The sequence below is a fragment of the Pholcus phalangioides genome, unplaced genomic scaffold (assembly GCF_987345545.1).
Source record: "Pholcus phalangioides strain wild (caught in Gottingen) unplaced genomic scaffold, Ppha-v1.0 ptg000001l_1, whole genome shotgun sequence".
Lineage (NCBI taxonomy): Eukaryota > Metazoa > Arthropoda > Arachnida > Araneae > Pholcidae > Pholcus > Pholcus phalangioides.
Window position 1 is genome coordinate 3102967 of NW_028301594.1, and position 117176 is coordinate 3220142.

A 117176-nucleotide genomic window follows, 5' to 3' on the forward strand; every position below is an offset into this window, starting at 1 on the left:
TAGTGTCAGTACTTTTCGGGTTAAATCCACGTGGTAATTTTTTGTGGTAGTACAAGTGTGTGTCGTGATTACCCACAGAAAAATCATTGATATAGTGTTGTATCAGTAAGTATCAACGATAAAAAATGGAGAAAGCTAAAAGATATGATGCGTCTTTCAAACTGAAAGTGATCAAATTCGCCGAAGAAAACAATAACTGTGCTGCAGCTCGGACATATAACGTCAATGAGAAACAAGTGAGAGAATGGCGGAAAATGAAAGAGAAAATTTCAGCCATGCGGAAGACAAAAAAGGCTCTTCGAGGGAAAGTATCGGTGTTCCCTGAACTTGAGAAGGAATTGAATGAATGGGTGCTACACCTCAGACTGAAAGGTACAATCGTGACAAGGACGGCCATACGTCTGAAAGCATCGAAACTAGCTGAGAGTGTTAAATTCAAAGGCACAAATCCAGAAAAGTTCTATGCATCATCAGGTTGGTGTACTCGTTTCATGAACCGTTTCGACCTGTGCTTACGCCAGAGAACAAAGATCGCACAAAAACTCCCAGAAGAATTGGAAAGCAGAATTGAATCTTTCCAGAAGTTCATAATTGAACTGCGAAAAAGACATGGATTTGAACTCTCAAAAATCGGTAACATGGACGAAACCCCGGTTACTTTCGATTTTCCAAGCAATAGAACTGTTGATGAACTCGGAAAAAAAACTATCTTTGTTAGAACAACTGGGCACGAAAAAACACGATTTACGGTCGTGCTATCGTGCATGGCCGATGGAAAGAAATTGCCTCCAGTTGTGATTTTCAAAAGGAAGAAAATTCCTCCGAACATGAAGTTCCCACCACAGAGTAATAATACTATATCATTTATATCTTAAGTCTATGGTTCCCACCAAGAATGATCGTGAAAGCCCAGGAAAACGGCTGGATGGATGAAAAAGGCATTCTACAATGGATCCAGGAAATATGGAACAAAAGGCCCGGAGCAGTGTTTGAGAAACCGGCATTATTGGTATGGGATATGTTCAAATCTCACAGAACCGATAATGTCAAAGCCGAGGCAAAGAAATCGAAAACATCATTGGCTTTAATACCAGGTGGGCTAACGTCGATTTTACAGCCTTTAGATGTGAGCATTAACAAGCCTTTCAAAGACTATTTGAGGCATTTGTGGATCGAATGGATGAGTTCCGATGATAAAGAAACTACAAAAAGTGGTGCCTTGAAGAAACCTGACATTGGCTTAGTGTGCCAATGGGTGCATGAGGCGTGGAATTCTGTTTCCACCGAAATTATCATCCGATCCTTTAAAAAGTGTTGCATCAGCAATGCGATGGACGGAACTGAAGATGATATCCTGTTTGAAAGTGACAATGGCGATGACAGCCCAGATGAAGATGCCGCACCCTATGATGATCTGATGGATTACGATGAGCTTGGAGACGCAGAAGAAACAGCTTAAAAAGTTTGAATCATTTTCTATTGTAAATTTGCGTAAGCTATTCATTTTGCTTGAAAATATAAGAATTTTTTTTCTCTGAAATGCATGGATTTTTTGGGGTCGGCTTATACACGGGTTTTCAATTTATTGCGGTTTTGGTGGTCCTGAAGTGGGGGGGTCGGCTTATACACGAGTATATACGGTATATATATTACTTTCCTCAGCGTTATGCCAATGCCGGAAAGCGGACAATCGGCAGAGAGTTTTGAGAGATAACCGCGATAAATTCGAAATTAACGAAATAAATGCAATAAATGCGAAATTTTCCAATTTTGGCGAATAAATGCTGAAATTTGATTTTTTTTACTACTTTTTCGCGAAATCTAGGTAATTTACACTTTTTGAAGAGGAAAAGTCGTAATTTTTCTCAGCTTGTGAGCGTGCTTGAAAGGGAAACCACAAGCATCACTTTTCCCTTTTGACATTTCCCTTTTTAGTAGACAATTTCTACGGTAGAGCCGTATAGGGCCCTATTTTTCATTGATTTATTAAAGTTACTGGTTTATTTTTATTATTAAAATATATTTAAAATTATTTTTTTCAAATTTACTATTTATTTTGATTTTCCTCGAGAGGCCGTGGAGTCCCTGGGGAGTTCACATGGAGCATCGGTTGAGAACCGCTAGTCTAAGATATCACACGCATACAATGAATGTTGTCCATAAAAGGCTATGTATTTGACTATATTTTTCTGGGTTTTTTTGCAGTATGTTATATCTGGATTTTTTTTTTTGGTTAAGCCAATTTTTTTAGGTTTGTCATATCCCCAGTGTATGTTTTAAGCAGGGTATACAGATAGTATACAATAACAGAGGTAAAAATGTATAGACGTGAATGGGCCAAATTTTAAGGATTTCACAACCGTATGTTTTATCCACCGGTTATGTTGTCAGTGTATTCGACTGTATATGCAACTTTTTGGAATTTCGGAAAATGATGCTATAAAAAGCATTTGAAAAATAAGGTTAAATTGATAGAAAAATAGAGATACATTATATACGGCAATGTTAGATTTCTACCAAGTATTTTAAAACTTTCCAGTAACGCGGCTGATGTTTTTTTTTTTCTTAAATACGAAATTTCTGATTTGAATTCTTTTTTGTGAAATAAATGCGAAATTTCTGATTAAAATTTTTTTTTTTTTTTGCGAAATTTACGTATCCCTAACCATAAGTTTTTCTTCCTTTTGAAGACAATGTCCATTCCTCCTGCCATCTCTCTGCAGAATCTTTCTCTTACACAGCTTCTTTATGTACCCTCTATCGAATGGATGGTTGTTGTTTATATCGTTCCTTTTCGTAGCCTCCTTTGCGTAGAAGTCCGCTCTTTCATTTCCTTTTATTCCCGCATGTGCACGAACCCATATAAATTCGACGTCCGCGTCTCTAAGTAAATTCTGTATATTCTGAACTTCTGTATTTTTGTTTTTATTCTTTTTATTGCATCCAGCGAGGACCTTGAATCTATATATTTCTGCTTCCCTCTCCATTCCATTCTGGAAGTAGACAAAAAAGCGGCACCACACAGTTCTGCCGTCCATTCTGGATCCATCGGTATAGATAATATTTTCATATTCTTTACTGCCATGGAAATTCCAGTTGTGGAAACTCAATTTCCAAGGCTCGATCAGTTCGTATCTGGTCCACTTCATCTGGTCCAATTGTCACACCGTCGAAATCAATCGTTTTCCCTTTCTTCATTAGTCGAAAATATTTCTGGTTGTATTTAAGTTTAATATGCAATGGCTCCGTACCAGCTAGTGTCCACAGTGCCATGTTTGATGCAGTGTCATATGCGTGTGTTATGCTGATGAATGGCTTTTATTTCAGTAATCTTGTCATTCTATGTCTTCAAGTTCCTATACCAAACTTCGGAACCATAGCTGATTGGTAGAAATGATTGAATTTTCATGTTATATCAGTATCGTGTTGTAGGCCTGCCTGCTCTCTGCGAAGAGACTTTTTCAAATGGGAGACCGGCTCGCATTCACGCCTCGAAGGTGGAAAACCACAGAGAACCAACTTAAGACGATGAACACAGTGCCGTCAACGGGGTTTGAACCTGGATCCTCAGAACGAGAGTCCAGCACGATGCCTACGCAGCAGGTCACGAACTGGCTGGGCTAAAGTCTGAAATTCGGCCATTGGTTGGGTCAATTTACAACGAAATCGGTTGATTCGCGAACAGGCCAATTTCGAGCTTTGGTAGTAACATATATTCTTTATTCCACTTGCCACATTTTACTGGCAAACCTTTGGTACTAGAGACATCTTCCAACTAGAAAAATTATCTAAATAACATGTAGAACTCAGATACGTCATTCATGTTTCAAGAGAGGCTGTATAGTCAATGACGATGACACTTTCCGCTGTCCATAGAAAGGTTATTCAACGACTGGCTGATGCGAAGGTGAATATTTGCTCGCTTTCTTTAATTCATCTTCGCATCAGTCGGCTGTAGTCATTGAAATAATAAAAATAACTTTTTATACGGAGAAAGCTATGCTCTAGTAGAAATACCATTAAAAATACAAATTAATCATTGATTTATTTCTAATTCTTAATATATGTTTATTGCATGTTTTAATACATATGCTATCCTACGCCAGCATAAAGTTTCACATAACTCTAATACTTGATTGATTTTGCAAATTTTTGAAAAATGTATTAAAAACAGCTTGCGCGTATGATAACGTTGCGCACATCAATGTAATCGCATAAAAATTGATTCAAAATAAAGGAAATGGTTTATTCTATGAAATAAAGCAAACAACAAAAAATGGTGATTTCATTGACTCAATATTTTTTGGAATTAAATTCTATTTCGATTTCAATCTTTTGCTTCATTTCCCGAACTGAACAGTTTCATTTATTTTGAATCAATTTTTATTCAATTTCATTGATGTCGTGAACGTTAAGCTATTTTTAATGCAGTTTTTCTTTTTTTGAAAATTTCCAAAAACTTAAGCATAACAGACGTGTAAAATTTTACACTAGCATAGGATAGCACATACAATCGAAAATATGTGTAAAAATGTGAAATAAATCCGTGGTTAAATAGTATTCTTAATGGTATTTCTACTACAGCATAGTTTTTCGTCTGTTAAAAGGTATGAGACCTTTTGAGTGGAAAGTAGTGCTCCGCGTCATCCCGAAAATATCACCATTGAGCTTGGGAATACGTATACAGAAAACGGAAAATTTATGTATCGAGCGAAGCAAACGTATAGGCATATATAAAAAAAATTTATGCACGGTTCAAAATTTTTTCATGCCCTGGGCATGTCGGACAATAGGAGATTCGTCCAGTCCTGGTTCCTACATTCAAAACATAATAAATAAGCAGTACCAAATACAATGCAATGGATACCAAGCTTCGAAACGTTATTTCAAAGGCTGAGGCTCATGAATGTAGAAGAGACATTATTAACTGCTGTTTCTGAAAATCTTGATTGGTGATACTGAGACTCCAACGGGTATTTATAACTCGTCAAACCCTGTCCATCATTACCTCGCCAGTTCTGCGTGCAGTAGTGCATTAGACATTAGGTTTGTGACACCTTAGGTTCACCTGGGAATGATAAGGTACACTAACTGGGGGTTCAATCAGGACTACCCAAAATAATAAAACAAACGCAAAACTTTATTACTATAATCAAATATTACGGGAATGATTAAATGCGGTTAAATATGATAATAGCTATGTACAGTACCCACAACTTTTAACCGAACGATGGCGTCATCTTGGGTTCTAAAAGTTGTAGAATGAAGCAGTTCTCACCAAAAATTATGGTTTGTGATTTTCTATACCCGAATATGTGCAATTTGTCTTGATGAGGGATCATCATCATATTTATTATTGTTCAAACTTCGAAATTTTCAATGCAAACCCTTATTTTTTTTCCATCTTATCTGATTTATCGCATTGCATTTACCCTAAAAATTAAATTTCATCGCTGTAAGTATAAAAATGAGAGAGATATGAGTAAAAATGTGTTTGGGGACGCTCTCAACATTGAGAAACTGAATTTCTCAAGGTTGATTGCGGGGGAAAAAACACACACTAAACAAGTTTCGAACGATAAATACTGCATATGCTACGCGAGTGCTTGGATTTAGTGCTGCTAAAAAATAAATAGTTTTTATTTTATGGAAGTGAAAAACAAACTTTTTTTTATTACTCTTCATTTTAGTGACTTTATATCCGAGATTGAACGAATATTTATACCATAATTATTTCAAACGATGTGTCACAAAGCAATTGTTTGTGACGACAATTTCATCAATTCAGAAAAAAAATATAAGAATTTTCAGCTGAACATTGCACTATTTTATATTATAATTTTGTTTCATTTTGCAATTCCTCAATTTTTAATGCTAAAAAAATAAGGATGAAACAAAATGCCGTGGTTTTAGCTGAGACGACTCCATCAATAGCCACTACCCTAAACTTGGCGCGCGCTAAGATGATTTACGCTATTGGGAGAACCGTTATTTATTGATTATTATCTCCATAAATATTAACATCAATCTAATTGTATGGTATTAATTTGTGAATTCTTTGCAAGTTATTATGTTTACCATTTCAGCTCATGAATAGTGTCTAAGGAATGAAACGAACTTCTGAAATAGTGAAAAATTTCAAAATTTCGTTATTTGTTTACTCGAATTTTTAAAAAGAAAAAAAAAATGTTTGAAAAAAAAAACTAGATGGATGACTCATTTATCGTATCACCGTATACTTAAAACATTACCCATTTCAGTAAAGTTATGAGCTTCATATTTAAACATTTTCGCATAATTTGTTATGAGAAATTTTTGAATGAGTTTCAAATTTATATCTAGTATATGGTCCCTAAAAGTGGTCATTTTCATATAATCACTCATATCTCGCGAAATAGAGATCAGATTTTAATGAAAATTGATTCTGTATGGTTTTCGACTATGTTGATTCGAATGAAGTAAAAATTAGTGTATGTTTCTATTCATAAATTTTTAAAATATGTTTTAATAATTCATAATTCATACTTTAAAAATAGCCAAATTCAAAATGAGTAATGAAATTATATTTGGCCCATTAGAATCCATCATTTAATATAAAAATTAATGAGATACCAATATTATTTCGGCAATTATGTTCAAAAACAAGATGTTTCCGTTTAACATTACGACACTCATTTTTCAATAATTTATATTTCACTAACCGTTCGTTCAAAATTGATGAAATTTGGTATTTCGGCATTTCTTGAGATACTGAATTCAAATATGGAAGAAAAAATGGGGTTACCATTGAACTTTCAAAAGTTGGATCTAGTTTCAACATCTAGATGTCCCCTTAAGAAAAAATGAACTTAATACACTTATGGAAGATCTTAAACGAAGAAGAATGGTACCTTTCTTTTTCTTTTACAATAAATAGAATCCAAGATATCGCCATCGTTCGGTTAAAAGTTGTGGGTACTGTACATATTTACATCTGGAATACCTAACCTCATCGTTCTCAAGAACCGAAAAGAACGTTTAAGACAACAGATACTCTTTTTTTTTTGTTTTGACAAAGACTTCATGAAATCTAATAGGTGGACTAATCACTAAGTACACATATTCACATTTCTTGTTCTACCATGTGCAAAGTTCATATCAATTCATAATTCAAAATGCATATTCAAGTGCAAAATTCATTCATATCAATGATACAGTAATTTTTTTTTTGAGGCTCATCTGATGGAACCAGCAGTTATTTACAATCCTGGAATGGTTGGTCTTTGCATATGCTTTGCATATATAAGTACGATTGACTTATTAAAATAACAAGTGTTCTGTAATTTTTTGAGAAATTAATTTTTCCGATACAAGAAACAATAACCACTAAAAAGATATCACCAAAATTCATACATGTAAAATCAGAAAGTGTCATTTAAAGTCAAAGATAAGTAACGCTGAAAAACAAAACTAATTCATCTCGGCACGTTTCATGTTTCAGGTTCATGAAGTCGTAAGGGGAAAATCGTATTAACCGATATTTCAATATATCCGATTTGTTGCATGTGGGCTCAACCTTTTTAAATATCGATAAAATGATAAATTGCAGCTCATATTTTTAGAAACAAATTTTTCAGAAGAAAATAAAAAGAAAAAACATCGTTCACGTGCACATGAAATTAATCAAAAATATCATCTATAATTAGCAGTAGATTCCTCTGGTGAAACCGAAACTAATTTTAATTAAGCGCGTAGCTATCGAAACCGAAACTTGAGACGCACTCAATGATTCAGGTTCACGAGAACAAAATAATTCAAAATTGTTTTAACCGATACTTGATTGTATCAAATTCCACTCTCAAACTAAGTTTAATTAAAACAAATTTTCTCAAAATTTCAACTCACAATGTAAATTTTTCCAAAAAAAGAGAGATATACACATATTGCTTAAATATTCGTCAATTCAAAAATTAGTGTTTTAAACCAACAACAGATGACGCTAGTAAAAAAAAATTCTCCTATCATGCGCATCAACAATACCTTCAAAACAACAACTCCTAAACCAAATTGCACATAATTTTCGTAATGATTACTGGGGCTCGAATTTTTATACCCCTAAAGATGAAACGTCGTTGCTGATCGGTGAATTCGGGTTTTTTATCCTATCAGCAACGACGTTTCATCTTTAGGGCATAAAAATCCGAGCCCTACTGATTACTCGAATAACTCAACGAATAATATGTTGCTGAGGGCAATCGACCTGGTGCGCGTGAATACGTTGAAAATTCATAACCATCTATTTTGAGGGCAATAGACCAAGCACTCTGGCTGACGGATATCTAGGCCACGGAGGTTCACCTAATAATGATTTTTTTTTCGCACAACGATAATTTCATCAAAACATTTGAAATGATAAAGTTTACTAATTTGATATTTTAATAATATTAATTTACGATCTTGATAATTTGATGAGTTGACAAATATTTAATATTTGGATAATTTTTTAATTTAAATCCCCCATCCCATGCCCAGCACTAACTGGCCCAGACAGGCCCATGAAGAAGAAAAAAGTCGACTGGTTTTTGTAAGTCAGCTTGCGTATGAGTCTGTGGATGTTGTGATTAAAGAGAATTTTTCACAATCCTGGTTTTGGTCCATGGCTTACAGAATTTAGCCTGCAATTTCACATTTTCACAAGAATAAATGAAGTCACAAGATGATTTACAATTATTGGACAACGATAATTTTGATTAAAATATTTTAATTTGAGTAAATAAGTGCTGAAAAAATAGAAGTTTAATTTATAAAATTTAATATTGTAATGTATGTCGTTGACTGCCAATGAACACAAAAACAGTTTCGAACACACTTTTTATTACAACATTAAGTACAAGTGGAACCTCGCCTTAAACAGCTTATTAGTCAGAGGAAGTCTTTTCATGAACGGGAATTTCAAAACACAGTCGAATCCCATTTTAACGAATACCGTTATAGCGAAAATCTCGTTTTAACGAACCCCCTTTCTAATCCCCCAGATAAGTTTACATAGGAATAATGCAAAAACCTGGGATTCCTTTATAACGAAATTTCGTTATAACAAAGTGATTTCTCTGGTCTCTTGGAGTTCGTTATAACGGGACTGTATACTTATTAGTCAGTGAAATTCACTCGGGACCACTATCTTGATGAAATCCAAGTCGTCTTTCAAACTCATCGCCTAGACGATCAATCTCAAGATGTTATGGAACAGCCAAGTAGAAATAGTTTCTGGATGGAGACCAGAGGAGTCATGCATGCATTGAGGATCCGATGATCGGTCCAAGGCGCTGAGGCGGAAGCGGCATCCGATTTGGGGATTAAAATATTTTAATTTGAGTAAATTAATGTATGAGATACTGGCCCAAGCTGCTCAGGTGGAAGTAGCTTCAGATTTTTTGGCCAGTGGATCCGTTCAAGTCTTTTTGGAATCGTCAGGACAACTTTTAGCGGGCATTTCTCATGGGTATCAGATAGTTTTGAACAGCATCTGGCAAAAATATTCCGTAGGAAGAACGTTGAACCAACTCAACTACTCAGTCACCTGTGACTCATTTGTAAGTCGAGATGGAAGTGGAACCTGATCCCGTCATTATATACGATTACAAAACAACGACTACGCAAATGACACGTAACGCACATGTGCCTCTGTTGACATCAGCGTTCCAAGCAGCAATTTCGGGAAACGGGGGAGGGTAATTATTAGGATATTCTCAAAACAACGAATTTTGGGGGGTCTTGCGCTACCAGAGCAGCTTGTGATATAACTCGGCACCAAAAACGTCCGTGAGTTAAAAAAACAAACAAACTTAGAGACTATATAAGAATAATAAATTAATTACTTAAAGAATAAGTAAAGGGAAATAAAAACATATGTACAATATCCTCGACGCAAACACTAGGTCAAAAAGTCAGGCGAGCGTTAACTAATGAAAATTATTGTTCCGCTCTATGTCGCCACCTGGGGGCTAATTTCGTTGTGAACTATTGCTATGTTAAAAGGCTGTCTATTGCGCAGTACCGTTCAGCCCAAAGGAACACAGTGATCTTAGGAAAGCCTGTCCTCTACTCTCCCTCTTCTTCTTGTTTTTTTATAAATAATAACGTGATCCGCACGTATTCCCAAGGGATCAGCATGATCCGTCCAGGGAATTTGAAGTAAACATCCATGCCCGAACCCAGACCTGCACAGTGAGAGGCTAGCTCCCTAACCACTCGACTGCCAGGCGGCTTCTTCTCTCTCTTTCTGTATCTAAATGGTACAGCAAGCGCTCGGATAGTGCGAGGTTGGTGGTTCGATTCCCTACAGAGCAATGTCTTTTCTTTCCAATTATCTTCGATTGGTATCTAGTCATCTGTACTTCGTACAATTGGAGGAGAGATTCATCGTTTCGTTTACCAAAGACTTACACAATATATTCCCCTCAACAATTACATTTTTACAACTACAACGAAGTCCATTCCACTTTGATCAAGGGCGTACGCAGGATCAACATTTGGGGAGGGTGGGGGGCACAAAGAACTTCATCGAAATTTCTTGTTGCCAACCTTCAAAAAACAGCATTTAAATTAATGGAAACTCATTGAAATAGCATGTAAAGGGTCCTTTTTTTCGTTATTTTAACTTTTTCAAGAAATATAAAAAAACTTGGGACGAGAGGGGGGGAATATATATGGAGCTTGTACTCCCTCTCCCCCTTCCTTGCACAAGCCCTTGTCTATAAATGTTTTTTTCCCCCGAATGGTCCATCCGTTGAAATTTCTTATAAAATGGCCTGGCCCATGTGGTTGCTGGAATCGTACTAACGTTATCTTCTACAATCTTCCTGAAAATCCATCCTGATACTCCCACTACCGCATGGGCTCTATAGTAAATTTTCTACATTGAAATCAGCTCTCTTTCAAGATGCCGTATACGATATATCCGTCTAGAAGGCGTTTCACGTTCCATTTGCTTTGAAGAACGGACGTCTTATGCGAATTTCATCTCATGAAATGAATCCTATGCAAGATATTCTCATAAAGCATAAGAAAGGCTTTTTGTTTTTTTCATTTTTAATTCCTAAATTTCGAATTCGGGTGGAATTGAATTTAGTACCACCGTATCATGTCGGATTTATTCTTAAATCCGTATTTTCTCCGCCTTTCAATGTCGTAAAAATACCTGGGACGTGGATATCCGCTTTATAAGATAGTAAAAAAGAAAATGGCTGCTTCTCGCAGAATCGTATTAAATTTCTCACGTGGTAGGAAATTCACTGAAAATATATATGCGTATATATCTAGGAGAGATTTTCCATATTTATTCGAAACAGCGGAATTCTAAAAGCATACAAAGCTACGCTTCATCTTGGATTCAACGTGGGGTTCAAAAATGGCTGCTTAAGCTATTTTAAGCAGACAAAAAAACGGAGCATTTTTATTTTATTTTCCATTAAACTTTGATCATGATGATCATATTGACGTCATGATCATCACGAAAATTCCTCATCATCTAAGTTTCTATCTTACGTCATGATCACCCTTAATGAGTTAACTTTTCCTTTCTCTTTGCTCATCTTCATCTTTTTGAGATGAGCTTCATCGATTTTTGTTTTTATGGTCATTATTTGATGATAGAAAAAATAAGTGAGGATATAATTAACCCTTCAGAGGAATCGAGTCGACTGCTTGGAGGGTTTCGGGGAAACTGCTCTGACAACTTTTTTTTCTTAAGACAACTGCTTACTTACATTGGATTTGACCATTAACAAAACCTTCAACAAGATACTTATGCAATGGTTCTTAACCAGTGGTGCCGCCACTAAAAATGCTTTCCCGCTTCCTAAGAATTTTTCTGGGGTCTGAGATGGAGAAAAAAATTGTTACATACTGATTAATTATTCGGAGAAATAGAAATTATGCGGAAAATTTAATTTTTAAATTCAAAAATACGAATCATACCTACATTTTGACACCTCATTTTTTAGCTTTCGCTTGCAGAAATGTGTTGCTTGGAATTTGAGTGTTCCCAGCTTAAAAGGATTTAGAGGAGGACGCACTCATATATGCATATTTCACATACTTTTGCTATATATCTATGTGTGTATATATGTGTATACATATATTATGAAAAAAAAACAGGTTCCTTTTTCTCTTTGCGACGCTAAATTTACTTTTTTTTCTCTCGATCTTAATTCTATAAATGATAGTAATTTAGTACAAGATGGTTCCAAGATGCTATCTCGCAAGATGAAATGCGAGATGGATGATGCGTATGCACGAATGCACTTTCAAAATTTCGATTTAGAACAATTTTTGTGTGCTCAATTGGAACCATTTCCAAAACTTGGGACGACCGCTGGCGCAAACACTTCTAGTTTAAGCAGTACAATTCGAAATAAAATTTTTTTAATGATTTTTCCGTATTTCATTTACGTGTCAGTAACTATAAAAAAGTTATCATCCGGAAGCAAAAAAAAATCATGCGGTTTACAGTTAAAATTCAAAATACGCGTATCGGCCATAACTAAACTCCTCATTATTGAAGAAAAGCTAAGGAGATCTGAAAAGGGATTCCTTCGCCATTTTAATTCTGGTGTCTAAAAGTATAGACTTCAATACGTAAATTAGATTTCCTAAGTTGACACTGAGTCAAGTTGAAGATTATTGCAAACTTTATAAAAGTGATATTCTCCTGAGGTGCTCACGCGCGTTCTCTTTCTCTCGCTCTATCTTTTATTATTCTCGCGTTGAATAATCAGAAGTATTGTATTCAGAAAATATCATGTTGACGGCCCTGGGAATACACAAATGCATGCCTTGACATTGCGGTGAATGTTGGAGGAGGAGGGGATGCCTTCCCGTGGATTGTTGATCTTAAAGTAAACTCACGAGCATTTTGCTGCCGGCAGCTGTTTACACATCATTTACGTAGAGTGCTGTGCGAAACGTGCACAATCGTGCAGCACGTGAGGAATTCAAGAACACCTAAAATATGACTGATACGGAACCAATTTCTAATCATATAAAGAAATATTTAAATTCGGGTTTGGTGCATCAATCGTCTAGGTAAGGGCCCGTTTTTACCTTACTTTCATCGAAGCTTAGTGGAATTTCTGAAATCAAAAATAAAAGCTATTTTCATGCCTTATAAATTTACGCTTTTGAAAACCTTTTTAGTTGTAATTGGAAACTTTATTGGCTCTTGACAATTTTTTTTGGTGGTAATTGGCAAATTTACTTGCCTTTGACACTTTTGATTTTGGCTGTAATTGGTAACTTTACTTCTTTTGACTATTTGTTTTGAATGTAAATAGTAACCTCTTACCTTAGAAAATTGTTTTAGCTGTAAGTGGCAATCTACTTGTCTTAGACAGATTTTTTATAGTAATTGGAAACTTTACTTGCCTTTGACATCTTTTTTGGATGTAATTGGCAACATTACTTTCATGTCCTATATGGATCCAGATTTCTCTGATTGGCCGGCATAGACTTTTATTGTGCTGAGTGTAATTGATAATTTTCTAGACCACATATGGACCTCAGGCCGGAGATTGGGCAGCCCTGGTGTATGTGATCAGACGGAAAGATTTATAGCCATATGGAAGAAACGGTGGAGTAAAAGTGACAAAAATACTTTCATTTGTCCAAAAGAAATTCAAGCTTATAGCACATGCAGAAGGGTGGGCTGATACAAAATGAGACAAGAAACTGGAGATCAAGCCAGCCATTATCAATCAGCACAAATAAACTCCAACTACCACCAAAAAGTAGGTTAAAATATTTGACTCCGATTAGCGATTTGTTCTTGGCTGGAGTGTAGTAAGGCAAAAGTTGTCATTTCTGTATTCAAACCGAAATCATGAAAAGGAAAAAATCGTTATCAGGAGAAAGTCTTACTCAAAACAGTGGTCACTATATGGTCATCATGCACACGTCTCTACTCGTCGATTCGAAGGTCTAGAGACAAAAAAAAAAGGCCACTCGATTTGTTTTTTCGAATTCGGTATTAAATTTATTCGCCAATAATAAAACATTTCGTAGCGATTTGGCGCAATGACGATCGACATCGTTTACCCGTGAAGACAGATTATATGCAGATACTCTTATTATCGTCTGCCCATCGTATTGAGTACAAAGGGTTCTTCTATAATCTGAAAAAAAATATGTGATATATTCGATTATAACGATATAATCTTGTCTTTTTTTTTGTTAACGAATATATTTTTAGCTCATATACAGAAAAAAAGATATGTATGCATACGTCAGTTGTCGTTAACGCATGTTTGATATTGCTGATCGACTGACGTTTCGAAGAAAGGGTGAAAATGATTCTTGCGTTCATTGACGTTAAAAGTCCGCGTCCAATTTACGTAAATTTAACAATCGACTAACCTTGGTATCAGTTCCCTCACTAATAAAAGATAGATTATCTGCATGCAGATATTGTACTTTGTTATTATTATTTTGTTATTAGTGGAAATATTTACGATTAAAAACACGGATATCGTTATGGAAACAATCGGTTGGATCTTCATCAGCAAATTCCAACAAAGGGCATCCCACCTTATCGGAAAATTGATAATTTCTCCAAACTGTGCTAGAACAAACGTTCAAATTAACCCTTTGAGGATCTCTCTATTAGATAATAAGGGCCATATGGTTGCTTTGACACACAAACTTACATTTGTAAAAAGACACATCGTCTTGATTTTGCTTTAACATATTTTCATTCGAAATAGCTCGATTTGGTTCGGACAGTGTCAAATTTGTCGACATTACTTTCTTTTATTGGATACTAGCTATAATACCCGGCGCTGCCCGGGTTTTCTTCAATGAGGCTTTTTGGATCACGTAATATCTCTCTCTTTCTTTGAGGGACATACAAACCGTGTCTAACTTAACCAATATGGCGACTTCCTGCGCGACTCATGAAAGAAACAAATTTAGATTTAAAGAAACGTAGAAAAGAATATATTTTTTCCTTTTTTAAGGGGCGCTAAGTATTTCGATTCCTCCTCCGAGTTATTCATCTGCCTGTTTCAGCTTCCAAAAATGCTTAATTAAAGCTGTGGAATGTTTTCCATGCACTTTTTACGGGCCCATAATTAATTTTAAAAACATCCTAAACTACATGAATTTATGCAGTTGAATACGGAGACATTAATTTTCATGCTCAAGAAGATATAAATAAAAAGTTGAAATCAATGTTATTGCATGAATATCCAACTCAAAAGTAGGTCCGGCTAATTACTTCATATTTAATCTCCTGGGCTTCGTATACCTCTAAACGAACTGAATATGGTAGAAAACCCTACTAAATTTCCGTATTTCTACAGTAAAATCGGCAATTTAACACTGATTTCTATGGGGGATCACCCTTTGCCTGACCCTCAAAGTGATGCTGTTGATGATTATGACGTCTATTCAAAAAGCCTCATTACTGGGAGTATTAAAAATGTGGCAAACCATTATAAAGGCATATGCACGTCTGAAACGCATTGCTAGGGAACCACAGTAACCAAAGTAAACGTTCGGAAAGTGATTGTTGAGGTCCAAAAACCATTGCTGTCCGACAGTTTTTGCCTATTTGGGACATTTTCCCCACTTTGATGAAATTTTAAAGTAGCCTATCGTTCAAGTCGGGTCCCATTCGGTATAAATGCAAAATTTGGCGACGATTGATCTAAAATTGTAGATTTCTATAGAGAACACACACACACACACAGATAGAAAATCAATTTTATATATATAGATAGATGTGTTGGTAATGTCATCTTTCTATTATTTTGAGCAAATTGGGAATACATCAAAAAAGTATCGCTTCAATTTATATCGCATACATCTTGAAAAGTAACTAGGTGAATTGAGAAATAGAGATTGTGTGTGCGAGTCATGACCAAATATTAGTACTAAGAGAATAACATTTTACAAGGAGTCTCATCAGCTTTTGCCTCAAGTATTCAGATCTCTAAGAATAAGCTTCTCAGTCACTACGGACTGAATTTACGGGTCCGGATACCGAGGACCACCTCGGAGATGTGCCATCAGCAGATTGATCTAGCTAGGGTCTTATCTGGCTTGTCTCCCATTTGTATTTTCGCTTATGATAATTTCTCACCTATCTAATTTGTATGGGCAGTCTTTCAGATATACGCCTTCACGTGTTGCGTTTGCATGTTTTTTTGTATAATTTGGTAAACAGAAACATAAAATTAATAAATGACATTTTCTGATTTTCAGCCGTCTTTTTTTGCTTTTCTTTTAGTTGCTCTGTCCCTCTCTGAAATGTCTCTTTCTCTGGCCTTCTCTGAAATTTTTATCCGTTATATCTTTTTCAAACTTTCCGTCCGTTACATCTTTTTCTGAATTTTCTTTCTTCCTTTTTCGAACTTTTTATTCGTTAAATCTCTTCTGAACATTTTATCCCTTAGCTCTATTGTGACTTTCTATCCGTTAGATCTATTGCGACTTCCTATCCGTCATATCTGTGTAATTTCCTATCTGTTATATCTGTGTAATTTCCTATCCGTTATATCTGTGTAATTTCCTATCCGTTATATCTGTGTAATTTCCTATCCGTTATATCTGTGTAATTTTCTATCCGTTAGATCTGTGTGACTTTCTATCGATTAGAACTTTTCCGAACTTCCTATTTATTAGATGTTTTCTGAATTTCCTTATCCGTTTTATCTTTCTTTTCCAAACTTCCTATCCGTTAGATCTTTTCTGAACTTTATTTTTATTTATTTATTTATACAATATTGTTGGCCCAAGGTTTATACAAGAGGTCGCGGTAGATTACACATATGCTTTGAAACATTAGACAAGAAATCGGAGATCGTGAGAGAATTAACAATAGTAGAGGAGAGTTTGTCCCATTCAACTATGGTATTGGGAGAGAAACTGAATTTAAAACAATCTGTAGAGGCAAAAATAGGTTTTAATTTTTTGGGGTGGTCAAGTCTAATGGAAACGTAGGAAGGCCTAGACAAAATACCGGACGTATCGAAATTTAAATTACCATGAATAATTTTGTAAGCGGGAGATAGGTCGGTGAGTAGCGAGTGGGTGGAGATTAAGTTCGAGTTTGAGATCGAAAAGTCTTCTTCACGAATAGAAAGTTCTTTTCTGTACTTTCTATTCGGGAGATCTTTTCTGAACTTTCTACCCGTTAGATCTGCTGTGACTTGCTATCCGTTGGACTTGTTCTTAATTTTCTATCCGTTAGATCTTTTTTGAACTTTTATCCGTCAGATCATTTCTGACCTTTCCTCAGTTTCTGACCCTCTTTGCCTTTTTCTGAATTTTCGACCCCTTTGGCATTCTCTGGATTTTCAAGCCATTGGATCTTTCTCGAATTTTTGACCCCTTTGGCATTTTCCAAATTTTTGACCCCTTCAGTCTCTTTCGAATTTCGTCATCTTCCTTAGCCTCTTCCGAATTTCTGTCAATTTTTCTGATTTTCTGCCTCCTTCCTCGCTCTTCATTTTTTGCTACCCCGCCCATAGATATTCTTAAGTCATTTGAATTTTTTTAGAATTTTTCCGCCTTCCTCCACCTTTACCTTTTTTTAAAAAAAATTTCTGCTCTCCACATCCTATCTTCTCAATTTTTGCACGCTTACCTTTTTCGGCTTCCGAAGTGTTTGTTTGTTCCCCAATATGCCAAGATCTTGGGGGGTGAGGGACCCATATCAGCTATTATAAACATGACCCTCTTCTCCCTCCCCCTCTCTCTCTGGTTTCTCTTCAATTTTTCACCTAAATTTTCGTCTCTTTTATCCAAAACGTCACGGTGATATCCTGGGGCTGTGGCCGATACTCGGTGACTTTGTCACCACCAGGAATTGCATGTTATTGCCAAAGCCCGAAATGGTCAATTTTTGACGGGGCTGGCCACTTCGCGAATTGGCTAATTTCGTTAAATATTGACCCGGTCAATGCCAGAATTTCTGACATTGGCCGGCCAGTTCACGAAGGGGCCGATGATCCCTGGCTAAAGTCCAATAACAAAACACATGATTCCGGATTACCGTCAAGTAGGCGTATTTTTTCGTGATAATTATGTCCACGTTAGTTATGGCAACCCATCAAACCCCGTCACGATGCGACAATCAATTTCACCTTTTACCCCCGTCACATGGAGCTAATACAATTCAGCTGCTGTATATAGACATGTGCAACACGTTGGGGATTTAAAAAAAATGGATTTGGTTCCTACCGCGCAGTCTCACATCAGCACCTCTAGCTTTGGCCAAGGATCATAGGCCACTTCTCGAAATGGCCGGCAAAAGTTCGAATTATTTCTGCAATTCGGACTTTGGCCAAAACTCTTGGCCAATTCGCAAAATGGCTGGCCCCGTTGCGAATTGGCCGCACCTTCTCGCTTCGGTAGTGACATACACGTATATTTTTACGTTTTCGTTGTTTAAGTGTAACGTGTTGTATGAATATGTATATTGTGTGCAAAGGTAAAGTAGTTCTGAGAAAGGAAGGGTTTCTTGAATATAAATGCATCATATACAGTATTTGTGGTCGAAATTACTCACTCGCAGCTGTTCGGATTATGCAAACTCTCAGGGTTTCGAGCAATTTAATATGATAGCTCAGCTGTGTGTTGTCTCTCCCTCTGATTTTGACTGCTGTTATTTCTGTTGCATTGCTTGCTTGCGCCTGCTCAACATGCGAGGCGTGCCAAATAGCTTTAACCGAGAAGCTTTTGTTTTTCGCCAGTTTTATGGATGGTAAATGAAACATTAAAAAACAATAATGTCACATTTATAATCATGTTGAAAAGGTCACGACTTCCGCTCTGCGTTTTCCTGTCAATTACTAGGATAACTCAGAAGTTTCGCAACCTATTTAACACTTATTTTACAAAATATTGTCCTTTTTTACGAAGTCATGAAGGTAACGGATAAACCGTACTAACTCAACCGCGATGCATAATCCTTTCTTTATAACTCCCGAATGTTGATTTGCCTTTCCGAGCTGGTCAAAAGCCGTGGAATCTAGTTTTGGTCTATCCGATATTCATATACAAACACAAACACAAAGGCCACAACATGGCAAATTGTCCAACGAGTTGGATGAAAAAGAACGCCGTAAAAAAATATGAATGCAAAATATAACCAAAATGCAGTGACCCAATATAAAATTATACATTAAGAAAGGAAAACGAATAATAATAATTTGTAATATACTCTGAACTGAACTGAACAAACCGAGCACGACCAGAGTCTGTCGCATTAGCGATGTAAGCTCAGCGCCGGATAAAACTTCAGTCGGTGAAGTCCTGTCGGTTGATTACGGTAACAGCGGGGAAAAGAAAATATAGAAAAGAAAAGTGGGAAAAATAACAAGGAAAAAATGATAATTAAATTATATAAAACATCACAGAGCACTGCGAGGCTACAGGCCGCTAGACACTTCTCTGACGTTGGGTGGTCCCACGTCACGTCAGAGACATTGCGAATTCAGATTCGTGGAAATTCTCACGTCACATAATTCACATGGCACAGAATTTTCACGAATCAGAATTCGCAACATCTCTGATGTGACACATAACCACGTGACGTTAAAGTAGCGTGTAGTGACCTTTAATCCAAAATGATACGAGTAACACGGAGGGGGGCCTCCCCACTCCTCCGCTCCTATTGCCTCTTATTCTCACCAGGAGTTCTGTAGGCTCCTTCGGAACTTATATTTATAGTGAAGTGTTGCATCAGCTATACGACGTATAAATAAACTGCCCATAAAAAAAAAATGGTTTTCTTATTTAAGTACGGATAGCTTCTCGATTTATTCCGCTATGTTTATCGTATTTCTTTTTAAACGTATCAATTGTGTTAGAATTCACGACCCCTGGAGGTAAGCGATTCCATTTATTCACAACCCCTTTTGAGAAAAACTCCCTGCGACCCCAAAACCTGGAATTTTCCCTTACTAAACGATACTGTGGTACCTCCTTCTCTCTAAACAGATATATGAGGTCACTGTCTGGGTGCACTTGATGGCTTAATCTAGTTGATGTCCTAACCGGCATGGGTAGCTCTCTATCATGCTCTGGCTCTGGGGCTGTGGCTCTAATATCGTCAGAGTTCTGCCCCAAGAAAAGGACCAGACCGTATATTTTACTTTTTAAATCCTCCCGCTTCAGGATACACTCAAGCCAAGGAATACTCAGATGTTCTGCTGGTTCTCTGAAGGGCTGTTGTCTTGGGGCAACATGTTACGTATTGAAGAGGATTTCCAATGGCTAAGCACGCACATTTGTCACTGGAGGATCGATTTGAACCTATGAAGGTTGGACCTAAATGGATCATGGCCCGTTACGAACATTATCATCTCACGTGACCACTTGTGACTTGTGGTTCCGTGGTGCAAATTGTCGAAGGATGACATGGGTCGATCGACTGGGCTCCGAGTTATCATCCCACCCCTCCGCTGCCAATTATTCAGTAAATACTTCAAAAGTATTCGGTGTAGGTGAGAGTCAATAGTTTCTATGAATGGATCTTGTTAAGATAAATTCAATGATAAATAATTCATTGGAATACGTTTTCAAAGTTGCATCCCAGACTGGCCGTTTTGCACTGTAACGAGGTGAAAAAAGGGGCGGGGGTATTCAATTCTAAACTTGAAGCCATTTTGAGGGGACACGACAAACTGCGAATCTTCAGTATCGCAAAACTGTGATGAAAGGATTTTTCTAGCTCCAACTTTAAAAACAGGAAAAAGTAAAAAGGAAATTCCGGCGTTTCTCATTAAAATTTCTAATTATGGCTTTGAAATTTGGATGAGATAGATGCATGAACACGGCCGTACGTAGCGGAAATCTATATTTTAATAACAATAAGTTAAAGAAAAATCATCAAAAATAATAATAATCTAAAGGGGAGCATATACGTCAGAAGCCATTCATATACAGAAAAGTCATCTCCGAAACGAATAGATTACGTCATACATTCACAATTGGAATTCTAATCACGATAATTAATTTCTGTGTACAGTGATGTCGAACCGATCTCAGTGAGGTACTATCAGATCTATGCGTATAGGTTCCGGAAAAATGACGATAATGAGAAATCGTGGCTGTTTTCAATGAATAAATAAATGTCGTTGAATTTGAAGAATTTGTTATTTTGCACGTCTTTTGTCACGTTGAGGATGAGAGAGGAAAAATGTTTACCTTTAGAATGGAAAAAGCAGCTGAATTTACAAACGAGCCATTTAATGAAACGAGCCACCTACATACTCGTACATACGCATACATAAATTATACATTCAACCTTCTTCATTTCTACGTCTCATCATAACGAGCATCTACATTAGCTTCCTAGTGCTTCGTTATGATGAATTTCAATGCATTGAAATGATAAATTAAAAAGAAAGAAAAGAAAATCAATAACAATTTCAATAATAATATCAGAAACAAATGGTGTCGAACGTAGGGGATGCTGTTTGAAGATCCTTATATAGGGATTTTGTGTTATCTGGAAAATATTTGGAAGAAATACTTAATTTATGATTAACACAACTGTTAGAATATTGGTGAGTGGACTTCTTTGTATCAAAAAAATTGGTAGTTTTATTTATAAAGCATGACAAATGATAACGTATTGGTTTGTCTAATTTTATGGCTTATCTCCATGAAGAGATGTGAGATACGTTCGAGTTTCATCTGGTTACAAGCAGATTCGCTCGAGACGAGACCTTCGTCGTATTATCTCTGGTTTTTTTTACGAAAAAACACGTCGATCGGATTAGATTTTGGCCTTTTCCATTATTTGTTTCTGTTCTGACTGAAGTTATCATGACAATTTGAATTTTTAGAGAATTTTTAATCAGTAATGAAATGATACTGTTGCGGTTCTCGACGGACGAGTGAATGTAAACTGAATCGTTAGATGTTTTTGCGTTAATAATTTGGGCTGGTCCGATTAATCGATCAATTGTTAATCGCAGTTAAAAATTGTAGTTGAGTTAATCGACTCGATCAATTCGATTAAAAGTTTTTAAAAGTTTGTTAATTAACTTGATTTTTTTTGAAAAAAAGAGGATTAGATGTCATAAATGATGTTTCATACACAACGAGAGATTCGGATAAGTAACCACATTTAAAATATTTGAACCAATATTTTAATGAAATTAGATTCAATGTGTGGAACTTGATGATTTCAGTTTCAGATTGAGTTTGATGGGCATTTTAGAGAACAAAATCAAAATTTATTTTTCCCACTATGAACTGTACATTTTCCGTATTCTTGGAAGCATCAGCTCATCTCCTCACTAGTACCATTCGAGAGGAGTTTCTAGGCAAGCAAGCAACAGTACAATCGAAAGTACTTTCGAAATCGGGGAATAATAACCAAAAATAACAGATTTATTTTAAAAAATGACAGCATCCAAGTGAAGAATTTACAGGTTTTGGCAATTATGTTCAGCATATTAAATTGCTTGAATAGGGCAGCCTTAATTTCTTAACCAATTCCTATATTTGTTTACATGTACAGAATAAGTGAGTGATATCATTAAAATATATTTTTATATCATCTTAATGCTATATGATCACAAAAAATATTAAAATTCGATTAATCGATTAATTTTTTTTTTATTAACCAGTTAAAAATTTTAATCGATTCCCAGCCCTATTAATAATCAATATGCGGTGCATATTGATTATTAATTGATTATTATATTGATTAACCCTTTGAATAAGGTTCGCTGCACAAAAAGCCACCTGTTAAAAAAAATTTTCCTCAGCCTGGCTGTGGTTTAGGTTCGGCCGATTTTGAAACATTTATTTTCTGACATTCAATAATGCTATTAGATGGCATCACAAAATGGGTTTTTTTTTTAAAAATTGACTTATATGTGAACAAACTTTAGCTCTACAGGGAGATGAAAAATTTTGATTTTTCCTCATTTTATCTAAAAAAAAATGTGAGCAATAACCTGGACAAAACATATAAATTTTTCAGCTACATGCTCTTTTATTAAAATTATTGCTAATGTCTATGTTTATTTAGTTTCTAGGTGGTTTCATGGGTAGAACTACTGCACACTCAGTGGGGTAAGAAGTGTGACATTTTCTTGTTGTTGGGGTCTAATATGACATGCTTGCAAGTGGGGAGATTGAGTTATATGTTTCTTAGGAGGTTGGTGTCCTTCCCTTCTTTTTTTTGAAGAAAAAGACTGAAAGTAACATCCACATATATTAGTAAAGTATTTACTAATAAATACTTTACTAATATTAATAAATAAAATTACTAGTAAAGTACTTACTAATATACGGTGAATGGTAAATGCGACAAATTGGTTATATCATATATAATAATTACCGATTATTATGCGTAATTGACAATTGTCTTAGTAAGTTTGATAAATTTATCACCTTTACCGGTGAATATGCACAATACCCTAGAGTCATTAGTAAATTTGATGAATGCGAAAAAATATCACTTTTGCCGGAGATTATGAATAATACCAAAGCATCGTTGGTAAATTTGATAAATATTGAAGACATAATCACTTATACTGGTGATTATGCATAATACCCAAGTGCTGTTGATAAATGATAAAAAAAATTATCACTTTTACCGCTGATTATATAAACTACCCAAGCGTACCCGATTAATTTGATAAATATTTGAAATTGATCACTTTTACCGGTTATCATGCATATTAATAAAACTAATGTAATTGATGAATTCGATATCCGTTATATTCAGGTTCGATTGAAGGATCCGTCAAACAGGAGTTTGTTATTTTTGGATCTGATTAAAAACGTACATAAACTTGTAAAAAATCATCAAAGAATTTGTTAAATGAGAGTTCGTTATATCGCTGTGCGCATCGGAAAATTTGTCAAATGACAGTACACGGTACAATTGCAAAATTTATCAAATAGGGGTTCATAATGCTGAGGTCCGTTTATAGAATTTGTCAAATAGGAGTTTGCTATATTCGGCCTGATTGTATATGCACATAAACCTTAGAGGACAAAGACATAAACTTTTAAAAAATCATTAAATCAAAGAGTTTGTTAAATGAGAGTTCGTTATATCGGTTCATAATCGTAAAATTTGTCAAATGACAGTTCATTATATCGGAATAAGGTCGTAAAAATTTATGGAATGAGAGATCAGCATTATCGCCAATAGGAGTTACTTCAGGGATGTTCAGAAAAACTTGTTAAATCAGAGTTCATTATATACGGTTTTTACGTTTTTTCATTTTTTTTTGATGTCGTTCAAAATAATGGAAACATTATAAGTCATTAATAAGCACATGCTTGTCAGAAATTTTATAATGTACTTGAATATTCTATAAACTTTTGGAACAGCCTTCATTTGTATTTGTTTTCTTGGCATAAATTTTTTTTTATTGTCAAATGAGTTGTTGAATGCCAATCGCATCTGGTTTGTAAAACAATATTTTTTACACCTTCATGCGTTTATTTTCATTCGTCTGAAAATCCACTCTTTTTCAAGTTTCTTATAAACTTTTGGGACAGGGTGTAACTAAGTCTGAAAAAAAAATGGCAACACAAATGCCTAGTAATTTCCTACTCATAAAAATTCCAAGCATCTCCTCTCCATCACGCCATCACCAGTGCAGCGGTAGAGCACAAATCTATCTGGATACTCACTTGTCGTCAGAAATTTCGAACAATGGGTATTCTGTGATGCATCATAGACATAAATGACGCATCTTAATCAAACTTGACGGAGTAGCATTTCAACAGATTGTCATTCACATGTACAAAAGGCAGTAGGAAGATGGAAGATGCAGAATTTGTCGGTAATATCTAGTCATCAGTTTCCAAGTATTGGATTAGCATAGGTATAACTTTAGCATCCGATGATCCCATAATATCCCCTAAATTTCAATCGGATCCTCACAATGACGAAACCGGATCATTATCCCATACACGCCACACAATTGTCCATCCAGCGTGCCTAAGACAACTATATACATATATATATTTCAAGGATATGATATACTCTTGCTCTCGTATAGACGCACAGTGGCCATTGAAATGACCGATTGTCATTATAGCGGGGACACAATGGGTCGATTCGAAAACGTATTTCCTTCTCTTCCGTCTCTGTACATGCTTATACTACGAGTGAGTTGGACATTGCCGGCCGGACACGGAACAGAATTAGCGACATTCCATTAGCGCACCCTCCAGCGGTCTCTGGCAGTTCAACCGTCTCGGAATATTGATTAATTACCGACAGATTTGATTCGGAATGCGTATTACGCGGGCATTACATCACGTCGATGGACTCGTATGTAATGCCGCCTGCTGTTGTGTGTGCGTTTGTCAGTCTCTCTCTCTCTCTCTCTCTCCACAGCGACCGGGCACCAAAATATATTGGATCCTTGTATTTCTGGAGGCATCCAACATGGGATGATGTTGGAAGTTCGTTAATGATTAATATAGGTTTCAAATGATTTTAGTTATTAATTTGCTTTCTGTGTGGAGCTGAAACTGATACCGTTTAATAATATATGGACAGATATTATTGTATAGAGTGTGCGCAGGGTGCATAGCTAACACCTCACACCGCAAATTACTGGCGAACCGTTGATCCTAGAGGCATACTTCCAATTAGGAAAAAGGGCCCAAATAACGCGTCAACTTCGGATACGTTATTTATGTTGCAAGGGGTTGTATTGTTATTGAAATACAAAAAAGTAACTTTTTGTACGAACACATCCTGTGCGATAAAACCCAGTTGGGGAAAGTTGCTGCCCTGTTCCTCCCGAGGCCAAGAAAGAAAATTTCACGTTTCCAAGTGCAATATTCGCTGAGATATTTGAATTCAAATAACGGAGAAAAATTGGGGCAAAAATAAATATAAATGGGAGTAAAACGCCTTTCAACCGCATTTTATGCTGTTTTTCCCAACTTTGCTCCGTTTTTTGGCTGTAACTGTCAATTTTAAATGCCTTTGAGAAGAGTTTATCCCACATGTAGTTAATTTTCATGCTCATATGCACCAACACAACCATCTTATTTCAAGAATCATAACAGATAGTTTTATTTTCATAGGTTTCAATATAAGTGGTGGCAGGGGTACTAACTAAAAATATGAAATACAGGACGTCCATAATTAAAAGATCTTATTTTAATGTAGCATACAGGCGAAAAAAATTATCAGAAAATTGAAGAATTTTGTGGACTTCATGAAGTGATGGGAATTTGTTTCGGGAGTAGGAATTAGTTGATATATCACCACCAGAGGGCGTTTTATTAAGAAATGACACATCTAGGCAAATGCTTACAATTTTAGCAATTGTTAAACACTTTTACAATTTGACATGAATGTCGCTCTCCACTTGTTAATACAAGATATACAGAAGACTGGATGTTGTGAAGATATTTATTATTTGAGATGTTGATTTTTTAAGGAAGGAAAAAACTCTCTGCCTCTACCGGGAGTCGAACCCGGGTCCTGCCACTGCCGGACGAGTGCTCTGACCACTAAGCTACAGAGGAGATAGAGACTTTCCTTCGCTAGAGCGTATATATCTCCTCTGTAGCTTAGTGGTCAGAGCACTCGTCCGGCAATCGAGGGACCCGGGTTCGACTCCCGGTAGAGGCAGAGAGTTTTTTCCTTCCTTAAAAAATCAACATCTCAAATAATAAATATCTTCACAACATCCAGTCTTCTGTACAACTTTTACAATTATTACTGCAACAAAACATGTTCCACATTTCCATCATTTTCATATACCATGTGAAATCGCAAGATGGCAAGTTCCACAATCACCCGAAGTGTGTGCGGGGAAATGTTCAGCACGTGGCGTGAAATGCTGCTTATAAGGTCAGGTAAAGTTCTTGGATTGCCACGACTTACCAGACGTTTCAAATGCCCCCAAAGCCAAAAATCACATGGATTAAGGTTCGGGGAGGCCATAGATTAGAGAAGTACCGGCTGATGACACGTTCCTCAGTAAAATGTGTTTTAAAAATATTCTCAACACACACCGCAATGTGTGGAGGAGCACCGTCTTGCTGTGTTCATTGTGTCTGCAAGGTAGTGACGTGCCTGCACAGCCGGAACAATTTCGTTCTGTAATAGCAATGCATATCGCTTCCCGGTGATCGAACACGTGACTGGACCTGTAGAACGTAACTCCTCGTAGTGGTAGGACCGAGAATAAATGATGCAGTAAATCCACACCATACCGTCACTTTTGGTGAATGCAATGGAACCTCTAGGATACCGTACGGATTTTCTGGTTCCCAAATTCGGCAATTGTGATTATTGACTGTACCATCCAAGTGAAAATGCACTTCGTCTCTCCAGGGGATATTCCAAGCCCATTCTGAATCGACCTCAATCACGACCACCTAGATAACTGTGTAATTTAGGAGGTCATGTTTCAACACGAGCTAGAAACTGCAATGAGAACCGGAGTCGAGAGTGTTATAATCATGTGGAAGCAACAACAAGTGGAAGTTTGCACGGATAATATCGGAGGGTATTCCGCATGATCTTATGGACAGGTGAACGTGGCCTATCCAATGACTGCTACTCGCCGGACATCATCTACCACGAAAATTTGAAGCTCTGTCCTCTTCCACCAGAAGCGAAACCTCCTGTACTGTTTCTATAGGAACGTGTTTTGTTCCTCTTCCAGGACGAACAGCCAACGATCCTTGTGATTTCAAATTTCGTTATCATACTCCGAAGGTTTTTAACATTCATTGGACTTTTTCGAATCCTCTTCCAAGTCCGATATTTCCGTAGAGCAGTTACTGCTGTTTTGGTAAAACAATTTGACCAAGGAAGTGCGATCTCGTAAACTTATCGCCATTGTGAGCAGCAAACACATTGAGAAACAAGATCTCCGCGAATGTTTCCCTAGGTTTTATAGCAGCTGCTGCGTGACATCACATAAATTTACATGTTTACTACAGGTATTCAAAGTGAAACGCTCTCTAGTTGCGACATGTACAACTATTTTTTCCCCCCCTGAAACAAATTTCCATCCACTTCATGAAGTCCTCCACAAAATTTCAAGCTTTTCTGATGACTGGTTTTGCCTGTAGGCTACTTAAAAATAGGGTCTTTTAATTATGGATGGTCTGTACAATCAGTTAGAAAGACAGGAAATTTTCCTCCTCTCTGATATATTTTTTCCCTCTCCGAAATCTCATTTCTGCCGGTTTCGGATTATGCACAGAACGAAGATTATATTTCTGATGTTTTCAGATAACGCATTAAATGGTGTTTAAATAGCGTAAACACACATAACAAATGCATTTTGGAAAATCTAAGCAAATCATTTGGAAAACAATTATGTTTAATGAATAATTTATTCAAAAACAACCGCAAAATTGAAATCGGCTATATTTCTCCCCTGCATTTCCTATGAAATCATGCTTCCAAGTATGCACACAAACATTTATAAGCATGCAATTTAGGATTTTTCGAACGGTATGGGAGTAAAGAAAAAAAAAAAGACTAAATTAATCATACCAAAGACAATGCTTTTCGCCTTTTAAAAAATTAATTCATATTTTAGCAGTAAATATTGATGGATTTAAAAATGGATGCTCTCATAAGAAACAAGTGTGTAAAATTTGAAGTAATTGAATGAAGTTTGGTTCTCAAGGAAGACTTTGAATATCAGTTTGTGACGAAAAACAAACACTGAGAAAACGAGATGAAGATATTATTTCTCGTAAACAAGCTATGATTTTTCAATTACAAAAATCTCAGTACAAAAATAACTGACACACAGATTTTAATGCGGTTTGTTGAAAAATATTTTTAGCAGATTTCGCAATTTTTTTCCTTATTAACCTTTTTTTTTGTTTCTTTCATGATTTGAACGTCCCGTATCCCCTTTGATTTAGTGACCCGCAATGAGAGAAAAAAGTTTATCACTGTGCGAACTCGTACAAGGCCCAGGCTTGTGGTGCGAATAGACAGTTTTATCCATTGTCTTATAATTCGACACCATAATGCCCTCTGAATTTTTTTTTCAAGATGTCGTTGTTTTCATGAGCGAATATGTTTTATGTCAGGATTTTTTATCAGGATTTATCCCTGTTCCTCTGTCGCATGATCTGGCCACCCTTTCCTAGGCCTGGAAGTGACTAAATCCGGCCCCGGACAGTAAATCGTCTATGATTCTACAAACGAGGTGAATTTTAACTTAGATTTGCATTGATGACATGCTCTATACAATGGTGAGTTTACTTCACTATGATCTCATGAAGACATTACCATACCCCAGAAGCCATGTTCGTCACCTCTTAAAAGAAGATCTGTTGCAACTATAGCAAAAAGAATGGGACAAAACTAAAGACAAAGACGCATATGAAATCCAACGTCGAGTACAATGGTGCATGCATGTAAGGCCTCGTCTGAAAACAATAGTAGTAACTGAACATGGACTATTCCCGAGTTATCTTCTCGGCTTCCAAAAACCAGATAACGATATTTGCGTGTGTGGAGCCGTGGGCTCTCTATAGCACTACGTATGCCAATGCCCACAGACAGCAACACTTCACTTTGGAAATGTGCCTACTGCAGACCTGTGGACCTCGTTACCGCTAGTTCACACGGTGCGAATCCCCCCCCCCCCCCACCACAACCAGCATTTTCCCGAGTAACAAATAAAGCCATTTTTCACGCTCTTATGGAGATCAGAAACTTATCTCTGAGTTCAAAACGATATTGACATAACTATTATTCTGATCCAAGGATGGAGTAAAGAAAAAGAGATAAAGATAAGGTTATTTGTTCGGAAATAAACATATTTGACAGCTTCATCACATCGTTTTATACGATAACAACAAAGAGAGGAATCGCGATTTGTTCATAAAGCTCCCCATTGTCTGAAATGTTATTTCTCTCTCTCAGAGTCACGTTCAAGTACATACGAGTGATCAAGCAGTAAATTCTAATTCAAGGAATATCATTACAGGTTATTTATAACTTTACAGAGCTCCAGAACTTTGCTCCTTGACAAGAGAGTCTGTCGGGCCATCGCAAGGTCATTATTCCACTAACCTCGTCCTATCTTCATTGATGTACAGTAGACTCGTATAATCCGGCAGTGCACTAGTTCAGCCCGTCCAGTAATCCCGTATTCTCAGGCTACAACAACAACAACAACTATTACTACTTAACTGAACATTCACCTCGTACACATTCAGCCGAGGAATTTCTAACTAGTCGGTACATGTCAGACATGTGTTTTCTGAGTGAATGTGAAATTCTAATGTGTGTGTGCCCCTCCAATTTTTCTGTTGTCGGAATTAGGCTTGTTTCTAGCTTGTGCTGCCATCTGTCTTCCATATTCAGAGGTGAAGATGATAAATGCTTTAATTTGTATGTTATGTAAGTATAATGTTGAAGATCTGCCTGCTTTCTCTCTGGAGAGACATTTTCAAATAGGAGACCGGTTTGCATTCACGACTCGAAGCTGCCATCGGATTTCGAATCTAGATACTCACGATTAGAGTTAAGCGCGATGCCCACACTATCCCTCCACTATCCACACACAGCAGTAATATCACAAATCAACTGTACATGTCCCTCGTACATATTTCTCTCGAATCAGTACATGCAGGAACGTGTCACATGTGTATTTGCGTGGCCTTAACGCATATATAATTTACTTGGTTTTCAAGTTCTGCTGGTGCTGCCATCTGTCTTTAATATTTTGAAGTGAAGATGTTGAATGCTTGCATTTTTATGTTATAAACTTATACTACTACTCCTTTTTCCCTACAGAATGACGACCTAGTCCCTATTCTGGCATTTCAGGCTGGCTAACCGTATGTATGAAGTGGGGGGGGGGGACGTGTTACTGAGTGTCCAGGGTCGAACTCTGATATGAGGATGGCTTGGGCAGAGCAGAAATTGCTTAGCCGATGTGAATAATCAGGTAAAATATGTCTCATTAGTCAATCAATGTACGTTGTGTGTTGTTTAAATTTCAGGAGCCTTACGATTACACATGAGAACTTTTGTGAATGTCCTACTTCACCTATGCTAAAGTGTATGCATGTCTATGCATAAAAGTTTACATTATTTAAATAGAGTTTTCTTCTTTCAATTGCATTCAAGTAATCCGGTGATTTTGGCAATCTGGCATAACCCTGGTCGGATATGTGACAGATTAACGACTATCTGCAGTATATTTTCTTCCATTTCAACCCCTTCCCCCAATCACTTCCCCCAGAAGGAATAAATTTTGTAATTTTCTTATAAATCCCATTTTTTTTGTGGAATTCATTGTTGTTTTTTTCACCCTTTCTGTTTTGCGCATTGGTGCACAATTGTACAATCTTATCCTTATCTAGGCTAAAATCAAGGCCAGAAATCTTACGCATGTCATTCTTCAACGCATTATTTTTTCCGCGAGCCACTCCTTTTTTTTTTTACCATTGGCTTCATTTATGATTCAAAGACGTCACGTATATACGGGACTGAACTATATTTGAAATAAATGAAATTCTCGATGTCCCAATTAATTTATTTTAAGAAATTATAATTTTTTTATTTTCCCTTTGAAAGTTTTGGAAGGAAAATTTCGAGTGCTTGCTAGTTGCCCGGTTCAGCAAAACAAAACTGAATTATTCCGGGAGATGAAGCTGCAGATGGCCTCTCCAAAAAAGTCACTTCGTACATTGTAATACAGCATAGGGCGCATATCGTATAATCTGGCATATTTGACATTAAACGAAGAATCCTTAAAACAGTGTTCCCCTCAACCTTTTTTTGATCTCAGAGATCACTAAAATGTCTAAAACAATTGGATGGGCCGCTAATTCACAGTGAGCAGACTGAATTTATTATTTGAATCACAAACGTGAATATAATTAAAATTAGTACATGTCATTGAAAATTTTTCATTTTAACAGAATTGAATTTTCAAGTCTGTCTGATCTGTCTGAGCAGCTGTCTTATTTTCACGAACCACCTCTGGTTCACGGACCATAGATTGAGAAAGATGGCCTTAACGGATGCTCCATCATTCCTCCAAGGCTCCACGGCACCAGGTCATTGCTGTCTTAAGATCAAACTATTGGAGATAATTACTTGGCGGTACATACGCAACGCATGCAGGATGGTTTTAATTTTAAGGCGTTGAGGAAAGGGACTTGGGTCCCCCCCCCCCCCGAATGTTATTTAAGCCCCGTTAAGCTCCAATTGAAAACAAAAATATATAGATGAGGGGGTCGAGGATTATCAAAAAAGACATACGAAGCAACATAATTAACAGAAATGCTGATAAATATCCAAACAAAAATGTGGGCACATGGGCGTCGAAGCCGGGTCGTACCTCGAGATAGAGCACACCCAAGAAAAATTCAAGAAATAAAAAGCTGTTTAAAGCTCAAGCCGAACATTAAGAAGTTTCAAACACTTCTAACGCCCCCCGACGAAAAATCTAGTGTTTTGAGAGTTATTGGAAATTCAGAAATAATTTCAAAGATAATTAATGTTTTTCATAATTTAGAGCCCTTTGGGACCAGTTAGTGGCTAACTAGTCCCATGTCTAAATTAACAAAGGAATCGAAATAGCCGACTATTTTTAGAAAATAGCTATTTTACATAGAAAAACGATTAAATTCCAAATAAAAAGAAAAATCTTTAAAGAGCTTTGGCCCCTAAAATCCGTACTGCTTCATTTAGAACTGGGAGATACTTTCCAGATTTAATAGTAAGGTGCTTGATACATTATAAAGGGCCGTTATAATGAATTCGGGGGATTCTGAGCGAAATGTTTTTTGAAGCCTATGATTTCATATATATATAGGCTACATATTTTTTGACAATATGCCAATGTGATGATATATGCTAATCTTTTTCTTTAATGTAAAATACTTTTTGTAAACCTCAGGGACATGGAATTGTTTCTCGCGAGATGTTGATGGTTCTCTCTGGGGTAGGATGTATATTGTATGTATGTATTTTTTTTTCACATTGAGAAAATATATAAATGCTCTCTCCAGGAAACCCCCGTATGGCCAATAATAGTCGCCGGGCCTGGGTAAATCATTCCTAAGCTACATATTTCTAGAGGCCAAATTTGGCACCCAAAAGATATACATAATTACAGAATTTACAGAAATGCTAAAAACACCTTAATGAAAGAAATAATTTTAAGATTACCAATAAAATAATTTCATGATTGTTGAAAATGTGATTAAAAATGTAATTAATGAACAAATAGTTACAGAATTACTGAAAGAAATAATTGCAGAACTGCTGAGAGATATAATTTCAGAATTACCAAGATTAATTTCAGATTATAGCACGGATCCCTTTAGGGAATTTTTGGTGAGATTTCAGGGGGTGGGGGTGGGTTCTGTGAGCTTGATGAGAGAACAATTACAAGTACAAATACCACGCCACAACAGGCAAATTGCCCAACGAGGTGGCTGACTTAAGAACATCATGGATCCCCGAGCCATTTTTTGGAGGCCCTACCTACTACTGCTACACCACACACATGCACCCCGCCCACACCCCCCCCCCGCGGAACCCCCAACGAATCGTTACATGCGAGAATGTGCGTGTACGTGTAGTGAAACCTGACGTGAAGTTTTTTGTTTCTCTGTAATGCTTGTTATGCGTAGTGCTGCCATCTGCCACCAGTTTTTCTAGCTATGAGTGAAGTGTTATGATTGAATGATTTATCGTTGTAGGACTGTTGCTCTCTGTGGCGAGACTTTTTAACGGGGAGATCGGCTCGCATTTGCGCCTTGAAGTTGGGAACCACAGAAAACCAACTTCAGCCGACCACCACTGTGGGGTTCGAACCCGGATCCTCGCATCGCGAGTCCGTCACTATAACCACTCGACCATTACAGCGGCTCACAATTAACGCATTGTGATTCGACAATTGCATTGCTATATAAGGAATACTATTTTGTAAAGAGGTCCGCGGTCTTCATCTTATTGGCACAAAAGAACCCTTGTGTAAAAATGAAAGCGCATGACATGAATTTCTCAATGCAAATTAGTTAAATCGAGTGTCGGACGTGATTCAATGAGTAAGGTTGAAAACGCTTACTTTAGCCGTTTGTTCTTCTAAGTGGGCATCACAAGGTCACTAAAAGACAATTTTTCGGTGAGAAAGTTCTATTAAAAAAAAAAAAATACATATATTTTATTGCTTTCAATTTTCGGCAAACGATTTTTGTTCTTATTTTGTCTTATCTCCTCTCTTTAGCAAGTAATAAAAGAGAAAGAAGAAAAAAAAAAATAGATGAGTAGGATGTTAGCTTATAAATATAACACTCGAATGCACGAAGAAATGAAACGAAAAATACCGAAAAGAGGTAATTTCGTTGTCAAATAAATCACCGAGAAGTCCTGTGTCTCAAGTTAAAGACAGAGACGGAGAAGTTATCAGAGAAAAGAGCACCTTTTTATAATGGCTCGTGCCTTATCTCTCGGGCTACTACTTGCTCGGGTTGTAAGAAGTCCAGGGAGCAATCCATCATGATCATGAGCTCGGGAATGTCTTATGAACAAGAAAATGAAAAGAGAAAAGTGAAATAAGGTTATGACGATGGCGCAAAAGAGCGATGACTAAACGCATTCGGTCTCATCGTGACATTTACACTGGCACTGTTCCGCTGAAATCACACGCACACATTTAAGAAAAGCTCCATCTATGTGTGGTTATTATATTACTCTTGTTATCGTAATTATCTCATACAGATACCATGAGATAATAATTAGAAGGTTGGTGATGGATTTTTTTTTCTAGACTTGAGTCGTTCTTCTATAGAGAAAGTGACGGAAATTTCTATTCGTGTTCTTCTTTCAATTGCATCTAGCTTTGGAGTTATTTTTGTTTATGTGGAGGGTAATAAACAAAACGGGACGAGGATGATTTAGATCAGTGATTCCCAAAGTGCGGGTCACGTTAATGAACTAGCCGGGGGGGGGGGGGGTCGCGAAATATTTTTCAGAACAAAAACGTCACGAGGTAACTAATTGACTACGTTTGAAACGTCATTTTGGAAGAAATAGATTTTTATCTTTTTTATTTTTCATGAAAGACTTTCTTCTTTGATTCCGAAACAGTGGATGTAGTTTCAGCAACATCTATTTTAATTACTCCTTTGCAATGTAAAGGAGTAATTAGAACAACATTGCGTTTTTTACGTACCAGTAACCCGTGTATAAAAACGCATTTTATACGAATTATGCTATTTTTGACATTTCATGAGTTTGAAACATGATTTATAAAAATATATTCATTTTATTATTACGAAATTTTGATATGACATTTTGATATATATCGCTAATGTTTTATACGAAAATTATACTCTTATGGGAACATCACTCTATAGAAGTATGAAACGTTTTTTCAGTTCTTTTGCAGTACAGTAGATGATATTGCTATGACATCACAGTTACTTGTACTGGATAGAATGTTCTCTATTATTCGAAAACATTCTCGCTGGTAGAGGGTTGTAGTTTTCGCTGCTATGAATGGGGGATCAATGGCCACCCACCAAAATTTCCGGGGGGGGGGGAGAGCGGTCCACGACTAAAAGTATTCAGGAACCCCTGGTCTAATTAGTGTTTCCATAATGTTTCTGAGTCACCACTATTTCCCTCCTTTTCAACAAGAATTTTATTATCGACCCCTCTCTCCTCCAACTTCCACTGTGAAATTTATTCAAAATGAAACAGCGACTACACACTGCCATTAGTTATCAAATTGTTTTGTAGTTGTATTGTATTTGAAAAAGAATAAATTATTTTTTGCCTATATTTCCTCGATCGCATATACTACGAACAAAAATGCCAACTGCTTGGAAAGGACAAAATAAATTAAATTCTGTTGTCCTGACTGACTTCCCAAGTATACTCAAAAAACATTAAAAATTTGGGACCACACAGTTTTTTTAAGCAGGAATGCAAGTAAATTACGCCGAGCTCTACTCTAAAGGCGATTACAGCGGCTTACAATAGGCCTTACAAGCTGTTAAGTCAGACGCAATAAGAAGAGTGTGCTACTGATGTTAATTTACTATATTTAAACATAAACTGTTAAAATTTTGTAGCAAGTATGCCGATTCAACTTATGTTATTTCTAAAAAATATCTATTAATATCATACTATATTTATTTTTTTATGTGTGCACATTATTTTCCATAAATTCAGTTTTGAAGTATCGATCGTTGTGTGTGTGTGTTTTTTTGATAGATGGCGGATTGGGAGCTTCAGTTAAGTGATGTTTCTTAATGTAATACTGTACCGTATAATTATTTTGTAAAAGACATATTTTGGGTAGTAAAATTTCCTTTCTACCTTTTTGATGGTTATGGGGGAAAATAACAAAGAAAGACACAATTTTTATCATGGTTAATAAGTTTACAAAATATGGACACTTGGAGTCTGAGAATGACTGAGAGAACGAGAGTACTTCCGTGAACACGGAGTTTCTGCTGCGCAGAAAAACATTTCCCTATATTGTATAGAGGTAGTATGATCTTTTTCTCATTCCACACAGATATCGAAATTCTGTGCACAGGGGAAGAACAGGTCTGTGTAGGTGAAACTAAAGAGAATGTACCCACTATCTGGAAAATAAAAAGGATCTTTAGTACCACCGAAATAAAAATTCTCAATATTTGATTATATGAATTATATAAATCTGAATATTTTTGTTCAGTTCAGCAAGATTTTCTTCTTCATTTCAGCCTGATTTTTCTACGAGACTCGAACAATTGACAAGGACCACATAATTTTAGGCCCCCGATAAAAGCTTTGCTTCCCCCGGGCTGCGGATTTATCGTTTTGTGGGGTATGCAAATTTTGCGGCAATTCATTCATTCATTCTAGTCCAGTTTTCTTGACTACTCATTCCCACCAAATTAGCCGCTCCGGACTATAGCCTGCCACCTCGTTGGGCATTTTGCCTGTTGTGGCGTTGTATTTGTATTTGTATTTGTATATGGCCCCCGGTTGAGAACCACTGATGATCTAAAGGATGTTTTAATACAGATAAAGTAACACTTTCTAAAATTTCATAACTTGACAGAGCAAAAAATGGAAATTCTCTTCTAATGAGAAGTCGGCCATAACGAACATTTTTCTCGTGATTGTAAATTCGTTATAACGGACTTTTACTGTTCATAGATCACTTCAGTGACGCGTGACACAATTCAAGAGCCGCTGTGGTGGTCGAGTGGTTACAGTGACGGACTCGCGATGCGAGGATCCGGGTTCGAACCCCACAGTGGTGGTCGGCTGAAATTGGTTTTCTGTGGTTCCCAACTTCAAGGCGCAAATGCGAGCCGATCTCCCCGTTAAAAAGTCTCGCCACAGAGAGCAACAGTCCTACAACGATAAATCATTCAATCATAACACTTCACTCATAGTTAGAAAAAAAAAACTGGTGGCAGATGGCAGCACTACACATAACAAACATTACACAGAAACAAACTTTACGTCAGGTTGCACTACACGTACACGCACATTCCCGCATGTACCGATTCGTTGGGGGGTTCCGTGGGGGGGTGCATTTGGAGTGTAGCAGTAGTAGGTAGGGGCCTCCAAAAATGGCTCGAGGATCCATGATGTTCTTAAGTCAGCCACCTCGTTGGGCAATTTGCCTGTTGTGGCGTTGTATTTGTATTTGTATAAGTGGTCCATGGCACACTCCCAGTTCACTTGAGTTGCCTGTGGCACATTTATAGATCACTTAAGTGGCCCACACTCTCGTAAAAAAGAATGAGCACCCCTTATGTAGACTGTATAGATTTACATATAGCTTACCTGGTTGCTTCAAACGGAGCTCTAAACATGCAGCGGAACAATACCTTGTCTTGGTAAACAGTTCGGAGTAAACAAATGCACGCACAGCCACTGGTCAAAATTCGAAAAACCAGAAAATTATATTTCCGACTCCGGTGCCAGGTACAAAGAAGAAAAACAAATTTTTCTCAAAGGCACACTTTAGTCGATTGAAACATAGGGGCCGTTCAAGTATTACGTAAGCAAATTTTTAGCCATTCTTGAACCCCCCCCCCCTTGTCAGCAAAACTCTGCAGAGACGTACACGGGGGGGGGGGCATAGAGGGGCTCGTGCCCCGCCCCCCTCAACGATCAAAAATTTATTTTTTTAATGCAAAAAATATTTTTTAACTTAAAATTTCGGAAGAAAATACATTTATATGTTATTATAATGAATTTCAGTGAATTTCAATGTTATTTGAAGGCCATAAACTCAAAATTTATCTTTAATAAATTCATTGCGACCCATCCTCTAAGCCATATAATGATAAATCGCATAAGCCCGCGGAGCAAATGTGGCCCTGGGGGTTATCTGATGCGGCCTGCCCTCCTTAAACCTAATTTTGTAAAAATGAACTAAGCGGCACATTTACAGATCGCTTAAGTGTCCCGTGGTGCATTTCTAGAGCATTTAAGCAGCCCGTGACACATTTTCAGATCACTTAAATGACCCGGGACACAGTTCCAGAACACTTAAGCAATCCGTGGCACATTTAGAGATCCCTTGAGTGACACGCCCCAGTTTTAGAGCACTTAAGTGGCCCCCAGTGCGGTTCTACATCACTCAAGCTATCCGTGGCACAGTCTCAGATTATTTAAGTGATCCACGGTATATAATTACGAATCACTTGAGTGATGCTGGCACAGTCCCAGAGCACTTAAGCTGCCCGGACGCATTTCCAGATCAATTGGATCCGCGAAACATTTAGAGATCACTAAAATGGTTCTGTAGGGCACTTATCAATAGGGAGGAATGTTATTTCAAGTGCCCACAAACTATCGAAAGGTTTTCTCGTTTTTGGCGCACCGAGTAAGATGCCAGTAAAAAAATTTCATGTTTCCATAAAGGCTGGTTGATAAGTGCATCCAAAGCATTATTTGGATAAGCATTATCCAAACCCTCCCTCCCCCCTTGTCATCAAAAGTCAGCAAATCGGGAACCCCCCCCCCCATCGATGCTGATGTAATACTTGAATGGCCCCATACGTGTCTGAGTACCTTATTGATGCATGAAGTTTCACTCATTCATTGTGGTACACTCCATCCCTTTAGGCAAAACCGGGAATCCTTGACACAAGTGAAAATTGAGGGAAAAGGAATGTGGGCTCTTGTCTCATTTATCGGCATGTGTCAGTATGTGCACAGCCTCTCCATTGCTGCCAAAGGCTCTTTTTAATTGCTTTGGCGACGGAGGCTCCAGCAAGATTCGCGGCACAGTGTGGAAACAGACGATTTTTCCGTTCGATTTTTTTTTTCTTGTTAAATGTTTTCGAAAAAAATCAAATAATCTATGTTGGAGAGTTTTATTTCTGAAGCAGTTTTTTGAGAGTGCTCCGTCCAGTGCTACAAAACACCAGAGTGCTGAAAGGCATTTTTGCTGAAGCTCAGTAATGCCCTTTCATTAAGCATTAGGAATGTTTGATGACATTATAACTAATTTACATACAGTGCGACAACCTGGTTCACATTCAGAGAGAATTTCTAAACCATATAAAATTTTAAGCTTCGATAATATTCTGCTGTTCAGTTAAATTCTGACGTACAGACTGTGGACATAATTACATAGAGGGGGGTTTCATCAATCTTTTTTGCTCCATACTCGTGGTAATGGGGAAAAAAATATTAATTTTTCTTCAATGGTGAAATAAGTGCTGCACTATGAAAATCTTTATGAGAATCTAAATCGGTGATTTTTTCCCAGCGGTGATTCTCACCCGAGACCCATAAAGGAACAATTAGATTTTAAAGGGGACAATTTGAGTTTTTCCATGAAGGCCTGGAACCTTGAAGAACTCCATTTTTTATGTCAGTTCAAATTTTCAATTTTTAAACAATTTCTTGACGATTTCTTTCTTTTATTTTTCTCTTTCGATGGAAGAGGTTTGACTAAGGGTTTTTGATGTTTTCTGTTCCACGAAAAATTTCTGCCAGTAAGTGCACTGACTCCCCCTCCGACTATAAAATGAAGAAAAACGAAGGTCACGAACTCCTTTACAGAATAAAATTCCGTACATAGCAATGTAAAAACAATGAGTTAACTGAAAATAAGGCCTTACCGGGAGCTGTTCGGCCATGATCCGCTATTTCTTTCCTATGCTTCGCCCGCAGTTGTGGTGGGCATCTATCATCAGAGGTGAGTCTGGTACTACCGAGTGTCGACGAGGTGACCTTTTTATCAACTTTTCTAGCTTCACTTCCTGTAGATTATTGTCGTCGGCACTCGGTAGTATCAGACTCACCTCTGAATATGCTCGCCACAGTTGTAGGAGAAACATCGGAAAGAAACAGTAGACCCCTGGCCCGGTAAGTCCTTATTCTCAATTCGACGCCGTCTATGAAAGCCTATGCTGATTTAATTGTTTTCTTATCCAAGCTCACGGACTCCCCTGAAGTCTGTCCAAAGACCCTGATTAACAACCATTGCTTCTGACTTAGTAAAAGTAGACAGAAATAGAAGGGAGACGCAAAGATCCCGAGTTTTAAAATTTAAGGAGGCAAAGCAAAAAAGAATGGCACTAACATAAAAAAAACACCACTTTATTAATGGAAATATGAAGTTTCAACGGAGGGAGGGGTACCCCTTGACAAAACTATGGGGGAGACATCAGAATTTCAGAGTTGTTTTGGTGGGCAAGGCTTGAAAAGGGATTGAGAGTCGTTGATCTAAATACATAATATAAGGTATTACCGAAAGCTATATTTGATGTGTATATATCTTATAAGGGGTCATTCAAGTATTACGTCAACATCGAGGGGGGCGGGAGAGGTTTCGGATTTGCTGACTTTTGATGACAAGGGGGGGGGCAGGGGGGTTTGAAGGTTGCTTACGTCATCAACCACCCCTTTTTGAAGATATGAAACATTCTAAGCTGCTGACGAGGGGCTCAGTGTTTTGCTGACCTTTGCTGACGGGGGGGGGGGGTCAATAATGGCTGAAAATCTGCTTACGTAATACATGAATGGCCCCTAAAATATTTGAGTCATAATTTCAAGTGGGGACGTTCATTCTCTAAAATATGAAACCAAGGGTAACACGTCTGAGTAAAAGTGTCACGGTGAAAACGTTTCAGTAATTTCAACTAATATCGAAATTTGGCTATTAGATGGATAACCTGAAATCTGAATACCAGTAATGGCTGAGTGCATACAATTGCCATCGTTCTCTGCAAAAGAGGAGCTGGCACCAGTAGTTATACAGGTAAAGATGTTTCTCTGTAACGCTGCAGCTTTTTAATTTTTTGGTTCAAATCACAACAGTCAGTACCGCTTAATGTGATCGCTTCAGGACAAAGGGTTTCCGATAAAAATAACTGATTGATAACTATATCCAAAAAGTGCCGTTCACAAGTGCGGTGACCATACATCCTGTTCAACAAAACGGAATCTATAGTAAACAGGTATTGGTAAAACGGGACACACACAACTCTATTTTTCTTTCCCATACAATTCATTGCAAATTGTCCAATCATTCCATTTTTTTAAAACGGGACTTTTTTCCCTTTTAAGTTAAAAGCCTGCATTTTTTTATTCAGCCATTGTGAGCCGTTAGTATGGAACGGTCTGATGTATATCACGAATTACGATATTTGTTTTAATGTCTACACAAGGCGTTTCATAGATCCCTTGAGAAAGTCTCTCGGAAAAAGAAATTTGAAACTGGTCAACTGAAAAAAACTGATGAAGAACTGAAGGAGAGGGCTTTCTTTTTTCGTCATACATTTGCTTTCACAAAAGGAAGGCCTTGCAAAAACACCTCCACACGCAGATGGATCAGAGTGAATACTACGTACTGATTACGACATTAAGTACGGAAATGTTTACCAACAAAGGAAGTGAAGGGGAACACCTTCTAGCCTCCTGTATAGCTTTGCAGACTGATGAAGATACACTTACAGAAAAAAACAAAAACTGGTTAAACCTTAGCTTCAGAATGCGCAAAAAAACTTTGGACGGAAAAAAATCGATGACATTATCCGAAGTCCCAATAAATATAAACAAATTTCTTCCCACTGTATGATATTGCCCCGTTCCGTTATTTGCAAAAATGATAAAAATATTCGAATGGTAACATTCTCGGTGATTCTAATAAGCGGCGTCGACTGTATTTTGAAGACACCAATGCAGACGAACTCGTCAGGTTCTGATGCACAACCAGGCGCAGACTGTTGATACCCGAAGAAACCATGGCTCATATGCAGCATCTGGGAACCTTACTCTATTAGGAGTAACAACAGCAAAGGGTTGCCGATCAAAATGATTATGTAATACCAAAACTAGCTTGTGAACAGAGTAGAACACATTACATAAAGGTAAAGAAATGTTTGATACACTTGGTCTATCCGCAGCAACGCGCTAAAACAACACATGTACGAGTCTCGTAGTAATTTCTTATCCGTATACATTTCTTTAAAGATTGAATGAATCGAAAACAAACGGCATTTAGACACAAACACGCTATTTCTACCACCTATTTGTCTTGTTGTAGGTTTTGTATTTTTGGATAGCAGCCAATCACGTGTTCCTCATCAAGAGACAACAGAGAAGTTTGTATCGCAATAATGTCAACGCATCCGCTCGAAACCGGAGAATTTGCATTTCGTGCTCAACATTTTTGGAGCGTTATGTCTTCGCGTTTAAAATAAGAGAAAATATATTCAAAAAAAGAAAAAAAAAAGCACATTTTACAAACACAATGGAATGAATTCATGCCCAGTAAAAAGGTTGTTGTTTTTTTCGTATTGCCTGATAGTGATGTTTGTCAGGTAAATCATCAAATAAAAGTTTCCCAAGAGATCGCACTAACGTCAGTGATAAGATTCACCACAGTAGCCCCGAAAAAATAAAATAAAAATGATTCTCCGTGTGTGTGTGTGTGCGATATTATCGTCATCCGTCCAGGTTTTTGATATAAAACTGAAAGGGGCACGCGGTGGAACGTGGAGAGAAGTCGGTGGAATCGACTGATATCCCCGAACCACATGCGCATCAAAAAAATTCTAGATACCACGAGTCTATATAAAGTCGATTCCTACACCGGAATTATTCCTTTCCAAAATAATTTTTCCTCATGTGATGTATTCAACGTACGCGCTTTCGGCCCTAAGACGCAAGAAAAACAAGCACTTGGTCCGCAGGTATAGGAGACGGATAGAACTCGTCAATAGGAGGAAAAATTTCACCTCTAGTAAAAGCAAATTGCTAATCCGAAGGTATAGGCGACGGTACTTTAAGAAATTAGCTTCTGCCGATAGCGGTCCCCTTAGGTTCTTGAAAACTTTTGACACCGAGCATTTGCGTTGAACAAGTTGACTCATTTTTACTGGAAGAAAATAAATTTATACACACCGTTGATCTCAGAATCAATTTCTTTGAGGGAAATAAAATAAAGCACACCCAACATGCAGGCTATTGATGTTACCATGTTCATGGATTCCAACCATACGAACGAAGTCATCCCGGTAAGTTATCGATTCTTACATCTATGGCTATTTAACCCTTGAATGTTTTGCTTTGCATACGTTCAAAAGGGTTTTTTAAGCGTTCATTACTGAGACCAGTTTGAAGGTAAAAATTCAGAATCGTCTTTGCACGTAAGGTCAGGTAACATTCTATTTTGTTTTGAATTTTCTGGTGTATGTTCCAATTAATGGCAACAAATCCTTGTTGCGGAGCATGTGTGGCCGTGATTTCGCTAATTTCGCTAATTTTTTTTCATATTAAAAAAAAACTCATTAAAAAAATAGCTTGTGCGCATGATAAAATAACATGGCATCAATAAAATTGAATAAAAATCGATTCAGAATAAAGGAAACTTTCATTCATAAGATTACATAAAAGATTTTACCGCCATTCATTAATACTTGGACTATAAAAAAAAAGTTAAAATTTTTAAAATTTTAAAAATTTTGGAGATTCAAATTTAATTTTGGATAAGATTAAGTCGATAAAATCTCAATATTTTTTTATCATTTTATGAAATGAACAGTTTTCTTTATTTTGAATCATTTTTTTTATTCAATTACATTGATTTCACGCAATTTTATCATGCGCGAAGATGTATTTAATGCATTCTTCTTTGAAATTTTGTGAAATTCATGGAGACATGTAAAAGTTTGTACCGGAATATAGGTTAGCACTCACAATCAAATATATGCGGTAAAAATTTGAAATAACTCAATGGATAAATAAAATTTTTAATAATCTCTCTCTTTCTGCATAAATTTTCAATAATCATTCTCCCAGCCACTTCATTGGTCATTTTGCCTGTTGTGGCGTTGTATTTGTATAAGAAAGTTTTTAAAAAAGGGTAGCGACAACCTTAACATGTTTTGTTTGAATTTCTTTTTTTCACTTTGAGGTTCGAAATTACAATTTTTTTCACTATGGTTTGAATTAATCATAAAGAAGGTATATATTTTCAAAGTAATATTACTTTTCAATAATATTCATTTTATGTACAATTTTTTGTGGCTTCGCACGCCTTCAATAACGCTCTGCATGAGCAGTACAATTCGAAGCGTGTTTTTTTAAATGTTTTTTTTCAAATATGTGTCATTAACTATGAAAGAAATGATCGACTCAAAAAATAAAATAGACAAAAATAAATTTAAAAAAATTGAGCATTTAACCCATTAACGCCGGTTGCCATTCTAAATTTTAAGTTTTTTCTTTGCCAATAAATGGTGAAAGTGGTTCCACTCATTATTTTTTGTTTTAAAAAAATCAAAGTCGTCGTTAATGGGTTAAGGATTAACTGAAGAATTCTAAGATTTTGATCCTTAATAATCCGATCCTAAGATATTGTGATAAAGCAAGAAAATTGTTTAAAGAACATCTTCATCTATATCAGGGCTGGATGAATCTCTTCAAGAATTTAGACGCCGGAATTCACTTTCCATATTCTAGCGTAGAATGCTTGGTTGAAAGTGTGTATGATCAGTGAAAATTTTTACAAGCCCCGGCAGGTCGGGAAACAGGTGCGTCCAGTGCTGATATATATATATATGGGGCTGTTCAAGTATTACGTCAGCAAATTTTTAGCCATTTTTGATCCCTCCCCCTTGGCAGCAAAATTCTGACTCTCTCTCCCCCCGTCAGCAAAATTTCGTCAGCACTGTCCCCACCTAACGCATATTGGTGGGATCAGAAACGTACGTGGGAGGGGGGACATAGGAGGCTCGTTCGCCTCCCCCCAGACGAAAAAAACCCCATTTTTTAATGTAAAAAACATGAAAAAAATTAAAATTTCGAAAGAAAATACTTTTATATTATGTTATTATAATCGATATTTCTGTTAATTTCAATGCTGTTTGAAGGGTAAAAACTCAGAAATTTTCTCTTTAAAAAATTCATTGCGACCCTCCCTTCAAGCCATATATGGTAAACCCTTGACCCGCAGACCAAATGTGGCCCTGAAGGTTGTCTGATGTGGCTTGTCCCCCACCTCAAAACCTAATTTTGTAAAAATTAACTAAGTGGCACATTTACAAATCGCTTAAATGACCCGTGGCACAATTCCAGAGCATTTAAGTGGCCCGTGGGACATCACTGAAGTAGGTCCGCGGCACATCTGAATGCATTTTGAACCATACCTCTTCGAGAGATGGCTTCTCTATGAGAAAAAGGCTGAATAAGGACTTACAGAACACTCTATATATTAAGGAAACAGGCTTTTTTTGGATATTATGCTGAGGTGAACTCGGAAAGAAAAGTTATCATGTCTCCGCCGGAACTCGAACCCAGATCCTCTTGCATACCGTCCCACCTGGTGGCCATTTCCTGAAGTTAAGAGAGGCTACTAATGTCTATATTTCAGCGTCTCATGCCACAGTGCGTGAAATAAGGAAGGCAGGGTCGTGTCTCCAGGGGTGTAGATGGTAGCATGCTTGCTCGGTGTGCAAGAGAACCTGGGTTCGAGTCCCGGCGGAGACATGATGAGTTTTCTTTCCGAGTTCATCTCAGCATAATATCCAGAAAATAACTGTATCCGATATTGGGCTGAGGAAAAGATATCTCTCTCTCTCTCTGTAAACCTTGTATATTGTCGGTAAAGTAGTTTGTCCTAGAAGTTTGATTTATTCGTGGGATAATTATATTGTTAATTAACGTGTGGAATTATTCTTTTTTTGTGACAGTGCCGTCAGGTGAACCATCTGAGTATCGAAGAGAAATGCGATTTCATCAAGAACACCTCGGACTGCAGAGCGGGTATCGGATACTTCGAGTACACCGAGTACATGTTCTGTCTACTCGGACCGAACGGAGTTACGTCTATGGTTGCTATCAGCGTGAGTTCCCCTCGTTATAACTTATTTATAAGAGTGTTCATGAAGAGTGAGCGAAAATATATGTATGAAAAGTGCGATGAATCGGTTATTGCGCATAATAACCGGTAATTGTGCACATTTACCAATCGTCTTGTTAAGTTTGATAAACTTATCGCTTTTACCGGTGAATATTCATAATACTCAAGTGTCGGTAAATTTCATAAATACTAAAAACATTATCACTTTTACCGGCAATTATGTACAAGAACAAGTGTCGTGGTAAATTTCAAAAATACTTGAAATTTATCTGCTTTGTCTGTGATTATGCATAATATCCGTGTGTAATTGGTGAATTTGATAAACATGAAAAAAATTCAGAGTTCAGTATGTGTAATGAAAATAGTTACACCCCGATATAACGATAACAAGTTTTACGATCGTACCCGATATAATGATACAATGCATGTGTGAAATATCATGTATAGTATATCTTATAGTACGATTTATCATGTTTACCAACGACGCGACGATTGAGTAACTATGCATAATCGTCGGTAAAAGTGAGACTTACTTAGAGAAATTTCTTAAACTTAACCAAAATGCTTGGTATGGATGCATAATAACCGCATTTATCACGTTTACCGATAATAAAAATTCTGTGATTGATTTTTTTAAAATTAAAATAAAATATGGAAAAATATCAGTAACAAAGTGAAAATTGTGAGCTGTGCAGTAAAATGGTAACTGAATGGAAAATAAAAGTCAAAAAAATATTTGAAATCCTGTTTTTTTGTAAGAAATTTTGTATAAGGAGAAATTTACTGCGTGATATTTGAATGGAAATTTGTCGGATATCGATGGGATTGAAATTTTCGATTATTGTAAATTTTTATGTGCTACAATGAAGAAGTCTCAATTAGAATATGAAGATATTTGTAAAAAAAAATGAATAAATTTCAATCATCACTATCTGGACGAGCATCCATTCAAATATTACAGAATGCGTTTACTCGATATAACAGAGAGAAGCATGTGGAATGTTTTTGTGCGAAAGAATTTTTTCCCATTGACGACGAAATAGAAATTTTAATTTGATTTACCCGTATTTTTTCTTCCAATCAAAGCGTCTAGCTGCAGTGTTGAGTATGTTGAACATTGTCAGAACGAACAAGCGCGTGATTGGCGCGCGCGCTTTTCTGGCGACTGTTGGTTGGCGCTAACATTAATTTTTTGGCGACGTTTAATAATCCTTAATCCTACAAGAAACCGACATCCGCAATTGGTAAAGGGGTTAGAGTATAGCTAAGGTTGAGGGCTCGATTCCCTCAAACACGGCTGAGATATTTTTCCCTCATTACCATTGCCATTTTTCAATGTGTAATTTTCAATTTCAAATTTCTTTAACTGTAGTAAAATTTATTTATTTTTAATTTCAGTAAAATTTGATTTTTTTTTAAATTTTAGTAAAATTTGATTTTTTTTAAATTTTAGTAAAATTTGATTTTTTTAAATAAAATTTGATTTTTTTTATTGCATTCAATTTTCTTTAAACTGTTGCACAAGTTAAATGCGATTCACTGTTTTCATTTACATTTCACCACCAATCACCTGATGCACTGGGCTAGGGGGGTTGTTTCCAAAAGGCGAACGTGGAGAGACGGGGGCGCCCCGTACAATAAATTACCATTTATTGATTCATTTTTTTCTGATTTAATTTAAATGTGGTTCAGCTGCATCAAGATGACAATAACATAGAGCTCCTTAAATAATAAATACTGTATATATATATATGTATTATACTTTTGGCGATAAGTTGCAAACGTAACAACCGAAAATACACTTTACCGAAAGAAAATCGCCTCCTTTCATACGCGTTCTGACAATATTCAACCCGCTAAACACTGCAGCTAGACTCGTCTTCCAATCAGCATTCTACAGAAATTATCACAGCTCAATGTCATACTTTTTTCATTTTACTTAATTTACTTTTAATACTTTTTGACGTTGTTCTTGGAGCACACCGTACGTCCAGAAGCGATTTTTCTTAAATTTTTTAATTTATTTTTACCCATTTTAAAGGCTTAAACGTGCTATATCTTACCGTTTTTTACGTATAACTAATCCTCCTTCTTTAAACAGGGAAATAAATACCGAATGTTGTATTTACATATCTACGGATATTCATAAGTATAAACTTATCAGCTTTCAATAATAGTTTTAAATCTTGATTGAGAAATACATTCACATTAAATTGTTACGGAAATTATTAATAACTGTTCTCACATTTTTTACGATCCATTAATAGACCAAAACCAGGACTAGTCTTGGTTTGTGTTCACGTTCCTGTGGTCACAATGAATGGCAAATTTTCTCGCTTTTGTTAGACCTTTCTCTAATTCGGCCTCAATAGATTCACCTATCTAGCTTCCGGGTATATTGGAATCAACACTACACTAATTGCATGCGCATCTTTTAAGATTCATTAGCGGACAGTAGGGAGGAACCAGTGTCCTCGTGTTTCCCCGTCCGTGTGGTCAGTTCTCACACTGTTGACAGATACTATTTTTCATTTTTTGGCTCCCCCCCCACAGAGATTCACCGCAAACTTATGAAAATATTAATCATATAACAATTGTTTTTTCATTGTTTTCTTCCAGGTTGCTTGGCTTCTGATACTTTTCGCTGGTCTCGGAATCACTGCCAATGACTTGTAAGTTGCTAACGAAAGAAATGGCAGTTTAATACACCTCATTATTGCGAATTTCGTAGATTTTGAGAAAAAAGTATAACACATATACAAGGTGCATAGGCAACAAGGCGTATGGTCTTTTACTGGCAAACCATTGATCTTAGAGGCAAACTTTCAATTAGAAAAAAGTATCCACATAACGTGTAGTACTCAGATATGTCATCATGTTACAAGGGGATATGTATCGTTATTTAAAAAAAATCCACTTTTTACGCCGACGCACTGTGCTGAAGAACTCAATTACAAAGTTGTTGTCCCATTTCTTCTGATGCCAACAAAAAAATATTCCATGTTATTGAGTGCAATATTCACTGAGACATTGGAATAAAAGCGGTGTTAAATGCGAGTAAAGCGATTTATCCGTATTTAACGCCGTCCCCCCCCCCAACTGTCCGGCATTTTTCGAATTCCAATATCTCAGTGAATATTGCACTCAAAAATGGAATTTTTTGACAGCACCAGCAGAAACAGGACAATAACTTTGTAATTGGGTTCATGAGCAAGGGGTGTCCGTTTGACAGTTAAAATTTTTATTTTAATAACTATACAACCCCTTGCAACACGAATGACAAATATGAGTACTACACATTATTTGGATACTTTTTCTAATTGAAAAAGTATGCCCCCAGGATCAACGGTTTTCCAGTAAAATACCATACGCCCTGTTGCCTATTCACCATGTATATACGGTATATTCTGTGTATAGTTCTGTATAGAATGCTCACGCGGGATATAGGTATCATACAGGCTTTAATAAGCATAAATTGTATCGATGAAACATGATCATGTTTAACGAGAGTTGATGATATTTGTTTACTTACAGCCTCTGTCCTTCGCTGTTCATCATTTCCAAAACACTCAAGATGTCTCAAAACGTTGCCGTATCCTTTTGTGTGATGCATTTTCTTTAACCTCTTGAGGGGCGGTTAAATTTTTTTTTCTCAGTCAGTTGATGGTTCAGGGGTGGGTGATCTGGTAAAATATGTTTTCTAAGATCTAATAAAACATTTAATCTCCGAAATTTAACTTGGATGAAACATAATTTTTTTCAGTTATATACTCCCTTATTTACTAAAACCATAAAACCAAGAAAAATCGTACATAAATTCTAAATATATATTTTTTCAAGTGGGCAATTAGAGCTTGCTAGGCTGATATGATATGCTTGCAAGGGGGAGGGGGACTGAATTATGTGTTTTTGGGTAGGTTGGTGTTCCACTTTTTCTTCAGAAAAAGACAAAACGTAACATACACGTACCAGTAAAATGCAAAACGTACCATAGAATGCCAGTACTAGCTAAGAGAAGCCCCACTGAACAGTTACTATGTGCATTACTTGTAAAATGCTACTGTGTTCTTTCCAGAAGGGTGTCGCGTGATTTCAGAAATTCGAAGATTTGTGAAAGTAAGAAGAAATGAATAATACGAATAGATTTGAATACAAACTTTTATTGAAACTTTCTAAATTACTTTCTGTACTTTATGGTTTTATTTCGCACATTTTTTTCATGTTCAGTACTGGCTGATACAAAATCGCACCAAATAGAATCAGAAAAGTACCAGATTTGTCGTTGTAAATTTTAATGACCTAAAAGTTTCTGAAAACTTTCATTATTTATAAATCTTTATCAATGAAAAATGATAAATAATCATTGCTTATTTATATTTTTGATATAAAACTGCCATCTTGAAAATTGATCAATATCATGGTGTACAAGGGCGCTAAACCACCAACCACCTTCCCTCTCAGGAATGGAAAAAAAATCTCCCCATATATTTAACTCTCTTACATAAGGTTTAGACATTACGTTTATCAAGTTGTTTCATTAAACATTGCAGAAAATAAATAGCGCCCCTCAAAGAATCAAGTGATATAAATGGCGATTTAAGCATTGCATATTTTAAATACTGTCGTTTGGAGATGAATTTAATTTTTATGTACCTACATTTTCTACGTACAGTATTTTTCACCAGCATTTTAACAAAATTATTAATTTTTAGTTTAACTTTGTAATAAGTTTTTAATTTAGGTATTAAATTTTTTTTCTGTTCAAGAGATTACCACACAAAAGTAATAAATATATGTAGAAGTAAATGTCTCTGCTGAATATTTATATAACTTGGGACATCGGCTGTAAGTTCCTTTACTTTGATCAAACAGGGTGTAACACTATTGGCATTTGGCAATGGGTCACCCGATATATTCGCAGCTATCGCTGGTATTCAACAGAAGAAAACCGAAATGGTAATCGGTGGACTCATTGGTAAGTGGACAATATCTAATTTTCTTCATAATGATAAATGATAAATTTTTTATAGTCATATAAAATATGCAGAGTACTGTTGTAATATATTTATGCATCATACATGCTCAACCCATGGCCTACGAATCATCGTGGAAAACGTGGTCCTCGGAATCATCGTGGAAAACGTGCTCCTCGGAATCATCTGATGTGGCCCGTGATTTGAAATCTAATCATGTAAAAATTAACTAAAACACAAGAGTAGGTACCATAGGTACTTTCCCATATATACCGACGGCTCAAAGAGGTCATGTCGGTTGTGCCTACATCTGCAGTGAGCAGACATCTCTCGAACTACCAGATATATTTTCCATTTATTCAGTGGAACTGGACGCTCTTCTTCAGGTTCTCCGTCATGCACGACGCAAACGCCACCAACGATGCATAATAATAATAATCTATAGTGACTCTGTGAGCGAATTACAAGCACTGTGTTCATTAACATTTCACATTAATCCATTTATTCATGCCATTCTTCATGAAGTTCATTATCTTACACATCACGATACTAAAGTAAAAGTTTGACACGTGTCAAATCATGTTGAAATTCCGAGCAATGAGAAAGGGACACACACCGCAGCTTGAACAACGCCTAACATTGACAATTGTCTTTTGGCCCTTGCCAGTTGGCCACTTCTTAATCCTCTGAGAAGTGATGTATCGCCGCAGGCAGGATCATTGGAATAACAAAATAAAAAATAAATTACATGCCATCAAGCCTACAATCGGTCATTAGCATCCGAGCTGCAGGACTAACCGAAAGGAGGAAGTCCTGCTCGCGCATAGGACACAGTCGTCTCACACAATCATATCTTTTATTACGAGAGTCAACCAGTGTCCTCATTGTCAAAGCCCATTGCTCATGCTTTTACTTGTTCACATCATCGTCATAATTTCACGACCGCTTTTGTGGTCATGTCATCTTTCACTCCAGAACATTTTAAATTCTGCAAAATAAATTTTGAAATTAATTAATTTTTAAATTTTGCAAAAATATTCATGAAATAAAATTTACTTTTAAAGATATTATACCATATCCAAAACCAAAATCACATTCGTCTATTCAAAAAATGACCTAAAACAAAAGTATCTCAAAAAAGTAGGCAGTCGCCTTAAAGAGTATTTAAATAAATATATATGAGAGTAGAGATTTCATATCAAAAATACTTTACAAGATATACGGAAGACTGGATGTTGTGAAGATATTTATTATTTGAGATGTTAATTTTTTAAGGAAGGAAAAAACTAATCTCTGCCTCTACCGGGAGTCGAACCCGGGTCCCTCGATTGCCGGTAGAGGCAGAGATGAGTTTTTTCCTTCCTTAAAAAATTAACATCTCAAATAATAAATATCTTCACAACATCCAGTCTTCCGTATATCTTGTATTAACAAGTGGAGAGCGACATTCATGTCATAAAAATACTTTAATTCTTAAAATTTTGAATTAATAGTTCAAATATTAATGTTTAAAATTGAGCTACGAATTCATAGTTCAACTTTTCAGACTTTTCGTTGTTCATCATTCACGAACAGTAAAATAATTTTCAATGTCATTTGGTTGAATATTTTTGAATAAGTTTGTGCATATATTTTTCTAAGTCATAGAATAGCCCATAAACTTTCAGATGTACTTCTATGTTCAAGAGCCCTGCTGATTACATCCAGGGTTTCCAACGATTGTTTCGCTGTTGGCGAATCTTCGTCCATTCTTTGAATCATTTTTTCCTCTACACTGTGTGTGTGTATATGCTTTATATCATCCACTATATTTTCGTTTATTTTTTATTTCATTTATTTTTTGGTAGATATTGTTCCGTTAGCAAAATGTCAAATGTGGGCTAACCTTAAATGTTACCCAGTAACTGAACTACTTCTACTGTTGTACTATTGTTCGCACACAAATGCGCATAACTGTAGATCAGTCTTTTAAACTTTTCTGTCTCATCTCGCCTTACAGATGAAAATTGTCACCGTGGCCTCCCCTTTGCTGGCAGAACCATGTTATTTAATGTTGTACATGTAGGTTACAGACCAATCCCGTTATAACCAACTCCAAGGGACTGAATAAGCACTTCGTCATTACAAAATTTCGTTATGAAGGAAGGAACGCTTCAAATTTTACGAATTTTAACGTCTTTTGAAAAATTTCGTTGCAGCGGAATTTGATTCTAAAGAAAAAATTACTTATTTACATTCTAAGTAATAAAGAAAATGAAGTTAAATTTGAAAAATAACTCGAACTAATTAGGCATTGCATTCTCTTTTGAATAAGCTTTACTTATTTAGCATATTTCAGGTAAATAATACGAAATTCTTTTACTTTATATTTTTTGTACAATATCGTGGAAGCCGTGGAAATTTTCTCTAAAGTATGCACGCGCAATTCTTGAAAGATTCCGAATCCAAATGTACATGCAAATTCCGAAGTCTTTTCTCATATAAGTGGACTGGTAACTGCCATATTTCGGGAAAGAATTTCCTGAAATCACGCATGTTTCTGGAAAATGACTTGAACGATTGTTTTGTAAAGACATCTACATCTACATCTTCAAAATTTGAAAGAAAGCGTAGTCGTAAATTGTAAAAGTGTTTAACAATTGTTAAAATTGCAAACATTTACCCAAATGTTTCATTTCTTAATAAAGCGCCCTGGTGAGACATGTGCAACTAATCCCCCCGAAGCAAATCCCCTCATTTCATGAAGTCCTCCGCAAAATCTCACAATTTTCTGATGACTGGTTTCGCCTGTAGGCTACTTTAAAATAGGTTCTTTTAATTATGGACGCCTTGTATATTCTATTCATTTCACGTATCTATCAATGGATGCAAACAAACATAGAAATCGATAAAGAAATAAATGCCGGCCCGCTTGAAGCTGTTTAATATCGTCCCTCTTTGCCAGAAACATGAATGTTCAAATTGCTAGGGCTTGCAATACGATTTTTGAATGTTTACTCTACCCATGTTACTTGCACCGAAGTTTTTCTCCTGGAATGTTTTGTAAAGTGTGTTCCAATATAGGGGTTAAGCATTTGCGTTTCTGAAAAAACTTAGATAGTAAAATAAGTGATCCAACCAGCTGATGAACTGAAAAGTGAAAATTTGTACATTCATGTCTCTGGTATAAGGGGGTGGGGGACGATATGCTGAACATGCTTGTCATATCCTGGAATTTCTTAACTTGGATCTTGTCGTTTTTTTAAATCAGTAATTTTAGAAATCGTCACTAGTCTTCATTGAATCGACTTGTGTTTCCTAATGTCATGATGAAATATTGATTCGAATATTTTTAAATGCGGTCTGAAATGTTTTGTATAAGAACATAATTTATGTATATATGTGACATTTAATCGGTTTAGTTCAATAAATCAAGTTAAATTACAAACTTTTAATAAAAATTTTAATTGAATTTTGATAGATTTACCGACTGGTTTAATCGATTAATCGGACCATCCTTAGTTAAAATGTCTGTCCGCAACCCCCCCATAAGCCATAAAAAACACAACTCTTCTTCCCCAACAAGTTAATGCTTTAAAACCGATTTTACGGGATCATTTTTGGTACGTCCTGTGCTCTTGGGTTGATTTTCAGAAACTTGTTTCTGAATTCGTTATAACAGATTTTTCATTTCATAATACCGGAATTCACAATAAATTGTTATTTATTGTGAATGTCCTATGTAAGCTTATTTAAGGATTAGTAAAGCTTTCGTTACAACGAGATTTTCGCTATAATTGCATTCGTTAAAACGGGATTCGACTGTATAGCGTTCGGATAATCCATTCTATGGTCCCTCTGGGAAGGGCCGATCGAATGGATTAGGTTAGTGTTCTTCAAACTTTTTTCCACCTGAGGACCGGTGAAAAGAGTTCAGCAACTTTGCGGACCGGCAAAAATGGGAGATGTAATTAGAGGACCAAATGGGAGAAATAATCTGAGAACTGGAAAAAAATTGAAGAAAAGAGAAATAACTTGCGGATAGCCAAAAAATGAATGAATAGGGGAATTAGTTTGCTGACTGGCAAGATATTGAATTAATCAGTGAAATAATTTGTCGATCGGAAAAAAAAAATGTGAATTGATTTCAGAATTGATAAAGATTCATATTTAATGAAAAAATAATCTCAAGATATAAGTAAAATTGTAGAATAATATTTGGACGCCCCTGTTTGACTCAGAACCCTGTGCCCCATCAGACCTATACATTAAGATGTCAAACCTAGGTGCCGCAGTTTGACTTATTAGCTCAGGCTTAATTTTTTTGGGCTCACAATATCTGTTGCAATAATTGTTGCAAACCCCTGTTTAAAGATAAAAAAAACCGCAATATGATGTGAGTATGTTCCGTTAAAAATTGTCATTGAAATTACATTTCTGCTTTTTAAGTGACTTCTGATGTAAATAAATGCTTTGAAATCATGCCTTTTATCTCACAATCCCTCAGGTGGTGGAATATTCGTCACAACAGTTGTTGCTGGCTCCATATTCCTGACTCAGAACTTCACAATGATGAAGAGACCTTTTCTAAGGGACGTGGCGTTTTATCTCAGTGCAGCTGGATGGGCTTTCTACTTGTTCTTCTCCGGTGCCATCACCATCTTTCATGCCATTGGTAAGTGACACACGTTGCATTCTTACATTCATCCCGGTCCAAAACTTGATCGTAGGTCCAGAGTGCATCTGAGGGTGTTCGGAGTAGCTCCTTCAACTCCAGAGAAGTGAACTTCATCTCATCACAATTCAGCTGATAAACTCGTGCCACTCCACTAGAGATGGGAAAAACGCGTTAAGCTCGTGGCCACATCCTGAAATCTTATTCTTTGAACTGTAAAAAAAGAACGGTTGTGTAGTGGCTATCTCCAGAGATCTGATTCCAAACACTGTCTTCTTCCTGATCCCTTGAGATTTCAAGTGCCGGAATATTCCGGTTTTTTTTAAAAAGGAGTGAGTGGGAAAAACTGCAGTTTCCGGATGAGATTCTAGATTTTCCGAGTGTTTTTTAAGATATTCCGGGACAGGGGTATTTGAATATATCAGGTGGATAAGAGGGGAAAAACCTCCCAGAATGCATTTCAATTGTCCGAATCCATTTCTTTCTTCTTATTCAGTTTGAAAACTTAAAGTGAAGTAGTAAAAGGATTTCTATCGTCCACACTGAAAAACCTACTTTAAAGAATGAAGAAATCTGTGTCCTTGTATGAAGAAAGATTCAAGGAGGAAATAAAATATCATTGAATATTTTTTGCTACCAAAAACGTGTAATATTCTTTATTATTATTATTACTATATTATAGGTTTCATCGCTTTATATGTGCTATACATATGCGTCGTCGTTGCAAGTCGCTACGTCCACCAGAAAACCATTCAATACAGCGAAAAAGCTAAAGGTAATTCATATTTACGTTCCATACAATTTCATAATAATCAAGCATTATGTGTGTGTGTGTGTGTGCTGTAAATAAGGGGTCTTCAATTAAGGGCCCGTTGGCCCAGGACCGGAACTAGGGGGTGGGGAGGGGATAGCGACACAACTACTCTCTGAGTGGCAATTTTTAGGAAGGGGAATAGGAAATTTCAGGAAAGAACAAAAATACCGTTATAAAACCGCAGAATTTCACAGTGGCGGGGCGGGCAAAATAATGTTTGCCCCATCCACAAAAAACCTAGTTACGCTCCTGTGTGGGCCACATGTGACCCTCGAAGTTTTATGCAGTGGCCCATCTACAAAGAAGTTTACAGAGTTATAGAATTCATGGAAATACTGGAAAAAAAGACCTCTAGGAAAAAAAATTTATTCAAAAAATGATGGGAGAAGTAATTCAAAAATTATGTTCAGGAAACATTTCAATGCTAGTAAGAGAAATAATTTCAAAATTTATGGCACAATTTCGTAATTGATGATATAGTTTCGGAACTGCAAGAAGTTTTATGATTAAAAGAAATAATTTGGAAACGATTAAAAGAAGTAATTTTATAAATGTTGAAAAAAACAATTTTATAATTATTAAAAGAAATAATTTCATGATCATTAAAAACAATGTCTATAATTATTTTAAGAGTAATAGTTTCAGAGTTAAAGGCAGGGAAATTATTTCATAATTATTGAAGGAAATAGTCTCAGAGAATGGGTAGAAAAAAATCATTTCATGATTCATGAAAATTCATAATTAATGAAAAATATTGTCAGAATTATTGGTCGACATATTTTCGTAATTAATGAAGAATATTTAATACGATCAATATTTGATAAAAAAAATATTTCAGGATAAATAGAAGTTAATATTTAATGATAGTAAAATAATAATTAATAATAATTTTAGAAGTGATCAAAATTTTCATAATTAACAGGAAAAATAATCTCAGAATAAATAAAACTTTAAAATAATGAGCCCCGTTGGACCCCCTCCCCTCCCACCTCGTAAAGACGCCACTGTATGAATTTGAATACTACAGTATGACTATAAATTTTTCTTTTTGGTCCGCAATGTCTGAAAAGTTGAATATCCCTGCTGTAAATCACATTATAAATTGCAACAAATGTGTTTCATGGTATTTGTATTTGTATGGTATTAATGATTTCTATTTTATTTATAGAAGCCGGCGAAATCGAAGAAAAAGGATTAACTTTCAAAGGATCAAAAGGAGACGAATTTGAAGACCCTGAAGTTTATGGAGTTACATTAACTGGTGAATATTATATTTTGTATAATAAAAAATTGAATGAAATAAATTTGCATCTTTTCGATACATAAATTAATTATCGTTCTTAAAACAACCCATTTGATCACGTGAAGCTCTTCTGATTAATTTATTTAATAGTCGTAATTATGTGGTAGCTATTTGAAAAATTTTCTATAAATATATATTATTTATATACAAGGTGTCTCGTAAGTGCTGATTGCTGATGCGGCCTTCAAAAAATGATCAAAAGGCATTGAAAAATTACCCTGTACCAGTTTTGAGAGGGAAAATACAGTGTGTCACACAATAAAAAAATCTAAATTTTTATACGGTTCCCTTACCCTCTACCTTCCAATTAGAAAGTTATTGACCCGTATCTCTTGAGGGCCAAAAAAAAAACCAAAAAAATGAATCCCTATTTCTAAGCTCAATATTCGATAAGATATTTTAATTTAAAAATTGCTGAAAAGTTGTAAAAGAACAAAAAACTAACGGACAATGTTCCTTTCACTCGTTTAAAATGTCTTTTTCTAACTTTTCTCCAATTTTTGAACTCAAATATCTCTGCGAATATTGCACTTAAAAAATTTCAATTTCTTTCTTTGGCCGAGAAAGAGAGGGGGAGGGGGACAACACCTTTCTAATTGGAAGTTAGAGAACAGTGTGTCCATTCAAAAATTTAGTTCTTTTTAATTTTTTTATTATTACATTCAAAACAGGCACAGGACAATTTTTGAACGCCTTTTGAGTATTTTTTGAATTGAAACTATACCTCCACGACGGACGGTTGATAAGATAAAGACCGTGCTAACACTTACAGGGCACCCTGTATATGTCCATCATATTTATAAATGTTTATTGCGTATATATTGTAAGGAAAATTTTGAAAAACAAAATATTTTTCATCGTTTATACAGTGTCTCCTATGGAATATGTAGTATTTTTTGAGTTGAGTTAAAGAAATATGTAAATGCCGGAGAAATTTCAGGCGATTTTTTAAATAATGGAAGTGTGGGGGGGGGGGGGAGAATGACTAAATGTAATAAAACGGTCAAGATTAAAAAAAAAAGGGGGGTTGGTGAGGTAATAGTAATGCAGTCAAACCTCCCAATAAGGGACATCCATGAACCAGATGTTTTGTCGTTTCAATGAAGGTTTTCCTTACTCAGAGGTAAATTTAGTGTCTGTGCAAATGGACACGGACCAGATATACATCCCTTTAAAAATAGAGGTATTTTTTATTTGGAGTGTCCCTTAAACGAAGGTTTAACTGTATCATATCATTTCAGAAAAGAAAGCTGAGGAAAATAAAGAAATAGTCGGGTATATATGAAGAGAAATAAAATATAATGAGAATGAAGAGAAAAATTAGGGAATTTGAGAAAAAAAGAAAAAAATTAAGAGACGAGGAGAAAACGTCAATTACAAAAGTTTTTAACCGCTGGCTGATGCGAAGATGTATTTTGTAAAGAGAGAAAATTCAACTGCCCCTGCGGGGAATCGAAAACGTGTCCTTCCACATACCGGGTGAATGAATGCCCTAGACCACTAGACTACAGAGAACTAATAAAAGTTCAGAGGACCAAATAAGAAAAAGTATTGACATAAAAAAATGGAAATAAAGAAAAAAATTGTGGCAAATAATTTTATAGGAGTAATAAAATTTGAGAGGAAAAGGGAAAGAAGAGAAATTGTGAAAAAAAATGTAGAAAGCGATAGCCAGAAAAAAAAAAAAGCCTCAATATATGAGTAAAAGATGAAGTAATAAAAATTCGGGAAAAAAACGAAATATAGAAAAAAAAAAATTGTCATAATCGAACAAATAAAAATAACGAATAATTAAAAAAAATAATATTGTTTAAAAAATGCTAAAAAATGTTAAAAATAAATATATTTTTTAAAAATAAAAAAAACAGAAGAATAAATAAATTTTAAAGAAAATCAACAAAAAAAGAAAAAAAAATTAATATAAAAACACTAAAAAAAACATAAACACTAGAAAGTATAACAGGATCAAATAATAAATATTGAAAAAGTGGAAAAAAACCCATTGAATAATTAAAAAACGAATGCTAAACGTTTTGAATAAGGACAGAAAAACAAGCAATGTGGCACGAAAATTTGAAAAAAAAAATTGAATTGATAAAAACAAAACAAAGTTATGAAAAAAAGTGGGGAGGGGGCTTAAAGCAGAATGAAAAATTCCAGAACCAATAAAAATTTAGAATTGATGAAAAAATATTTTCAGAAGAAAAAAAAAAGGAAAAAATGGCGAAAAAACTAGAATAGAAAATGAAAGTAGGGGGAAAAAAAGTTGAAAGAAATAAAAATTATAAAGGGGAAAAAAGAGAAAAGAAGAAAACTATATTAGAAAGAGCAGTTGAATTGAAACACGAGAGACAAATTGCAGTTCACTATTTTAATTTAATTACTAGTGACTGCATTGAAATGGTTTACGGAAACTTTGCCCCCGAGATTTCGCCCCTAGCACGTTTCGTCTCCGCGACATTTGTATGAGTTACTCTGTATGAGTGACTGTATGAATGACCTAGTGAGTGACCGTATGAGCTATCAAAGGATTTGAACATTTCACCTTGACATTTCGCTGCCCTGACTGTATGAGTGACCAAGCACGTGACCGTATGAGTGACAAAGTGAGTTACTGTATGAGTGACCAAGTAAGTGGCTGTATGACTGATCAAGTGAGTGACTGTATGAGTGACCAAGTGAGTGACTAAGTAAGTTGGAGATTCCGCCCGTATATTTCACGCCCGACATTTCGCTCCTTGTATAAATATTATGTGAGTTATATTACTCACTTGGTCATTCACATGGCCATTCGCTCAACCATACAGTTAGTCAAACTTGCATCCTCTTATGATCACTCACTCAGCCAATCATATGGTCACTCATTTGATCATTTATCCAGTCATTCATACGGTCATCATTCACTCATACATTCAAACGAACACTCGCTGGGCCATTCATACGGTCACTCAGTCACTTATATGGTCACTCACCTCATCAATTGGTCACTCACCCATACAGTCAGGGCATGTGAAGTGTCAGGTGCGAAATTTCCGTGGACGAAACGTCCCCGGGGGGAAACGTCAGATTCCATTAGAAAATATAAATGTTTTTCCGTCACCATTTCTTAAAAGCAAGAACGTCTTACAGGCATTTGTGTGTAGAAACTCCTCGTTGTTTCCGAAAATTAATCATCCATATCATGAAATTCAATCAAAAACCAATCAATCATCCAAGGAAAACCGTATACCGTCACAGCATGATAAACATGATCGGTTAAAAAATAAAATAAATATTTTCCCGACGATGCACGTCTCAAGTCTGAGGAGGAAAAAAAGAAACCAAATAATTTTACGGAAAATAATGATAATGGAGTGTTATTTGTGTGCGGCAAAAATGCATAAACACTGCTAAAATTTCTCCTTCATTAAACATGCAAAAATAATGTTTACAGATGGAGGACGCTAAAAACATGCACTTATCTCACCGAAACACACGTGAGTTGACTTTGATGGGATTAATTGCTGTTTATCGTGCATTTTTACTTATTTTTGACCGGGAAAGCTTTTATATAGCAACAGATAACATTCCCACGAAAATTACCTTCTAAAATATTTATTATTATCCTTCAAAATGTCCTTATAATTGAGATTCTTACGATTTTTGAGCAACATTTCGGACCGTAAATAATCGCTTACAATGGGCATTCACAAACATAATATGATTTTAATATGCTACTACGTTTAAAACGTCAATTTGGAAGAAAATATAGATTTTTTTTTTATTATTTCTCATGAAAACCCCATTAATTGTGATTCCAAAACAGGACTTGTTTTATATAATGAGGATCCTACCTTTCTGGCTGTTATGTCAGGCCAAGTATGTTCCAGGCTTCTTTGAAGCAGACGTTTCGTCTACTACTGCGGTTGGAGTCTTCAGTGCAGTTTTCGATAAGCAGGGAGACGTAACGACACGACCTCCTTGTAGGATGACGTCCGATTCACGACCTCCTTACTATCCACTAAAGCTCCCGATGGAGACGCGGAAGGACCAACCTCGTCATTGCGACGTTCAGCAAGCGACGTGCCGTTGTTGATGGGACGCCACGTGCCATCGGCTTCTGTTTGGGTGGGTGGGGATCCGAGTCTTCATATTTGAATGGGGGTAGAGGGGTCGGAATTCGAGAGAGTAGATTTCCTAACCGTACTGATCGTGGTATTTCGGATTGTCGGGTATCGGGTGCTATATCTTGCTCAAGTGCAGAGGCAGAATGACTGACGCGTCTCCAGCAAAAGCGTCAGTGGATAGCGGTCATCCAAGGAGGTCGTTTCGTCTCCTCACTTGTACTTATCGGAAACTGCACTGAAGATATCCACACGAAACGTCTGCTTCAACGAAGCCTGGAACACGGTGTAACAGCCCGAAAGGTATGGACTTTATTAAAAACTCCGGCCGTGAAAGTCTGCGTTCTCTTTTCAGGCCTTGTTTTGTTTATATGATGCTTAGAACCGAAGTAACGCCCTGTTAGTGTTGCATTTCAACATCAAATAATCTGTGAATAAATACTTCGAACACGTTTTACGAAGAATACTATTTTTGTGACATTTTACTTGAGTTTGAAACATGATTTATGAAAAATTTGTTGATTGTATCAGAAAAATTAAATACTTTTAATTAATAAAGTTATTTACATAATAAAAATTTTAATGAGATTTTGCCCTATATTGTTAAGATTGTGACCCAAAATCTATGACAGGTATTTGTCTAATTGTAGTGCTCTATATATGCACGATATGTCAAATGGAATTTCAAAAAATTCACACGTACATAAAAACGATTTGGATGTATCTTATATGCATACAGAACAATTCTTTGAATTTTGGTCCATAACTTGCATCTTTACTAATTGAATGTACTGGGAAAACAACGAAACATTTCATTCATAGAATTTTTTGCAATCATGTTTTGAATATTTTTCATGAATTTTGCTCAAAACTTGACAGAAAAGGGACTTTTTTATAGAACAGGTAGCTGAAATTTTTGTTCTTGTTTTCACCATTTTGAGATACTTTCTATGGAAAAAGTCATTGAAGTTCTTTTCAGTACCATTTTATTGAAAATGCTATGATATGTAGTCGGATACCTTAAATCCAACACGTGAATGACAATTATAAAATAAATACCTTTTGAGAACAAAGCGAAAACCAACGATTATAACTCAAAGTACGAAAAAAAAGGGTATCAAACAGCTGTTACGGAGCTAATACAGCCCTTTCTCTAGTGGTAGAAAGGCTGTTATGTAGCGCAGACTGCTCGATTAAACACAACACGTGGTTGATAGGTTGATTTGACACAATACATGGTGGATTTGTTATCAAACACGTGTTTTGTTCAAGCGAGCAGTCTGCTCTATATAACAGACTTTTTTCCACTCAAAAAGATGCTATATATTAGCCTCGAAAAAGCTGTTTGATGCTCTTTTTTTTTCTTATTTTGAGTCATTGTTGGTTTTCATTTTTGTCAGGAATGGAAATTATTAGTCCTAATTTTGAGAATCCATAATGTTCGAAATTGATTTGTAATTTATATTTTTCCTATTTCAAGCATTCTTCAAGTACCGATGGGACGAGGATCGACGAAGGAGTTCCAGAGTCCATTACTGTTATGACAATGATGTATTTGCTATTTCACTGCCTCCTCTACCAGAAGAAGATGATCTCCCACCTCCAGGTAACAATTCAATAACTCCCTCTCTAAACTATAAAACATACTGTAATTTCATTAAAAAAATCAATCCAAACAGTAAAAAAAAAAAAAAACCCACTACAGTCGAGCCCGCGTTATAAAGAAATCGGATGTCACGAAGTTCCGGTTATAACAATTTATTTTCGTCCCTCTGAACTTGCATAACCGAAATAATATTAAAAATATCGCTTAAAACGAATCGCAATGTTTATGAATATCGGATACAACGAAGTTTTCTGCAAGAATGGAATTTTTTTTTGTAGCATTAAATTCAATGAATAAGTTCTCTTCCAGAAATAAATTCTGATTTCGAAATACTACTGTAATATTCCGAGAAAGATTGGGGGATGTGTTCTGTCAGCACCATCTTGCCCTTGAAAGAGATCTCTAGTTAAAGACAGCGTTGATTTTGACAACGCTGCCAGCTAAAGCAGCGTGAATTTCTTGAATATTTGAAGAACTTTTCAGAACTTAAAGCCTCTCTCCGTAGAAAGCAGACAGACTTTCAACACGATACTTACATAACATGAAAATTTAGACATTTTCAGCAAAATTTAGATGGCAGCACACGATACAAGCATGATTCTGACAAAATAAATAAGGTTAAAGCAAGATATACAGAAAACTGGATGTTGTGTGAAGATATTTATTATATTTGAGATGTTGATTCTCTCTCTCTCTCTCTCTCTTTAAGGAAGGAAAAAACTCATCTCTGCCGGGACTTGAACCCGGGCCCCTCGACTGCCGGACGAGCGCTCTCACCACTAAACTACAGAGGAGAATTTCCTTCGCTAGCACGTGAGAGCAATCGAAGGACCCGGGTTCGAGTCCCGGTAGAGGCAGAGATGAGTTTTTCCTTCCTTTAAAAAATCAACATCTCAAATAATAAATATCTTCACAACATCCATTTTTCTGTATATCTTGCTTTAACAAGTGGAGAGCGACATCATGTCATATAAATAAGGTAAAGGCCACGCTTGCGTTCAACAACACGTTCCTGTATCTACCGATTTGTTAGAAATTCCCCGAAGTAATGTTTGCGAGGTGCATATTTATGGTTAAGCAATAGTAATTCACAGAAAGCCCTCGAATATAAATGGATCGGCACAACAGCACTTTCGTTTATGGCGGCATTTCTCAATTTTTGTGAAATCGCTGGACCATTAAAATTAAACACAATGGGATATTGTATTTTTCCAAAATTTGTCAGTCGTGGTAAACTTCACGACACCCGGGGGTAAGCTATTCCATTTATTCACAACCCTGTTAGGGTTGCCCCTTACCAATCGATACTGATAACCCCCCCCCCCCCTCCCTGCCGAAGCATTCTTAATCGATTGACGGTGTATTAATAAATCATGGTCCATCTTGTCTATACTGTTGAAAATTTTAAACACTTCAATTATATCCCCGAGACATTTGCGTTTTTTCAATGCAAAAATGTTAGAAAGATCAAGTCTGTCTTCATAACCGAAGCCCCGTGTGTCAATAAAAGAGGGCGAGTCTTCTCTAGACCCTCCTCCCCTTCAAACCCAAGAAATTTCACGTCCCTGTGTAGGAGCGCTCAACGTTTTCATTGGTTTGGAAACATGTGTCGCAGGTCACTTGAGTTATATGGGAATGAACCTCGGGTCCCTCGATATGGGAATGAACCCCGTGTAACCCGAGGTTATACGGGGGGGGGGGATGTGCCGCGAGTTACTCCATGGGTGATATGAAAGTGTGCCGCTTGAGCGATCTGGAAACGCACTTCGAGACACCTAAATGACCTGGAAATACACCAAGAGCCACTAAGTGATCTATAAAAATGCCGCGGGGTGGCTGAAGCGATCTGTAAGTATGCAGCAGGTTACTCGAGTGATCAGGAAATGTGTAGTCCGCCGCCAAAGTAATCTGCAGATATACCAAGAGTGAGCTGGAGGATCATTCAAGTGATCTGGATGTGTGGCTGAGGTCGTTTAAGTGATCTGAATATGTTTAAATGATCTGGAAATAAGCAGCGAGCTATTGGAGTGATTGAGAAATGAGCTACGGGGTAGTTGTACTCGAGTGGTTTGGTTATTTGTTGCGGGTGGCATCAGTTGACTCAGAGGGCCACATATGGTCCGCGGGCCATGTGGGTTCAGCATCTCTGGAAAAGAACAAACTCTCTATCTCGGGAAAGCGCAAGAGAGTTGTTGTTGGGGGGAGGGGGGTGTGACCGCAATGGGATTGATCATGAACTCGACTAAGTGCTCGAACCTTCATTAGAAAACACATCAGAATTCATGTTTTAATTTTACTGGTGCCGTGGAAGAATCGAGTTTCGGCAGAATGGTGGTCCTCCACTCATAACTGATTGCGTTAAAAGGGTGCTCAAAAAGTCATTTTTCAGACGAGTCATCAGCAGCTGCTCCCTTGGATTCTGTGTTGTTTGGGTCTTGATCCCACGTGATATTATAAGCTCTGGAACATCCTTAATGTTCCAGTCTGCCGTCACGATGAAACATTTCTGTCAGATCTGAAAGATAACATGACGTGCGCATTACAGTGGCTTGAGCTTAACACTTGTACCCGTTAGTTCAAGATTTGTGATATCTCTTTCCCTCACTGCAGAATAAGACTGTGTAATACAGTGTCAAGTTATGGATGAAATTCTGACGTGACATCTAGCGGCGAACTCCAGAACTAATATGTTTTTGGTCTCAGTATAATGTGGGGTGAATGAAAAGTCAATGACATATTTTAAATATTAAAAAAAATCAGTAATTTACAATAAAAAGAGTGTAGTTTCCAATAAAATACTTGTCATGGCGTATAGAGTTTTTTTAATCAGTAAAGAGAAGTTCAAGATTTACTCATAGGTGGCGCTGTAAAAACACTTATCATACATAAACTATAATATTAACAATAATCATACTTTTCCTTCGGATTTGCTGCGATATGTGCTATTAACCATTCGAGGGTGGATATGCACCTTCGGATTAGATTGGAGGTTTTTATTAATGGAAGGACCGTCACGCAATGATCAAACGATCACTTGTGGTAGAATTCGCGCTACCCAGGATGCACCACGAGAAGGCCTACCACATTACAATACCCTGCACCCTCGAATGGTTGATTGCACTTATTGCAGCAAATCTGTCAGCAAAATATGATATTTACTTTTAGTGAAGTGCTGTTGTGCGCACTCTTTAAAAACACCCTCTTACCGCCTTTGCTATTGCGATTCAACCGCACATTATGCGACCAAAAATGCGTGCTTAAAAGTCTTATACGTATATCACAACTAATTACAATAGCTTTAAGAAGTGGTGTAAGACTCCTAAATAAACATTAATTTTGGTCATAGAATGTGCCGTCGAGTCGCAATAGTAAAGGCAGTAGAAGATATTTCTAAAGTTTGCCCTACGAATTTAGAATCACTCTGTATAAAATGCGACTCAAGCAATGCATAATTAATGGTTATTACGATTTGTTTTTCTGTTTCACAAAATTACTGCATCTCAATAGCCCCGTTCACGTGGGAAATAGAAAAAGCGGGTTTGAAAAGCATTTTCACCAATGAAATGCTCTCGATTTCTTTCCTTACGAAGGAAAAAAGTCGTCAAGCGAGTGCTGGAACTCCCATTGCTACCGCAATATTTGCACATGTAAACGGGGCTTATATGAGCACACCGTGTAGCTCAGGCTACGTCTGAATGGCAATCAATTTCAACCCACGTATCTACTAACATCGATTGGGAAACTGCCTCGATCAGGCCCGTGATTTTAGTCTTCAGATCCTCGATTTTGGTCTCACACACACACACGCGAGCCGTAAATTTCCTCGTTGATGTATCTTTCCTAAAAGAAGGAATCAATGGGGATAAAATATCGAGACCGAGGTGGTCATAACATCGGTCCTTTCCCCTATCTATCGCTCAGGGAATTCCCGCGCGATTTTTCCCCGAATGTGGAGTCTGTCTTACTGCCAAATGTTTGGATGCAAATAGGAAATTTTTGGGAATGGCAAATATATGTCTGAATCATGTCCAAATAAACTTCTTTTGTTACAATGACAAAATTTATGTTGCTCAAATCGCAATGAACATTAATTATTGTGTGGCATTTTATGTATGCCGAATTTTTTGTAGTATAGCGTCATCTATGAGTGAAATTTTGAACCAGTCTTTTGTTTATCGAAAAAAAAAATCAAAGAAAAACTACTTTATGATGAGTACTTTTGATAAATCCACACATTTTTACGTCAATCAGTTGATTCTTTAATAATTTTTGAATTGTGTCATGGACTTAACTTTTTATAATTAACGTAATTTTCTATGATAAAATTTCTTACACAAAGAAAAAAAAAATAATATTACTTGTTTCAACGCAAAGTTACGTTAATTATAGATGCTGTATATGAGGGATTTTGCCTTTGATTGCTCCACGGACCTTCTGTGTCAATAAAGAAAAGGCCAAGGATCACCCCTTTACAAAATATAGCAATGTACAAACAACGAGTAATTTTTTTTCTCATTCAAGATCACGGACCTCTTGAAATCTCTCCAATGACCCCTAAGGGGTCCACGGACACCGATTTCGAATCCCATTGCTGTGCACACCATACTGATAAGTAAATACAGTCGACACTCGTTATAATGATCCTACGTTATAGCGACCATTCCATTACAACGACCGATAAGATAAGTCCAAAACATTTTTTTATAAAACCACTATCATATATGTTTCCCTTTCGGTATAACGACCATCCCAATATAACGTCCGTTTTCAAGGAAATGAAGGGGGGGGGGTGGTTTTATCGAGCGCCAACTGTATTTCGTTTTTTCATTACACCAGAACCTCATTATAACAGAGTAGTAGGGGCTATAGGTTGTCCGTTTTAATAAAAATCCGGTTTATAACAAACAGTTCTTACAGAGGTTTAATGCAACAGAGGATGCACGTTAATGAAAGTACTGTAGCAAACGTCGAGCGGTAATTCTTGGAATTTCACACAATAGCTTGTCTGGATGGCGAGCGGTAAAGCCATGCCCGACGCGAAACGAGCGCTACTCTGACCACATGAATACGGTAAGGGAAACACATACACAGGGTCGCAACCAGGGAAGGGCAGGAAGGTGGCCCCGGGTGACAGAGTCAGTTTTAATTTCTAGTCGTGGCCTTACACATACACGTGTAACACACATTACGGTATGCGCCGATTCGTTCAAAATTCCGCAGAAGAATGCTACTTCTGCGATTAAATGGGATATATAGTCATCGTACTCGCAAACGGGATTTTCTTCGGATATAGTTATAATTCAGCTACTTTTATAAACCCCCGAATCCTGATGTGACCACATTAAGCGGCGTGGACTGCATTTGAAATTCAACCATAAAAATTTAGAAACATTCAATTTCATTTCTGCGACTGAATATGTTGAATTTATAATGCGGATATCATTTCTGTGTGCACGTATGTACACAGTGTCCCACAATCGACTGACGATTTTCAAAATGGGAGAGAAAGAAAACGGTGACGGATATTAAAGTCATTATTGCGGAATATATATGTGCAAAGTCGAGAATTTTTCAGCTACGTCATTCATGTTGCAGGGGATTGTACAGTCATTAAAATAAAACAAATAAAAATTATATTGACACCCTGTGCCCTAAAAGGCAATTGGAAAGTCGTTGCCCTGTCTCTCCTGATGCTAACAAAAAATTTCCACGTTTCTAAATGCAATATTTGCTCGAAAATCTAAGAAACATGTATTGCCCGTTAGTTTTTGTTGTTTTTCCCAAATTTCCACCGATTCTTGCATTTAAATATTTCAGCGAAAATTGCACTTAGAAACGTGGAAGTTTTTTGAAGTGAAACTTCTGTGGGGACATAAGAGTGAAAGTTTGCGAGGGAAAGGAAACCATCGTAAAAAGTGTAACGCTTTCTTTTCCCTCAAAATATGTTCCGTAGGATAACTGATTGTGGTGATGGTGGTGGATGATGTCAATCGGTCGTGTAAGAATAGAAAGTGGAGGGGAGGTAGGATGATGTTTCGACGCGGTTTGTGTCCGACAAAAGATAGTTTACAGAAAACTTTCTCTATTCCCCCCGTGATGCCACACCCCCGGCCGCTTATAAACAATCCCTACATTTCTACCTACATTGTAGAAATTTAGCGTATCGTGATTAGCCGAAATGAGTGATGAACCATTACGTCACTCATGGTGAAATTTTTGCTGGCGACGTTTAACAATAGATACATTCAATTGTCCTTGAACCCGACATCCACCGTTAAAGTAATGTTTATAGTACGAGACACACGTATCGAAGGTTGTGTGTTCGATTTGGGGGGGGGGGGTGTAGTAGTTGTAGGTAGGGCCTCCAAAAAATGGCTCGGGGATCCATGATGTTCTTAAGTCAGCCACCTCGTTGGGCAATTTGCCTGTTGTGGCGTTGTATTTGTATTTGTAGAACCAATCACTGGCGTGGTAATGCTTCCTGTGTTAGTAAAAAAGTAGGTATTGTATATAATTACGCCCTCCGGCCACATGAGAGTATATTTCGCACGCGAATGCAAGTTTTATGACGTCACAGCAAGCTCCCCTAATTGGAGGGTGCCCAACCACCAGACCAACCGTGACCCCCGTTCTGTCCCCCTTAGGCTATAAGGTGGTCCGTTTCAGGAGACGTGGGCCACGGTAGAAAAATCCAACGATATCCAAGACTAGCAAACCACCCATACCAGGCTACACAGCACAACCACAAGCCAACCAGCAGCAGGACTTATCCCGCAACTTCACCCCCACCCCCGCACACACACTTCCCCAGGTGTTGTACATGAAATGATGTATCAATATAAAGATATGGGGGAACAGGGCAGGTGCACAGACCTACATCGCCTTCAGGCCACGAGTAGTGCCCACCAAAACTAGTTATACAAGCTATATATTTATACACATATGAGCATATAGACAACAATGCAATTATGAAAAGATACAAAAGAATTGCGAATGATACATGGTGATCATAGATGCAACAAATATGACTAGTTTGGCAATTTGCTGACAGCAGGACTTCTGAAGAAGACGTTGTCTCCATAGAGTTTTGTTTGCCTCAGAGATTTCCCACAGTGAAATGTTTTGGTAAATTTGCACACCATGGCGTAATGTGTCCCATTTCCTTCACCTCCGCACTTACAGGTACTCTGGTCATGATTACCAAATCGGTGAAGGTACGAGGGAAATGGCCCGTGCTCTGTGAAGAAGTAAACCATTTCCCTAGTCCAGTGGAAGGCTCCATCCATCGGTGGTCGATGGATGGAGCCTTCATTTCCCACCCAACTCCACTGGTTGGAAATTGCTGTATGGCGATATATGACCGGAGTTGGTGTGCGGTGAAGTAGTAGTCCAGTGCTTCTCAACCTTTTTTGACTCGCGGAGCCCTTTTTGTGAATAATTTTTATGGTGGAACCCTTACTGTAAGCCTCTGTTATTTATCAAATTTGCTAATTTATTTTATTTTCCTCGAGTGGCCGCGGAGCCCCTGGGAAGTGCATACGGAGTCCCAAGAGCTCCGCGGAGCACCGTTGAGAACCACTGCCCTAGTCCATCCAAGCCTCTGGAAGGCCACCGCTGGGACGATTTCGTGAACTTTCCTCCCAGAACGAACTGTGGAGTCCCAGTAATGTTGCCATCTATTAAATAGCTTCTCCTTCAACGACTTTTTGGCCGGTGAAACACCGATCTCTTCACTCTTTGTTGATTCTTTGGCCAGTCGATCAGCTGCCTCATTTCCCCAGTTCTGTGCATGTGCCTTGACCCATGATAGGGATATGTGAGAATGTTCAGCGCAAAGCATACGAATATCCCTGGCCATGGAGTGGGATGACTGGGGGTTCAGAATAGCATATAGCGAAGAAAGAGAGTCCGTATAGATGTTTTTCACTTCTCTTGTCCTGGCGGCATATTTAGTGGCCTCCCAGAGCGCCAGGAGCTCGGCCTTGAACACGCTATTGAAAATTGACATCATTCTAGACCATTGAAATAGTATTGTCTTGTCTCTAACCACCAAGAAAGCAGCGGCGATACCGTCAACGGTTTTGGACCCCGTCTGTGAAGATGTTCGTACTTTGAGATGTTGGTGGTTCCTCCTTTTCGGTCAAGGAAGGAGATTTCATCTTGAATCGAATTTGCGGGATGGTGAGCCCATCCAAAAGCCCTAGATTGAAACGCCAGTAAACAAAGCCAGTAAATTGCAATATAGCGATATGGCTAGAGTTGGTGTTTGGTGAAGTAGCTTGTAGCATCGCCGCCGATACGTGTGGGAAAAGAAAGCTACTTCACCAGAGCGACGGTTGATATACGCGCTCGAAGCGCCATCGTGTGATTATTCGAGTTATCACTCATTCGTTTCTCGACCTGCACATGGTATATTGTGTAAATAAAGTCCGTCCTTTCGTGTAGGGTAAAATGCATGTATGTCTTGAATCGAAACTACACGCAACCGTCTGACAATACCACCGACGCCTCATAATTCCCCACAAGCTCCTAATTGGCTGCGCTGTCATTACGCTGTGTATCCAGAGCGTTTCACTTTTTTTTTCTTATTCTTCAGGCTTGATAAAAAAGCCCCACCTTCTGATTTACAGCCGACCATGATTATCGCCAAAAATTTTTCGTGAACAAATCTGCCATACATGGGATTTACTATGGGATTATTATGGCATTTAATTACATTTAATTAAATTTGAAATCGCTAAACCCAATTCTAAATACTTGAAATTATATTCAATTCAGGTGAATCTAATCATGCCAAACCCAGAAGTTTTACTTCTACAGCGTGAGATTCTCAAGCAGATTTTTTTTCTTTTGTTGGCATTAGGTGAGACAGACCAACGACTTTCTAATTTGGTTTTTGAGCACAGGGTGTCGATATAAAAATTTAATTTTTTTTATTTTAATAACTATACAACCCCTTGCAACATGAATGATGCAGCTGAAAGTCCTGACTTCACCCATTTATATTTCGCAAAAATTATTTTATCTGTCCACGTTTTCTAAAATATCCCATTTTAAAAACCGTCAGTCGATTGCGTTGCACTCTGTACAATAAGTATGTATGTTCTTGCACATAACAAAAGCGTATTGGGAAAATTTTGAATTTCATGTATATGTATATTAATGCCATTATGCCATTAATTATTTGCGTATAATATCAGAAACTAGTCTCATTACCGTAATAAATTGCTTTTATTAATGGAATAGCAGCATAACTTCCATTTCTCCTTTTGCTATCCGGCTTTTGAGAACAGCAGCGTTCTATTTATTTTTTTCCTTTTCCGAATGCATTAAAATTCCTCTTTTTCCCGTTGATCCTGCGTGCTTTTCCGGATAACGGATTTCCATTTTTGGTAATTAATATTTATTAAAAAAATATGATTAATGTTCTGATCCGGGATATTTATATATATATATATATGAGAATTTTACCCGAAAAGGGAATTTTTTTTTAACGGAAATGCTGTTAACCTTATGCTTTGCAGTTTCACTGCCGGAGGATGATGCGAAAGTGGTTAGGAAACGGAACAGTTTCATGGTGCTCGAAGGAGATCGAAAAACGGCAGCTTTATCAAGTACGTAAGCTTGCTCACACATGTAGTTGAAACGAACAAAAAACACAAAAAATGACAGCACCATATATATTCGGAATGATTTTAAAGCTGCACGCGAACAAATTGAGGGTAGATAGAGAGCATTAAATAAAATGAAACATATCTACAGCGTGATTACATAATTCTCCTTGCAGCATTTTATTGGTGAACCGATAATCCTAGAGGCTAACTTCCAATTAGAAAAACCAACTAAATAACGTGTATAACTCAGATACGCCGTTCAAGTTGCAAGGGGTTGTGTAGTTAATAAAATAAAATAAAAATTTACCTTTTTATACGGACGCTCTGTCTACAAAATTCAATTAGAAAGTTGTTGTCCTGTTTCTCCTGAGGCAAAAAAAAAATGAAATAAAATAAAATAAACAAATAAATAAAAAATAAATAAATTTAAAAACATTCCACGCCTCTAACAGGAACAAGGTCCCAAGGTGTCGTTCCCAAAATATTATGAAAAAATGCAAGTACATTCATCTCACCCAGAAACTAGTAAAAACAAAGAATTAACTGCGGAATGTAATTATAAAACACGCAAACAAATTATTAAAAATGACAACAGTTGGCTATTTATCGCCTCTCGTTCTTCTCTTGGCGATATCTATAAAAACGTTTTTGAGTTTTACACACACTTAGCTCTTCTTTTCTGTTGCTCTAAGTGTGCTGTACAATCGTGCTATTTGAAAGACGTCACTCTACGAGACTCTAGGGTTGCGGGATTTTTAAGTTCAATTTTGGCCTCTATTGGCGTTCAAAATATTAATATTTAAAATATTTTGTATGAGTGACTCCTATTATTCCGCTGGATTTGTTTTCATATTTTCGTGAACATTCAATTGAGTAGAATCAGTGGTAATTTTTTCCAAAACTTTTCGAAGACGTCACCTTTGGACCCTTTCCTTCGTTCGAATTTTGAATTCAAAATATATCAATATTTGAATACAAAGAAAAATTGGAGGGAAACAGCATAAACTAACGGACAACGCTACTTTTAGCTCATTTATGCTGTTTATTCCCAACTTTTCTCAGATTTTTGAATTCAAATATTTCAGAGAATATCGCACTTACGTGGATTTTTTTTTTCGCTTCAGGGGAGAGACAGGACAACACAACAGCTTTCTAATTGGGTTTTAAGCACAGCGAGTCGGTATAAAAAGTTAATTTTTCATGTTTTAATAACTATACAACATCTTGCAGAATAAATAACGTATGTATCTAAGAGTTCCACACGTTTCTTGAATACTTTTTCCTAATTGGAAGGAAGTATGCCTCTCGGATCAACGGTTCGCCAGTAAAATGCGTCAAGGGCGATCACGTTGACCAGGAATTTCACTTGAAAGTGCGCTGTGTTCCCGAGGTGATTTGTTTTTCTATGGTTGACTGCCATGGTCGTTTCGAACGAATCGCTGGAAGGGGAGGGAGGGAGGGAGGGTGTATCCGCGTGAAATTCCAGATACAGTAATACCCCGAGTTGCTTGATTTCCTTCGATTTTCTGTAAAAAAAATACACATTTCTGAAATTCAACTATCGATATCACGGGATATCGCTGAAATAGTATAAATTAAATGATAATCAAGTAAAGAATTGTTTTATTCGATCAGAATACTGTATGAAACTACAGTCGAACGCCGTTGTAGCGCTCCCCGTTATCCCGCTTAGAGCCACAAATTTTCAGTTAACAAATCTTCCATATAGGGATTATAATGTAAAAAACCTGTTTTTTAGCGCCAACTATTGTTTGGATGAATACAAAACCTATGTGTCATTTTCCGGGAATTTCCACATTTCTCTCATTTTGTTTTTTTTTTCCGAAGAAGTTGAGGATTTATCCTTTTCATTCCACTGTTATTATAGGTAAACAAAAGAACAGTTTAGAGCAAAAGACTTGAAAAACAAAGAATTACGTGGTCGGGGTGTGTGTGAAGAAGGGTCCTGGAAAGCACATTTCTCATGAATACCTGAATGGGACCTTAAAGCTAAACAACCAACCTATTCAAAGAAACGGATTTATTGATAAGAAAGTGTGCAACGAACGCACTGCAGCAGTTTGTTCAATGTTGCCAAATTTTTCCTCCAGTGCATGCTTTTACTCGCTATTCATTACATTTCGAGTGCCGTAAGTAGTCATTAACAGGCCGCAACTAAATGCTTGGTCAGTTAGCTCAAGCACGCATTTTAGTGCGCGCCCTTGTAATGTTAAAGGAGAGGTTCTCAGCCACCTCGTTGGGCATTTTACCTGTTGTGGCGTTGTATTTGTATAAAGAAGGAGGGTTGTTAATTTTTTCAGCCGCAACCCGTGGAGACTTTGTTTTTGTAAATTAATGAGACCAGTAACGGAATAAGTGCGGACACGGGTCGGAAACCTCTGCGAATCAAGCTTGAGTCAGGACCAATAGCTCAAGAATCTCCGGCTGTAAGTGGACTTTTAGGGCCCATCTCTTGGAAGCTCCTGTAAAACAACTTTGAGTTGTGACCCATAGTTTGAAAATTCCTGAATTTTTTTACGACCCATCTCGGAACCCTCTGTGGATCAAATTTGCATCGAAAGCAATAGCTTAAGAATCCCTGGCTGTAAGTGAATATATATACGACCCATCTCAGAAATCTGCGACCCAAGTTTGCGACACAAGTTTGAGTCGCGATCCATAGGTTAAGAACCTGTGGGTTGATGGATGAAATTTACGATTTGCCTGATCCGGCATCAGGAGCACCAGACCTTCCTACTTCCCCGCCCCCCCCCCACTAGTTGCGACCCTGGTCATTAAGAAATGATCTTCCTCGATTTGCTCCATTCAAGCATGTTAAAAAGAGTTGTTCTTCCAATATCTGAAAAACAAAAACTTTTTGTTAAGAAAACCAATATATGGACTTTAAGCGATGCCACCATTATTTCCCTTTGTTTATTTTGTTTTTGCGATTACAAAATGCGTCACTAAATTTATGCAGAATTACAATAATTCCATTGGTAAGTGCATGTTTCTGTGAATTTTTCATATGCATAAATATTCAAGTAGCTTCACAGTGTTTACAGTTTTACCAATTTTCTCGACATAAAATTGAATGCGAATAAAATAGGTTATTTTACACATGGAGTAACACTACAATAAGACATTGAGATACAGTATTTCGTAATAAACGTGTGAGTTTATGTAATACTGCTTCTCTGAAACACTATTCTGACCATGGTCCGATATAACACCAATTTCGTTATAACGCCAAAATTCTTTGGGACGGATGGTGGCGTTAAATCGGGGTTCGACTATGCACTGATTTTTGAGAGGATGCAGTGTATACATCTTTATACTCTGCAGCGCCTCTCAAAAATCAGTGTGCAGTAATGTACAAAAATCGCACTGGTGATCGGCTGAAGTTGGTTTTCAGCGGTTCCCAACTTCAAGGCGCGAATGCCAGCCGATCTTCACGTTAAAAAGTCTTGCCTCAGAGAGCAACAGGTCTACAGCATTGCAATTATTCATTCATTACACCTGACTCACAATGAGTTGAGAAAAACTCATAGTTAAAAAAAAAAAAAAATTGATTGCAGATGGTAGCACTACACATAATAAGCATTACACAGAAACAAACTTCACTTTACGTACTATACGTACACGCACATTCCAACAAGTACCAATTCGTTAGAAGTTCCGCAGAAGACCGCATGGACGAGGTCCATGCAAGGTTTATTAGTAGTAGTAGCGTATACAGATGAAAACTTTGCCGTGATTTAAGAAATGGAATCCCAAGACGGCTTGTTTGGTACCTGACATTTTTACGAAGAAAGTCATAATTTCATACCTGAAGTAATTTCAACTCACGAATGAAAGTTGTTTTATTGCTATCCAAACCTAAGCAGCTCATTTCTTTCGACGTGCCAAGGTGTTATCGAAACATTTAAACCCCCTTAACACACGTTAGTTTTATTTGTACAGGTTTTAGAGGAGTATGGTTATTTTTTTACCATAACGGGAACACACTCACAACGCAAGTTAGTTTTTTTTGAAGCCGTAGAAGATTTGGTCCCAATTAAGCAATTATTATATTTATTTCTATATGGAAAACTACCCAACCTACATGAATTCGACTTAAGCAGTAGTCTTTGGTCCCACCTATCGCGTAACTTCGGGGTATTACTGTGTTTCGAAACTGTACGTCCATTAAAGACTGACATTTGCCGTTTTAAAGAATGCAATTCTCAACAGTGGTGATGGAGATTTTTCCATTAATCAGGAATGACAGGCATTCAGTGCGGAAAGGTTCTATATGACTTACCTGAAGTTCTGATGAAGAGCGCCTCCTATCACCTTCGAGTGGCGTTTACAATCATGCTTTGAAATCGTCCTTTTTGATGTTTTCTGTCTCTCTCTGAAAATTTTTTAAAGGGAGGCCTGTGTATAGACTTACGTATAAGTCAGTTGAGGAACCTCTACACGCATTTCGCGTAATTTTTGTAATTATATCAATGAAATATTTCACCAACTTCAAGGGTTTTAATTGAAACACGTATTGGGGATGATTACTTAAATGAAAAAAGGACTCGGATATCCATTTCATTAATGTGTTTGTTCACTACAGAGCTCTTAGAAATCATAGCGTTGTCAGATCAAGTCCCAGTTTAACCGGTTTGGGTTGCAATTCCAAATCGGATCCTTGGAAGTCCTTCAGTCTTTTTCAGTTATCCATGTATTGCGATGGCTGGGGGTGCGACAATATAATCTTAAATATGGTTAGAAAAATCTGAAGATTTATGTGTCTCTCAAGTTTGTTATGCAAAGTGTGAATTTCCATCTAAGTGGCCTCCAGATATTTCTTTGGAAAAGGGATTTTCATAGAGACGAATGGATTCTAATGACCAGAGCCCGTTTTCAACATTTTTGGGCCTTGGACAAACGTGAGTTTTTGGGTGATCTTTGAGAAATTGCTACCAAGAAATCATATGCAAGGAATTTAATGGGCACTTCCACAAAATAGACTCTGATTGCTTTTTAGGCGTCCTATTTTTCACAATCCGTCGCGGTCTTTAATTTTGCAGACATCATTCAAGAATTCAACATGATGAGAAAGTAAACAGGTTAAAAAACATTGGGCACTGAAAATTTGTGGGCTCTGGGGCTTGTGTCCCCTTGCCTATGCGAAAAAAGGGCATCTAAGAGGACGATGGGCCTGTTAAATGATAACATGTTGCCGTTGCTTTTATCTAAAATAATGTTACATGTGGAAATGAATGCATAAATTTTACCCGAATGTTTTTCCCTCCAAATATGATCAACGTTTTCCTGTATATACTTGGCTATATTTAGAAAAAAATTGCTGAAAAAAAGCCCTTGAAACTTTTTTTCGTTTCACGTTACAAAACGGGTCTTTTTCCCAAGTGGCGTTCTGAAGTCCAATCTCCTTGGAGAGGAACTGCATCAAAATATTTTATAAATAATTTTCATTATAACAAACAAAGATACCGTTGGCGGTTGAAAAATATTATTTTTCATAACGGAAAAAAAGTATCTATTAATTCATTGAAAAGATTCCCCCTTCCTTGAGTTTCTTTGGTGTTAAGATGAAAAAAAAAAAACCTCACGGATTTTTCATTTCATGATTCATTTCTTCGGAAAATTTGTTATTCCTTATTCTGCAACGAGGAAAAACTGATATTCTTCAATTTCAAATGAAAATTGAAATCTTTTTCTGTTCTGGAAATAACACCAAATCAATTCATACGGGAAACAAGAAAATAAGAGATGATATACATGAGATAATTATCTTTTCTTCTACAGCGTATGATGATGATGGTGGAGCTACCAGCGTGAAATGCCCGAGACCTGTATGCAATTACCCAGTGCAAGAGAAATGCGAGAAAATTCCTCTCCCCGAAGAGGTCAATCAATTGTCCGATTTCGTGGATAAGATCCTACCGATTAATCTCAAGGAATGGCCGGAGCAGAAATGGTGGGAAAGAGCGCTGGACATTCTCAAGGTATGACCACAGGGTGTCCGTAAATCATTGAAAACACATGAAAACAAAATAATGATGGATTTACATCTTATATGTTAGAGATACTAGTAAATTTTTTGTGTGAAAAAGTTTTAAGGTTAGTTTTATATATGTCGCTACAGTACGAAAAATAAAATCCGTGATATTTTTAAAATATCTACCATTTGCAAAAACACGGTGCGGTCTTAGAAAAAAATTCTTGCTAGGTTGACATGAATTCGGAAATTCAAAATTAGTTACAAAGTTTGTTAAAAGATGGCACTGCCATCTTAAAAATTGAAATGGATATTTTCGAAACCCGAGAACTAATTTTGGCCATAGATTGTTGGATTAAAGACGGGCCCAGGTAGGCCTATGAATGTAGGAAGAGAAGGTGTATGGTGTGTGTGTATGTATGTGGAGGAAAGAAAAAAAATAAATTTCGGGATTCAGGTCGATGCTACAGAAATTTCAGCCTGGTCTTCTTGCAGGTTGATAAAATGCCGCCCCCTTCCTTCCAGGTATGATGTTTCCGAAATGGAAGCTGATTATACATGAAATACAACCTAAGTGAATCTGCACAAGCAATATAATGCGAGCTCTAATAATCAAAATCTATCAATAAGTCAAAAATGCAAATATGGTGGCAAGGAACGATCTACATTAAAATAAAACTTCAAGGCAACCCTCAGATGGGTTTTTTTCTTCTTCATAAAATGAGGTTAATATGTGATTAATATGCAAGGTTAATGTAAGGTAAATATATAATTAATATGCAAGGTTAAGGTACGAGAATGTTTCACAGTCATCAACTCCGCTCATCACTTCTAGCGATCATGTTATCCACCATTGCCAGAAAAGAAATAATTAAATAGGTGCCAAAAAGGGTTATAAATATACCACACAGTGTATATACCAAGACATTTCAATGAATATACAGTCCACAATGCCAAAATAAAAATAAGATAGGTGCCAGTGAGAGTAAATAGGTACCAAAAAATAAAATTCAATAGAAAAGTTGCCAAATGAGATTTGTGAGGTGATGCTTTCGGCGTAGGAGATTCACTGTAATCGACAATATCTCTTATATGTTGGAATTCTGAATTCATCATGCTTTCAAATTGATTTTTGTTCTTTGATATGATTAAAAATTTGTTGCAAAAATTCGTGACTAATTTCTCAAAATTTAATATTGCTATTTAATTTCGGAACACCCTGTACTCCGTTGCAGTAAAAAAAAATTGCTTTTATAGAGTCCATTGATGTTCATCCTGCTCCTGACAACACCAGTAGTTGACTACCAGAGCCCGAGGGATAATTGGTGTCGTATCTTGAATAGTCTCCATTGCATGACCGGACCTCTGTTCATCATCTTCGCGACCGGTCGTAAGTATTCGTGACATATCCGATCGTGTTATTTTGTTATAGAGTATTTCCTCACATAGTACAAGATTGACGATGATAAAAACGATCGATTTTCTGTCAGATCCGTTCTACAAGATTGGTGGCGTGATCCCGTTGTTCATTTTCGTGATGGCCATCAGCTCTGCGGTAGCCGTGACGGTTTACTTCATGACATCGGCCAACGAAACGCCAAGATTTCATACCGCTTACGCCTATTTGGGATTCGCCGTCGCCGTGATCTGGATCTATTGCATCGCCAACGAGATCGTCGTCTTGCTTCAGGTATGCTGGACATTATTGAATTGCGGGAATATACATATAGTGGGCATTGGTGCATTTTTGAAAAATAGAAAAATCAAAAGATTGACATAAATTTTTTGTGTAGTTTACACTGAAATAATTGTAATAGCGTAGAGTTTTTTTTTGAAGAAAATAATTCAAAATTTTACTCACAGATGGTGCTGTATCACGGATAACTTCTCATACATATAAAACATATACCGTATTTTCCCGCGTTACTCAGCATGACGTGAAACAGCGACGGAGACCAGCATATATATTGGTAATACCCATATTTTCCGACATGTCGGGAAATTCGAATCACAGATTCCGAAAAATTTTTGAATATCTATATTCGAAAAATCAATTGAACTAGTTGATTTGAACCTGGTATTATCTTTGCAGTTTAGAATCCTTTGTATTTTATGAACAACGCGGGAGATTGTTTGAATTTCGTGTTTCTTTTTGTTACCATAAGTCTTGATTTATTGTAAAGGTCGGATAGATAGATAGATAAGAACAGCTCACAACCACGGACTGATGCAAAACACTTTACTTCCATTACCTCGAAAGAGGTAGAGTTGTGTCGGAAAAGTTAGCAGAGATTTATAGTGGTGGCTCCCCTTGCTCCGTGCTCGCAAGTATCGAATCACTCGCGTTGTTCTCCCCATGAAGACAGCCATCAAATCGATGCAACGCACAAGCCATTTGACTAAAATGTATAGCTGAACCCAATGGTTAGGGGAGAAAAATTGCATGTGCGCCCAGTGGCACATAAGGGTCGGAGACCGCAGCCTGGGATTCCAAAAGAAGTGTGGAAAAGACTTGTGGGGTAAGTAAGAAGGAGTTGGCATGTTGAAGTGGGAGAGATTTGAGATGGTCTAAATACACAAAATGTATACAAAATATATTTTCAGAGCCTCGACTGTGATGGGAAACAAAGAAACAAAACCTCCGTCCACAGTGCTGGGCAGTTTTGTTTCCCTTTCCTTTTACGGAACATGCAATATACACACATAGAAAACGCACAGAGCCTCCACTGCAACGAGAATAATCAAGCAGAGCCTCAGTTGACAGTGCTGGGCATTCACATTTGAATTACTCACATATACAATATTATATACATTACAAAAACTTCCCTTTTTATACTATTGGGAATGTACATAAACATTACTATGAAGGTAATTGCATATTAGAAACAAATATCACCATGAGCTCATCGAAATATTTAAGGATACAAAATTATTACCGTACTATGAAATAAAAAAATGTCGGATACTAATCATATTCGTTCTCGCAAATTAGATGAACTAGATGGGAAAATAAACAAGCATCTAAGCATTTTTTTGTATTCTTTGATCATGCGTTTAAGGTTTCAATAGGCAGAGATAAAACTTAAAGAATCGCATTGTAAAACAGGATATTTTAATACAAAATGAGCGACAGCATATTTCTTCAATCTACAAAGAAAACTGTAAAAAACAATAACTGTATTTCGTATTAGGCTGGCGATAAGTAGGTTAAAACTTTATGTAAACCCTCAATTTTCATTACCGTTATCAAATCCCCGGACAAAACACGTTTGTTGGAATGAAAACTATTTTTAAGATATACGGAAGACTGGATGTTGTGAAGATATTTATTATTACTCAAATAATGAATTTCTTTACAACATCCAGTCTTCCGTATATCTTGTATTAACAAGTGAAGAGCGACATTCATGTCATATATATAGCCATCTGGTGGCTCGCCGTCCATGAGCTATTGGCTGATTGGTTCACCGTCCATTGCACGGTTCCGTTCGGCACATATATACGCTCTAGCGAAGGAAAATATTTATCTCCTCTGTAGCTTAATGGTCAGAGCACTCGTCCGGCAATTGAGGTACCCGGGTTCGACTCCCGGTAGAGGCGGAGATGAGTTTTTCCTTCCTTAAAAAAAAATTAACACCTCAAATAATAAATATCTTTACAACATCTAGTCTTCCGTATATCTTGTATTAACAAGTGAAGAGCGACATTCATGTCATCTGAAAACTATTTTATTCCGATTCGCATATTTTTAATATTCCTATTCGGTTTTCAATACAGTAAAACCTCGTTAAGTTGTCACCCTGATAAGTCGTCACTCCGGTTAAGTCGTCATTTTTCTTCAGACACTTCCAGCTCTCATAGACCACAATGTTATTAAACCCTCGTTTACTCGTTGCTAATTTCGGTTAAGTCGTTACTATGAAAAAGTTTGAGAAAGAGGAACAAACTATTTTTATGGCTCCCATTAAAAAAAGAGCTTGGTAACAGCATTGCCATATGCTTAAAAGTCACCATAAAATCCTGTATGCCCAAACGGAACAGTTTAAGTAACGAAAGTTACACTGGGGAAGTTTATTTTCCGACGAAGGTTTTTGGAAAGTTGGGGACTGTTCAAGCTAGATCTCACTTTTGCCTGGGCTCCATTGGAGAAACTGGACAAAACGCGAGACACCCAAGCTCTGTCGCAAGAAGCAACGTAAGCACTTCGTCTCCCACCTGCCGGGGGGGGGGGGCAGGGCATCTCCGGCAAAACCAAAATTTATTGATATGTCAAAGATTACATATAGTGCAAGGAAATCAAAAATTATGTATAAATCGAAGAATCAAATTAATCAAGTTAAAGTCAAAGTGCAACGGCCACGGATAATAAATAATCATAGAAAGTGCATGGACTCTTCTAATTTAGGGCTTGAAATTTGAACAAAATATCTTTGTTGAAAAAAATTAGACATTCTTTCCCAAGTTGGTCTTCTGCTTACTTTTCCCTGCCCAGGGTCCCTCCACCAAGTCAAAAGTGTTCGAGATTACTTTGTAGTTGTATCATGAACTACTGATGAAGAATTAAAACACTAAAATTAAATTTGATTTTAAATTTATTCGATTTTCATAACATCGCACTTTAAAACTGACGGAACTCCGCTTAAGCCGTCATAATTTTTTGATAACTTGAGGTGACGACTTATCGAGGTTTTACTGTATATATATCGGTCTTCCGAATGTATATTGTGATGCTCATTTAACCTTGCGTTTTACGGCGTGCAGGCAATGGACCAGATTACAGAGGGACAGAGAGACCTCACAGAGACTACTACCTTTAAACAGCTGGTGTCCCCGATTTTTACAGCATGTGGGGGGGGGGAATGCGGTTCAAACAGTGTGCATTTAATGTTCATTGTGGTATGCGTTGTCGGAATACGGTTCAAACAGTGCGTATTTAATGTTCATTGCGGTATGTGTTGTCCGGGCCCATAAGCGGAGATAGACTTGGAAATCTGTGGGGGGGGGGGGAGCACAACGATGATGATGTCAATTCATATATACATGTATACATTAGATTTGTCGACTCCACCATTGACGCGGGGAGGGATGGGGCAATGCCCCCCACATCTCCGCCCATGTCTGGGCCAGACCAGAATTGAACGTTTCCGTCGCTACCAAGCCCTTGCATGCTGTCTGGCGACAGACCACCAGGGATAGTATGTGAAGGGGAAAGACAAGTTTGCGCATGTGCGTGAGTTGTGAGCGTGACTTTGTGCTCGAGTAACGAATGACTGTTCGAGAACATTAATTCGAGAAGTAACAGAGAGGCAGTATTGACTGAGAAATTGAGTAGGAAAGTAGTATGCATTTTGAGATCACGCATTATGAATGTATTAAGTTCCAATAAAGTTCGTTTTGTTATCGTTGGAAAAGCCCCGGAATACATAGATAGAAGCCGCGGCCATCCCTGGAAGTTAAATCTATGTCTGTGTAGAGAAAATGAAAAGCGCCAGGAAAAAGGATTGTTTACAAATCTTTGCAAAATGAGTGCTTAACGGGATAAAACACAGAGCAACGCAGTGAAGTCACAAAAGGCGAAAAAGTAGTTTAACCCAAAACCCCAAACATTATAAAATATTGCATAATCGAGAGAGATACTAATCAGAGATATTTGATTAATACAAGATGAGTTCATGCCAAAATTTGGTGTGTGCAAATTTAGTCGGCATTACAGATACTGTCGGACTGGCATTAGTCTAATAATTGTATTCAAGAACGTCAGACAAAGAGTTATAGTGATCTGCGTTTTCTATCAAACACATTTGAATATGAGCACCCTCTATAGCCCAACTTACTCCAGAAAATAAAAGATCAAAGGTCGGGAAGCAATATTAATGTATAGTTCAATGCAATATGTTTAGAGTGAATACCATGATTTGTGATACGGAAGTTCCAACGAATAACAATAATTCGTCAAGACCCTCTTTATCATCGCTCTGCCGATTCAACAAGCAGTAGTGCAAAATGCCATGCTAGATAAGTTAACTAATTTTGGTGACACCTTGTATTCACCTGATGCCTTAAAGGATTACAAGAGAGGAGAAAACAACACAACCGGAGTCCCTCTGGACTACCAAATTACGATAACTTTTTAATTTATTACATCACGTGAGTATATATCGCGCGCTTTATACTATAGAAAATTAAAGTTTTAACGTAATTGCCTGAATTTTCAAATATGATATTAAAATTAGTTACAAAGTTTGTCAACCGATGATGTTGCCATCTGGGAAAACTAAAATACAGTATTTTCAAAATATTCATATCCACCATTTGTAGCAACACGCTATAGTATGGTCTCAGAACAAAACTTCGTAAAAACCCATGCAAACGTTTAAGATGGGATGACTTGAATTCAAACCGAATTTCTAAATTAGTTACAAAGTCTCTTTACTGAGAGGTAACAGTGTATCTAGCAAACGGTATCTAGCATAGACGTTTGCATGTGTTTCTGCGAATTTTGTTCTGCGATGACATGTTCTTTCTAAAAATGGTGGATATCTTTAATATATCATATTTTACATTTTTCTAGATCGCAGAGCTATCTGTCGCAAAAACTTGTAATTAATTTTAAAATTATTGTCTGACTCAAAATTTAAATTTTTTCGAGCACAAACCACTAAACGGAATATTTCTATCGTTTCCTGTTCCTTTTTATTTATTTGCCCTTCATTTACGGGCACTTAGCCTCTGCTAATATCGATTGAGAAAGTGTCTATCGCTTCCGTGATTCTTGTGTTCAGTTCCTTAATGTTGGCTACACGGAAAGCGTAAACTTTGAAACATCTCCAAAAAAGAAGGATCCCATTATTTTTTTTATTTATTTTTCAAATGATTCCTTCAATTTTGGGACACTCTGTATCTGCTAATATTGGTTTGGAAAGTGTCACACTCTCCAATCATATTTAGTCTTCAATTTCACGACATTGGCCACATGTGAGACGTACTTTGTCGTTGGCACATCCCCACAAACCTAAGGACCAAGTTGAGCCAGAATTGGAGAGCGAGGTGGCTATAACAAGGATCCATCTCATCCGATCATCATCACATAGACATAGAGAATTCCTGAGTGAGCGAATTTCCTAGAACGTGGAGGAGTGCCATCTCGTTGCCAAAAGATGTTTGGTTTGCAAATGAGAAATTTGTGGAACGTCAAAAGTCTGTATCTCATGTCCATATAAACCTCTTTTGATCCGGTAACAAGTTTTATGTATTGCAAATCATAATAATCGTTAATTATGCACTCCTTGTATAGCATTCTGTTATCAAGTTATTATGATACAGCGTCATCTGTGAGTGGAATTTTAAGCTTTTTTTATTTTTTTTTCTTCAAATTTAGCAAAGAAAAGTATTAGAGTGGAAATTATACTTTTTTCTATATAAATTTATTGGTCTTTTTATATTACTTCAACATATATATATAAATATATCATGAACTTTTAAAACCCACACACACCCTGTATCAATCTTATCTGTTCATAATTGATGAAATTTATTATTTTCTTAATAATATCATAATTTATAGTAAAGTGTTCCATTTCCTCAACTCTATAAAAGTAAATGTGCCCCGAGCACAGAACCATCGTTACAACCAAACGTATTCCCTTGTATCTCAACGTTTTCCATGTCGAGGACATCCTGCGTCGAAGGTCACCTTTGAGTTGCAACCCCCCTGATAAAATACAAAATGATATGTTGGGTGATGGAATATTTTTTCATAATTTGCATAAAAAAATTGAATCAATAAGTTATATATAATTTTATAGAAATAAAGGTGTTATTTCATGCAATGGTAGGGAATGAAAATGATCTCGCGAACTCCTTACACAATACTCCGGAGTGGTGGGGGGTTTCCCGTGAGTACTATACCACAGATCGAAAAACACTTCATTAGAGCATTCTATATGCCACCACTTCTTAACTATTTCCATACTAAATCCAATCAGTCTGTGATTGTTCATAGGCTGACGCACGTGGACTTATCATTGTATGCCAAACTGTTGAGAAAATCAGGACTTTTTAAATGCAACCACCCCTTTTTTATACTTTTTGTGGTCTCTCAACTGCTTTCTTCAATTCCAGATTTCATTTTAACAGAGAAAACTGTCATCACCGTTGTGTGCGTACTTTTAGCCACCAATGTATTGCTTGTCTAAATTGCTAGTAGATAGCAACACCCTACGATACAGTTAAATTCTAAGACCGGGTCCACAGCCGCTGCTCTAAGTGGCAAGGCAGTGCGCAAAAAATGATAGCGGCTTAAAACAGAGCAGAACAGCTTTGAACAGAGCGAGGTTTGAGCGGTCGAGCAGCTTGTTTGTTCCATGCGAAGCATGTAGTAGTACCGATCATTGCACCAGACAGAGATGCGTGTCGAAAGAAGAAAACGCCGTCCACATAGAACGCTCAAGGATGCACCAGTTTCTTAGATGTACGGACTCCCAGTGGATCGCGCTACAGCGAGAGTGAGGGTACGCAATTTTGCTTCACTATTAACACGACAAAATCACGTTTTACCTACCATATTCTCCGCATTAGCCGGCACGGTGTAAAATTCGAGGGATACCGGCTTTTGAATGTTGGGGTCTTGTCCGTTCTCGGATGCGGGGAAAAGCGAGGTTCAATAAGTATAGTCAGCTAATTCAATGGAGTTTTAGGATAAAGATATCTTTAATAATTTTTCATAATCTGTGATCCGAATTTCCCGGCATGACGGAAAATAGGGTATTCCCGGAATGCTGGTGCCCCTCGCTGTTCCTCGGCATCGAGAGGCTTATTGCTATTTGTTATATAAAGGATGTTATCAACAATGGTAAGGTCTTGGGACAGTTCCAAACCCACGTGTTGGCCCTTTGCGGTGCAAAGGTTTTTCGGTACCTCATTAGTACTTTATAGTTCTCACTTTCTAACGGCCTCCGATTGCAGGACGGCCAGCAGATGTTAGATTTTGTGATTTGCAAGCTGTTATGATTGTTTGTACTTATAAGTTATCCAAAAAACGCAAAAGCTAACATCTACGTGCTTTCTTGTCATCATAAGGGATCGTTATGGCAGTAGGGAACCGTTTTTTCCTGATGTCGATTCCACCTCAACATGGGACCGCAAAAGGCTTACAATTCATTTTTACTTCCCCCGCTGCCGACGAAAAAAATTACACGTGTACTCACTTACCCACCTTTTCCTATATTTGACATCCATATTTTTTAATAGGAATTTTTTTCTCAGTCATCTCGTTGTGCAGATTGCCTGTCGTGGCATAATGGCCTTTGTCCGGAGTAACATAAATCTCTTCCTTATCCTCTATTTTGTATAACGGAGGTGGTTTTAATGTTTAGACTCGGCTGTGTATATTCATGTAAGTAAAACACACTTCAAATTCTTTTTCATCATATAGGCCGTTGGAATAGTGTTCAACCTGAGTGATTCCATATTAGGACTGACGATTTTGGCTTGGGGCAACTGTCTACTAGGCAAGTATTTGACAGCGTGGCTTATTTTTCGACTAAAAATTACATAATTTTTTGGTGCTGAAAAACGCACTAGAAAAATTTCAGATTAATAAAGTTTCTCATTTTTCTACACGCAAAAAATAATTTATGAATTTTCTTTTAATTTCTCAACAGATTTCTTGTCGAACTTGGCAGTTGCAAAGAAAGGTTTTCCCAGGATGGGAATCGCTGCATGTTTTGGAGCTCCATTCCTGAGTATCCTTGATAATGCTTATGTGTATACTTAACTGGAAATTTTTGTGTTGTTGTCTATGTATGCACAATGTGTATGGGAAAGTTCTGTTATCTGAAATAAATGTGCTAACCAAGAGAGCTACAATTATGTACATGAGTTATCGATACACCAAAGTGAGGAAGGGGTATGAGTGCTACACCATACTCTCGAAATACTTTCTCTCGAAGAGAAAGAATTCTCGCCTAATCCCATCCATAGTAAATTTTCCTATGGCAATATTTACCTGAAAATATAAGAAAAACTAATATAAAGAAAATACAGTAAACATCTGTTTTTCGGTCACCGGCGGGACAAACATAAATCGTGAATAAAAGAGGAATGACCGTTTATTAGGGGTTTGAAATGCTTTTATTATAGAACGGGAAATTATTGTTTTACCGAGAAAGAGGGTGGATTTCATTTGAGGGATACCCGTTAAGAGAGATTTTAGTGTACAAACGAGGGTGCGCTCGTTAGTGGCCACAAATAATGAATTTACTAGAAAAGCTTTCAAAGTCATCTCGTATTCAAAAAAGAAGTGATTAACCTTTTGCCTGCTGGAACAGTCAGGGAAGTGCTTCTGTTTCTGCGGAACAAAAAACAAATGATCCTTTTTTTTTCTTTTTTCTTTCGTGAAATGTAGATGGCAATCAAACTCAGATGTCGCAAATTCAGTACAATCATTAAAGAAAGGGATTGTGGAAAGACATAACCCCTGGGTTCGTACCAATACCTTCTAAAGCTTGCTCTAGAAGGTGTTGGTTCGTACCCACCGTCGCTGACAGGAGGCTAACACTCCACCACCACACCATTCTGTGTACCAGCCCATACAATACAAGCCAATGCGTCAGAAAATAGAAAAAAATAAGTATTACGTGTGCCACCTCCCCGTTTCAAGAGAGAATTTTATCTTGAAGGAAAAAAAACCCAACTTTTTTTTTATATCTTTCCATCAAGAGTGAGAGATCATGAATCATCAGCGATGATTGAGCAGACCACCACGGTCATCATCCATTGATGATGGGAGCGCTGAAAGGGTTTATTGCCTTAAGATGATGTACTGTGTCTGTGGATGCCCTAGCAGAACCACAGGGGTCACAGCCGCCGGCTTCATCGCATAGACCGCGCGCATAACTTCATAACTTACTTAACTTACATAGCTATAGCTCTCTCGTTGTTAATGGGGTATTTTCAGAATCCAGATGTGAAGGGACTTTTCTCCCTGTTCACCCAAAGTAGTTAACTTTGCTTCGTTTAATGCATTACCACTACTACAGGGTGTTCCAAAATTCATGCATATTATAGTTTATTAATTTTTTAAAATGAATATGGCCATTCAACAAAAAATAACAGATTAAACTTATGAATTGAAACATTGCCTTTAATAAATGTAAAAAAAAAAAAACTTACTTGGAATAAGAATTTAGGCTGTTCATGAACAATAAATATGGGTTGTAATGGAACAATAACGAAATTTCTGACTATTTTAAAAATATGGCATACTGAAATAATTCACATACGATAGATGAACTCAGATTAACATCATTAATGCGACAACAAACGCTAATTATCGCAGACATTGTAACGTTCCGAGCAACCTGGTAAAACAAATGCACGTTTGTGTCCGTGAATAAGGCCAACATTTCAAAGTTGTTTTAAACTTTTATTAAAGGTAATGTTTCAATTCATAAGTTTAATCTGTTATTTTCTGTTATATAGTTCATATATAGAAAAAAAATATTTATACGAACATTCATTAAGAAAAACATGATGTGCGTGAATTTTGTAACACCCCGTATATTCATTTACACTTTGGGAGATTTTTCTAGTTGTTGTTGTTGTTGTTCCTTGACAGATTTTTCTTTCTAGCTCTTCTACTAGGTGTTGGTGTCCCGTGTTTGATTACTCTTGCTGGAAGCGAAGGGCCTATTATGTTTGTAAGTATCGCAAATATGACCGACATGATCCTTAGTTGTAGAATATTTGGTTACAACAGCATGTTTATAGAACGATACCTCAAGAGATAATACTTTCCTTATTGCATATTAAAATCTACAAACTAGTAAACTAGTGACCTTGAGGTATCTAATACAATCTGGATGACATCCGACTCGATCTCGATTATTTTGAACGGTATTGTATAGTTCACAACCTGAGTTTAAAATTGCTCTAATCACAACAATATTTCGCTCAAACTTAAAGCATTTTTCTTACTGATAGCCTAATGTCAAATTCATTGTCAAGGCTTGGAGAGCGTCCTAATGACTAAATGCTTCGGAAACTTGGTATTTCAGTTTATCATACCTATTGGATAGAGATTTCCGATAGAGAAAAAGTTCGAATTCATATCACTAGGTAAACATTTAGCTCTCAAGAACAAAAACTTCAATTTACGCTTCAAAAAGTGTCGTATTGTAAATGTTGCAGAAAAACTAGTTGGCCATCTCTTTCTATGGGACACCCTCAAATCAAAACTTCTAATGATGTATCGTAATACCCTACTTGAATCGGCTTGTTGACAAGCCATGAATATGCCTTTTAAATCACCTGACGATACTGGGTGCATTCGCAAAAAGTTCATAACGAAATAATTTAAACGCTCGCATATCTCAGGAAGTGTTCAGAATAGATCAGTGTTTTTTGATGTCTTCGTTTAGATCGTGTTACACAAATCAAATGATATATACCCCCCTCTAGTTTTTATACCTCTTCCGCGGTCTGGGCACAAGGCTCACGGTCCTCTTTTGAAATGAAATCGTTTTACGCTATATAGCGTAAAACGATTTCGTGAACCTCTCGAAGTATATATTTCGAGAGGTTCACACCGCCAATAGAAGCACATGGTGTCGTCTGATGAGCATTTTTTTAGACAAATCCAATGATGCTACTCTGGTTTTGATATATCTTGAGGTCTGGACATTAGGCTTACGGCCCGTTTTCTCAACGATTCTATTTTTACGCTATATCTCGAGCTGTTCGCAACGTAAACGGATGACATTGGTATCGTATGCCAGTAACAAATGCGATAAGAACATAATTCCATTATGTCGGTACCTACCATGCGATTTAGGGCCCAAAAACGTATTCACGTCCAAACTTGCGGCCGTGTCTGTGACACAGTATATAACAATTTTTCTCGCAGTCCCTTGAAACGGAATAAGACAGATGACAGCAACAGCGAGAACACGAAACAAACGCAACTCCGTCAACATAAAAAATAGGTTATGGTCACACACACACACACGCTCTCGCGCGTGTTCCGGCATGTACCAATTCATTAGAAATCTCGCAGAAGAATGTTAACGAGTTGCATGAACAGTCAGTTAATTAGTAGTGGTAATTCCTTGAAACAGTGCCATCGTGTTTCAAGGGACTACCACTACTAATTAACTAACTGTTCATGCAACTCGTACACATTCTTCTAGAATTCGTAATAGGACTGAGATACAACGCTTCACCAAAAAAAAGAAAGTGATTTCCTCTATTCCGAGAACTTTAAATGGATTTATCAAATCGGCAGACTTCGTGGATATTATGCCGAGGTGAGTTCAGGAAGAAAAGTTAGTTCTCTCCTCCAGAACACTTTTCTTCTTGAGTTCACCTCGGTCTAATAACCAGAAAGCCTCTTGATTTGAAAGTACTCTCTCTCTCTCTATGGGCAAAGAAAGAACAATTTCTTTAAACGGATTGCTTTATCCTCTCCCATTTTGAAGCTCGAAACGTGTTCAAAAGGAATTGAACTAAATTTACGATAAATCGTCACCTGGTGACAAAAAAGTGAACTTTTTCTTTCAGAAATTTCTACCCCATGATGTGAATTGACTACATACCAAGTTTTAGAAATAAATCGATCATTAGAACACTTTCCGGAAGCCTCGAAATGAATAGACTTATTTTATAATCACTATATGTACAGGGTAGATGCTATCGACCAACCAATAATTACACACGTGATTCCTTATGAAAAACTGATACCGAAAAGAGTGTTTTCAGTTTTTTGATTCAGCTAATATTTTTTTTATGGAGTTATAACCCTTCAAAAATGACGTCATTTTTCAAAAATTAGTACTGAATTTTGACAAAAAAAGTGTTGATTTTGGAAAACAATTTTTCCAATAGATTTCATTTGGCTAACGCTTTATAAATCTGGTGATAAATTTTCCAATATAGTGGGGTGAAGGTAACACACGCAATAACGAGGTTAACATCACTCTACGAAGAAGAAAAAGCGCCAATCATGAAAGAAAATAACTGAACTTGGCTTCTAATAGGGTTGAATATTTCAGTTCATTTCCAATTCGCGGTAACCGCTGCATCGGGAAATTTTCTTTTTCCGTTGGGTGTTTGGCTCATAACTTACCGTTAGAAAACTGACACGTCACATAATGTAGAAACGTTACAGCTCCCTTAATATTCGTCCGATCCTAAAATGGAACAAAAACTTTTCTACGTTAGGTTTTCGCAAGGAATTACGTGTGTGATTATTAGACGGTCGATATTATCCACCCTGTATAGACAAAACAATATATATATACCACACAAATGGTGCACCAGGGAAGTTACACGTGATATCATATTCATGTGTTCCATCATAATTTACTAAATTTCTAATTAATAATTTAATAGTCATAATATACTGAATAATATTTCTTAAAAAAATCACCCTTGTCTAGAAATATATCCACGAAAAGCGATAACGTCCGTAATGAAGTCGACATAGACGAAGCTATGTTCTATCGCAAACAAATATTTCTCTGGATATTCGGAGTATTTACATGTGTGTGTACACACAGTATTATATATATATATATATATATGTTTATATATAAATTATCCCAATAATATTGATCTGTCTTTGTCACAGCTGCGCTACTCGAGGCTGACGTCGATATTATTCGGGACTCTGGCGCTGAGCTTGCTGTCTACTCTAACGGCCATGTCTATACTGCGGTTCCAAGTGAAAAGGCAATACGGAATTTATCTCATATGTCTATACCTCACTTTCTTATTGATTGCGGTCCTGGCTGAAACTTCCGTATTTTGAAAGGGCTATTGAAAAGTGCGTTGTAAATAAAGTTGTCTTATATGAGGGAGAGTTTGAAAAAATATTGTAAAACAAATTTTTTTGCAACATCGAAGCATTTGGAGTGAGAAAAAAAGGGCTTCTGACTCCCACTTTGGCGCGATTTTATTTTTATAAATGAACATTAATGTCCGTCTATGTTTTATTCTAATTCGCATCACATGAGGACACGAATCGATTCGTTTTTAATATGTTATAATTGTTTGTGTTCATATATATTTTTTTGAATATATTTTACGAAAATTAAATGAAATATCTGCCAAATTTTTCTACTTTCAATTTTTATTTAGTTTTCTATTGTTTTCCGAAAATCATCGTGTAAAAACTGATGAACATGCCTAATTCAAATGCCACCGGGTACTTCAGTGGTTTCAATGTGCCCGTTGCACGATTTTTCAGTTGAATTTGAGTAACCAGCAACACACATGCACACACACACAGAGTAAATTAAGAAGGAAAATGTGAAATACAGTTTGAAAGTGAAATATAGTTTGAAATATATTTGAAAGAGAGGTACTTTTGAACTTTCTTGCGTATGTTTAGAGGTAGAAACACCTCCTACGCGTTTCTAGGGGTGCGTTGCCTTCTTATTCATTTCTAGGATACTTAACACACAGTTTCTACTCATTACTTGGGTAAGCAATGCACGCTTTTTTTTGCACTTCTACGAGTATTTTACGCACACTACACGTATATAACCCAAGCTTTTTTTTACGAATTTCTAAAAGTATATATACGTAACGCACATTATATATACATTTTTAGGAGTAAACATGATTTCGCATTTCCAGCAAGTACATCAAACATAAAAGTTGGGAACCACTTGATTACTTTAACAAATAAAAATTGTTTCCCAGAAGTACAGTCAGTATTGTTCATAATGACCACACGTTATTGCGATCATTCCATTATAATGGTCGATACGATAAGTTTGGAATTTTTTCCTATTCATCCAATGTTATATTCATCTAATATAAAGACCTATAAAGTCTATTCAATTCAATACAACGTCCGGAATCAGCTCTGCACCTCCTATTTTTTGCAAAGAAATGTATAAAATCCGTGTTTTGTGTGTCTTTCGTTTGTCGAAACTGTGTTTGACTTTGAACCTAGATATTGGAGAATTCGGTGCATAAGTCTATGCGTGTCATTAAAGTCAAATTGAAATTTTTTAACTAGGCGAAGCTGAGCTCAACTGTACAGGATAGAGATAAGAGATCTCTGACCCAAAATCATTTTTTCGATACGTCAATAATGGATGTAAGGGGACAGTTGGCCCCCTCTCGATAGGAGGCTCAAAAGTAGAGAGCAATGTAGGCATGTGTAGTGCTTTCAATGACTTTTTCGCGTCGGTTTTTAATGGAGATAATGATATTCGATATACGGGTGTTGCATGGGGGTAATAAAACGCTCAACGATATTCAAGTGGAAGACGTGGAGGTCCTAAATCTTCTAAGAAATGTATGTGCAAGCAAAGCACCAGGACCAGATGATATCTATCCCAGGGTTCTCAGGGAAGGTGCTAATGAATTGTTGGGGCCAGTCGCACAGATATACAGGAGTAGTGTTGCTGAGGGTATCGTCCCGAGAGATTGGAAACTGGCTAACGTTGTTCCGATATTTAAGAAGGGTAGTAGAGAAGTGGTGTCTAATTATCGTCCAGTGAGTTTGACGAGCTCCCTCTCGAAAATTTTGGAAATTATCATCAAAAGGCAGTTTGTGAAGTGGATAGACGAGAATAATGTATTGTCGGATAATCAGCATGGGTTCAGGAAGGGGAAGTCATGTGTAACTAACCTCCTTTGCTTCTATGATTACGTGACTAAGGCTTTGGGTAAGAGCAAAAATGTCGACGTTGTTTACCTTGATTTCCAGAAGGCGTTCGATCGGGTCCAACATGGCAAACTCTTGAAGCGTTTACACGAGATTGGAATAGGGGGCAACTTGCTGAATTGGATAGAATCGTGGTTAAGAGATAGGTCGCAACGAGTTATGGTGAACGGGGAATTCTCTGGTTGGACAGACGTCACAAGTGGAGTTCCTCAGGGAAGTGTCCTTGGCCCCATACTTTTTTCACTTTTTATCGATAAACTCGATCAGGGTATCGATGGAATTACTAGCAAATTCGCAGATGATGTGAAGCTAATGGGGGTAATCGGGAATGAAAGCGATAGGGAGTTGCTCCAGACCAACTTAAACAAGATTGCAGCATGGGCAAATGAATGGAGCATGACGTTTAGCGTAGATAAGTGCATGGTCGCTCATTTTGGTTCGAACAACCCACGGTTCTCTTACGAGTTGAATGGTGTCACTATCCCGGATGCAACTAGAGTCACCGATTTGGGAATTCTCATTGACGAGCGACTTAAGTTTTCTGAACATTGTTCAGCGGTTGTCAAAAAATCGAATAGAATGCTTGGTCTCATTTTCAAAAAGGTCTCTTCGCGTTCTCCTAAAGTCATTCTTCCGCTTTTTCGAGGCTTAGTTCGTCCTGGACTGGAGTATGCTGTAAGGTTTTGGAGACCATACCTACAGAGGGACATAGACTTGGTTGAAGGGGTGCAGAGAAGAGCTACGCGTGTCCTTATTGGCACACAGGGCTTGAGTTATGAAGAAAGACTTCATTTTTTGAATATGTTTACATTGGATGAACGCAGGTGTCGAGGAGATATGATCGAAGTGTTCAAAATTTTCAATGGGATGGATAGGATGGACCATGAACTTTTAGTACACCGCCAATCGACTGCTTTTACAAGGGGACACCAGTATCGATTGGTGAGGGACAATGCAAGGTTATGGTGTCGCAGGGAATTTTTCTCCAATAGGGTTGTTAATAAATGGAATAGCTTACCCCCGGAGGTAGTAAATTGTAACACAATTGACACGTTTAAAAAGAAATACGATAAACATGTTGGGGTAAATCGAGAAGCTATCCATTCTTAGAATAAGACAACCATAAGTATTCTTTATGGGCATTGTATAATATTTTATCATGTGTATATACTGTTTGTAATTTGTGTTAATTGCATTTTTAATTGGGTTGCTGTATTTTTGAAACATATGACAACCATATTTTTATGGGCATCTTTTTATCAGCCACCTCGTTGGGCATTTTGCCTGTTGTGGCGTTGTATTTGTATTTGTATTTGTATAAGAGAATACGGGAAAAAATGACCCTTCAGAACAACCGTGGGCCCCCCTCCCTGTCCCCCTAGGGGATATAAACTAGTTCGTCTCAGGAGACGTGGGCCACGGTAGAAAATGGCCCGAAAAAATTACAGCAAGGGAGCAGTTGACGAAAAAACTTTGAAAAAATGTGTTTGGTGCCTCGCAAAACATATAAGGCTGCCATTGCGTGCTAATTTCTAAGTTTCATCATAAATACTCGAACAACTCTTTGTGTAACTTGTATGTATAAATTGACCTTGACGAGACAAACAGATACTTGAAAAAAAAATGTCGGAGACCATGCGGTGCGTGTTTTGACCAGTACGTCCGTGTCTCATAATCCCCAGAGTGAAGATACAATGATCTCATAAGTTTTTAATCCACGATAATCTCGTGCTATCATAACATCCTCGTAAGCTTTTGCATTTATACCACCATCATGCGATCGGTATTTAGCTTGGGGTCAGTTACACGCAATCTTGGCTCCACCCTAAAATATTACAGGTTACTTAGTTGGACTCTCGCGTTGATGGACGTGAGGACGGTCTTTTGTTGGCCGCTAAAAAAGTTTTTCGTCCGATATGTTCCTTGGGTGTGGCCACATGTCCGCAATTATATGCTTGAGAGGAAAAACTATCATCTCCTGGTGCTTTTGCGAGAGAACCGATAGGTTTTCAGGTTTTTTTCTTCAGCCTGGGAATTTCTTGCTGAGCTGTTTTTTCATCAATCATAAGTCGACGCATCTTCCCTGATTGCGATGAAATATTCATGGACTATAAGAAAAGAACAAAGAAATAAAATAATTTAGACTGTTGTTGTCTCTCTCACGGTAGCCATAATAAAAAAAAAGTACCAACGTCCTCATGGCATAAAAATTGGTGATGCTATTATTCAGTGATACGCGGGAAAAGCACTAAACAAGCTTCTTAACGATTTTAAGGAGTCTCATACATTTTAACATGGCAAAAAACTATGCTCTAGTAGAAATATCATTAAAAATAACATTTAACCATTCACTTCTTTCAAATTTTTTTACACGATTTTGATTACATATCTTATTCTATGCGAGTATCAAGTTTCACATAAATTTAATACCTAATTTTTTTTTGCAAATTTTTGAAAAAATGCATTAAAGACAGCTTGGGCGCATGATATTATTTTTAATGATATTTCTATTACATCATGGTTTTTTGAAAATGTTAAAAGGTATAGACCCCTTTAACATCAAGAAAACAGAATATTAATGGGAAGATTTCTAGTTTCGAAGACTCATGTGTCGTATAATAAGTGTGTGGACAAATTCGTGGTTTACGCTACCTGTTTTCCATGCAAACCATCCCAAGATGGTCTTTCTACGGCCGTCTGTTTGCCTTCTATGAAATGAAGTTAGGCTGCTGCATAAGGCGGAAGACTGTTACGATGACCATTTCTGAAATTTCAATAGAAATAATTATTTTAAATATTAATTAATAATTAATGATTTTATATAGATGGCGTAGCTCGGGGATGCACAATCTTTTGAGTCCGCGAGCCAGTTATGCAGTAATTTTGCCGCTCCCGAACCAAAAACTTTTATCTATAGAGTGACCATATAACCGGTATTTTATAGGATGTTCCCGTAATATTGATCGTCTGAACTTTTTAATAAAATGTATCGTTTTTCCCATCATTTTCAATGAGACAGTTGAATTTTCGAAATCAGGAATTGATATTATTTTCACGATGACACTTGTGACAATTTTTTTGGCTGAATGAATGAACGCCAGAAATCTGCCACCGGATTCATCTCGTTGCCGAGATCTCTTCCACGCCAGCGTCTCGTGGCAGAGTCTGGAACAGAACAATTTTTTGGCTGCAAAGAACCATCAAGGCTATACTGCACCAAGCAATGATCAAGCAATAATTGACAGAATTACTTGCTTCAAATAATCTTTCTTGCCAACCTTACTTACTTATGACAGATTTTTTTTTTTTTTTTGCTGTAATTGGCGACTGTGAAGGAGTAAAAATTGCTTTTGCCACATTTAGCGTTTTGCTCTTTTTTTTTGGCTCTAATGACAACTTTACTTGCCTTGACAGTTTTTTTTTTGGCGTGCTCGAATTGCGTTGTGGTAAGATGCAAGTCTACCTTCGTGACGGTTGCCGTCACGGTCCCAGGTTCAAACCCAAGGGAGGAAATCAATGAGATATTTTTCCTAACGAGATTGAGGCGACCACCGATAGATAGCACTTTCATATTTCCAACCCATTTCATTAATGGCAGTAAATCGCAATATAGCGAGACGGCAGAGTGGTGTTTGGTGAAGTAGTAGCTTTTTTTTGGCAATAAACTGACACGTTTATTTTGATTCGACAACTTTTTTTTTGCGATACTTGGTGATATTCCTCACTGATCCCGATTTCTCGTATTTTTATGGAGGAAAAACGGCCAGCCTAGCCTTTTATTGTCCATTCATATTTTTCTATCAGAACGCCTTTTACTGGCCGAATGAAAACTCTTGCCTGGCCGCGGGTTGTCCACCCGTGGCGTAGCCTATAGAGGAGAGTTTAAAATGTATATGCTTTTTTACAAAAACATGACAAAAAATTCTTTCCATTCCTTTAGAATTCATTATTGATGAATACAATTTTCAAACGTAAATTATACGCCACAGCGGAGTGTACGATAATTTCTCTTAAGTAGTGAAATTTGCATGTGCAGGAAAATACCGTAATTCTTGCTGCAGTGGCTACTTGAAGCCAGGGGTTTTTAACTTTTCTGGTACCGCGGGTGGCTAAAAAAAAACCAAAAAAAAAACCAGTTCCCTTAAGCCCGGGGGCCAGTCATACAGCTGCATCTCGATTCACACAGTGGCGTACTAACACCGGGTCCTAGAAATTATTAAAAGAAATATTTTCAGAATTTTTGGCAGAAATATTTTCAGAATTTTTGGAAGAAATATTTTCAGAATTTTTGGAAGAAATATTTTCGAAATTTTTAAATTAAATATTTTTAGAATTTTTAAATTAATATTTTTAGAATTTTTAAATCAAATATTTTTAGAACTTTTAAAAGAAATATTTTTTTCAGAAGTTTTGAAAGAAATATTTTTTTCAGAAATTTTGAAAGAAATATTTTTAGAATTTTAAAAAAAGAAATGTAATTAATATACAAATTAATTTACATTAATTAATTGGAAATTCACATATATTACAAGGAAAACATGCTAAATTGATGTCCAATTTTTTGAAACTTCGAAAATGTATTATTTAATCAGCAGTCATCATATATAAAAAACTACGATTCGGTCACGAATCGCAAGAGCGATCAAAAATGGGTTTTAATACCACAATATGACTTGGCCCTCATGGTCCACACATTTTTTTTTGTAAACAATTTTTAAAAGATTGAAGAGACCCCTTGTTTAAATTGACCTTGACCTTTATTCTTTAACATTACGCTAAAGTTTCACGCAGAAGAACGGGGGTTAATCGAAGTAATAACTGGTAAGTTAATAATGCGGAAAACTGTAATATATTAATAAGTGATTATATTCTATCGGTCTCAAAGAGGGGGAAAAAATCAGTCAAATATGTTCAAAGGATTTTTAACAAAAATCCCTCGATCGATGCAACATTAAGTTGAATAATTATGGATAACTTTACGCCGAAAATAATTAGCCGTAATTTTATTACGAGAAGATACGGCAGTCATTTTAATAACAACTTCCTCTCGATTCGGTTAAAAAAATGTCGTCATAAAAGGGGTTATTACTCTCTTTTAAAAGTTAGTGCGGGAAAATTTGTTATCAGAAAGTTATTAAAAGATAAATGAAGTAAAAAAAAAAAATGTATGCTGGGATTGGCGGTCGCCATGAATCTCTCAAAGAGAATGATTTTGCATGCATACACGGACGTATACAAAGTTTCAGTTTGATAAAATTTGTTGAAAATATGTATAGGCTCTATAGCTAATGTCAGTTTTATCAGTTTACAAGCTGAAATTCCGGAAATTACAATTTCCTTTACCTTCGAGGCGTTTTCCCACAAAACTTCAAAAAAGATTTTTCCTCCTTTTTTCTTGTATAGATTTTACGTAAAAATTCCCGAATATTTCAGAAAATGCGGTACCCGGATGTTCTCCCATGAGGCTTCAGAATTTCTATCCCATTGTCAAGTTGGAAAATTGTGGGAATACTTCTTCGATAATTTCATGATCAATTTTTTGAGGAAGAATTAATGAAGGTACTCGACTGAAATAGTTTTATTTCAAAATTTTTGTATGTATACTCAAATTTTTTTTTGCTCCAAACGGATTTCTTAAATAAGAAAAGCAACGAAAATTGGAACGAATTTTTTTTTTTTTGGTTCGTGAATAGTTTAAAATTCAAAAAATAAAAAATTGATGGAATTGAGATATTAGAGTGCGGTTTGCGAAAAGTTATTCTCATGTGAATGTGGGGGGGAATAGTTGAAATTTCTGTTAGTAGAGAGTACTGCACGGAAAGAAATCACCGGAAATATGTGAGTCGGAGTTACAAAATGCAGGCTATAAGGGGCCGTTCAAGTATTACGTAAGCAAATTTTTAGCCGTTTTTGACACCCCCCCCCCCTTGTCCGCAAAATTTCGTCATCAGCTCTGCCGTCTGAATCCTAACACATATTGGTGGGATCAGAGACGTACATGGGGGGGGGGGGCATAGGGTTGTTCGTACACCCTCCCGCGATCAAAAATTTATTTTTTTTAATGCAAAAAATAATTTAATTGAAATTTTAGAGGAAAATACTTTTATATATTATTATAATCAATTTCTGTTAATTTCAATGCCATTTTGAAGGCTATGAACTCAAAATTCATGGACAGAGTTCCAGAACACTTAAGCAATTCGTGATACATTTAGAGATCCCTTGAGTGACATGTGACCTAGTTTTAGAGCTCTTAAGTGGCCCTTGTAGTTCTACATCACTCAAGTTACCCGCGGCAAATTCTCAGATTATTTACGTGATGCGTGGCACAGTTCCAGAACACTTAAGAGGCCCGGACACATTTCCAGATACGGCACTTATCAATAGGGGGGATGTTACTTCAAGTGCCCGCAAACTATCGAAAGGTTTTTTCTCGTTTTTGGCGCACCGAGTAAGATGCCATTAAAAATATTTCATACTTTCATAAAGGGTGGTTGATGACGTAATCATTATCCAAACCCCCCCCCCCCCTATCATCAAAAGTCAGCAAATCGGAAACCCCCTTCCCCCAATCGCTGATGACGTAATACTTGAACGGCCCCTAACACGTCATTTCTAAATTTTCCTGTTGCTCGCACTTATATGAGGTTTTCATTGTGATTTTGACATTGGCGAAGAAAGCACACTTGATGAAGTTATTTTACCACAACAAGAGCTGATGTTTTACGAACATTCTGGACACAAGAAATGTTCACGCCCAATTATAAGTATCAGCGACTTTCTTTCGGGCAGTACTCTCTATCGACAAAAATTTTAAACTTAAATTTTTTTCTGTACGAAAAAAAAAAAAAAAATTCTCTCTTCGTGTGAGAATTAACTTTTTCGCAAACCGAATTCAAACGTGCCTATTCATTATATTTCTATGAATTTTTAAAGTATTTACGAATTTATGGGACACCCTGCATATCCATAAAAAAAAACAAATTTTTAAAATAAGTTTTTGGCATTTAAAAAAAATTTAATCTGAAATTATTTTTTCTGAGTTAAGTGAACGAATCTAATTTCGTCATTTTTTTGTAAAACTCCCTAAATATGATTTCAGGTGGAAAATAAAATTATTTACTTTTTTTAAATTTTTACATCGATATAGATGATGTTAATGCAAACCAAAACTAATGAAAAACCATCCGTGTACAAATTTCTGTCAGATCTTGAAATCGAAAACCTTTAAAACACGAGATTTTTGAATCATTTGAATCTGAACTCAAGTATATAATCGGTTTCCATACTTGCCTTGATGATATTTGTTTTGTTGTAAACCAGTGATTCCTAAATCTGGGCCCTGGAAACCAAAGGGGCTCCCTGATGAAAATCAACAAAAGAACCACAGAAAGCTGGGAAAAGTGAGTGTAAGTGCGAAGAACTGAAGCAAATGAATGGAAATATATTGTATATATTTCCAGTATTATATATATTGTATGCATATAATATAAAAGTATTGCCAAAAGACAATGATTATTTGATTATTATTTTATTATTTTGATTATTTAATTTAACCATCAGAAACACCAAAATAAGTCCTCGTGTTAATTTTTATACTGTCGAAATTCTGAAATTATGGATTTGGATTTCTGATATAGAAGATGAGGACAATTTACAAAATTGAAGGTCTCATGTCTCGGTTAATTCAGGTCGTAAAATTAGGGATTTTTTGTATTTATTGTGCCATTGCATGAAAAATGTTTCACAAGATATGCCTTGTTGGACTCGGGACCGTATCGAAATTAAAATTTTGTAACTTTCTAAGAAAAACGTTTTATGACTTGAATGCTTTTTATTATGATTGACAACATTCAATATACAGCAGAGTTTTCAAATTTTTTGAGTCGTGATCATTGTTTAGGCCCTGAATCTAAAGAAGAACACTCAAAATTTGGTTAATCTCCTGACCAGCAAAATGTGAGTTCTTGAAAGCAACTTGAATAAAATGATTTGTTGAATCAGGGTGTCAATCAAAATCTCACGGGCATGAAATCAGGAACAAGTACATAGCATTCTTAAGGTCTTCTGTAAGCGCCACGATGCTAGCAAGCAAGAGGTTTAAGATGCCAGTCGCAGAATGATCTACAGAACCCTTACACGCAGGGCTATATAGTAAGGGCTTTTCATTTCTTTGTAAACGCTCCCTCCGCTTTGGCCAATATGATTGGCATGGTGTCGGAGCTACTGCGTGACGTCACTGATCAAGCACTTTGTGGTAGACGACGTCAGAGCAGACAGACAGATAGACATAATCGCTGACCGCCCAGAGAGACCATCTTGGGATGGTTTATGCTCTTTCCCAATGTTCACATAAATATTTTCCATATAAGATTATAATTAAAACTTTGCAGTATTGCACAAAATTTCCAATTATGCATTCACTGACTGAAAAATACTGGCGCAAATCAGTCCAGTCCGTCATACCTCAACACAAACTCTCACAATTATTGTTACGTTGAAATTAGCACATTCTATAAATCTTACATTCCAATGTAACAAAATAATGTTTATATTATTTTACTGTGTGAAATGAGTGATCTCTCGTTTATATGGTTTCGTTTTAGTATCAAAGGTATGCGCTTGTGGTGTTTTATATACATACAACTGTTGTATATATATATTTGCGATTGTTGTGTGAATCAGTGATAAACAAATATGAGTTGTTGTGCGATTGCAACGTGCAAGAACAATTCGCGGATACATTTCTCTTTGGTGGATTAACAGTGCCGTCGGGACATGGAAAAGAACGGTTGATAGCTTCGAGAGAGAGAAAAAGTTTTTAAACCTCTCCATGGTGAGCGTGGGACATTCAGCCATAGAAAAGGTGTTATCAAAGAGTTGAAAGAGCGACTCTCTCTCTCACGAAGGAATTCTCTAATCAGAATTCAAAGCTTGAATAGGGGTAAAAAGTGCATTCAGAAAGAGATGAAAAAAGCAAAGAAATGGATAAAATCGAATCCAATCTACAGTTGGTAAGTAATCAATGTGTCTTGATATTTGCATTCAAAAAAATAATAATGGTAACAATTTCAAACATTTTAGGAATTCTTTTTTTGAATATTTGCTTCCCATGTTTTTATGCTGTAGTTGTATTGGCAATAACGAAGTTTTAATACTTCTTAAACCTGCAGCTAATTCAAATGAAAATAAAAAGAGATAATTAAAAATCATAGAAAGATAATTGAAAATTATTGAAAGATAATTGAAAATTATGTATCTCGAGTTGATTTTCAATCAAACCAATAAAAGTTGTCGTACGTGATTCAAATGAAATGGATCCGAGAAGAATATGCTTAGTGGAAGTTCCCTCAAAAAGCAAATGCAAACTTTCTTATTCTAATTTTTAAATGGTTGAAAAAAAATATACAAATACTAATGACAATAGTATTTGTATGTACTGATTATATTTTATTTTTGTACTAATTATATTATATGCACTAATTACATTATTTTTGTACTAAATATATGTGCTAATTATATTTTTATTGTACCAAGACAATAACCATAATTAACAGGGTAGCAAAGCGGACGCACTTAATGTTCTTCTTGAGCAATGACGTCAGCTGGTACCGTCGCCAGCGCCTTATGAGATAGCTTATTGCATAGCCCTGGCCCTTACGTATGAATAGAATAAATATAGTGAAATATCGTGTACCGTCAGCCCGAATTTTCAATGCAATTTCACATACTGCATGCTCATTTACAAAGACATTCCATTCTTGAATGTGTAAAACCACGATTTTTTTTTTATCGCCATTGAAACAATTAATTATCGTACTAACCCCCGGAGAGGTTTAGTTACACCCGAAAATTTGAGGAACCCAACAGTGTGCTTGTAGTGTTGTGTTTTGTTTCAAGTTTTTTTGTCATTTTTGAATTTGCCACCAATTCGAAGTAAAAAAAAAAGCAAATGTGAAAAATTATATAATTCGGAACTTAAATTGCAGTTTTTCGATACGTTATATACTCAGTTCCACTTATGTTTAAAATTATTTCTCGAGCGATAGGACGCAAAATCAAAGAGAATATATTACATTAATGTACTTCTATTATAAAAGTGTCGAAAAATTCAAATTTTCAAGATGAAATTACTGGCAGTTTTCCTGCACTGCACATAATATTGAGTGAAAAAAGTCGTTAACTTGTCAAAGAAATATAAATATCGGAGGAAATTACTGGAATACCGAAAAAAAAGAAGCAAGAACTTCATTTCCATGCGAGATCCATGAAAAATGATACTGACTCAAGGGAAAAAAAAATTGTTGAAAGGCTCTTGAAAGTTTGAAAAGCAATTTACTCGTGTGTAACTGCCAATCCCGTGGAAATATACGGTATCTATCTATATATTACACTTTTTTGTATGTTTGTTTATGTATTGCTTTCAAAAATTGGGAGCAGTTTCTCAAGGAGTTTGAAGTAAAGTTTGAGGTCCGCGTTCGTATATGCCACCGTATATACTCGTTATATATTAATAATTTGAGAATTCTCGGAAAATGTACTCGTACAAAGAAAGAAAGAGAGAGAGAGAGAGAGAGAGACGATATTAAATTTTCAGAGACGTCGCAAAAATATCGGCAGTCCTCGTCCTGATCTCGGCAAAAGAAATGTTATTTTTGTGCTTATACTGCCCAAGGGAATGTCTCTGTCCTCTTCTTTTACTTGATGAATAAATAATGAGAATGTAAAAATTATATGGTGTGGAGAGAATATCATGATACGATACTAAAAAAATAAATAAAATGAGAGAGAGGGATGAGAGAAAAATGCACACATCACACTTTGAACTTATTTAAATGTGTATTGACACTTGGAATAATCGTGTTGTGCCGTTATCTAAGAAAATTCTAAGAAAAATAATTAAAAAACACTATACTTTTTTGTATGTATATGTCACAGTAAATGTAATAAATCGGTTATTATACATAATGACCCGGTTATTAGGCATACTTACCAACCATCTTTATTGGTATTAATTTATACCCAAGAGTCGTTGGTAAATTCGATAAATATTTGAAATTTATCGCCGTTCTCTGTGATTATGCATAGTAATTTACCATTTATAATATCCTATAGTAGATGGTGAATTTCATAAATACGATAAAAATTTTAAATGGGACTAGTATGTGTTATGAATATAATGTGACCCCCCCCCCCGCCGATATAATGGTAACAAATTTTACGTTAGTACTCCAACATAATGATAAAAAAGTTTTACGGTAGTGCCGCGATATAATGATACAATACATGTATGAATTGTCATGTATAGTACCTTAAAACGGGATTGAATAGAAACGAAAAAACTTCGTAAAATAACAAACGTATTCCCTTATAATCATTCGGAAAAAAAAATTCCGTTCTCAATTTATTTTTCAGTTGGCTAATACGTATGCTTTGTGAATATAATAGGGGAATGAATATATGTGTGTGTTTGTGGTTTTACAAAGTTTCTTTCCTATATTCACCCCCGTTACATGGTATATCGCATAGCACGATTTATCCCGTTTACCAACGACGAGGCGCTTAATCTCAGACAAAGGCGATAAATTTCAAGTATTTACCAAATTTACCAATCGCCCTTAGGTACTATGCATAATTGCCAGTAAAAGTGATACATTTAGGGAAATTTAAAAGAAACTTATACCAAAATGTTCTGCGATTATGCATAAGAACGGGTTATTATGTATACTAATCGGATTTACCGTAACATCTATTTTTGTTATTGGACGCAGAAACTTTGTGAAAATTCGTTGTTCACTGTTATTAGTTCATGGGTATTTTCACAGAATATATAAGAACTCGATCTCTTAGTCTTCAGATAAGAAAAAATCAAGTCAAGATAATATTATTCCAACGGCAGCTTTTATTTCTCTTCACACACACACAAAGAAAAAGCAAAGCCATAGCTGATGTTTTCTCCCCGAGGAGTATTTTCTTTTCGATTGAATGGTATTTACACAAAATTCCGGAAAACTTTTCCTTGTTTTGTTTTGCCCATCTCTTTTGCTGAGGCATTTCTCACAGAGACCCCGTGAAAGTTTATTCGGTACCATTTCTCTCCCATTTACTCCCTTTCCTATTTTTTCTATCTATTTCTTTCTCTCTATCTCTCCATATTATACGGAACTAATGCTCTTAGTGCATTCCGCGGATATTGCGGCGTGCGAGTGTCGCTTAATCTGAAAAACTACGCTTTGCACTTAATCGATCGATCCGTCGTGCTAGAACGTTTCTCTTCAAGACAGACAGAATGAAGAACAGAATTGACGAGACGTTGACGTTATTCCTTTTTTCGATGCGTTTTCTTTTTCGACACACAGAGAGCGAAAGAAAACGCTTTTTAAAGCCCACGAGAGTGGAATAATTGAGCGTATATATACCCCACACCTACATACTTACTACTCACAGCGAAGGACATTTTTAAAGAACCGATAAATACGGTAAAAAAAAAAACCCTGTTACAACGAAATTGGTAAAATCCACGAGAATGAAAAATGCCAGATATTTTCGATACGTCGAATTTTTTTGAAAAAAAAAGAAACTTTTATTTTATACTAACGATGTACTACTTGGATTTTAGACGAAAAATAACATTTAATAACTCATGCGATAAATCCGCTTAGCAGATGTTCAATCAAAAGTTACTCATGGGATTCTCGAGAGAGAAAGATAACGGTGTAACATACAGGGTTGCCCCTAAATTCGAAAATCGTTTAAAATTCATAAAAATGGAAGAAATTGGTATATTTTAATGCAGTTCGCAAAAAAACACGTTCTTAATGGTTTTTTTTAAATTTTACTTTTACAAAAAATAGTTCAATATTTGGCAATAGAAGACGCTGAACGAAAACAAACATTGGAAATATGCAAATCAAAATACTATAATATTCACGGTGTACGATTTACAGCTCATTTCTGTAAGTCAGCTTATGTCGCTTATATAAGGTTTCCATTATGATGCTGAACACTGATGGGCAAAGTATTACTGGGGAAGTTTTACCTCATCTACGAATCACCAGAATTTCGAATGTTTTAAGACAGAGAAGAGATTGATGAAAGGTTCCGTGAAGGAATTCATTCTGTGATTTGCTTTGGTATAGCGTCCTTTATTGACAAAAAATCGAACTAAATTTTTTCTGTAAAGAAAAAACTTTCGCAAACTGCATTTAAATTAATTATTTCAAATAAACCAATTCCTTCAATTTTTATGCATTTTTCAATTACTTAAGAATTTATGAGAGAGGACACCATATACACTACCACTACTAAACCACACACTACTATACCTCGTCCATATTCTAACGAACTGGTACATGTTGAAATGTAGAACATGAGAATTCGATGCACGAAAGCGTTTTTTTTCTCCTTTACAACAGAATAAATGATTACGTATTCGTTCCTTCAGAAAAAGGAGATCGACTTGATCATCCGCAGAATAAGGTGACCGTGAAACCCGTTCGGATTCCAAATTAATTAAAAACTCTGTTTGTCTCTTGCCGTTGCAGCACGTTTCAGTCTTTATTGTTCTGAGGAAACCATCTGTTCTTGAAATATTCAGAATTGGATCTGGAGAATCCGCAGTCAAAAACGTATATTCTGTATCTTTCCTTCATCTCCCGCAGGGAGATAATAAGAATATCTGGATTCCAAATTAATTAAAGCTCGCATCCGCTTTTTATCGAAATATTTTTTCCCCGAGAAGTTTCTGTTTCGTTTTCAGGAGAACGCCATCTGTCATAGAAATCCAACGAATTTGTAATTGTGGCAGCGTCACCTGCCGTTGATTCAATCATAATTAATGCGGAGATTGCTATGCGTTTATCATCGACGTCTTTGCGACATCAGTTTTCATTTGGCAATGGAATGGAGGAAGTTCGTCAAAATACAAAAATTCAAAATATATATGAAATGATGTCGCTTTCTACTTGTTAATGTAAGATATACAGAAAACTGGATGCTGTAAAGATAATTATTTTTTGAGATGTTGATTTTTTAAGGAAGGAAAAAACTCATCTTTGAATCTACCTGAGATGAGTTTTGTCCTTCCTTGTATATACAATGTCATTTGAGAGCCATTAAGTCAATTAAGACTTGCCAACACAGTGATAAGTTGCCTAAACATAGTGATTTTATATATTTAATATATCTCGATAAATTAATATTACATTCACACAAAAGTATGGAGTTTTTACAAATGACTTTTCAGAATGAGATCATACATTTCACAGTTCCTGTAAATGCCATTGTATATACATTGCCATTTATAGGAACTGAACACAAACAGAATGAATTCAACGATTTCGTTTCTTTTATTCGAAATAAATAGCAATTACATTTTTTGACAATGAACTAAAAAACAGTGGTGATAAATGCTGAAAGCTTCAAAGTCAAATATCTCCGTTAATACTGCATTTGAAAATATGTACTTTTTTTGCAAATGACTTCCCAGAGCCGCATTTACTTTCCGCTAATTGAAAATTTTAGCACGCAGAATCTACATAAGAAAATAATTTTTATATTTTGTATATATACGACCCTTTGGGAAATCAAAGACATTTTGAATAAAAGCGTGCCATTCGAAAACTTTTTATTATTAAAACTGTGTTTTCAAAGTCAACAGAAATATCCGCTGTGCAAACAATTTGTGACAGCCTGTGTAATGACAGCAGTCCCCCTATCATCAGTGAATATAATTATCTACATGTATATCGATTTATTAAGCAATCCCTGAAAACTTCAGACAAAGACTTCATCTCTACTAAGCAAAATATATCATTCATCACAATATATAAAAGCAAATGTCGTAACATTAGAATTGAAAAGCGTGTAACAAATTAGTAAATTCGTTACGATATTATTCTTCTCGGATGGTTTCGAAAGTAATCGGAGGGGCTTTAGTTCCGAACATGGAGATATTTTGTTCTTGACAGCCGCTGTCTCATTTGCATAAACATGGAACAGAAAACTTATTACATACGTATATCAAACGATGAGAAATTAGCATATAAATAGATTTTCAACGTCAATTTTTACGCCACTGTATCTAATGCGAATATCGTTTTTTTCATTCTGATCAAAGAAAGCACTTTTATTATAAAGTAAAGGGGGATTTGAAGATTTTTAGGATAAGAAAATAGAACATATTGGATTTTTAATCTTGTTCAAAAAAGCTAATTATTGCATCGGATGTGGATTTCAATACTGAATGAAAGGAATGAAAAATCCCGAATTTCAACTTGCATAAGTCTGTGCTAGTCAGGATTAAACTGATGAACATGAATGTTATCCCGGTTCCAGATTTGGCGAGAAATCAAGTTGAACCTGGATTTCTAGGTGAATGTTCGAATACATTTCAAATTTTGATGTGGAGCAATTAGATTTTTTTTAAATTCAAAAAATCGAATGCAAGAAATAAGAGAAAAACGAAATATATAATGAATATTTTATAGATGTTTAGAAAATTAAGGAAACGGGAAAATAAGGAGAAAAATTTAGAACAAAGAAAAATAAAAAAACTGAAAATAAAATGTAAAAAAATTAGAAAAAATTGAAAAAATTAAAACCAAACTGTATTCAAAAAATATCGAAAGAATAAAAATTCAGAAAAACTAATCAAAGAAATCTTAAATAAATTTTTATTTCTTCGAAAAAAATTTAAAAAGTTAACTTAAAAATAAATTTTAAAATTTTAGTTTGAAAATCAAGAGAAAATTAAATTGAGAAATAATGTCCGAATAATTACTTTTTAGATGATTTAAAAAATTAAAAAATAATTATTATTTTAATCATTCATAAACAAAAAATTTAGTTTGATCAAAAATTATAAAATTAAAATATTATAAGGAATTAGATATTCGAGTTATCAAAAAAATTAGCAGCATACCCAGCCTAGTTTGGTGTAGAGACATCAATTTATACAAAGTTTAAGTTTATGGTTGAATATAAATGAAATTAAATAAATAAATAAATAGATAAAATATAATAAATAAATTAAATTAATATTAAAGATTATAAATTTATATTGAAAAAGAAGGAACATTTTTATAAATTTTGAAAAGAAAAAAATTAATTTTCAAAATGTTCCAAGAAAAGTCGGAACAAAATTTTGAATAATGAAAAAATTAATTACTGAACTTAATTCATTAATTAAATTAATTGATATTAAAACAATGATCAAAGTTTCAAAATTTTTTATAATTATTAAATTGAGAAAAAAACACATTTTTTTTTTTTTTTATAAATGTAGACATTAGAAAATGAATTGCAGACGGAAATACTCAAATTTTAATCGGAATTGTATTTGAAACAATCCGGAAATATCCGAATTCAAGAATGGGATTTTCTTTCGTAATCTGTGAAATCCGGGTCGCTATTCGATGATATCCCTGAATAAACTAGAAGAAAAAGAATAAAATTTAATTTTGCAAGAATTTTTTATTTTTCTGTGAAAAAAAAAAAATCGGGTAGGTGTCTGGTCTTTTGAAAAAGGTTTACTCTGGGGAAAATGACGTAAATTCCTTTGGCTACGAGCCTCGTACAAACAAAAGCCGGAGCTCAGTGTCTTTTTCTCTCAGAAAAGAATCCAATCAATCATTTTTATAAGCGCACTCATGCCACGCTTTAAACGAACAAAACAAACTTTTTTCATTGCGAATTCCCACAAAACGAAACAAAAATTTACACACGTACGCATAAAATAAATCCTTTGGAACTTTGAATCCTATTTTATTGTGAGCAAAACACTACAAGTTCTCTAAAATATTCGGTTTCGTCTAGTCTCGATCTTTATTCTAACGTGAGAAAGATAATATAGGTTTGTAGGCGTACTGTGAAAATATGTTCTCCAGTAAATATATAAAACATGCATCCGCAAACAGGAATTCTTGTAATCCAATTTTACGTGAATGCGCATGAATCATTGTGCACACTTGATTCATGGCACGTGAAATAAAATGACGGCGGTGTTAGAGGAATACATATTAGAGCTTCAGATACCAAGATTCAAAATTTCGTCATGGGTAAAGAATAAAAACAGCAATATTAAAATGAATTCCTTTGTGAATACATTGTGAAGTGAGAAAGACGTATTGGATATCGTATGTTTGTAGTATATAGCGATTGGAAATCTCTCTTAATGTATTTGTTACGCGTATCTATGAATTTTAGAGGATTTTATCTATGCATCTATGAATTTTTCCTACATTTCCCGTATGATATTAAACATTTTTGTCGCACTGAAAACATAAATCATATAACATTTGACTTCGTTAGAAGAATGGTTTCGCATAGATTACGAAACCATTTTCATGAATGTGTTGTAAGGCCAGGTTACACTATAAACGTTTGGTAAAAGTCCTATAAAACTTGTGAAATGCAGCCAATAAGGTCATCGGTTGCATTTTATAGAATGTAACCAATAACCTTATTGGTTGGATTTTTCAAGTTTTATAAAAGATTTTTTTCCCAACTTTTATAGTGTAATCCCGTATAATCACCCTGTATATGAAGTATTTTATTGCTGAGGGCGATTGGCGAATGATTGATTAAATTATTTGTTTGAAAGCCTAAAAATTGATTGCGTATTTTGTAAGTTGAAAATGTGGTATTTAACTCTGAATGGTAAAACATTTCATCTTTACGCCACAGTAGATATTTTCTGGGAATACGCAGCTATAAACGGATAACAAGCTGGATACTAAAGGTTAATACATTATTTATCATTGTTAACTCTATTTTTGACCCTTAAACCATCCTAATATTTTCCACTTCCAGTAGAGAAATGACAATGGCCTAATTAAATCAACTGATCAAAACAGAATCGTAGAAATGCTCTTCTTCGATCGCAAAAATGGTGTTTTGATGTTAAGCAACTTCACCAATAATGAAGCAAAATACAATCTGAGCTCATGAAATATACTGAAAACAGTGAAAATTTTCACGGACAAAAAGATGAGGAATTTTTCTTCATTTCACAAAGGAAATATTTCCCATTGTCTTGTATAAAGACATTCCCAGATTCGATGATAAATATAGAAAAAAAAATCAAGAAAAATTATAACTATTATGTTATGTTCAACCATTTCCAATTTTCTCCGTCACGAGAAAAAGTCATTTCCAGAATTTTCTTTCTTCGGTTTTTTTTTCTAATAGAATTTTTCCGGGAACCAAACATTGCTAAGTAGCGGCAACAGCTCGTGAGCAGAAACTTGAAGTGAAAAAAAATAATTTGAAGGGAAAAAAAAAGGGTAAATGTTAATATAGAATCAACCTTTTACCTTTCACAATCAAGAACAGGAAAAAAATAAATAAATCAAATGGAAATTTATTTTCTGGATTTCATGGAAAAATATCTCGAAAAAACAAGGAAAAAAAATCTTTCGAAATGTTTTATTGATGTTTTCTATTGTCGAGTTTTCTTTGTTGTTTTTTTTAAATGAATATTCATTGTATGTTATTGAATAGAGAAGGCTTCATAAAATATGCATCAATAGTATCGTTACGAGTGTTTTTTTTTCTTTTGTAACGTGGTGAAATTCAAGTATTGATGATGAAATGTATGTTTTAAAGATCCAGAACAATGATTCTTTGTCCTGGACAAACAACAAACTACAACTTCCTAAGTTGTTGTAAGCCAACAACAACTTGGTAATATCGATAGAAGCAATCTGGAATAGTAAAGAAAAACATTTTAATTTGCCTAACACAGTCGAAAAATATGAAATTCAAAACCAATAATTAAGACAAATATTCACAGAAATTTTAAAAACCGGACCCATTATCAATTCTAAAATGCAATGGATAACTTTTGTTGTTCCTTGAGCATAGTAAACCTTGGAACACTTGAAATAGTTTAAACAGTATTGCATTGTAGTTAATATTTTATGGATGCACGAGATTAGAAATACATAATCTCACAAGTAAGTGTTGTTTCAGCTTTTTGTCTTTGACCTTGACAGAGATCTTGCATATATGCACAATTTAGTTATAAAACTGTGGTGCAGTTTTTGTTGTGTTTCTTCTGAACATTTCAAGTTCGAAGAAAAGAGCAAAATGCAAGGCAAAAATGTAGGAGGGGGTGGCAGTTTTAGGTGGGATCAAAGAACACCGTGTTGCAAAATTATCGAATTTTAAAGTTGTGGGGACGGCAAAATAATGTTTACCCCGGGAGGCAATATTCCTAGTTCGGCCCTGATCTATGCAAATCACCTAATGGAGTATACTAAGTGCTCAATCACGCTAAGCACTGCACATAAAGTTATTAATATTTTTCTCAAATAGTGGAACATCTTGCGTACTTGGGAACAAAAAATATAATGCACCAAAGAACAGTTATAGAGCTTTAAATTTTCCTAGTTTGCCTTGGATTACTCAACTTTTACTTCTTTTTAATGATTCTTACGATTTTTTTCCAATGTATTTTATATTTTAGTTCAACAGTTCTCTTCTACAAAATCTTCAGCTCTACCCCCCCCCCCCCAATTTCTTTTCTCTCAATTACATCTGGTCATTTCGTAGTTAAATCTGTTGGAAAAAGCATAGTTTGCAGTGTGTGGGATGCGCGTCCAACAAAAAAACTTTATCAAGTGAATTTTCTTGAGAGAAGGAGTGAGAAAAGATTTTATTTATGACATGAAGTATGACAGAGATGAGTTTTTTCCTTCCTTAAAAAATCAACATCTCAAATAATAAATATCTTCACAACATCCAGTCTTCCGTATATCTTGTAAAGATTTTATTGTTCACATCAGTGCAAGGGGTATAGCAAATATTTACATCACAGGTGTTGTATCTCTAATGCAATCACCTAGCATCAAACGAACTGACAGAACTAAGGATTTCAAAATGATGTAGAAAAAAAATATGCATTTCATTCAAAACACGTTTCTACCTTCATTATTGTTATTTTCTGTGTATATATTATTAACAATCATATTTATGTCGTCATTTATGTTTTTTTTCAATAAAATATATGATTTATATTAAAAATACTCATTGAATTTTTTTCTAGTAATATTTGAAGTTTTTTTTTTGTAATTTCACCCTGTTTTAGTGTACAGCACTACATGGAGAGAAAGACGTCTTCCCCTTTGTTAATACAATATATACGGAAAACTGGCTGTGTGAAGAGATATTGATGTTTAGGGAATATAAATTAATCTTTGCCTTCACGGGGACTCGAACCCCTGTCTCTCGTATGCCGGATAAATGCTCTACTTTTAAGCAACAAAAGCAGATAGAATAATCCCTCCTTTGGCCGATATGTCCCCATATCATTTGAACAATAAACAAAACCATTTGGTTCAAATAATATGTCTGAACTCATGCTGGTATTACACTATAAAAGTTTTCTAAAAATCCTTTTATAAAACTTGAAAAATTCAACCAATATTAAGATTATCGGTTGCATTTGCTCGAATGTAACCTATGAGCTTTATTGGTTGGATTTTTTGAGTTTTATAAAAAGGGATTTTATCAAACTTTTATAGTGTAATACCGACCTGAAATTCCGAAATCCCAATGTTATTGCTTGAGGTACGAATTTTAAGAGAACACTTACTGGCTCTACGTCTACAATCTGCTACAAATCTTACGGTGCTGCCATGAGCTGAAAACTGAAATGTAGAATTACACCATCATTCTTACATAAGTCATTGTTATATACGTTTTCACAGATACTTTAATCTGATTTGTGGTTTTTTGGAGACCAGCGTACGAGCATATGTTCATATATGTGTACATAAACATAATATGTTCCACTTATGAGATGAGTATTTTCTACAAAATAAACTTCTAAAACCTTAGTGCAGTGACGTTTTATAGAAGAAAAGTGTACCCATAATATTTTATCGATCTATTTTACATCGATCCGTAATTATTTTCCTATCTTAACATTGTTTTCGGTGATGAAAATGCCTACAATATGAAATGTGTAAGTACCCGAGTTTGAAAAAGATAATGTAATCGATTCAATGGAATCCAATTACTAAATTATCGATTTTTCCGAATCTGTTCATGAGAATTGGATTTCACTTAAACGATCATCGTTCCCTCTCTGTGATATACGTA

The 117176-nt window shown here is 36.2% G+C and overlaps 1 protein-coding gene across 4 annotated transcripts; it reads left to right on the top strand.

Moving 5' to 3' along the window:
* Positions 1-21295: 21295 nt before the first annotated feature.
* On the top strand, positions 21296-94497 carry LOC149089689 (mitochondrial sodium/calcium exchanger protein-like). 4 transcript variants are annotated; one of them, XM_089237613.1, is made up of 17 exons: positions 21397-21551; positions 46162-46314; positions 48951-49003; positions 49866-49923; positions 51204-51306; positions 55791-55958; positions 56641-56733; positions 57941-58033; positions 63659-63784; positions 73309-73398; positions 79201-79400; positions 80651-80783; positions 80884-81083; positions 88827-88902; positions 89056-89136; positions 91025-91092; positions 94020-94497. In XM_089237613.1, exons 1-17 carry the CDS (start codon positions 21525-21527, stop codon positions 94197-94199), a joined length of 1902 nt encoding a protein of 633 aa, XP_089093739.1. In that variant the 5' UTR covers positions 21397-21524; the 3' UTR covers positions 94200-94497. The 4 variants fall into 4 exon arrangements, with proteins under 4 accessions (XP_089093909.1, XP_089093739.1, XP_089093824.1 ...); XM_089237529.1 differs by lacking the exon at positions 21397-21551 and adding an exon at positions 42964-43485; XM_089237783.1 differs by lacking the exon at positions 73309-73398 and having other exon boundaries at positions 21296-21551.
* The last annotated feature ends 22679 nt before the right edge of the window (positions 94498-117176 follow it).

Excerpts from the sequence above, each read along its gene's own strand:
- LOC149089689 (XM_089237529.1), top strand. The coding sequence starts at position 43,426 with ATGCAGGCTATTGATGTTACCATGTTCATGGATTCCAACCATACGAAC. Across the intron at positions 46,315-48,950 it reads CGTCTATGGTTGCTATCAGC|GTTGCTTGGCTTCTGATACT; the intron begins GTGAGTTCCCCT and ends GTTTTCTTCCAG. Across the intron at positions 89,137-91,024 it reads TTTTGGAGCTCCATTCCTGA|CTCTTCTACTAGGTGTTGGT; the intron begins GTATCCTTGATA and ends TTTTCTTTCTAG.